Genomic DNA, 144,179 nt, shown 5'->3' with positions numbered 1-144,179 from the left:
ACACACATTCACACACAGAGCCAATTAAATGTTATTCAAAGACTGGCTTCGTGATGAGCTATTTAAGAGGCATCATGTAGTATTAACTTGAAAACATAGAACCCATTGTAGACAATATTATTTAAAGACATTATAGCAAAATATACAGCCTTGTACCTGCCAGCCCTGTGCTAATAGACAGAGAGGAATAGGCAGGATAAAGTAGAAAAGTATTAGGAAGGAACCTCACACAATGGATAGCAACCAGTGTTACTAGAACTAATAAATAAACTAACTAATTAACTCTGAATGCCCTGTCAAGTTTGTATTTCAGATAAATAATGAATAATGTCTTAGTGTAAGTATGTCCCATCAATATTTAACTTGCTGTCCAGTATTTTATCTGGCATGCCTATCTCTTACAGACAAAAATTAATTAGAATCTCTGTATTAATTCTCAACATAGACTGTTGTGAACTTTTATCCAAAAGTCTGGTTGAAATGATTTACAGAGTGTGATTCAAAAATCATTGAACATCTTTGTACATTTACTTTTATCCCATAATTTTATATTTATTTGTTGTATATATTTTACAATGTATATATATTAGCATAGTAGTAGCTATTTACATATATAATTTATAAATTAACATTTAATGGAACTGAACAATCAAACATTTATTCTTGCTAAGGGAAAGGAAATAAAAAAAAGTTGGTGACTATTGTTCTATTCAATAGTTAAGTGCATTGGAACAGAGAACACTTATCCCTTTTCTCTTTTTGAAAAAAAGATATTCAAATCAAGCAAATCTTATTTGCTTGGTAAAAATGTCACTAAGCTATTTAGTTTGGGGGATTTGTGAAATTGACCAGATGTGCTTCAGTATACTTTCTTGTCACAAAACAGCTGATAACCCACCAGGATAAATCACTGTGAGGTAATCACATTCAGACAATTCATTTGCTGTGTTCTTTATCTTATGATAAAAAAAGAAGTTTGTTTGGACTTGATCCTTACACTTCACATGGTCTGTCATACTTTGCTGTTTGTTCTGACAATTGCCTGTCCATCTTGAAATGTGAAAAGATAAAAAGAGGAAAGAAAATAAGAAGCCACAAACCTCTCCCAGAGCGACTCAATGCAGAGCGACGGCATTGTAATACCACAGAATCTAGACAGATGGTGGCTTACAGCAGACATCAATCTTCAATGCGAGTAAATTTAGAATAATGCCCCTCTTTGATAATGGACATATCTTCGCAAAGTTATTGCTGACAGCATCCTCTAACGTGCTGATTTGCTAAGACAAGGGGTTTATTGCACCTAATCTTGTCATCAGGCATGAAAAAAATGGTCGGGTGCATGTTTTTCATGTATAGTTTTTACAAGAATTGCCTGCATTAGAGAGTGGTTACATTGTTTTCCATATTTTATGGCACATTTCTAATGTTCCACCGCACACAACATTGATCACTCAGTCCATTAGCTTATTATTATATCCTGAAAGGAGATACTTCCTTTGGGAAAAGCCATTATTTGAAATGAGATGAAGGCTCAGACTACATAAGACAAAGTGGGGTGGGATCTATTCAGCAACTGCTTAATTTCATCAAGGAAAGTAATCAGCCAGAAATATATGTATACACATGTAAATGAGTGTATTTTTTTTAAAAAATGTCTGGACCTATTCCAATATGCTGTGTCTTCTGAGTGACTTGGACACTTCCTTTATTCAAACAACCTACAGCAAGAATGAAAACAGTTTTTATGAAGCAAAACTTGTTTGTGGTAATACACATTGGGAAATATGGCATTATCAGGGTTTTAATCGGAAAACAGAAAATATAGAGGGGCTTTAATATAGGGATTTATTGGCAAAGGTTGTAGAAGAGCCAAGAGACATCCAGCAACTGTGGTGCATCCCCAAAATTAACAGCAATAGAATGGGCCACCCCTACCAGGTAGCACTTCCAGAACTGGGGATAGTCAGTGGAGCCAGAGCCATTCTGGGGCTGTCTTTGGGGGCTTAGACCATAAAGATCTGGAATCACTGGAGACATAGCTCCTGGGAGAGACACCACTGACGGGAAGTAAGAACATACCGATTCTCCCCTTTTTCTATCCTTTCAGTTTCCAACAGTCACTCCCATTGGCAAGGAAGCCTTCAAATGCAGCTCCCAGCAAAGCAGAACAAAGCAGAAGGGCCAGGAGTGACTCTGAGAGCCAACAGATAAACAGATCACTTGGACAACATAGCTTCCTTTCTTTAGCACTTTATTTAATATGCTTCTGAGCATTGTCAGTTCTATCCGACACATAAAGATAATTGTTCCCAAGCTGAAGGAAATCTTGAACTCTTTGCCAGCAGGGCTAAGGGTTGAGTTCAAGACTGGGGGCAAAAGGGGGAACATGCTTTGAAAAATGCTGTGGCTATTCAGGCTCCTAACACATTCATGCTTCAGGAAGTGTCACTGAATGGGAGAACAGTGGCTGCCTTATCGTATGCAGCACCTATGAGGCCTCAGAATCTATGCAAGGTGAGTCTGCACATGTCCCTTCATCGTCAGAGTGGCCTAAAAGAGGAATTCACATCCCTGTAGAGATACAAGCTATGCCATTTCTATCTACCTCTGAAGTCCCCAAATGCTTTCTTTCCTGTGGGGCCTTTGTATTTGTTGCTGAGGTAGGTCCACAGTACCAAGCTCTCCTTTGGCAAGATGCACAGACAACTAATTCCTTAAAGCCTCTGTCTGGAAACTTAATAACACATGGGCAACTATATTGTATCAGATCAATTATTTCTCTGACAATAACACAAAAGGTGCATGGACTATCATGTTTGTTCTTTAATAAAATTCTTAAATACTTTTAAGGTCATACTCCAACTAATGATAACTTATACTTATTTGAGTGCTTACTGAGTGACAGGCATTGCTGCATGCATTTTACTTTTACCAATTAGTGTGATTCTTGGCTATAAACCTAAAATAATAATTTTATTATTACCTTCATTTTACAAATGAAGAAATAGAGTCAAAGAGCATTTATGTAACTTGTCTAAATGAAGTGTGCCAGTGATTGGTAGAGCTAAACTTAAAGACTGTCCTAAGAATTATAATAGAAGACTTCCCATGATGGCATTTCATGAATTCATGACTCATAATTTTATCTAATTCTTTATACAAGTAATTTCCTAATGGATAGTTGTGATATATTAAGTTATTAAATAGTTTGGGCTCTTAATATTCTCTTTTGAGTAAAGAAATTATATGTGCTTCTTTTTCTCATTCACAAGAGTTGGCCATAATTTTTTTTGTGTTTGGTATTAATTGAATAAAATATTCTTTAAGCAAGATTAAGCAGCTGAAACAATAATATTAGGGCTTTTGTATTTCAGCCATAAAACCCTAAGGCAGTGGTCAGCAAACTCATTAGTCAACAGAGCCAAATATCAACAGTACAGCGATTGAAAATTCTTTTGAGAGCCAACTTTTGTAAACTTAAACTTCTTCTAATGCCACTTCTTCAAAATATACTCACCCAGGCTGTGGTATCTTGTGGAAGAGCCACACTCATCAAGAGGCCAAAGAGATGCATGTGGCTCGCAAGCCGCAGTTTGCCGACCACGGCCTTAAGGGAATGGACTGGTGAAGATCTGTTTTGAGGAAAGGAGCAGGGACTGGTCACTCTAAGGACCCTAGTCAAGTTAGAGAATCATGAAAGCATTCGTCTTGTTTGCTTGTACTGCATTAGCAGCCTGACTCAGTGTCTTTGTCATCTCTTATTAAAAGCAAGCAGTTAATGATATGGGCCCAGCAATGAGGATCTAATGCCAGTCCCCTCTACCATGAAGATGCCAGGACAATGAACTTACCCAATCTGGGGCCCAGGAATGGAGAATGGGAGAGTTTTCATTATTTATCTATTTTCCTGCCCATTACAACCAATATAAATGTTGCTTTTCTTTGTACAAGTAAAGCTTCACGAACAGGTTAGGATGGTTCTAGCTCTTATTCTAGTTCCATTAGCTAACTTAGAAATTCATTGTACACTCTCCTTTTAATTTACTTATATGTACAAATTTTATTCCTTCTAAGGATTTCATAATTCTCTACTGAGTGAAGCCTTAATATCTATCTAAAACTGTCATGTCCAAGAAGAGTCACTTCTAATCATAGTCTTTGTCTATTTTCATTTTATCACCTTTTGTGATTTTTTGGAATAGGTCCCTATCATATCTTAGCATAGATACTTACAGATGTAATAGATTTATCAAATAAGTTTAATACATTTAAACTTTTAATCCAAAATACTTTTATTTTTTAATAAGCACACTCATTTTCCTTAATGTGACCAAAAAAGGCACCCTAATGCAGTAGTTCTCAACCTTTCTAATGCCGCAGCCCTTTAATACAGTTCCTCATGTTGTGGTGACCCCCAACCATAAAATTATTTTTGTTGCTACTTCATCACTGTAATTTTGCTACTGTTATGAATCGTAATGTAAATATCTGTGTTTTCCGATGGTCTTAGGCGATCCTGCTAGCAGTTCTCAACCTGTGGGTCGCGACCCACAAGTTGAGAACCGATGCTGTAGAGCAGCATATTTACATTATGATTCATTAACAGTAACAACATTACAGTTATGAATTAGCAACGAAAATAATTTCTGGTTGAGGGTCACCACAGCATGAGGAACTGTGTTAAAGGGTCGCGGCATTAGAAAGGTTGAGAACCACTGCCCTAATGGGTTCACACAGGCTTATTTGCCACATTTATCTGCACTCATATCTGTTGGATTCTGATTCAAGTTTCTCCAGACAAGCAGCCATGGTATCCGTAACTGGGCTTCTTTTAAATTATTAATCAACAATGGCATTTTCCTGGGCATGCCTCGAGGCTCTGATGGCTTGCCAGGTCACTGCCTCCTTCCAGAGGCAGAGCCTAACACTAGTGCTTCCTTGAGCAGCTGTCATCATTCTTTGTCCTCAGGTAACTGTCTCCCCCACCACCACCCTTGCTCACATTTGGGCTGAAATGGCTGACATCTGAGAGGTGGCCTGGCTAGAGAACATGGTTGCTAGGTAAAAGCTCTTGTGGAGAGAAAAGAAATGATCCGATCTGATCCTCCCAAGGAATGTTTCAATACGAACCACAAAGAAGGAAGGACTGCGGACAGAATGGCATAGGAAATGGCACAGACAGAAAGCAGTAAGCACAAGCCATGAGAGCATAGAATCAAGGAAGGAGGAAACACCATGTTGTATAGAACCAAAGTCACAGTGACACAGGCCAGAGGAACAGGAGGGAAAAGCCAAGAGGCAGAGACCGGGGGAGCTGGCTCATGGGAATGGATCTTTGACTCTTATTAGGACTTTGAAGTATCCAGACTCATGTTCCAAGGCTCCCCGAACCTCTCGTGCACCAGAGGAGAGCATTTTCTGTGCCTCCTTACTGTAAGGTATTTCCTTAAAATAAAATAACGTCCCCACAATCACAGAGCCCCTTCATGAGTGCTGCCTCTGGTCTGAAAGAGACCTTCATTATGGTCTTATAGCAAGTTGCACCCATGCACATGCCTCACTTTTCCAACAATTGAATGCAAACGTTTTCTGCTTTTGACCTTAAACGTCTGATAGGTAAAAACATGCATTTGCATACCAAAAGCCAAATCCTTGGTTCTGAGAGTTCTGTTTTGAAAATAATGAATGCTCATTAATCATATAGAAATATATTCCTAAGGTACTAAACACTTAGCTTTCCTTTTATTGTATACTCTGTTCTTCTCTGAAACATATGCATTTCTGCTGTATGTCTTGTAAAACTTTTGTCAGGACAATGGAATAGATGTCAGGAACTTCTCTGGGCATTGTAGGGGACAAAAAGGTATTCCTCGACCCTCTTAGGGTCCCTGGCTGGGTCTGAAAAGTAAATTGCAAAGACAGATTAACAGGAGAAAGGATGTAGATGTACTTAATGTAAGTTTTATGTGACAGGGGAGCCTTCATAAAGAATGAAGACCCAATGTACAGACCTGTGTATTTTTATGCTCTATGTGATGAAGAATAGACCATCGTGAAGGGTTAGGATGGGTTGAAGAGTATGAGGCAGTTGTAGTAAACTGGGGAAACATAGCAAGACCTGCTTGTTAGATTCATCTTGGTGTCCTTTTGTCTTTGAAGGTAAGGATGCTCCTTTTCTCTTGGTATAGTGAGGACATCTCACATGAGGGTTTTATGATCAGCTTCAGGAAAGAAGGGCGAGTGCAGGAGGAGGTCAGAGCTACCTTCCTGCTTCTGCCACCTTCTCATACTCCTCTGGCTTAAAATAGTCAGCAAGCCAAGAATCCATATTTTGGGGTAGCATGTCCTAAACCCCACCAGCTCCCATAACATTCAGTATTTATCTTTGCTAATGTGCATTTGCATTATTTATTAATGCTTATTACTGCTGCAAACTCTATAAAGACAGGGAACCAAGACTTTTTGTTCACCAAAGCAATAGTAAGCATCCCACAACTAGTTCATTAACGAGTAAAAGGAAGAAAGGCATTGTTACTTTTAGTTGTAGGCCCTGGTTCATTATACATTGTTATGTTCATTATATAACATTAGGATTTATTACAGATAAATGGGGTTCTAGTTCAGAGAACCAAAGAAAAATGGGGCACAGAAATGGGGGACTGCTTCAATGCTTCCGTTTCCTGTTTGCGGAAATGCTCTGGACCATAAAGTCCTGTCTTTTCATCAAATGTGCATACTCTTTAGCCTCTCCTAAAGACCCAGAGAGGTTTTTTAACAAAGTGAAGTTTTCGCTTCATTTTTATAGTTCTCTGCTACCTACACTGCTTGCCCTCACACCCAGCCAGATGCACTGTCCCCATCACAGTTTGAGTTTAGGTATTTGAACCTGTTCTGCTTACTGCTCTCCACTGCTTGCACATTTGCATGGAAGTCTCTAATCCCAGCCCCTGGCCTGCCATTTCTTGCAGGAGCCTTGCATATTCTAAAATAGCAAAAACACTGCACATTGGAATCAGCTGGGCCGTTTTTAAAAATTCTGACTACTGGGTCCCACCTCTAAGAGAACCTGATCTGAAATGTGGTCTGTGCATTGGGAATTTAAAAACCACCTAAGTAACTCTAATGTCAGGCAAAGGTTACAAATCACTAGCCTAAAACAAAAGTATGGCTTAAGAAATGAAAGTGTATTTTCCTTCCTTATAAGCATTAAAGCTATAAATATAAGCATTGCACTTGGTGCTTAAACCCCACAGATTAACTACTGTTTTCTCTGGCTTTCCCATCATCCCTCACTACAAATGTCTGAGGTAGAGCTTCTGCAAGACTCTCCCAAAACTCTACCTCTATGCTCACTTGTTATTGCTTGCGATGCTCATCCCTACCTCACATGACCTTTGTGGGGAACTGCATGTGCCTCTGAGATGCTCTTCCCTGCTTAAAGCTTTAGACTCTGGGAGGAATTGAAGAGAGTATTAAGGTAACCATCCTACTGCCACATATACTGCTTTCTACTGAACTTATATGCTCAGAACTTTGCTTCTTCTTGAGGTTATTGAATATGTTTAACTCGTATTTCAAAATGCAGATGAGATTACACATATTTTAATAATGTAGACTACATGACTGAAGGTGAGGAAATAAACATTTTCCATTTACCCTGTGGCATTTTTACATAACATTTTAAAAATAGGAAATCGTTAAGCTTCAAATAGACATTTAGTTTCTCTTCTCTAATAAAGATTTTCTTGATGTGGGGAATGAGAGTTTTAAGCTGAACATGAGAAATATGATTGCAATTTCAATCGGAGCATACCCAAATTTAATCATTAATATAAAATGCGAGCTGCTGTGAGTGGCAGGCTTAGTGCCAGTTAGATGTTCCTTTAAAATGCTTACCACATTTAAATTGGACATTAATACTTAAATATTTACATTTGCAAATGGTCTACTTTCTGAAACTTGGAACACAGCATCAAGTCAATTTGTAATGGGATTCATTCATCTTTCAGGTTTTTTTTTTTTAAATAAACATTTATGGAGTGTCTCCTATATGTTAGGCAACCCTCAGCATTGATATACTAAATTGATATTGTATTCTTTCATGAATCTCATAGTCAAGTGAGGGATATTGGTAACTAAAAATATAAACAAATAGCCCAAGTCATTTTGGCTCAGTGGATAGAGTGTTGGCCTGCAGACTGAAGGATCCTGGGTTCGATTCTGGTCACGGGCACATGCCCAGGTTGTGGGCTCAATCCCCAGTAGGAGGCTGCTGATCATCATTAATGTTTCAACATCTCTCTCCCTCTCCCTTCCTCTCTGAAATAAATAAAATATGTTATATATATAAAACAAATAAATACAAAATTATAAATTGAGATAAATACAATAAATGAAATGGAAAATGAACTCTAATGGCAAATAAAAGGTGAAAGATATTTTAGAGGTTTGCAAATTAAAAAGCTTGGGTTGGCTAGTGTATAGGGCTAGCATTCCTAGTATTAAAACAGTATGAGAGAATATAAATTGTTCAAGTGTTATTCTGGTTGCATCCCTGATATGATTTCACCATCATTTTCTCCTTTCTCATTACTGCTTATAAAATCATAGTTAGATCTGCAGGTTTCTTAACAGACTCAGGGTTGTGTGTTTTTTGTTAAGAATATTTCATGAGTTGTGGTATGTATTTCTACCAAGAAACACAAAATATCTGGTTGTCTTCATTTTTTGATGTAATCATCTACTGATGATCATTGCTTAAATCCATTACTAGTATTTCATTAATGTTACCAAAAGTCTCTTCAATTTGGTGTTTGAGTAATTTGGACACATTTCCTGCCTTATTCCTGGAATCAACTATTTCTCTTAGGAACCCAGTTCCTTTTAGTTGAAAATGGTAACAATCTGAGTACTCATTGTTACTGGGCAATGGATACAGCTAGGTGCTATATCACACATTCACACAGTATTTTCCTTTTAATTTAGAATTGGCAGGCTTTTACTAACCTGCTTGAATCTTGCATGGCTAGGGTCTTTAATGTCATCAGAAAAGGCGAATGAGAAGGTAGAGAGGACCCTCCCAAACTTTTGACATATGTGTACCCCTTCTATAATTTTCCTAATGCTGAGTAACCCTCGTACTCATGAGAATGTAGAATTAGGCGCAGCTAAGCACGGTGCAGTGCATATCCCCACCAAATCCGGTGCAACGCGTACCCCCACCAAACTCTTCCCGTACCCCTGGGGGTACGCGTTCCACACTTTGGGAAACACTAATTTAGAAGATAGAGAAGAGAAAAAAAGGCCCAACAAAGCTGGCAGAGAGGAGCAAGTGAGTGGTGCCTTGAAAGCAAGGATATGATAATGTTGTGAGAAGGAAACAGTTGCACAGGACAATCCTGAGAGGTTAAATAATATGATGTGAAATTGTGTGAATCTGTATTTGGAAGGGGAGCTGTTCTTGCGATGGGGTGACAAGGACAGAAGCCCATCATAGTAGGTTGATAAGTAGCTGGAAGAAGAGAAAATGGAGGCAGTATGAATAGTGATATGTCCTTATTCTGAAAGATGGAAATAAAGTGGCCGCTTATAGACTGCTTTGCCTCAAGTATTTCTTAATTGATAAAACCTAGGTCTCAGGGCATTTTTTTTTCTTTCTTAAAATCTGAAAGAGAGAGAGAGAGGCACCCATGATTACAAACATAAATTAATAGGGCATAAATAGATTTCAACACAGCTTCCTTCTACATTACTGGGTTCCTTAACAGACTGAACTATTTAATATATAAAAATGTATTCACAAAGTCCTTTTGAATACTCTATTCCATAAACCAAGAGAATTTCTATCTTCACGAACAGTACAGGTCTATAGGAATCATAAATCACTGATGCCTTACTGCTTGTCCCATCACTCACATGCCATTTCTGCATATTAGCTCTGGGTCCCTCTTTATTCCAACAGATTTCCAAACTTTCTGCCATTTCTATGTGTCATAATAGACTCATCTGAAGTAATTACCTTGACTTTGTATCTCAGACTCACTGGCTTGGCCACATGGTGTGTTCCTCTCCTCTACATCCCGTTAGTTTATTTTAGCCAACCCCTGAGACTGCTTTAACATCTCATAAATGGAGCGGATGAAGGCCAGATTCTTTGTAGGTTAATGATTTTTGAGATCAGTGTTTTTGAAACCTAAGCACTGTTTCAGCAAAGGAAAAAAAATATTTAAAAAAAATCAACAGATGGGCGAGAGGGTCACTATCAGTGATTCTGGCGGCAATAAAACAGCGTACATAAGGCAAAGGACAGACTGTGTGGTTGGGTTTAGTCCTTCCCCGCAGTTATGCGATAACAGCTACAAAAGCAAATCAGGCTTGCCTGTTGCTTCAAAGTCTTTAGGCGTGAAGATAAATGGTGAAATGACAATAATTATTCTCAGGCTTTCCAGTTTGGCAATGTTTTGCTTCTTAGGAAGGGTTCCTTTCTCCAGAATTGCAAGGCCTGCCTTTGAAATGAAGGGGCCATGCTATTGATTAACTTTTATTGTACAACACACCATCTGTAGCAAATAATGTTAATATTTTCTGAAGACTAGCACTCTTTTGAATCAAAAAGGGCTCCGTATACATGAGCCCAGGGTGACTATTCAAATTGTTTCTCTGGGGGAATAATTTTTTTAATAACTATAATTATAAACAGTTTAACTAAAAATAGTACCTACAAAAACCAAGGTGATTTTCTTACAAAGAAATTCCAAAAAGGGAACAAAGGTGGGTTTTGAAGAAGGGAAAACATGAAGGGTTAAGAGTGTGCTTTGAATCGCATTTATTAATTTTTTGCAGGGGTTCAGGTACAATAAGAGCCCACTCCGGCTTCAGGGTCGCTCTCTCCCTTTTGCCTTGATTATTGCTATCACCCGAGGGCTTCATCGTTTTAACTGCAAGTTCAACAAAGAGCAAATTAAAACACTTGAGGCAGGAGTGGGATGGAGGATGAGTATAAAGGGTGGAGCTGAATATGGCTGAGGTTCAAAAATATCTATAATTTTTGTGTGTGTGGGGGGGTATCTTTTTTCCGAGTCTTTTATTTATTTTTGAATGTACTATTCCAGTTCCTAAATTATCTCCATTTGCCGATTCATGTTTAACTGTTCTGAAAGAAATATTGTACTGAGGTGACCAGGACTATAGATTAAATGTCATAAAGAATGGCCTTCAAACACTGCAACACGTAATTATAAATTCCTTTCTTATTGGCTAACATCTTGAGGCGTGGGTAGACTGGAAGCTAAGCTGATTAACAGAGATTTTGGACTTTAAGGATGTCTAGCAAGGCCAGTTTTACTTCCACTCTAGGGTAGGAATCAGTATTGCTGGAGTAGAACATTCCATTCCTAACTATGAGGTCATGGACACAAAGCACCATTTCTTCACTGACTAGTTTTCAATTACCTATACAAGTTTCACATTAAAGCAAAATGATTTGCCTCAAAGGATGCCATCCATCTTAAAATGCTTACGTTGTACAAATTGGGCTTTTGCTTTGAATAGCTTAACATTGTTCTAATTGTTATTTTTTAGAAATGATCTTATCTATTTGGAAAAAAAATGTCTCCTTCTTGATTTCCCTTCATTTACTTAAATATTTAAACGTGAAAAGCACTTAGCTCCCATTTGCCAAAATGGTTGATGTCCTTACATAATCAGAATGACCTGTGCTGATGAGAGTAAGTAATGGGTCTGGGAAGAAGAAGGGAATAATACTTCATACTTTATTTTATTTCAAAATGTTTCTTTTATAAAAGTGGGAGGAGGGGAGCCCTCTGTGTTCTTTAGCTCAAATGATGCCTATCACAAAGCCCAGCTACTCGCCACACAAAAATAAAAAACACTTCTAAATTCATGATAAGGAGCTAAAACGTGCAGAGTAGAGTCCATGGGCAGGAGTGGACACCCTGGGTGCCTCACAGCCTGTCTCACTAGAACCAGATAGGTGCTGTCTCCAACACCTTGTCCTGAGAAAAACAGCCTCCAAGTCTCCTGTAAGCAGACAAGTCAACCAATGTGTATGCATGGGAACAAAATATTGCCAAGTTTTACATCTGAGCCGGTTGCCATCATTTGGGGGGAAAAATAAACATAGTAAAAAGCTCTCCCGTGGCTTTCTGAACTGAGTTTCAGAACGCTTTTATGTCCCATTTGCAAGGAAGTCCTCCATTTTTCCTGTGGAATCATTCTCTCTAATCAGGTCCCCCCGCATGGGGGCGGGGATCCCATCTGTTCCGTTAGCAATGAGCAGGCTAAGCAAAAAGGGGGAACATCAGAGGTGGAAACGGGCTTGAAAACCTGTGAGGAATGCTCTGAAGGCACACATACAAACACATGCTTTAGCAGTTTCCTGGAAACAATGGAAATCCCTCCTCTTCTTGAAAACCTCTCCCCCCCCCTTCCTCCCCCTGCTCTCTAATTCCCATCCAAAAACTAGTGTTTTCACAGCGGCAATGTTCCCGGGATGAAACAAAAGGTGTTTGAGAGGCAGCATAGGAGGCTGATTGCCGTGAACATATGTGCAGTGCAGAGTAGTACTAACATATAGGCCTTTTTAATTAGACCCCAAAACTGCTTTTTTAACACTATTTTTTAAGTTGGAATTCGTATGGTTTTCTGTTATATAGATTCATACCACACCAAGCTTTCTTTTTAATTAATACACAAATAAAGAGTGCGTAATGGGTTGCCCGGAGATGGCACATCCATCCTCACTAATGAGGGTACAGTGTGAGGATGCTCACTTCTTGCCTAAGGCTATGCTATTTTCAGTTCTCATCCTGTAATTGCAGAATTAAACAGTTTACACTGGCTTTTGTGATTAGGAAAAGGAGAAACACATTTTAGGAGGTTAAAAATACACTTGGATATGGCGTGGTTACAATTTCCTAGTAGTGCCAAGACTTCAAAATGTTTTGGATAAAGGATTTCTGTCTTGCCAAGCATCACCCCCTCACCACCACCACCACCACCACCACCACCACCACAACAACAACAACAACAACACATACCCTGAGTTTCCAGAGTAAAACTCTGGCTGGGCAGAATTAAATAGTAAGTTCAAGCCACTCTCATTGGCCAATAAGAAATACTGAGCCAGGTGCCTGAAAAGGAGTTGGGAGCAGGTGAACAATGATGGCAGCCAAATGTCTGGACAGGCCTTGAAGTCATCAGGCCTTGAGCCGCAGCCTGAAACAAGCGTCCATCATGAAAGCTTCTCTCACAGGTATTCTGCCAGATATAAAATTGAGCAAGAAAAAAGGATGCCTGTAGGGACTGCACCATCAAATGAATGAGAAGGAACAGATATAAGTAACCGAAGTATAAGGTAAACCATGTTTAGCCAAGAGAGTGCCCAGCTCTTAATGACGAGGGAAGCTTTTTGGTGGATGTGGGAAACCCAAATGGTGAAAACGTTTAGCAAGACATTTGTTTCAAAATGGGGTTTCTTGCCTTAAAGAGAGAGTTAGTTTATTATCGAGGATGTTGTTGTTATTTACTATAATTTCCTTATCCCCTGTCTTTGTGTGCCTGATACAATACAGACCAGGGAAGGAAGGAGGTGCTCAGTGAGAAGCAGGAAAGAGGAACTCAAGGATCCAAAAAATTTCATGACAAACTATAGTTGAAAATAGAAGCTTAGTGCAGAAATCTAGTGGCTTACCAAAAACAAACAAAACAAAAGTGAACATCTAACTTCTAATACTCCTCATTCCATGAACCTTAGTGTAGGGGTATTCTAGAGTCTGTGCACACAGAAATTTCAGTTGGGATCAAAATAAAACAAATAAAAAATTTGTTTGCCATTGATATAGAAAATGCCCCTATTTCTAGATGGAAAAATACATAATGTAGATTACTTATTGACATGAGGTTATACATTCAAATAATGAGGGATTTCATATGAATAATTTGTATAAATTTGTATTAATATATGTTTTTGCTTTTTTTTTAATGGTGATAACAAATGTGAGCTATATAGAAAACAAGGGCCTGCTCTTATAGAGAAACTGGATCTAAATTGATTTGTACCATATCTAGCTAATACCGATCAATATTATGTACTGATAAGAACACTTTATTAGGAGGGCAGCATCCTGGCCATTACAAAGATCATATCCTTCAGAAAGTACCCAAACTTTTGTCTGAATAAATAAACATAAGTTCCATACTTTTTCTTTTGTGTAGCAGTTTTGGAGGGCTGATATATATAAACATATATTAATACAAATTTATAAACATATATTAATACAAATTTATACAAATTATTCATATGAAATACCTCATTATTTGAATGTATAACCTCATGTCAATAAGTAATCTACATTATGTATCATATGTGGTGGTGCCTTAAACATTCGCCTTCAATTAAATAGAGTCATGTGAATGGATGCTTTGAAATATTACATTTGAAATGTTAAATTAATAAGGAGTTGAACTAAGCCTCTTACAACTAGGCAGGCTAATCCCTTTACAAAGTAAAAGACACACTATTCAAGAATTTCAAGGTAGCAGTGTTTTCACATACGTTTGCTTGTTGCTAGATTCAGTTCATTGCTCTAACTATGATATATATATAAAAAATAGGTGGAGAACAAACCACTACCTACTGCAAGAACAAAAGACAGACAGTATCATTGTTCCTGGTCAATGATGTAGTCTATTGACAATGACATTGGGCAAGAAATATAAATTATAAAATAAAGTTAAAAAGGGAGAAAATGTTATTATTATTTATAGGTGACTAATTATCTATTTGGAGAAGCAAGTGAAAGAACAAATTAACTACAGACTGTAGCACATGTTCCAAATATACATTCAACCTACAAAGATATATAGAAAATTTCTTTTCATGTGAAAAACAATTAAAACACTTAGGAAAAAAATAATATTCAATATATATTTGCCATAAAGATTGATTTTCAAAAATGTTTTAAGCAATAATGCAAAACAACTACACAAAATCTTTTTAATTTAAAAATGTATATGCGAAAGTAAGTGAATATATGGAAAAACATTCCATGGCATTTGGTTTATTTACAAATTTCATAAAATTATTCTAATAATATAGATAAAATATAATATCTAGCTCAGGCAAAACAATTGGGATTTCTGACAGTCATCTATATTAAAGCCTTATAAGTTAAACTTGATTCACTGGTGCCTTCTTTAGAATTAAATTATTGCAAATAGATATATGGAGCCAAATATAGCCAGTTGTAGTTGATCATTTGATTCTGAAAATCTTTGGGAACATCACTGCTAATCACCTTGCATCCTAAACACACAAATCTAGTCACTTTAATCTGTTTTATTTTACTGCATTTCCAGAGGTTCTTTCTAAAGACTGGTCAGCAGTATATTTGCTTAGTTTGAATTAATTCAAACTTTCTTTCAATTAAAAAGCTCAGGTAATGTAGCTCAATTATATATAAAATTAATTTTAGAGAGAGGAAGGAAGAGAGACAGAGATATAGAAACATCAATGAGAAAGAAACATTGATTGGTTGCCTCCTGCACAGCCCACACTGGGGATAAAGCCCACAACCTGGAAATCAAACTGTGATCTCCTGGTTTGTGGGCTTACTGATGCTCAACCACTAAGCTGCACTGGCCAGGTGAATATAGTGATTTTTAGTTAAATTTACATTAGTTAATCTGCTCTCAAAAAGCAAGTAAATTGCTCTTTAAAGTACCTATAACATTTTAATTTGATGCTATATTTCATTGAAGTTTCTTCCAAATTGTGTTATTCAGAGACTATATGTTAGAATCTTACTGAAAAAGTTGTTTAGCTTCTTGTGACTAATTAGGTAGAATTAGAAATACATGCTCTATTTTAATCCTATGCATTCAGCAAATCACGTTTACTTTTTTTCTCCTTCAAAAAGTTCTAAATTGAGGAAATACTTTCAAGGTTTATTTGGGTAGCTAATGAATAAATAAAAAGAAGAAGGTTGAGTGGATGGGAGGGAAATTATTAGAAAAGCATCTTACAGAACCAAAGGAAGAGAAAGCAGCCAGCCTTCAGAGAAACCAAAGCAAGAACAGGAGAGCAACCAGAAGCCACAGATCCCCTTGGGATCTCATTTGGAGCTTGCATGGGCTTGTACCTTTGCTTCTTGCTTCACTCCACCCAAATAAATTGCTTTATTGATGTATAAAAGTAGTGAGTGTGTGGTTCAATGAATTTTCACAAAATGAACTCACCAGTGAAATCAACACTCAGATTGGTAACTAGAACAGTACTCTTGTCAGAGGCCCTATTTTGCCTCTCTCATTCATTAGCTTTCTCCTCCCAAAGGTGAACTTCTATTACAAATTAATTCTACCCAGTTTTTGGACTTCATGTAAATGGAACTATACGATATGTAGTCTTATATATCCAACCTCCATCAGCCAATACAATTTTTGTGGGAGTCATCCATAATCCTGTGTATTGTTTCATTCTTTTCATTGTTATATAGTATTCCTTTACGTTAATATACCTCAATTTATTTACTCTGCTGTGGTTGGAAATTCAGCTTATTTTCATATTTGGCTACTTATAAAAGTACTTTTATGTACATACTTCAGTTTGAATCTGGTGCTCATATCTTTGCATTTCTGTTGGATGTATATCTGGGAATAGAAATTCTTGATCATAGGTTATGTGCATATTTAACTTCAGTAGATACTGCTAGACAGATTTCCAAAGTGGATATACCAACAATGTATGGTCTCTTCAATTGCTCTACACTCCCACACTGCTATAAGATAAATGTAAATTAAAAAAATAAAACATTAAGATAACGTAAAGTTACATTATATCTAGGATGAAAGTAAGAGTATACTATTTATAGCATTTTTCAAATCTAGAATTTTCATTTGATTTCTTTTGTATAGATTTAGTTTCTCAGCAGAGTCTTCATTTTGTCCTCAATTTGGGGCACATATTAGTCACATTTATATTAAAGTCCATGTGAAATAATCCAATATCTAGATTATCTGTGTTGCTGTTTCTGTTGTCTGCTTTTCCTCTTGGCTCTATCTCTTGGTGTGCCTAATACATTTTAATTGAAGGCCGTATTTAAGAAAAACAGAAGTGAGATACTTTGGAAATGTGGTCTTCCCCCACCCCCTCCCCAATAGAGGAATTTCTTTACCTTCTTGCAGAATGTTCGAGTAGGCCAAATTTATCCAGTATTACTCTGAATTGATTTGGGACCAGGTTTAAGCCTTTTTTAGGACTGACCTATCTAGTTGTTCAGATGTCCCAACTGAAGCTGGGCTGTCTACTAGATACCTTTGATTTCCATAGGCTCTTAGCTCCAGTTTTTATCTCCCAGCACAGTGAGAACGACTGATAACTCTACTTAGGTGTTCAGCCTTTTAGGAACTGTTCTCCGCTCGGTTCTCAGACTTTCAGTCTGTTTCATTTACACATGGCAAATGCTTCTGGGGAAAGCAGGTCAGACTATCAGGTTTACTTCTCTGAGCTTCCCTTCTCTTCAAAATATTGTCCCCTCAGCCCTGAGCTGCCTTGCTAGCCCTGAAGGTCAGAACTGTTCTACCCAGGTCCATTAGACTCCTGAAGGCTATATTCAGCTTCTGTACCTTAGAAAGCTCTTTCTGCTTGATTTATTAGTGTGTCAGGCTATGCTACGTATGAGTCAACAAATGGATTGAGGCAAAAGCAGTATGGATTGTCATGCTTACCTCAATGAGTTTCTCTTTCCTACAGATGTTGACCCACTAAGCATCAGCTGTTTTGATATCTCAATAATGTTTCAGGTTACTATGTTTTGTCCAGTTTTTGAAATTTTCTTCATTATAAAGATTAGTGTGCTATAAGTTTATCTACCATCACCAGAAGCAAAATTCCCCTCTTTTATTACCTCTTCCACTATGACTATGCAAAACACAGATTTTATTATTCTATTATTATTATTTATTAATTATTGTATTATTTTCCATATGAACAACTATAAACCTACTTTTGCCCCTCCCTGTAATAGATCTTATAGATATAAAATGCCAGCAAGGTCTGATGAGGCAAATATAATGAGAATTATCTTCTGATATGGACCTCTCTATAATTAGAAATTAGCTGTCAAAGCTTACTCTTCACATGCACGTGTTCATTTATATGTATATACTTATTATATATGTAGATACTTTATATGCATTATAGTTGCTTGTATTCTTATTACTGACCAGAATGTTTCATTGCTTTTCTGTCTTCCATTCACACAATTTTAATATTGTATTTTAGGTTATCCTAGTGCATTATTTTCACTGCAGGGGATTCCCTAATTTTTTCAAGAACAAAAATCATTCGGTTCAGGTGATTTTTATTATTTTTCTTAGATCTATTACAATATTTATTTTAAGAATAATACAATTTTTGGTAATTGGATTACCTAGAGATTGCTGATAAATATCTGAAATATTAGGCATTATGCTTTTTCTAGGTATTTTTTTAAAATCAAGCATCCTTCCTTATTTGGTTTCCACAACCCTGCCATTTATCTTCACTTGAAGTTTCTCATCCGTTTAGTTGAAGCTTTATATATTAAGCCAGATTGTGTTTAAGGAGGCATAGAGGCTGCAAAGATGTGTTCTCAGTTAAAAAGCAATTGTCTTATAGCCATACGTTTCTCCCAAGGCCATTCTTTACACAGTTTGTAAGGCAAGATGTGAAGGGAAAACCTCTGCTTGGGATTTGGAAGTGACACGAAACCTGTGGTATGAAATCACAGCCCCTCCCACTCTCGATTTCTAAATAGAAATCCATTCTTTATGGTACCCCTCCAAAGTGGCATAACCTTTGTTATTACCTGATTCCTTCTTTCTCTTAATTTTATTCCCCACCTATTCTTGTTCATCTATTCACTTCTTACTATCTGTAACTCACAAATTATCTCTTCCAGAACTCAGTGATCCTCTCCATGCCTGTCCTAACTTCATCCTACTCTATTCTTATCTGTTTTTCCTGATTTCCACACCTATAATCAGATACATATATACATTATCATATGTACAAAGGTACACACATGAAAAAATTTTTATATACTTGGTGAGTATGAAAACAAATTGGTTTCTCACCCTTTCTTTATTCCCCTTCCTAAATATTGCTTCCTTCGTATTCTTTTTTAATCTTGCCTAGAATGAGGCCATACATCCAGCTTTAATATTATTGGTTCGGAATAACAGTTTTTAAAGAATGAGAATTTGACAGTAGAAACATGGAGCTTCAGCTTTGGAGGGTTTTATTACCACTTGGGAATAACAGAAGTTCTGAGAGATGGATGAGAGGATCAGGCTTTCTCGCAGTGCTCAGAGGAAATCGCTGAAGTACAAAATCATGCTGGGGCTGGAATATGTTCTTGGTGGATAAGAGCTATTAGTTTAGAGTTTCTTTCCCTTTTTTCCTCATGATAAATACACATGCAGAAGAATGTGATATATACACAGGGTGTCCCCCCAAAATAAATACACACTTTAACAGCTGATTCTATTACACTTTGAAAGTAAAATGTATTTTAATAAACACTGACTTTAGAATTATTCAAAGTGTGTATACATTTTTGGGACACCCTGTATATTTCACATATATAAATATAGACATACATGTACATATAAACTTGAAGAAAAATAATGTATTAGTAATATAACCACAATCAAGTTTGAGAAGTAGAATACTGCCTGTTTCTTCTTTTAAAAAATATTTTTTTATTGATTTCAGAGAGGAAGAGATAGAAACATCAATGATGAGAGAGAATCATTGATCAGCTGCCTCCTGCACAGCCCCCAGTGGGGATCAAGCTAGCAACCCAGGCATATGCCCTGTCTGGGGAATTGAATCCTGACCTTCTGGTTCATAGGTTGATGATCAACCGCTGAGCCATGCTGGCCAGGCATTACTGCCTGTTTCTTAGACTCTATGAGAGTCTTCCCCATAGAACTCTATGTGCTCTTCCTCAATACATCCTATCTTACCTTCATGGGTAACTAATAGCCTACATTTTGTACTCATAATTTCCTTACTTTTCTGTATAATTTTATTTTCAAAACCTTACGAATGCTCCAAAGGGAAAGGCAGTGAAAAATGCCATACTCACCTTAATGAGTTTTCCTTCTCCAGAGGACTTTTACCCTTTGGGTCCTCAGGAGACCTCAGTTCCTTCAAAGATCAGTGTTCTTATTTGCTCATTTTTTTATACAGTTCTTCTCTTTATTCTTGACAACACAGTTGGCTGGATATGAGCTAGTCTATCCATTCCAGAAACAGAATTCTTTCCATATTTTACTAATATGGAAAGTGCAGTGTGATGTGAAGAAACCTGAGCTTAGGCTGGGAGTGTCCTTCTATGAGAGACCGTGTAAAGGTTCAGAGGTTTGCCAGGGAGAAAGGAGAAAGGGCATTTTAGGTGATGTAATCAGGCAAATTCGCAGGAATGTGGGATGGCATAATACCACTGGGGAATCGCAAAGAGTTCTCACTTCCCTATAGCCCCTTTTTTGAGTGTTGAGACCAACCACTTCCAAATTGCCCTGGGAGCTTGAGAAATATCCCTTCATTTAAGAGTTGGAGAACCAAAATTTACATTTAAGAAGGCCAAGATAAATAGTATGTCAGTATGAATTTTACTACCAGGTTGTCTTTTTTGTCTTTTAAAAATTCCTCCCTTGCTGTCTTTCTCAAATAGACTTTCAGTGTTGTGTTCTCCTCCAACAGTTGTCATTAGCCCCTCACTCGCTGGGTTAACCTCTGATACATGGGAGATATGCTGTACTAGTCCTATGCCTGACCTCACACTACCCGGATTCACTCAGTAGCTGACTGAAGACCTGTTCTGTGTCCACCACTCTTGCCTTTTGGAGTTCATCATTGGCTTAGGGAGACAAGATCTAAGTACACGAAAAGTTGATTCATTTTCACAATAATTCACTAACACTTGCTCATTCTAGAATAGATCTCTTTCTTCAGTTTTTTTTCTCTCCAGCTTTTCTGGTTATTCTTGACAGGACAGTTGGCTGGATATGAGCTAATCCATTCCAGAAATAGAATTCTTGTGATACAAAGATGCATAGAATTAGTGCCTGTAGGCCAGGAAATATGCACTCAGATGATCTGGATGTAATAACAAAAAACTAGAAACAGTAAAATGTCTGTCAATGGAGAATGAATAAGCTATGATATAAACATTCAGTGGAATGTTGCAAATAAACCAAAATTAATTCATTCTGCTTGAATACATCCATGTGGTTACATCAAAAAGAAATATATTGACTAGGGGAAAAAATAGATTGTTACCTTTTATTTATTTATTTATTTTAAATATATTTTATTGATTTTTTTTTTTACAGAGAGGAAGGGAAAGGGATAGAAAATTAGAAACATTGATGAGAGAAATATCAATCAGCTGCCTCCTGCACACCCCCCACTGGGAATGTGCCTGCAATCAAGGTACATGCCCTTGACCAGAATTGAACCTGGGACCTTTCAGTACACAGGCCAAGGCTCTATCCACTGAGCCAAACCGGTTTTGGCAGCAAATTGTTACCTTTTATATAAGCCTTGACCACACACATATGTACAAACATTTATTCTAATAACATAGAAAGTATATATACAGAACTTAACATGGACCATTAAAAACACTTAAAAACATTTTATTCTCACAATAACCATATGAATTAGACTCTTATTATCCTCATTTTTTAGATGAGGAAACTGAGAAGTTTAATTATTTGTTCAAGGTCACACAATTCAAAAGTGCAGAGCCGGCTTCAGAGTCTGTGCTCTTCAATGTCATGTTATACTGCCTCATGGAAGCCTGACACTCTTGCTGGGTATAATATTCACCAACTTTATGGCAATGGTTACCTCCCAAGGAGGAAGGAAAATGGAATAAATGGTAGGTAGGGCTTCCATTCTATGAATAGTATATTATTTCTTAAAGAGAAAGAAGAAAATAGACCTATAGCAAATTTGACATGATATCAAAATTTGCTTTATCTCAAGTATTTAATATTATTTTTCCTTTTTTTCTGTTTATTTAAAGTATGCAATGAATTGAAATATTTTAATAAGATAAATTAAAAATGGACTTCATGTCTTATAAGAGAGGTAACCATGATAATAAAAACTGTCTTGGTACAATGTTATTATTGTAATTAGCAGAATACATAGAGCACATCAATGTTTACAAGCATTTTATCTCGTACATACACAGCCTAAAAGCAGGTAAGACAAGTGATAATAATTTGACCTATAAGAAACTGAGGCTCAACTATTATTTTTAAGATATTTTGCTTTAACATTTTGCTTTAACATTTGTCAAGTAACCTGCTAAGGCTGTGCAGTGATTAGTTGTCAATAAGCCAGTTTTTGTTGCCTTATCAAACAACGATGGCAGCAGCACTTTTCTCATTAACAATAGTCCAGAAACACATGAAGCATGAGAAGTGCCTAGAAGAAAGGAATCCAATGAACATGTCACTAAGTAGTCCATTCCTTTTTATGCCGAAGACAATGCTTGATTTTCTCCCCTTTATCATAAATCATGAATTAAAGCCTGGGGAACATTTCCAAAATCTCCCTTTCCCCATCTCGCCACCATGACCACCACCAATGCATCCAGAATGAAAAGAAGAATGCATGAGACAGTCTAGCTTTCATGCTTTCTTGCAGACATGTGCTGTTCATTATTACAATCACAAGCCACATGTGGCTATTGAGCACTTAAAATGTGGCTAGTGTGACTGGGGAATTGAATTATAAGTTTTATCTCATTTAAATTTAAAAACCAAAGCAGTAAAAAACATATTTTTCATCAAATGCAACTATTATTTTTAAGATATTTTGCTTTAACATTTGCTTCATGTAAGATACTATTGTCATGTTAGGGTATGCATGTTAGACTTGTTTTTACTTTTACACATAAACACATTATCAACTGTGACAGATTTAGTCAGATCTAGGCAGTGTCAGTGGATTGATTCAGTCTGACATTTATGCTCAGATGTAACACTGTAATGTGTTTATTTGAATAGCACAAGTTACAGTAATACCTACAATGCATAATTTATTTAATTTAATTGCAGTTTGGTAAATCCACCTCCCCTCCCCCCAGTTATGGAATTGTTTGCATCTGATCACATGTCATTTTTCTTAAATGCTTAATATTTTTCATAATACTATCATCCCTCCCCCAAGTGTTTTACCATGAAAGTTTAATATGAAAAACATTCACTAGGTTTATCTACTCTTCCCTTAAATTCATTGAGTGTCCTTATAACCAGTGTTTTGAACTCTAAATATGTTAGATTGCTTGTTTCCATCTTGTTTAGTTCTTTCTCTGGAATTTTGTTCTGTTCTTACATTTGGTGCATGTTTCATTGTCTCCTCATTTTGGCTATCTCTTTGTGTTTGTTTCTATATATATATTATGTAGAGCTGTTATGTTTCTCCCAGTCTGGTGGCCTTATGTAGTAGGTGTTCTATAGGGTCCAGTGGCACATCCTCCTCAGTCTCCTTCTGTTGTAGTTGAGCCTTGATTGCTGTCAGCATGTCAATGGGAGAGATTTATTCCCAGGCCAATCAGCTGCAAGGACTGGCCATAACCTCTGTGAAGGAGGGGACCCACAGAGCAGGACTCACATTGCTGGAGTATGCTCTGGTAACTACTGAGTCCTTCCCTTGAGTGTGTCACTCATAGAGATGCTTTGGCATGGTCTGAACCTGTCCACCAGTTGTTCTGGAGCTTCCCAGGAGATGTAGACTAAGGTCAGCCAGCACCTGTGTTCTGCCCAGGGTCACCTGGCATGAGCTACAGAGCAGTATGCAGATGGATGCTACTTGTATGGGGCTTAGAAATGCTCAGGATAAGCCAAACTATGAATCAAGGCCTGCTAGCCCTATTGCCAGGCCTGGAGCCACTTAACATAAGTACAGGGCAAGATGAGGCCACATGCTGCTTGCTTAAGAGATGTTAGCAAAGTCATTAGCATGAGCCAAGATAGGCCATTTGTATGGCAAAGCCACTGAAAGCACCTAAGGTGGGTTCATAAGTTAGATGGGGCAGGGTCTCAGGGCATGACCAGGGCAGGGCACACAGTGTGAGCCAGATTGATGGAGACTCAGATATGGTGCCCACCTGCTGGCTCTGTGGAGGAAGGGCTCAGCCAAGAAACAATGGCCTGTGCCAGGACTTTTTTTCTGAGAAAAAGCTGCCACTCCAGCCCTGATACAAGGCAATTCTGTTCCTCCCCATATGTCCAAAGCACCTTCCCAGCTGCTGCCCAAGAGGAAGTGAGTCTGAGAAAGTCCATGCATGGATCTGTGACTCCAGCAACCTTCTGTCTCATTTAGCCACAAATTCCTCTGGTTCTTACAACCAGAAGTTCTGAGAATTTTTGTTCCCTGCACTGAACCCGAGGGCTGAATAATCTTGTTCTGGGACCCTGTACTCATCAGAGGACACCTCAGCAGTTGAGATATCCTTTCCACTTTTTATCTGCCATACATGGGTGGGACCAGCATGTTTTGTGTCTCTACCCTTCCTATAAATTTCCATGGCTTCTTCTTTATATTCTTAGTTGTAGGACTTTTGTTCAGCTAGATTTCAGGCCATTTTGAATGATGGCTGTTGTATAGTGTACTTGTAATTTTGATATGGTTGTGAGAGCATACATTTACTTATGCCACCATCTTGAATGGATCTAGATTTTATTCTTTATGCAAACATTTTAACCATCAGTTGGGGTACCATATTGTGAACTTTGTTGACTTGTCAGAGCCTTAGCGATCTTCTCCGGGGACAACCACAATTCACGACTCATAGGTGAGGCCAAGGATTCAGCCCCTACTTAGCCCATTGATGTTTAAGTAGCTAAATTCAAAATGATTCCTCATTCTCAACCACTTCCATATCATCTGGGTCAAAACAGTTGAAGTAGTTGAAGAACCAAGTTGAAGAACTGCAGACCAATAAGATTTTGAAAAGGTTGACAGAAGAGGTGAAGGGGTCCCCATGAAAGCTGTCATGAAAGGGAGGCACTAAGGCTGCCTAATAAACCACAACTGGTCTCTATGCTAAAAGATGTGGACAGAGTAGGAGCAGTGTAACTCATCCTGGCTCCATTCCAGTCTTTATCCTACCCTAGATCTCAGGTCATGGATCTAGAGAAGCAAACTTTAGCTTCTAAAAAAGTAAGTAAGCATACCATATGGTTGATTTTTTTTGTCTGCTCTTAATCACATACTTAATAATATTGCACATCCATTATTTTATTTGGTCCTCTCAAATTGAAGTTTAGAAAAGCCTAGTTACCCCGTAAGTGAAAAATCCATGACTAGAAAATTCATAGGATGTACTTTTCCATAAATCCATGGACCAAGGCTATCAGTGAGGGAGAGATGCTGATTAATAGAGATGAATGACTGGCCTTGGGTCACATATCAAGTTATAACTGGCTTCTAGATAATCTTTATCTTGAGAAACACATGGGATGAATCAGACAGGTTGTACACACAACAAGAATCCAGAAATTGACATGTCCAAAATGAACTAGGAGCAGAGTCCAGGTAGGATCTCCCATCCTTTCTCTGCCTGTAGCACTGTTTCCTCTTCCCTGCCTCATGAGTCAACAGGAGAACCCTCCATAATAGGAGAGCTCTTTCCCTCAAGTCTAGACAGTTTTGTCAAACGTTTTGTGTATCACCAATGTTGCACAACTCTAGAGGGCATTATCCATTCACATTTTTACAGGATTATGTCCCAGGAGGTGAACTGGCATAAAATAAGATGGAACAAGGATCCCTGGAGTCATATAACCTCAAGTCATAAACACCCAATGCTAGGAAAGCTAAGATGCATGACCTTGGAGATGGAGTGGGCAGAAAGTCATTAGAGCCCAGCTGCTGGGACCACATAGTTCTCACTTGAGCCAGGTCCTAAGTAGATTCCTTGGGAATACTTCAATGCTGGGAGTTCCCATTAAGAACTGAGTAGTCTTTTCAGGCTCAGGGCAGAGGCCTTGGAGACTTTGCATCTATTCATTGCTAGTAGAATAACCACTAGGCATATGTGGCCATTAATAATTTAAATTAATGATAGTAAAATAAAAAATGCAAATCCTTAAGCCAGACTAGGCACATTTCAATTAACTAGTGGTCACATGTGCCTGGTAGCTATCATATTTAGGCAATGCAAATATAAAGCATTTTTTTTCATCACAGAAAATATTGCTGGACAAAGAACTTTTCTTATTCTTATCATCCAGGATCTACATGAGCCTCACATTTTTTTCCTGTGGACAGCTTCAGGTTTCATTAGGAAGGTTAAGTGAGTAGGTGGGGTGGAGCAAATCCTTGGCAGATACCTGCCAGCAGGAGAAGGTTGAAATGGCTAGACTTGAGCAGTCAATGCTTGAGACTTTTAGGACAGAGGAGGAGGGGCTCTCTGGAAATAAGCTCAATGGACAGAATTTACAATGAGGTGGTGAAAAGTTCCATAAATTGCAGGGTCCTCTACGAAGTAACTTCTCTTTCTGGTCTTCTGTCTTGGATTGCCACTAGAGAAAATGTCCACTTAGATGAACAAAATCTTTAGATTATCTAGTGAGAACAAAAATGAGCTTATCTGAGGGCAAAATTGTAAAGATTGTCAAAATGTCTTCCTCATGCACAAAGGCTGTACTCGGGAGATACCTATCACCTGTTCTGTATGTCAAGAAAAAGAGAATATAGCCACACGAACTGTCTATGCAGTCCATAAATTAAAAGCACTTGACATTTGCTATAACACATCCCAATGATATGAATCATCCACTGTCCAGTAAATGGGTTATGCTGAACATTTGCATTCATTAGCTGAGCTGTCATAAAGACAGAGTGTTGGAATTGTTACTTCTAGTCCTAATTCTGAGTATTAGACAGTTGAGAAACAGGCAGACTTTGCTCACGTAGCCCAGAGCAGGTCTCTACATGTGAGCCTCCACCAGCATCTTTCTTCTCTCTCACTGTGCTTTTCAGTGATTGCTAAAGAATTGCTTTAGGAGCTGGAGAAAGCTGTCAGATCCCCTGTGAGATTAAACGAACAAGCTCAACAGAACAGAAAGGCAAAAGGAAATCTGCTCAGGCAGGGGCACATTTGCTTTGGCTTGCAGCTGTCAGGGAAAGAGGGAGCTCTGTTCCAAGAGTAAAAATAGGCTCCTCCTTCAGCCACTAATGACATGATTTTCTTAGAAAAGTATAATTTTCTCGGGCATGCTCAATTAGACATTTTAGAGACAATATTTTACCCAGAAGAATTTGCTTTGTCTTTAAACTGCTTTGGTAATGTGCAAACCCTCTCCAACAAATAAATGTTTTTCAGGAACTCTAGGTTTTAGACCTGCCCAGTTACTTCTGGGGTCAACCTGTGGGTGTCCATCTTCATTAGGATATGATTGTATCCAATGCACTCTGCAGATCAAAACCATTACCTTCAAAACCATTCCCAGCTCCCAAAGTATAATTTCTGCTTAGGTCCAGGGAGAGTCTTAAAAGCTCAGGTCCAGGGAGGGTCTGAAATCATGACAGAAAGTATGATTTTCTTCTGAAAAATCATAATCACTTTGGTGGCATAGCACACCTTTGAAACCATGCGTCCCTCAAAGGTACTTACTTTATTTACTGTGAGGAGAAGTAAGAAGTGATGGCACAATCAACTTTCCTAATGTGGTGTGAGCTAGCTACAGCACACTACTGGGCACTTGCCTCTTTCTCTCACATGCCACTTTCAATTCAGAAGTAAATCTGATTAGCTCTACCTGCAAGCCATATCTAGACTCCAACTTCTCAGGCCCCACTCTTCACCATTTATATTCGAGTCACCATCATCTGACATGTGGAGTTTTGCAATAGCTTCCTAACTGATCTCTGAGCCGGAGGGATCCTTTTGAAAGATAAATCACTTCTCTGCTGAGAACTTCTAGTAGTTTCTGTGTTACTGGGCAGTGTAAAAGCCATCAAATAATACTCCATTCTACTTAATTTTTCTGCATTTTCCTCATCATTTTTAATATAGTAACTTACTGATTTATCATTTAATTATCTGCTTTCCCATTTTGAAATGTAAACCACATGAGGCCACATATTTTTGTCCCTTGTTACAGAAGCCCTGACTCCTAGAAGAGTGAATAGACAGACAGTAAGCATTTAATAAATAATTATTGAATGAATGAATGAATGAATGAACTTACCTCTTGACTTCTTTGGCCTGGTTGCTCCTCATTCTATCCTCCTGATCCTGGGCCTTACCTGCCATTAACCATCAGGTGTGCTGCATCACTCCTGGCATGGGTCAATGTCCTTCACTGCTTTAGAACTCACACTTGATGGGTCAGGCCCTAGTTCTCACCCACCTTTAGCTCTTCCTGTTTTGATCTGCCTCATTGCCAGTGACAGTCTGGTATTACACAAAGAACATTGTGTGTAGGCTCTTTCCTAGCACCTTCATCTTTAAAGAAACCTGCCCAAAACAAATAATCAGACAAGCCATTTGCTTTCCTATACCTGACACTAGGAGGACCACTGAAAATGAACAATTTAGATCACATGTGTCAAACACAAGGCCCGCGGGCCAAATCCAGCCCGCCAGGCCTTGCAATGTGGCCCGCACCGCGCTGTCATCACTGCACTCCGCTGTTAGTTTATGACATTGTCAGTTTATGACTGTTCAGTAAACCATTCGGCCCGCGATTTAGGCTGGATTTTAGATTTTGCCCCTTTTCTGATTGAGTTCGACACCCCTAATCTAGATGAATGATTATACTTATTTATTAAGCAAATACCTATCGTCACCTAGTACAAGCACATAAAAGAGCAATTAGTAAGTGAGCAAATGATTATAGTCATGATAACTGATATTTATTGCGCTCTCACTGTACGTGGAGCACTTTGTCTGGTTTATCTCTTTTCACATATTTTCATATTTATTTTTGCCTACTTAGATCAAGAGTTTGGACTTCTAAAGTAGCTTTTCAATCAGAATCATTGTTTTTTATATCTTCTGTACCATTCTATTGTTCACATTACAGTAAAATATTTTAAAACACTACTGCGCCCTCTCAACATGCTTAATAAAATCCAGACTCTTTGTCAGCACCCAAAGTTGATATTTAACATCAGCAAGTGCTTACTATTTCTAAGCCTTTTTTAATGCTTAATACCCTCCACAATCCAAGGAGGTATAAACAGAGTCAAGAAGAGTATCATCCTATATACTAGGCTAATATGCAAAATGACCAAACAGCAGAATGACCAGTTGCTATGACATGCACTGACCACCAGGGGGCAGATGCTCAATGCAGGAGCTGCCCCATAGTGGTCAGTGTGCTTCTACAGGGGGAGCACCACTCAGCCAGAAACCCTGAGCCAGGCTCACAGCTGGCGAGTGCAGTGGTGGTGGCGGGAGCCTCTCCAGCCTTCATGGCAGCACTAAGGATGTCCAATTGAAGGCTCCTGCACTATAAGAGGGCACAGGCTGGGCTGAGAGACCCTCCCTGCCACCAATGAACAAATTTCATGCACTAGGCCTCTAGTGTAGTTAATAAGTGGCAAAGCTGGGGTTTGAACAGAATCACTTAATCACTCTGCTATCCTGTTACCCAAATGATTAAACTGACCAAAGGTACCACTTCAACTTCACAACCTACAGTGATCTCCACTTGCCAATCTGTATGCCACAGACATATAGGCTTGCTTCTGCTTCTGGAACACAAAACTTAATATCTTCCTCAGCAAGGCTGTCCTGGACCACCCCATCTAAAGTGAAAGCCTCTCTCTGTCATAGCACTCATTTCTTTTCCTTCACAAGTTCAGTCACGATTCATGGATTTACTCATTTGTTTGCATATTCATCCTCTTTGCCCACCACCTATCTATTTTATTCAAAGCAGTCTATACCTAGAACTTCTCTGTTTCTTAATAAACATCTGCTGAATCCATACATGAATGAATTCATTCATTCAAAATCTTCACTGCAAACCCTGGAGAAGTTACTACTCTTCATTGACAAGGATATTAAACAACTTGCCCAAAGTCAAAGAGCTCATACTTAATGGTGAGGCCTGGATTGGAACCCCAGCCTTCCTGATTGCACAGTACCAGCAATCTATGGTGCTTCTGAAGGTGCTCAGGGTTTAAGGACCCTACACCAGAAGATTACCAAAGCAGCTGGCAGATGGGCTCAATAATCTCTTCTATAATTATCTGCAAATTTGTAAACCTTGAAGTGAAAAATAAATCCTCCCTACTCAGGTTTCTTTTTAGAGCGATGACTGAATGACCGAATGGAGCCTCATCGTGGGACTGCACTGAGCAAATCACAGCGCAAGGAGGCAGCTAATTGCTGAACTTGATTGCAACGGCTAATCACAGTCACAGGGAAAAAAGTGTTGGGAATTAATTAGGCAAGGACTTTCCGAACAGCAACAGGAAGCCTCCAAGTGACCTTTATTTACAGTCAGTTAAACAGAAGTGTGACTAAAAATGCCAGGGAGCAAATCAGATTATTAATATTGATTGCTTAAAGAAAATGAATAATTTAGAAGCCGAGTCAGAATAAATATCCAGTGACAGAGATGAAAGAGCACAGCACACCACATTTCTCACATTCATCTGTCATGCAGGAATGTCCCCTGCTCGGAAATTGAGAATTTTCACCCTCACAAGACACAATTAGTTTCATGACCCGGCATGACTGCCACTAGGAACTGTTCTCATTCAACCAAGCATGGGGAACATTCAGGGTGTTGAACTCACACTTTTGTCAACACTTTGCATGGTAAACTAATTACAAGTTCATGGGAGATTGACTCTCCAATTTTTATCAATAAAACAGCAATCCAAAGAGGTTGGATTACATTTCCTCTACTTACTGTGTGAAGCTCTCAGATTCAGTTCTTGATGACAGTCTGTCTTTTGTGCTGCATATATGACAGAAGTATGCAATGGGAAGGACAAATGTTTCAGACCATTTACAGGTAAAGGTTCTTAAAGGTTACCTCCAACTTAGAAGTTGCCTTTCATAAACAGAAGTCAGTTTTATCCCATACTTCCCCAGCAGCGCACCTCAGTCCTAGCTCTGTTTGGTGATGACAGATATAGAATATTTATTTATAGCAAGATCTTAAATAGGTCATTTTGAATTGCATGCTTTATTTAAGCAGTGATTTTTGAGAGTTTAAGCCTTGTTGAAAGGTTTAAGTTATACTGAAGGTTATGCTCTCCTCTACCTGGAAACACAAATTAAATTTACTAGTGGGGGTTTATTGCAGTAATTATGTTTTAAGGCATTAGATACTAATTGTTTTGCTGAAGTGAAAACATTTCAGAACTACCACAGTGGTGGAGAATTCAAACATATTTACTTTGGATAAAACAGAGAAATTAAGCTCTGTTGCTATCAGACTAATGCAGCAAATTAACAAGCTGGGTTCAAGGCATCCACAATTTCTATATGACAGGAAACATAATTTGTAAACCAATCAATAAAGCAAGTCAAATCACTCACTTCCCTTATCCAGTATAAGTATTAGTATTCATTTATGCCTGTATTAATTTATGTCATTCATATTATGTATTGAATATAGAAATGAGTATTATTTCATACATATATATGAGAAATAGATCCCGAAGTGAAATGACTTCCATTGCTATACAGTGAACAGAATTGAATTGTCTCCTCTTTGAAACATAGTTGTTCCTCTTATGGAACTCATCTCTAAGATATCAAATGTATCTCTGCATAATCTCCCCAAGTGTTCCATTTCCCCACAATTGAGAAGCAGCCAAATGCAAGTTTCAGTAAGGGTTGAGATAGTCTCACATGTGATTTATTGACATGCATAGGTCTCATTATATTGCCTATTAGATTTTAGCAAATACTGCTCAGTAAATTGGTCTGACTGACCCTAGGTGAGACCCAAGACCAGCACACTTATGTTCTTCTGGTCAAAGAAGATGGGTACCAGAGGTAGAAAGGTTGCTCCAAGTGTGGCTGGTGTCTTCCAATCTGGATGGATTTTTATTTAAGGATTTTTTAGGTAACTGTCAATCATGAATGAATTCTCACTTCTCTGTTACAGATAGAGTTTAGGCCCTATTATAAAAGACTGATCAATTGGTTATTCCCCAACAACAGAAACTTATTTATATTGTCCAAGAGAGCAATAGAAAGGTCATTCAATTATGCATCTATCTTATTATATAGATTATTTTCCCATAAGAATTTAAATTAATTTAACATCCCTAGGAGATGGAGGAGGAAAAGGTCACATAAAAATCAGACTCCTTGTCCGGCTGATGTGGCTTAGTGGTCGAGCATCAACCTATGAACTAAGAGGTCAGGGCACATGCCCAGGTTGCCGGCTTGATCCCCAATGGGAGGAGGCAGCTGATCAATGATTCTCTGTCACTGCTGATATTTCTATCCCTCTCTCCCTCTCTATTTCCTCTCTAAAATCAATAAAAATATTTTTTAAAATATATGTATCACCCATTTTTAAAAAAATAAGACTCCTCAATACTCTATGGTCAAACACCCATATGTCAGCCCTGTGGACTGGTAATCCTCTGAACAAGAATTCTCCTTCACTTAGCAGATTGCAGGTAAACAGAGGCCAGTAGAATATTTTTGTTCTTCCATGAATTTGAAAAAAAAAATCATTATTTATAAGCTATGTTTTACTGGTTCTGGTATCTCTTGTTATTTTAAATTAGCTTGTTATTTTAAAAACATGCAAACTGATACTCAAAGGAATGCAGCAACAACAAAATGCAGAGAGCTTTAATTAAATGTTAGCATAAAGCCTTAAGCACACTTGATGTCAAAATACAGTAACACAGTTTTTATTGAGGTGTGCTAAATGATTCAGGTAGATGGCAGGTGGATTACCTCAACCCATTAGATTTTTAGGGGGGTTTACTGGCTTTTGTTTGCACCCAGACACCAGCACACTGACTGTGGCAACTTTCTTCCCCAAAGTAATTTTCATTTTTGAAGAAAAACAAACTATGCAAAATTATGGCCTCTCATTTAGATCCCAGGAGCCTACCTGGGACTGGCCTGTGAGTAGAATGTGGAGCTCACCTTTTCTGATTCATTTCCTATTTCCATGGGGACAAAATGAATCGGGTTCTTTGGAAAGGCAATATGTGCAAATGTGCATCTTTTAATACATGAAAGCTAGCATTCAATGCATGACTGTATTGCATTCTTAGATGTCTTCCTTTTGCTACTTGTGAGTGGTGGTTTTCCCATTAATTGCATGTCGTTTGTAATGGGGACGCCTGGCTTTACATGCAGATGTGCCCTATTCCTTGTTGAAAAGCAAGTAAAATGATTGCGATGATTCCCGGTATCAGATGATAAAAGCAGCATCTTTAGAATTTGTAAATGTGCTGTTTTTATTTTATCCCATTGTTTATACACAGATTAAAACATGATCCCCCATGGCTTCAGCCTGTAATTGAATAGAGTGTGCTGAGGCTGCCACAGAGCAGTGGAGCGATGCTTGAGTGACTTCAGAACAGAGTCAACACCTGAGGAATAAATTTTCCCCTTTGTCTTTCACCATGGCCTTGAATTCTTTTATAATGTTGAGAAGACACAATAAAAATGATATCCTTTAATGAGCAAAGAAATGTAGTTAAACACTACAAAGTCTGCTGCAGGAAAGAAAGATGTTTTCATAATCCTTGAAAAAAAATTTTGGGGGGGGGGGTGAGGATATTTTCCATATAATTAATTTCATCTTAATTTGCTTAGCTTTCTGTAGAAGATCATCAGATGGAAATTGCAATATGGTTTTCATTTTTTATATTTGTATCCCTCTGAAGTCTCAGCATAATTTAGAACCAGGAAAAAGCAATTCTTCTGCACTTTGCATGCAAGTCACAGTTTTCTTATTGGGTTCCAAAGGATTCCTAGTCTCCGAGCTCCAGTGCACAGCTGCTACTGCATATGTTGCTGCTGAAAACGAAAACTTGCTGAAATAATCATTCCCTATGTTTTTAAGAGGCTGTGTTTAAAGTACTACTTGACACATCTCATTTCTTTAGGGAGCTTGAATTCATATTACAAAAGAGCAGAGCCAATAAAAACCCAAGACTCCTATTTTTTTTTTCAATATTGGAGAGTATGAATGAAAAATCCTGACTATCACTAATCTTAGAATTCTTTAGAGCCTGAGGTATTATGTGTACTTTAGTTTCTAGAATGCAAAACACAAGTATAAATTAACACTGTATATTAAATATAAAATATGGACACTTTTCCATGTACATGATAAAAAATATAAACTTTTTGTACATACAAAATTAGCACCATTTGTAAGTAAAACCAGTAGAGGCCTTATTAACGTTTTTCCTTCTATGATCTTGCTACTGATTATTTCCATCGCCTTTTCAAATAAGTAGTAAAAGTAGGAAAGGGATGTTTAATTGCTTTACTAGCATGTAGAACTCATACCAGTTACCTTAAATCACAGGTTATATGAGATCCCTCCATATATAGAGATAACTCCAAACCTAGATGCCCATGAATTTTTATTTCTTCTATTATATACACAAAAAATGACAGTAAAATTAGAGCTCCCAACCAATACATTCCAAAGTTAACATAGCATCCCTGAGATGTGAAATTTAAAAATGTAAGTTAATGGAAAATAATCTGGGCAGGATTCACTAACAGCTTGAAGAGCAGTTACCTTCTAGGGCTTCCTCTCTTATTTTTTGCAAACAATTCTTTTTTTATTATTAAATCTTTATTGTTAAGATTATTACAGTTGTTCTCCCCCCATAGGTCCCCGTCACCAGGTTCCCACCCCATCTCATGCCCTTACTCCCCCTCCACTGTCCTCATCCATTGATGTATGATTTTTGTCCACTCTCTTCCTGAACCCCCCCTCACCGCTTTCTATGCCCCTGATTCTATTATATTCACCAGATTTTTCTGTTCATCAGGTTTTTTTATTCACATGATTTTTAGATTTACTTGTAGTTAGATATGTATTTGTTGTTCATAATTTTTATCTTCACTTTTTTCTTCTTCTTTGTCTTCTTAAAGAATACCTTTCAGCATCTATGCTAATAATAGAGGAATATGCAAATTGTTTGGGTCTCCATCACAACAACAATTAAACAGCAGGCTGCCTGGGGTGACAAGGCCAGCAGGGGGGTTAGTGAGGGATAGCCAATGACTGAACAGCAGGCTGTGTGCGGTGACCAGGCCAGCAGAGGGGGAGGTTAGGGGCAATCAGGCCAGTGGCGGGGGGGGGGGGGGGGGGGGGGGGGGGCGCTGGGGGGAGTTAGGGCCAATCTGGCTGGCTGGCAGAGGCAGTTAGGGGCAATCAGGCAGGCAGGCAAGTGAGCAGTTAGGAGCAAGTGGTCCCGGATTGTGAGAGGGATGTCCTACTGCTGGTTTAGGATTGTAGGGGTCCCAGATTGGAGAGGGTGCAGGCTGGGCTGAGGGGACTCTCTGGTAAATGAATTTCATGCACTGGATCTCTAATTTCATATAATACTGGTTGGGTGGTATTGAGCTTCTTTAGCTTTTTCTTATCTGTGAAGCTCTTTATCTGACCTTCAATTCTGCATGATAGCTTTGCTGAGTAGAGTAATCTTGGTTGTAGGCTCTTGGTATTCATCACTTTGAATATTTCTTGCCACTCCCTTCTGGCCTGCATAGTTTCTGATGAGAGATCAGCTGACAATTGTATGGGTGCTCCCTTGTAGGTAACTGTTTTTCTCTTGCTGCTTTTAATATTCTCTCTTTGTCTTTTGCTCTTGGCATTTTAATTATGATGTGTCTTAGTGTGGTCCTCTTTGTATTTCTTTTGTTTGGGGTTCTCTACACTTCCTGAACTTGTAAGTCTATTTCACCAGGTGGGGGAAGTTTTCTGTCATTATTTATTCAAATGGGTTTCCAGTATCTTGCTCTCTCTCTTCTGGCACCCCCATAATTTGAATGTTGGTATGCTTGAAGTTGTCCCAGAGGTTCCTTGCACTATCTTCATATTTCTGGATTCTTTTTGCTTTTCTGATTGGGTGTCCTTTGCTTCTTTGTATTTCAAATCTTTGTCTTGATTCTTGGGATCCACTAGTCTGCTGTTGGATCTCTGTATTTTATTCTTTATTTCAGTCAGTGTATACTTAATTTCTAATTGGTCATTTTTCCTTGAGAGTCTCACTATATTTCTCAGAGGTTTCTAGAAGATTCTTGAGTATCCTTATAACCATGGTTTTGAAGTCTATATCCAGTAGTTTGCTTTCCTCCATTTCTTTCATTTGTGACCTGTTTCTTTGTCTCCACATTTGGCTGCTTCCCTGTGTTGATAGAGTGGCTTTGTGTGCTAGGTGTCCTAAAGGGGCCCAGGGGCTCAGCCTCTCCAGTTACCTGAGGTGGACACTCTTGGTGCACCCCTTTGTGGGCTGTGTGCACAGTCTTGTTGTAGTTAAGCCTTGATTGCTGTTGGTATCTCTGGGAGGAATTTACCTCCAGGTCAATTGGCTATTAGGATCAGCTGTGTTTATGCTGGGAGAACTTCTGTGCTGGAAACACCCTTATGAGGCAAGACTTGCTTCGATGGGGCTTGGTGCTCACTAAGTCTGTTCCTGAGTGTGTTCCTTTTGGATCTGAGCAGTTGTAATCTGGATGGTCCTACTCTGACCCTGGGTACACTGGCTTTTGGATCTCCAAGAAGGTGTAAATTTAGCTTCTGCCTGAGGCCACCCAGCAGGAGCTACAGAGAGATCTCCAGATTCCTCTTCTTTGTTTTGGTTTTGGAGTTGCCCAGATGAGGCCCAGCTGTGAAGCAATTCACGCTGCTGTGGGTGGGGCCTTGGGCCTTCTTTTGGATGTCCTGGGTCTCTCTGACTCAGGTGCAGTTTGTTAGGTACATTTAGATTTCAAATGACCACGTCATTCATATGCAAAAGCCCCTGCACACAGCTTGGATGGGGCAGAGTCTCAGGGTGAAGCAATCAGCAATGGCTTCCTGTCACCCCCTCTCTAAGAGGCCCCCGGGTCTCAGTGTCCATTGGTAAATGCTGCAAGCACCTCTGAGAGAAAGCTACCCTCGAATTCTGCCCACTGCCAGACAGTCCAGTTTCTCCCTGTATGAGTCTTGGTCCCCAGAGTCTCACCTGGAATTGGAGTTCAGAGCAGTCAGGAGCTTGTATCTCTCTGAGGATTGAAAAAACCAGCCACGTACTCAGTCACCAGCCCTCTCCATGTGCATGTTTTCCTGGCTCTACACTTTACTTCTGTAGCTCCTCTGAGTTTCAGTGTGATTTTCTCTTCCCTTCTAGTTGTAGAATTTCCACTTAGCCAGCCTTCCTGTAGTTCTGGATAATGTCCGTTTTGTCTTTTAGTTGTAGTTTTGAAGTAGTTGTGGGAGGCAGCAAGTTCAGGTGTTTACCTATGCTGCTATCTTGGTTTTTCTGTGCAAACAATTGTTAATGAATAAGGATACCAAGGCAATATTCTCAAAGCTCCAAGCAGGTTTTGTGGAATTTTGTATTTTTCTCCAAATATTTTTCCCACCCTTTGGATTTCTAGATTGTAAAACAGAAATAGGAAGCATTTGTAAATAAATACTTGTCCTACATGTGGTTTTAACCCAATAATCATTCCCACATTGAATTTTAAAAATTTCTAAAGATTTTTTGTGTTTGTGTTTGTATTTTGTTTTTGTTTTTTTGTTTTTTTAGAGAAAGATAAAGTAAGTTGCATTTGGATATTTCCATGGTTTTGTAAGTAATATTTATGTTTAAATTTGAATGCAAACTGTGGAGAATTTAAGATAGAATGGAATTCAGTAATTACAGTCTCCTTTTTGCTAAGTCTTAATCAATGTGGAATAAGATCTGCCTTTTGCGGCTTCATTGCGTTCAGATGATGTCAGCAGATTTGGAGGTAGGGAAGTAGATATATGTTCCTTTGGTGTTTTTCTTGGGAAAGTTGCAAGTGCATTCCACAGGGAGGATACATTTCTCCTTGCCTGCTTAATGGCCCTAGAAACGCAGGCAGTGACCAGTATTTCTATATTTAGTTATTATGAACTATTCACTTTCTGAATAATTCAATGATTTATTTTTTCTTGATTAGGAAGGTTGAAAGGGTGGCCAATGTAAAATTATTTTTAAAAATTTATTGTCATTAACTGCTTAAAGATGAAAAAAAAATTGTTATATGACCTATTTCACTCTTTATAAATAAAACTTATTCTGATCAGATACTCTGCTACCAGGATGGTCCTAACAACTCCTGAGGACCATGTTTACCATGTCCTGATCCAGTTTGTGCCCATGGTTGAGTCTCAATAAATTCATCTTCCTTTTCTAAACCCACTGGAAGTTAGAATTATTTCAATTACTATGGTTACTAGGTTTAGCTGATGGATGAACTTATTATATTTTCTTTAATTGTTCACCTATCTTAATAGAGAATTCAAGTAAACAGTGTGCAATCTAGAAAAAAACATGTTTAGAAAACCAGACACAGCACACTAGCATTAGCTAGAATTAAGCTTTATGTGGACTTAATCATCCTGAATGAGGATTACAGCTCAAATGCCTGAACTTCTAAAAACATTACAAAAAAAGAGCATTATTCATCATTATTTAGCACATCTAAGAAAAATACTTCACACACATTTAATTTCTCCAAACTGAGGTTGTGACAGAATAGTCTATAAAACTTTTACAAATATCTTCACTTGAGAGGAAAATATGTTTTTAAAATATAGAGCCAGTTGGATAATTGGTTACTTATGTGGGAGATGGCACAAGAAAAACAGAGAATGGAGAGTAGCAGAGGGGAAGGCCATGATGTATGGACCTTGATGTGATACTACCCACTAGACTTGGCCAGAAATCAAGAGTGACTTAGATTTGCCAGCCTTTAAATTTGGGTAGCCAAAAGAAAAAAATATTATATGAACAGGAATAGGGAAAACAATAAATTTTGGATACTAAAATAGATTCAGTTTGGAATCTATTGAATTTACCTGAACTTCCAGGTTAGGACATTTAGATGAGAGATGGAAACAATTGATAGTGTAGACGTATTGAGACTGGAGATACTGATGGAGTAGTTCTCTATACTTATATCTCTGCTTATATCTATAGATTAAAACTAAGAAATTAATGTGAAATAAAAGAAAAATTATGTAAAATCTGGCTATCCGGAAATAACCAAACAATAATATAATAATATGATATAATTTTCTCCAGTCTTTTTACTACATGCATATGCATGCAAGAATATGCTCTTTAGGCAATTATTTGCATGCATAGCTATTCTGTTTTATAAACTTCCTTAGCTGCTGTAAGGAAGCAGCTAAGATGTTTTAGCATCAACTTTGTTCTGAAGCCCTAGGGTTAATTTATCACTTTGGGGCAAAATTACAGTAATTGTAGCTAGGAGAAAAAAAATAATAGACTTGGAAAGCACCCTTGCAAATGCCAGTATAGTAAGAGTTAGTAAGTAAGTTTTATTGTTGTTGTTTTGTTTTCTCATGTATTTTGTTTTTGTTTTTTTATTAACATACCTTGCTTTGAACAGGGAGGCAAAATAAAATGCAATTCAAGGACACCACTGTACCTTAGGTTAATACATCAAATTAAAATTGTCCCACTTAATCCCTTCCACCTTCCTCATGCTTACTCCTCTTCAGTCTCACACAAGATTTTAACCAAGTTAAAGTAACTGTTGATCAGGATGATCAAATAATGGATGGGCAAAATAAATGTCTTTTCTTTCATTATGAGAAAGGAAGCTTGCTTTAATTTGGTACCCATCACAATTATGGCAGCCCCATTGGTCCTGTGATAACCATTTTAGACAGTATAGCTTCAAATTGCTAATTTTCAGAGGGCTCAATCAGAATTGCAATTCCCTGTTTTGTCTTCATAGAAGCACACAGGAAGTGGGGGGAAAAATTACTTAGGGAAGAAAATTGCATATAAATAGCAGGCTTGAAAAATATTGCCTTCATCTGTGCTCCAATAACAAAGTCTAAAAATACAAAGAACAGTGAGTATGTATCTCTTGCTTCTCCAGTGAGGAAAACATCCAAGAGTTCACAGAGCTCAGTTGTTTTTCTAAAATGCCCGATTAGGAAAATCAATTAACTAGGCATAATGGGCCCTGTGGAGAAATTGCTTCATTTCATTGGAACAGGAAGAGAAAATGTGAAAAAGCAAAACATCTTTTTCTATTGCTTTACCTGCCCAAGAGCTATGAGACGAGAGAGAGAGAGAGAGAGAGAGAGAGAGAGAGAGAGAGAGAGAGAGGGGAATAAAAGGCGTCATCTTCACCTGGTTAAGCCTAAACCACCATCAGTTCAGAAATCCCAAGCTCTTTTTCAGAGAATTCTCATGTTTATGTATATTTCCTGGTCAGATTTCTACTTTTTAAGGCCACAACTAAGTCTTGGGAGTCCTTGTCTCTTAAGACTGTCTTTTAAATAGAATGTAACCTCTCCAAGTTAGTCTTTCTGTAGAGATTATGAAAATAGACTGAGACTTTTTTTTTTCAGTTTCAGTGTCTATGCTAATGGTGGCTGAAGGGGTAAACAGTAATGAAAAATTATACGCACGTGCGTGCTAGCACGCGCGCACGCGCGCACAGACACACACACACACACACACACACACACACACACACACACACAACACAAATACCAGGGTTTCCAGAAAATTTCCAACTTTGCCTGGGTGGTTATCCCAAATATCCAGAGCCTCTTGGTATCTTTTACTGAGCATGAAATTTATTAAGCTGCTTTCCTTCAGTCCTTGGACCTTCTATAGATGATAGAGTACTTTGTGATTTCACATCTGGTTTATTCTGCTGATATGAAAATAAGTATGTATCTGCAGGTTCTTTGCATAAGCCTAATCTTGTTAGGGGGTTGCATTAGAGATTATAAGAGTCTGACTCTATCTAAGTGCCTTTACAGGTCCACTGTAATGGTAGGGCATTTTCTTACCATGAAAACGCTGAACCACCTAAATAAAAACACAATCTGAAGGCCTCAGATACCACTTATGGATTTCAATCCTAGCACCATTTGTCTCACCTGGAAAAAAAAAAAAATCATAATATTACCTACCTCATAGGGAGTCTGGGGGAATTCAGTAAATTGACAAATTAAAATGGCCTTTTACATTGTAAGCATTGTATAATTATTATAATGGCCTCAATTCATTGCAAAGAAGTTTTGTTTGTCCTACAGTGGTGTGATGGGGTGGATTGTGTTCCTCTCCGGATTCATATGTTGAAGTCCTAACCCTTGGAACCTCAGAATATGATTATATTTGAGGATAGGTTCTTTACAAAGATTAATAAGTAAAAAATGAGTGCCAGAGGCTAATTCCAGTATGTCAAAAATGCTAGCAGTGTCATCAAAAGGTTGATGGAACTGTGAGGCTTCAGCAGGGCTGAATACTTGTTGTTGCCTGCTGGAATAGCCAAAAGCATTTCCTCAAACCTAAAGATTTGCATATATTATTGCCTCCTACAGAGACAGCCAAAGGCAATTCCCCCAATCTGACAATGCCTACTGTACACCAAACCTTAACCTTTGATACGTTTATCTGCTTTGCTTTAGGGCAATTTGTGTTAATAAGAGCAAGGGGTCCAGAGAGTCAGAGAACTTGGTTACTAAAGCTAAGCCCTCCTCTGGCTCTCCAAAATGTCTTCCAAATTTATATTTCATGTCTAGTCTCTTTATTAAGTTACACACAGCCCTTCTCCAGATTCCTAAACCCTTCTAGATTCTGGAAAATACCCCCAGCAAATGAGGTCTTTAGGGTGGGCCTCAATATGACTGGAATTTAATGAGCGATTGGAATACAGACACTGAGGGGAGGAGCATGTGAAGACACTAGAAGAAGATAGACATCTTCAAGGAGGGGCCTTAGGAGAAACAGCCCTATCAGCACCATGACCTTAAAATCTAGCCTTCAGAATGTGAGTTAATTTCTTTTGTTCAGAACACCAAAGACTGTGGTACTTTGTTATGGCAGCCCTAGGAAACTATTACAGTTGGACTTCAAAATTAAAATTTTCTAATAAAGGTTCTTATTCGGAGACTCTCTTGAAAATCAAGACCTCTGACAATGCTGGACTCTCCTGGCCTACCTAGAAACAATAGATGATAGTTGAAAAATAAATATTGTTGTCTTTAAAGAGGGAATGTGCTATCCCATTGACTACAGGCTGCCATTTCCTATTTGTTTACATCTAACCCACTGGCCCCATTGGTATCTAGGGAACTTGATCCGAAGGTCTAATTCACTTGTGGTGCTTACATATGTTGGTTCTTATTTTTTCAAACTGAACTAGATCATCTTTGGTCTAGAAAAAGACTCTCTCTTGCCTTGATACCCATGGAAACCTTCATACAAGGTGAGAACATAGCAAGGTTGTTCATAGCCATGTCTTTAATTCTATTTCTTTACCTCCTACCCAGTATCAGCAGTGAAATGCTCATTTTCAGGTTACATCACACATGCACCTGCATGTGTGTATGTGTGTGACTCCATGTTTGAGAATTCAAAAGGACAGAAAACATTTCAGTTTTTAGACAAATTTGGGTATCATGAATCCAAAGACTTCGTTTTTCATGATTCTGGCTCAAAACCCATCCACTTTTTTGGGTGTAGTGCATTGCCACCTCATTCTGAAAAGCACCCTTATTTCTAAGACACCAATTGAAGGCTCCATGTGACCTGGCCGCCAGCGAGGCTCTGCTGTAAACCCACGCTGAGCACTCCGAGAGGAGGAAGGCTCCTGTTCCCGGCCAGTTCTTTCCCTGGGTTGCTGCTATGACCAGAAATGCAGTTTGTTGGTTTTTTTTTATTATTAACAGGCTGTACGCACCTGTGAGTGAAAGGGAAGGAGAGAGAAAGAGAAGCGTGCCCAAAGTTATTCCAATAGGCAAGCTCCAAAGTATACGAAGGTTAATGCTGCCTAATTAATGATAGCACCAAATGGAGCCAAAAGCGTGAAGTCTGCAAATGGCTAATAATGAGGGCTAGATAGATCTACCCCACTTTCCATGGATGCTCCTAGGGCTGGCAGCAAAATGTAATTGAAGTAAATGGGGTTTTCTGCTTCTTATTCTTTAATTTAACGCTGCGAGAGTGTTTGCTATCCCCTCTGCTTACCTCAAAGAACCTCAATTAATTATAGCAAATCTTACGCCAGGTAGTGTCACCTCTAGAATCCTTGACACAGAAACGCTTGAAAGGCGTTTGCAGGCAGGGGAGACACGGCCATACGCACACATCCTGTGAGCATCGATTTCTTCGCAGCTGCAGCTCCTGGACTCTACCTGTTGGGTTGGGGAGGAGGAAAGGAGATCGTGGCTTTCAACCCCTCGTGCTTGTGAAAACCGAGGCTTTCCATTTTCTTTTAAACGCTCAAATCCAAATCATTTTTAAATAGCATCATCCTTTATTGAAAACAGCCAATAAAATAGGATCTGAAAAAAGCAACATAGATTTTAGGAACAAGGGATTTTTTCCTCCTTATGCTTTGGGTTTTTTTTTTTTTTTTTTCAGCCTTGAATTAATCACAGCTGCCTTTCACCAGCAAAGGTTGTTTTTATCTAGCTCGCTTTAAATTAAATGACAGCAGCAACAAAAGGAGCAATCTGATGTTCTTGGAGCTCCCATAAGCAGCCACAGAAAAGAGTGACGCCTTAGCTGGTGCAGGGAAGAGCCCAGCTTTTAATTATACCTTCCCTGTGTTTTCAGGAACTTTAGTTTGCATTTCAGAAAGCCTTGTGGAGGGATTCCTGTGGCTGACCCAGGAGTGGTGGGGAATTTCTCCATCAAGTGAGTATTGATGAGCTGCAAAGTTCAGTGAACAGGAAAATTCTGCTCCTTTTATTGCCAATGTGACAGGTTACTTTATTACCATGCCTTTCACAGCAATTTAACAGTTACCCTGGTAACGGATTCGGTGAGGTAATGGGATCACAGGCCTTAGAGGCCAAGCAGGCTGGCCGCTCAGAGCAGCCATCTGGTGGCTGCTGTTCCCAAGGCCCTGCCCCAGGAGCCCTGCCTCTCCCCACACAGGGCCCTGGTGGCAAGGAGGCAGGTGAAACCGCAGGCCTGCCCTAGTTAGCTGCACTCGGGTGATTTGTCTTTCTAATTCTATTGAAATAATAATCAGGATTTGTTTCTGATTAATTAACTAACCTTTCGGTAAAAAGATTAGATAACGAAATTGCTGCCTATTCAGAGATAATGAGATTTTTATTACTCTGTCAAAAGGGGGGAAAAAAGTACATTTATGTGTCACCAGCCGCTGTGTCAAGGTAGGGGGGGCGGGGGGGGAAGGAGAGAGATTTAAGTCTTTGTCAGAGGTGCCTATTCCTCCACAGAGGAAGGTGTGCTTGCTTCCTTCTGTAGCACTCCCCACATCGGATTGGGAGAGCCTTTGGGAAGAGCTGTTGAAATAGCAAACAACGTAATAAACACGTCAGGGCCAATAGGCTTTTGGGGAGGGTGCTAATTTGTTTTAAAATGTCTCCTAATGGAAGAGAAATGTCTGGGAGTCTCGGGAAGTTGCCTGCGCTGTGTGGGTGTATTTATGTAAGTGTGAGAGTGTGAAGAAAGCAGTAAAATCTCCTCTGCGCGAGGCTTTCCGATCACATATGTAGACAGGCTGCGTCTCCTCTGCTCTGCAGAGCGGCCCGGCTCCCGGCAGCGCATCTGTCTTCTGGCAGGAGGTGCACTCGGGCGACAGGAAGGGGAAATCACCGGAGCCTGCAGGCGGGGAGTCACCTGTGACTGTCACAGGTAGGCTGCGTTAGGATATGAATTATTCTAACTGCTGAGTAAAAAGGAGGCAGCTCTTTTTTTTTTTTTTTTTTTTTTGGCCCATTTCACTCCAAGACAAACAGCTGGTCGATTTAACCTTTTCCCTTAAGAAGTCACAGCTCAATCCTTTGTTGGGGGTGTCAGGAGGGCGAGGGCAGCTTTCACTTTCTCAGTCCTCTGTGGCTTCTTCCATGTTGCAGCACCACCACCCCCCGAAAAAAAATCACCAATAAACAAAAAATCCTCAAAACCCCCAAACAAACAAAAAAACCAACCCGGGAACAGCATTTCCCTTGGAGAAGGAGTAGCCACACAGGCTGTATGTGTGGCTGTCAGCGTTTGTAGGGAACAAAGCATAGTCTATTTCCAAATGAAATGTCACAGGGTTACAGTATTGTTTTAATTACTAAAACCTGAGGAGAAAACCCAGTGCAAGTCTCTTCCAGCAAAGCAATAAGACCCTGGCGCCGGAGGGAGGCCCACGTGGAGGCTGGGACCCAGCTGAGCATTTTGTTGAAGTGCATTTGTGTCACTGACTTTTCAGATTCAATGAGACACTTATGTTTCCTGTGACATCCCATGGCCTCAGCTGCCTCTCCCCCCCCCCCCTCTCTCTCTCTCTCTCTCTCTCTCTCTCTCTCTGTGTGTGTGTGTGTGTGTGTGTGTGTGTGTGAACATGAAAAGATATCAAGTTCTAAAAATGGACGTTTCTGTTCTGAATTTCATATGGTTCACAGACAAGATGAAACAGACCCTCAAAAAAAGAAAAAGGAAACGAAGCGAAGGGATCAGATGGGAACATTCCAGCAGAGCCTACTTTCCTGGCCCGGGTTCCCACTCTCCCTCTCCCCTTTCTTCTCAGTCCTTCCTGCACTCCCTTTGCCAGCTATCAGGCTCCATTTCTGATAACAGATGCTCCACAAAGAAAGAGGAATAAGACATTAAGAGGGAGAAGGTTGCTGGCGCGATGGGGATGTCTGATAGCTCGTTGCCAATAGCTTTTTACAAGCTCCCTACCAACTGGAGAGAAAGAATGGGCTGGCGCAGGAAGCCTTTGTCTTCAAACTTCCAGCGAAGTATAGGGTTAATATTAGCAATTATTATTAAAATTAGCCGAATGTCACTAAATGATCTCTGTATAGAAGAATAAGTATAGTTTTCCCCGTGGCAGACAATGACATCTGCAGCTCTACATTTTCCCCCGAAATGACTATACTTAACAAAAACATGACTTCATTTCCATGGTATTTCTTTTGTGCCTAGGAGCAACCCTGTAATTGTTCACTTCAATTACAACATTACTATTTTAAACTGAAACCCATTTTATCTGCATGCCAGCTTTTTATTTGTTTTACCAACTATATCTATTTCCATTACTGCAAGGCTGATGGTTTGTCTCAAGAGGAAATCAAATCCATTAATTCAGAAATTTCAAGCCCGACTAGCTCTGCCATAAGCAGCATTTCTTATGCTAATGGCGAATGTGCTGAGACTGAAAGGAACTGACATGGCCCTGTTTTTTATCATAACTTAAGCATTTATGTAAGGAGGCAAATCTAATAGTACTAGGAAACTGTAAGTGTTATTATATATAATTCACTTTCCTGAGATCTGGACAGGGCTCTGGTCTGTGTGGCCCTGGTTTAAATCAGGCTGCCATAAGACTTGAACTTACCTGACTTTTTCTATTTAGCCAACATAGTGCTTCACAACAGATACATCTAGCAGGAAACTAGATTTATGGGCCTTGCGTTGTTGTTGTTTTAGATTACTCTCAATTTTTTTTTCCCCTTGTTGAATAAGAGACATTTTTTTAAGCAAGAAAAAGAAGTCATTCTGTGTGGAGGTGACGTGTGAAATGTATCCCTATCTTGCACTGGCCTGAGACAAACCTGGCCCCATTCTGCTTCTTTCTTAATGCGCACTGTTTGGGTCCTCTCACATGCTTTGTGTTCAATTAGCTTGACTCGATAAAATCTGACTCTGACCCAGAAAAAAGAGGAGAGAAAGAGAGAGAGAGAGAGAGAGAGAGAGAGAGAGAGAGAGAGAGAGAGAGGGAGGGAGGGAGGGAGGGAAGGAGAGAAGAGAGAGAGAGAGGAGAGAGAGAGAGAGAGAGAGAGAGAGAGAGAGAGAGAGAGAGAGAGAGAGAGAGAGAGAGAGAGATTGTTCCTGATTCCTGCATCAGCTCCGCAGGCTCTGTGACCTGTTTATGTCAATGGTAAAGTGTAAGAGATTTCTATCGCAGAACCACATCATCTTCTGGGATCTGAAAAAACACAGAAAGCTCTCCAGGACCCTGGCCTGCCTTTGTCCCCACAAAGCCCTTCAGTGCTGTAAATCAGACCTCATTGGGAACTTATACACCAGCCGTCACCGATAAGCTTTGGAGAGTAGACAGGGCTTTTAGGAACTGTTGAACCATGAAGTTGACCTGCTTAGGGTTTTGTTGTAGGGCTATTAAATCCAGGATGGCCGTTTTAAGACGATTCTGCCTTCTTCCCTTCAGTCTGGTTAAGCTACTCTACCCCCAGCTCATTATTTGTCTGATTAAAAAAAAAAAAAAAAGAATGGAACAACCTGCTATTTGAGCATACTACCTTTTTCAAACATCAATTTAATGAGAGGGACGTATGCTGACGTAGTTTACGGGCTCAAGCAACTTGACACTCATTTTACAGCTAAGAAAAGATTTACTAACTGTACATACTGCTCTGCTTTTGTTGGCATGGGTGCCAGGATTCTTTTCTCCTAAAACCCAGCTCCAATCTTTAGTAAACATGCATTATTTGGCTAACAGGTCATAAAAGGATCTCAGTTGTGTAGCATGAGCACTCTTCCCTATTGTGTAAACATTTATTCACCCAAAAGCTTGCTTTAAATTGTAAATGAACATATTTCAGCTGCAATGTTGCTCTCAGACCTGGCCGGTGATATGAGTCTGGCCATTTGTTTTTTGCACTTTGCCTATTACTAACCAGTTAGAAATGTGCTGATTATTTGCACAAGCCTTTCACACTGCGAGCGCAGTCAAATTGCTGTTTTATTTTTCCTGTGTTTGATGAGTGTTAACAAGAGTGCCATTTGAGGAAACCCAAACCAAACACAGCCCTTTAATTGGGGTTGGGGGGTGTTTGGGAAAAGCCACCCGGTGAGTAATTCCACTGTTTAATGTCTGAGAGTTCACCCACCCCACCATAGGACTTGTGGCAAGATTAATTAAAGGTGTGTGTGTGTGTGTGTGTGTGTGTGTGTGTGTGTGAGAGTGTGTGTGTGTGTGTGTGTGAGACAAAAATTCAGTACCTTTTTCAAGCAACACAAATAGCTTGAAATATGGTGGACCCAGTTATGGGGGAGCAGATTACTTGGTGGGGTTTCTATTGCCCAGCTCTCTCTCTTTTCTAAATGCATGCCATTGCCAAATAGCTCTATGTTTGGATAGAGCACTTTTACAATCTATAATCCTCAGAGAACACACAATTCAGAGAGAAATGATTGGACATGTGATTTGTCTTTGCAGGGCATGCCCAGGGGCTGCTGAAAGGTCCAGCTGACTCAGAGAGCTTTGTCTTCTTTTCCCCCTGCCTCTAAACAGTCAGTTATTCATTTTTAACGTTTCCTCACCCTTGCAGTTTAATGACGTTTCAGTAATGTGCTGATCTGCAAAGCTTCAGAGACGGAAATAATATGACCTCATCTGGTCCTGTTGGTGTGAGTCAGAACAAGTGTTGTAGCTTTATCTAACTCCATTGGTAGGACTGCAAAACTGTGTGTGCATTGCCTTAGATATTGCTGAACTCAGATCTAGCTTTGGATAATGGAAAATGCCCCAGGTTTTAGGCATGGAGTTGTCCCTAACTAGCTCAGTGACTTTGGACACTCATTTAATCTCTGTAAGCCTTATCTGTGACATGACAGGGTGAGAAAGCATGATTGTTATTGTCCTTCCACAACTAAAATTCCTGTGTTGCTTAAATCTAGCTGCCTTTTTTTTTTTTGTGCGTGTGTGTGCATTCATAAATAAACATAGGAGGGAGACCCCACAGTCAAATATATGCTGTTTAGTAGAGAAAGGTATGAAGCTTTTTGTTTTCACACTGAACATTAAGATCGGTAGTTCCCTTGTAACTGCAAATTCCGCAATTAATGTAGAATAGATACACTTCCTTCAGTGACTATTCTTTTCAGCCATAATGCCTAAACTATGGTTGAGAAAAGCACATGAGTCTTACATCTTAGATCTAAAATAGTTTGTAATTGTGTTATTCCCAGTTTCTTTCAAATGCTTTCTGTTGAGTGACCAGAGGTCAACCTACATCATCTTTCTTCCTGACAAGCTATTTATTCAGATATTTTATTTTACATATTAAATTTAATTTAGGTGAAAGAGTGAAAGTAATGTGCACATCATTGTATACCTGGGAAAATAAAGATAGAAAGCTTCCCCCAACTGAAATGTTCTCTTCCCCAGATATTGATTCAAGTTATCACTCATGACAAAATGGGATCATAAGCCTTGAGTACAAAAAGCCCATTTAAGAGCCATTATTAGTGGCTTTATTATAATGACAAATATAGGATTGAGTGGATTCTTTTGCTGTACTAAACACAGCTTTCTGGATAAAAAACAGACATATCCCTGTAGCATTTCTCTTACCCCTTTGAACTGCATGTTTTAGTTAGAAAAATACTGAAATTTAAATCTGTTGATATAGGTAGTGGTTTTTATCTAGTCCTGCATCCTAATAATTGGTTCATTAAAAAATTCACATGCTAGACCTAATTGAAGTATTAGCAATGTCTTCTTTTATCAGTTTCCCCATCTGCCACACATTCAGTGCTCCCTAGAAAAATAGCAATTTCATTGCTTACTGTTTTACTGTTTCCTTTGTCCACTCTGACCCTGTCCAGATAGACAACTGTGCTATCCTGCTTTCACTATTCAACAAGGTGTCTAGGAATACTCCATATAACACAAACAAAACCCCCACTTATTTCAGACCCGAAGTGTAGAGCATTGATAAAGTCATTTCAGAGCTGAAAAGTGCATATAGCAGCTTGCTGTGATCTTCTTCATAGAGAAAGGGGTTTCTGGTCTGTATTATTATAGTCTTAGCTATTTAGACAAGGACAGACTTGGTCTAAATTTATAAATCAAAATAACTCTTATGTTTATTACAATAAATGATCACCTAAATACCTGGCAGAGTTCAAGTAAGTTTTGCCACCATTATGCTAAATAAATTTTTAAAAATTCAAAAATTTTATAAGTACTTTAGTTATGCTTGATGTGAGACTTTCCTGCTATTGGCTATTAGCCAACACCATTTAGTTGAGAAAGATTCTGTATCATTTTTATGAGCAGATAGAATTTTCTTGCCCTGACCTGGATTTCAGCTATTTCAAAGGACTTTAAGGTAAAAGTCACACAGACGTGATTGATATATTTCCCTTCAAATATTTCAACTCTAAACTCTAAACTCATCTCATTGTTCTCATCTGATGATCCAGCACAATGACTTACACTTAGTAAGCATTCAGCAAGTGTTTGTGGACCTAAGTAATTACAGCATCCTGAATATTTACTAATATTCTTTCCTTTCAAGTGGTAGAGATAAACCATGTAATCATCCCTGTATACAACTTACCTGTGTAGGAAAATGTTAATTGCTGCTTAGACAATGTTCTTTTTGTAAATCTACTTAAGTCTAGACAGATTAAGAAGTGAAAATGTTGTTTGTATTGAAAAACTAAAAGATTTCCCTAATATCTGATTAGAATGATATACCAACTTGAGTTAAACCAGTATGCCAGGGGAAGAAGGCAAGATTACAAGGCAAAACAAAGAACTAGACCCCTGGCATTTAGAAGAGTCCTACTCTTGAAAATGTATTTCTATTGTTAAGCACATAGAGTGTGATTTTCTACAGAAACCTGTGCAAGAACCTGTAGCTGCCACTTTCTCTGCTTTTAGACTTGTTGATGTGAGGACTTATGATTTGAGCATCACTCGTTTAAATATTTTAGTAGCAGCAAGAGAATAATTTAGTATCCATTGTCATATAATATAGTATTTTACCTTTCTTATTTCAATTTTATAAAAATAATAAGCTATTTTGGAAAAAAAAACAACACAAAAACCAAAAAATAAACACACACGTGAATATGTCATTCTTTCGAATGCAGTGTGACACCAAACCCAGACAAAAGGAATCAGGAAAGGCTGCCCTGCAGATCGATGTCACAGCTGTGCTGAGCCTTGAAGGATAAGTGAATTCAGCCTGGAGAAAGGAAGCAGGTTTGTTTCAGGCAGAGAGGAGAGCATATGTTGTCCTATAAATTTGAGTTTCACTCACACCATGTTAGAAATGCCTTTGCTGACTACAATACAAATGTTATTTACATTTTATAGAAACTTAGTAATTTAGAAAAATTCTCTACCTTCACAAAAGTCTGTACTTTTCTTTTAAAATGGAAATTTGGGACTTATAATAAAACAGCAATTAAGTAGCTTAATTGGACTTCATTACTTTTAGCTCCTGAAAATATTAAATCTTTTTGATTTGTTCATCCTATCTAATAAAATGTTATTGAATCTACATAAACTTCTCTCAGAACTGGGATAGCTACTGAGGATACAGATGTGAAGAAAAAAACAAAAACAAAAAAAACCACAAATGTGTTCTCATGCCAGCACAATGCTTATGGATCTTTAAGGCCATCTTCTCCTTAGTCATCATGAACAGTGAGTGGGTTTAGAAGGAAATCTTTAAGAAGTGGATACTCACATATTATGACTTTGGGTTTTTTGTAGTTGCATAATAAATTACCACAAAACTTAAAAAAAAAACCAAAAAAAAAACCAAAAACACCCATAATCATTTATTATCTCAGTTTTATTGGGTCAGAACTTTGGAGCAGCTTTGCTGGGCTGTTCTCGCTCAGGGTCTTTTAGGAAGTTGCAGTCAGGTGTCAGCTGGCCTGCAGTCTTCTGAAGATTCCACCAGGCTAGGGTATCTGCTTGTAAGTTCTCTCAGACTCATGATTGTTGGTGAGAGGACTCAGTTCCTTGTCACTGTGCTTCTCAGCACAGCTGCTGGAGTGACCTCATGGCATGACACTGGTTTCTCCCAGAGTAAATGATCCAATAGGCTAAGTTGGAAACTGTGACTCCTTTTAGTTAGCCTCAGAATACACACATGATCCCATCCATAATACCTTCCTAACAAGCCTTTATTCAAAATAGGAAGGACCACATTAGGGCATGAATACCAGTTGGTGAAAACCAGTGTGGGGGAGGGAGATGGTGGATAACGGGGTACCTTGGAGGTTGGCTACTGGGAAAATAAGGATAGAATGCTTTGCCCAACTGAGGTAGGCTACTGCAGTTACCACTGAGCCTCTGTTCAGAAGCTCTCCACAGATCTGAATCTAGTTTGTGATGAAGTCATGGTCTCAAATGCTCATTTAGTTCACCAATAGGTTAAAGTTAACAGCTCTTTTGCTTAGAAGAAGGAAGCTGATAAATTTAAAAAGCATATTTGCAGGGAATATTGGATTTTTGTTTCTTTGTTTTCAATTAAATAATTGTCCTTAGTACTTTGAAATCATTATTCCCAGTCAGAGCCATGGCCTGGAGTTAGCCTTTGCTCTGTTCTCTGAAGCATAAAGGCCCCAATAAAGTGCTAAAGAGTTAAGTGAACCATGGTGTATTCTTCCCAAGTAGTAAAAATTATAACTTGCCCAGGAATGATTTCAGCTCCTTTATCTGTTTTATATACTGAAATTCTGAGTAAGATATTATGCTTTTAAAATTTCTGTTGCAAAAAAAAAAGTTCTAAGTTTGGATTTAATGCAAAATCTTACCAAATGCAAGAATTTTTTACACCGCATTCTTTATCATGGTCAACAGATATTGAGACTATTTTACATGATAGGAGGCTCCCATCCTCACGGAAAACAGTAAATTCATACTTAATAGAAAGTCAGAATCAGCTTCCTGAAACTTCAATTTGTGAATGTTTCCCTTTGCCTTCTGGAGCAGTGTAAAACAAGTTGGCCCCTGTTATGGATAACAACCCTTCATGTAGATAGCTGTCATTTCTTGCCCTTATAAACAAGTAGTAATACATCCACTGTAACTTGACATTCTAACTGTAAGTCATTATTATGTGAATCCCCTGAGGCCACATTCTATTTCCCTCCTTTTGAAGCTTCATCATTTCTTTAAAGATACTGTTTAATTAAAAAATTAACTTCTTCTTCCTTAGTCCAAATTAGTGAGCTTTTACTAAATGCAAAAGCAAATACTTAGGCTTCTTGGAGATTGTGAATTTAATTTAATGGCCCTCTAGAAATCTGAAGCTTAACTGCAGCAAATTCCTTTTCTGCCTTCACATCTATTTCCCCACAGAGGGACTTAAAACTCAGGTTGCATATCCTGACTGCTACTGCAGCCTATCTGGGTGACAGCTATTCCTCTGGTTTTCTTGGAGTCTGAGATGAGATTACCTGATCCCATGAGTCCTGTTTTCCCTTTTGCCCAAAGCCTTCCTGGTTTTAATTAGGTGTAAGAAGAGGTACAAAATTAACTCTTCAGGAACAGCACTTACTTTCCTCTCATTAAGTGAACTCCAGCAATAATGATGTAGTAATGTCCTTCATTGCTGAAGTTGCCACATTTTAAAGGAACCCCTACTATACCAGAGTTCATAGATCTATTTCTCAGCCACAGAAGGACTTACAATTTGTTGACAGTTTGTTCAGTATCATTATTTTGGGGGACTAACTGCTTTTGAAAGATTGCCTTGTTGGTGGTAGCTGGTTTGTTGTCTTTTCTCTGACCTTGCTAAATGGTAAAAATGCCTATCTTGTGATAGCAACATTTCCATCTGGCTCTTTGCTCTTTTGAACGGATGTCACATGGAAATATTTTCCTCTTTTTCTGTGTTCCTCAATAACCAAGATGGTTAATTCAGGGTTTCGGGAGAGTTTTATCAATGCCAATGGCTTGCCTTTGATTGCACACAATGGCAGCAATCATTACTTTTTTTCTAAAACGCATTGCCATATAAAGGTCTTCAAAATCATGTTGAAAAGGTAGAATCTTTATAGAATGCAAATAGTGTTTTGGAACTGCTAAAACCAGTGGTTTGTGGAGGGTCAAGAACAAGGCAAACATGCCTCATCTCTACATATGTATTTCCTATAATTAACTTTCTCCTAGAACACTCAGAATGAGACAAAGCTAAAGAAACTGTACTCTTCAGGTAAGAGAAAAAGAGATGGTTTTGCCAAAGACAGAGCCAGGTGGAACCAACTTTCACCTCAGGTGTGAATGTTCTGGGTTTAAGAAGTAATTTAAAAGTCTTGTTAAAGCAGGCTGTTCATTAAATGCTATTTTGGTACGTGGAAAGTAAGGCTGTAATAATTTTGACAACTAATTTAAAACTCTGGAGATTAGTCATGATAGGGAGATGAAAACTAAATTCTGGTTCTCACTGCTACTTTTATTGCATTTTCTAATTTAAAAGTCATTAATGAAGAGGTATATTTCATCATAATTAGAATTCCTTGAGATAGCACAAACCATTCATTTCCAGGAAAATTAGAAAAATTTCTCTGGGTTTCTTGTGCTTGCAGCTAAACTTTGAACAGTTTGGGGGCTATTTTCATGTTAGGAGAAACAGATTTCAAGAGGGTAATGTGGTGTTTTAGACTTTTCTTCAGGTTGTATCTGAAGAAAGGTGTCTAAGGAAATCATAGGGAGGGAATATCACATGATTTATCATATTATAAAAATTAGCTAAGCTCAAAAATTTGTTTTAAATGTTTTCCTACTCAAATGGCATTATGTGCTTCAAGATATTATGATCTTAATGAATCTACACACACTTTTTAAAGAGCAAAAAGGCAATACTAAGTAGCAATACTAAGTATTCTAAATTTAAAATATGATTAGATTAACAATAAAAATGTTTTTATGATGTTTGAAGCAGTATATAATTCTCAAAATGGCTCCAAGTCTTAGATGAAGATTATGAAGTTGCTAAAATTATGGGTTATTTCTGCCTTACAGATGACTAAACTAAAACAGAAACTTAACAGTGGTAATGGGTAAGATTACAGTCAATTTATAACTTATTTTGTGTACCTACCATTTTCCTCTCAGAATCATCTGGCATTCTTTAGCACATTATTATGAGAAAGAATAAAACTCTTTGGCTGCAATCTCTGTAATTATATTTCTATTTCTATTATATACTAATAAATCATAGTAAGGCTGGTACATAAGTAGTATGAAATTATTAAACAAGCCAGAGTGATTTTTAGAGTATAAGGGGATGCTATTAATAATTACGCTGGGGCCTTAGGTGATATGAGTAGGATTTTGAAAGCTGTGATCCAAAAGATGTTTGTGTATTTATTTTTTCCAGTTATGTTTGTTTACTTTTGCCACAAGAGTGACAATTATTTCCTTTTGTTTTATTTTATGTATTTTTCTTTATTGATTAAAGTATTACATATGGATCCTTATCCCTCCATTAATCCCCCCAACTCCCCCACTCATGCCCTCACCCCCTGATGTCTTGTGTCCATTGATTAGGCTTATATGCATGTATACAAGTCCTTTGGTTGATCTCTCCCCAATACACCCACCCTTCCCTACCTTCCCTCTGAGGTTTGAGGGTCTGATTAATGCTTCTCTGTCCCTAGATCTGTTTTTGTTCATCAGTTTATATTGTTCATTATAGTCCACAAATGAGTGAAATCACGTGACATTTTTCTCTGACTGGCTTATTTTCCTTAGCATAATGCTCTCCAGTTCCATCCATGCTATTGCAAATGGTAAGAATTCCTTCTTTCTTAACTGCAGTGAAGTATTCAATTGCATAGATGTACCACAGTTTTTTAATCCAATCATCTGCTGATGGGCACTTAGGCTATTTCCAAATCTTAGCTATGGTAAATTGTGCTGCTATGAACATAGGGGTGCATATACCCTTTCTGATTGGTGTTTTTAGTTTCTTGGGATATATTTCTAGAAGTGGGATCACTGGGTCAAATGGAAGTCCCATTTTTAGTTTTTTGAGGAAACGCCATACTGTTCTCCACAGTGTTTGCACCAGTCTGCATTCCCACCAGCAGTGCACAAGGGTTCCTTTTTCCCCACATCATCGCCAGCACATGTCATTTGTGGATTTGTTGATGATAGCCATTCAGCCAGGTGTGAGATGGTACTGCATTGTCGTTTTGATTTGCATTTCTCGGATGATTAGTGGCTTTGAGCATGCTTTCATATGCCTCTTGGCCTTCCTTATGTTCTCTTTTGAAAAGTATCTATTAGGTCCATTGCCCATTTTTTGATTAGGTTATCTTCCTTTTGTTAAGTTGTATGAGTTCTCTGTAAATGTTGGAGAATAAACCCTTATCGGTGATAACATTGGCAAATATGTTCTCCCATGCAGTAGGCTTTCTTGTTGTTTTGAATTCTTTCCTTTTTTATGTATGTGAAAGTGTTTGTTTGTTTGTTTGTTTGTTTGTTTTACCAGGGTTCAGAAAGTGGATCCCCCCTTGCAGGTTGTTGCCTCACAAAGACATATTTATATCATTAAATGTTATAAATAATAACATTTGTGTACTAAAAGGACTTGTTAGTAAAAGGGTAGAAATTTATTGGAACCAAATACAAACTCCCACGTAGGGAGGGATTCCCAAGAGGATAACCAACCATGCCCCCTTTTTATAAGGTTTATAAATGCTATAGTTCTTTGTCTCTTCATGCTCCCTTCTAATTGAACCTCTTCCCCATTTTATGGCCCTGTGCTTTTCTAATTGGTCACCCTTTTGCAGAATATCAGCTTCAAAGTCCAAAACCCATGTGGTGTTCCTCTTTCTCTCTCCCTCCTTATCTTGCAACATTCCTCTATCTCCTGTGAAAATATGGTTTCTTTCTGGCATCTGTCAACATTAAAAAAAACCCAAACATATATATATATATATATATTTATTGATTTCAGAGAGAGGAAGGAAGAGGAAGAGAGAGATAGAAACATCAATGATGAGAGAGAATCATTGATTGGCTGCCTTCTGCATGTCCCCCACCGGGGATTGAGCCCACAACCTGGCATGTGCCCTTGACCTGGGATCCTTCAGTCCGAAAGCCGATACTCTATCCACTGAGCCAAACTATCGAGGGCTGTCAACATTTCTTTATCCTCTGTGAATGTATGCCTTGTGGCAGCTCCAAACCCTCACCTTTGCATTCCTCCTCCGTGGATCCTCTTTATTTCTAAGTCTCCCTAAATCTGCCTGTTTTATCTCTAAAATTTTTTTTAGAATCAGTGAAACTTATGCCCAGGTTATGACTTTTCCACTCCACCACTTTTCTAGTTTTATATTGAAATTATATGGGATTTTCACTAAATTTTCCCCAAATCTGATTTCCCCTTTTGAAAAGTGGTATTCTATAAATTCAGTATCCTATTAAATCTCTCTAGGGACATGAACACCTATTTAAAATTTTTCCTCTATTTCTGGTGTCAACTTTATATACTTGGATGAAAGTTGATCCTTTTACATAGCTTTATCCTGTGTTGGCTTTTCTCATGTTTTTGGTGATTGATGAATATTGTAGACTAAAGAGGTCTTCCTTCATTCTAGTAAATCACTGTTTCTCAGGCAAGCAATATGGGTTCTGTTCATAGGTTATCTGGCTGCAGTAGATAATCAGTAGCAAATATCCCAGGAAGGGCCCTGGTGTGTGGGAGCAGTGAATATATTGTTCATTTGGTTCTAGTTTACTTAAGCTTGGGAGTTTACCTTATGCATACAGGCTATTCTTATATAATATGAAGTTATTTAGATTCCTGGTGTGTGTGTGTTTTTCTCTCTCTATAACCCCAAAGCCCACTCTATAAAATTTCTGGGAAAAAGTTGCCCTACAATTTAAAGAACATGTCTCCCCATTTTATCCTGAGGATAGACCAGAGCTGTGGCTTTAAGAATAGGGTCTGGCTTAGTGATTCACGGTCCTTTAAATAATACCCAAAAGCTGTCTCAGAGCCTACTCCTGATGACTCCAGATTCAAGCCAAGACTAAGGTGAGACATATAAGACTAGTGAGGCTAAAACACTTAATAATCAGGATAAATAATATTTTAAAAGAAAAATAGTCAAAGTAATTCCAAAAGCTATGATGGACAAAATGTCAAAACACTAAATAAAGACAGCATTACTAACAGAGCCATGCCAAGCCACAGTTGGAGCATGAGGCAAGAGGAAAAATCAGTCATATTTATTTTTTAAGCATGAAATTTTGCATTATTTTTTAAAAAATATTATTTATCTTAATTATTGAGTTTTTGGCATCCCCTTCAATTTTGGATTCAAGACAGGAGCTACACTCTCTTTATTCACCTCAACCAGTCATGACTCTGACTCAGAGCTCCTCTGGGAAAGCCCACTATTTCAGCAATTATATATTATACTTACATAATGTGAGTAATTTTTTGACTTTATTGGATTAAGTAAAAAAAAAATTCTCATCTATCAGCTTTAGAAATTTTTTAAATTTTTCCAATATTATTTTCCGCTGTATAATTTTTTCTGTACTACTACATATTCATTCTTTTTTTTCAAGTATGGTATTTTTAAATTTATTTACTGATTGATTTTAGAGAGAGAAAAAAAAAAAGAAAGAAGAGAGAGTGAGCAACATTGATTAGTTTCACTTATTAATACATTCATTGGTTGCTTCTTATATGTGTCCTGACCAGGGATTGTACCTGCAACTTTGGCTTATCAGAATGATGCGCTAACCAACTGAGCTACCTGGAAAAATCTATATTTATAATTAATTTGTGTTTTTGTTTGTTTGTTTTTCCCCAGTAGAATTTTAGAAGAGAGGAAATGTAACTTTATGTGGACATATAGTTAGGTAGCCATCTTGAAGTGTAAGCTGGTGGCACAATTAAAAGCTAAAAAAAAAAAATTAATAGTAAAATCAATTATTTAATTTAAAGGCATGTAGTGGGGGATGGAACAATAGGTAAAAGAGGTAGAGTACCAAGACTCAAAATAATTTTTTAAATGACCATTTCCCCCCCAGAAATAATGGAAGAATTTGACGTGTACATATTTAGAATTTGGAAATAAAAGGTTTGAGTAGAAAGAAAATAGATAAGCTGGCCTTCTCAATCCAGCCATAAAAAAATAACCTAGAAAAGTAGGGAGAGAAACTACTCTGCTTTCATTTCCTATGAAGACTCCAAAGTTTTATATTGATAGTCATTAGAAGAGAGACACATAACTGAGCAAAAAGGAAATTTTCAAAGCATTCAATTTTTTAAAAAAATCTTTAAATTTAGGTTAAAATATAGTAAAAAGCATTCCATGAATGTTGTCTTCTGATAGAGACCTAGACCAGCCACTGTTGATCTATTTAGCTCTAGCAAAACTCTCTCATTTGTTCCACTGGAAGTTTAAGTCAAAACACTAAATAACTAACTTGAGTCTCAAACACTGAGGTATTCAAATAAAAGTATATATCTACCATTTATTAATTGTTTGAACATGAACAGCAAGCTAATGTTCTAATCTCATCCTTACAAGAAAAAAATAGGAATTAAAATTTTTTCTTATTATATAAATAAAAATACTGATGCTAGAGAAATTAAATTACTTTATCAAAATTACGCATTTAACATTTGCTAAGCTGGGATTGTACCCAGGCCTCTCTGATCTCAAGCCAATACTCTCTACCACTATATTACAGTTTTAGAATAGAAAGATTATTGTTCATCTATTTTGGTAATCAGTTAAATACCATTGAGCACAGACCAGTAAGCAGAGTACCCCAATGGTCTCTTTCTTCAATCATTTCATTAAAATCTGTTCATTGTAAATTCTCTTTGTACTTAAGGTTTCTTGTGTATGAACAGAAACAGTGCCTAAGATTCTTACCTACTCTAGAATTCTGTGGTGCTGTGATTATCAGCAAGCCATTTGCTCTAGCGGCCATAACTGGAGACCCTGGTGATTCAAAGGGTAAACCAAGAGAATAAGATGCACATAGGCAAATTCTAAGGAAAAGGAGGTAACATTCTTAATTTCATGCATCAATATGCATTTATTTTTATTCTCATTCTCTTCTTTTCATACTGAATCACTTTTTAAGAATGTATCAGCCTTGCCTTTCTTTCATCTTTAAATGGAACCAATATATTTCTAATTGGCCTTGTTTGGTCTACCTAGGATTTCTCACCTTTAAAACCAAGCCATCCTGAGATGAGCGAAATATCTGATGCCCAAGCTCAGGAGGTTCCTTGCATCTCTCCATGCATCTCCCTTGGGAGGGGGGGTGGGGCACATGACATCTTCTCTCATTTCTTAAGAATCTCAGAGACAGCCTATTAAGTACCCTGTCAGCCAAAAATGTTTGCTGAGCTTTACTCTTTGGAGTTTGGTTTTATTACAATTGCATGTTGTCAAGGAATTTTAAATTAAAAGAATGAGATCCTGTTTCACAGCCATCAGGCTAAAATTTTGAAAGTGCTTAAGAGGATGTTAGGCAACAGAGACTATTATAAATTCCTTGTTGGAGGGAAGGGAAATCTTATAGAAAGCCATTTATCAAAATAACAGAAATTTGAAGATATGCATGCCCTAGAGCCCTGCAATTTCACTATCATACATGTGCACCCAAATCCGTTCTAAAAATGTTGATGGTAGCATCGCTAGTAATATGGGAAAACTGTGAATATCTTAAGTGTTCAACAGCAGAGGAGCAAGATATTGGAACTGTGATGGATGCAAACAGTGAAATACTATTCATCAATCAAAATGAATTAACCAGAGCTACATGGAACAACATGAATAAATCTAAAAGCATAATGATGAGAATAATGAAAAGAAGTTGCAAAATGCTACATACTGTATGTAGCCTGTAAACAGTTTGAAAGCATGGGAGGCAACAGGATATTTTGGTTTTGAACATATAATTCAAAAATTTCAAAAAGGACTTGGAGGAGAATAAACAGGATTAAGAAAACTGCTACTTTGGGAAGGAAGTGATTGGGTTCATGAGGCAGAGACTGTTTATTGTCCCTAATTCTTAAGTGGGTAACATATACATAGTTATTGTTATATTATTTTTTGCATGACTTAAAGATTTTGCAATAGAAGTAAACATATTTTTATTTTCTAAATATAAAATTAAGTTATGAGATTCAGTGTGTGTTTTCTAGTTACACATGTGTGTGTGTGTTTTTTCTCTAGTCACTGATTTATCCCCAATGAGAACAAGAATCATTGCTCTAACCAAGAGCTATTTCATGGTGTTGACCACCATTTCGCTCCCCTTATAGGGGAGCCCAAACTTTCCGGGAAATGGTAGTGGCCAGGGCAGTAATCTAATTATCTGGTTGCTAAATTATTCAAACTTTGCAAATTTACCCTGGGTTCATGGCTGCTGCTGAGAAGAGCAACCCTGACTTACTCAAAATCAAAAGAAAAGCTTTGGTCAGCAGTCCCCAGAACTCTCAAGTACAAGAGTTATTTGTTGACTTGAAATAACCCTGGAATATATCATTCAGATTCTTTCCCTTCCTGACATCCTTCTTTGTGCCCAAACTGCTTTGTAAGCTCCCCACCCTAAGGAAAACAGGGAAGTAATGTGTGGCCTGGCCTCCAATGACTCTACTTCATTTGCCTGTGAGTTTCCTCTGTAAAGGGTCATTAAAATAAGGTTTGGTTTCCACTGCCAAGATAACAAGAATCATTTTATACATGGCTCGGCCTCCACTGAGATCTTGGACTCCATTTCCTCAGAGTACTACAATATCCTTGGCTCCCTCACTCTTGTGGTTGAATAATGCCCATCATCCCACATTGTCTGCAAGTATCTGCAGCTCAAGATCTCTGTTTTCTTTCTTCTTGAACATATTTACTTAACTCCTCCAGTCAGCCTCTCCTAGCCAACCTCAATATTTGTCCCCACCCACCTCACCTTAGCTACATATTTTATTACCACAGCCTACAGTTCTGACTTTGAATGGACTGTCTCTTTATTGGGTTAGCTCATTGTACCCCTTGTACTCAAGTACTATCTTGTGCAATGATTCTTGGGCAAGAGCTCTGATTCATTAACTACACCACTTCTTTTTCACTGCTGACAACCCTATTGTTCTCTCTTTCCTGCAAAGAAATCCAGGGACCACCACCTAAGTCCTTTCTTTGCAAATAACTTCAGTTCCCTGGCCTTTCTCCTGCCACTGCTCTCAACAAATATTGGCTTTCCTTAAACCTATATATCCTTTTCCTCTATGGTGAAACCCAAGTAACTAAATATTGCTGCAGACAAATCATGATTTGTTGACTGAAAAAATTTCAAATAGAATTTAATTCTAACCCTGATATTATATTTTCCTACAAGGTTTTCTTTCTCAGTCTCCAAGGTGACTATTTTATAATTTTTCTCTATATGCCTTAAGCTTCTCAGCCTTTCCTGCTCCCCTTTGCATTACATACAACTTAAAATCTTGCTTGCTACTTAATTGAGAGAAAAAAATAAAATGAAACATTTCTAATAATAAAACAAACATAAACACAAATTTTTAACCATATGCTGTATTTCTCTCCTATTAAAAAGATAGACACATACTTGTCTCTATTAATAGCCAATCTATCTACTTGTATTATGTATCACTTTCTATTTTATCTTCTTGAAGACTGTCTTTGCTTCTGGGATGTATTAGTTATCGTTGCATACAAAATTATTTTGAAGCATAACCGCTAAAAACAATAAGCATTTATTCATGGTTTCTGACGGGCAAGAATCCAAGAGTGGCTTAGTTGGGTGAATCTGGGTCAAGGTCTCTCACTAGTTAGCAGTAAAGCTGTCTGAGACCACAGTCATTACATTGCCTAATTAGGGCTAGAGAACCACTTCCCAGCTCATTCACATGATTTTGGGTCAGTTCCCACTGGCTCTTAGCTGGATTCCTCAGTTTTGTACCACTTGGACCTATCATGGTAATGTGCTTCCCCCATAGTAAGTGATACGAAAGATAAAGTTAGAAAGAGAACAAACCAGTAGAGCTATAGTCTATCTATATATATAAAAGCCTAAGCTACTGGCCAACCAGCTGACTGGCCAGTAGCTATGATATGCACTGACCATCAGGGATTAGATTTTTAACACAGGAGCTGCTGAGCTGCAGTCACCTGGCAGCTGCAGTTCTTGGGTGACACACCTGGAACCAGAGAGAGAGGAGCTCAATTCTATGGTGCATCACCTGAGAACTGCCCTCTCACAATCCAGGACCCCTTGGGGGATGTCGGAGAACCGGTTTCAGGGTTTAGGCCTGATCCCTGCAAGCCAGGCCGAGGGATCCCACCGATGCACAACTTCATGTACGGGGGGCCTCTAGTTATAAAATAATTTTGAAGGAGCCACACCATCACTGCCAATGTGAAATAATACCAAAAATATATATTGTTCTCTGCCTCTGGTTTCTGGCAGAGAGCTCCTAAAATCCTTGCAATTTTCTAAATGATAATAACACCACAAGCATCTTTTATAATAACATTTGGTCTTTACCCCAGTGTCTGGCACAGAGTTCCCAAATCCCTGGGAATTTCCTGGGGATAGCAGTGTATTTGTTCTAATGGGATAATTCTTGGTGGGCTTCTGCATAGAGATGGGTCACTAGAAAGACCAACCCATAATTACATTCTTGGGATTTTCAGGTCAGGCCCCAATTCTCCAGAGAGGGGAAAGGAGGGGAGGGGAAAATGATCAAGCATGCCTACTATGTGATAAAGCTTTCATAAAAAATCCCAAAAGTATGGGGGTTTGGAGAACTTCCTGGTTGGTGAATACATGGAGGTACTGGGAGAGTGGCCTCATGCCCTACCTATTTCTCCCCTCTGGATGTTTCCTTGCCATATCCTTTCATAATAAACTGGAAAACAGCAAGTAAACTGCTTTCCTGAGTTCTGTGAGTCACTCTAACAAATGACTTGAACCTGAAGAGGGAGTGATGGGAACCGATTTTTATAGCCAATCACTTAGAAGCACAGATGACAACCTGGATTTGTGATCAGCTTCTGAAGTGGTATGGGGCAGTCCTATGGAACTGAGCTTATAACTTGTGGGAACTGATGCCATCTCCAGGTAAATGGTGTTTGACTTGAATTACATTGTAGAACCATCAGCTAGTGTCCCAGAGAATTTCATGGTGTTGGAAAACCCCATACACATATGGTTTCAGAAGTGTTTTTATATGGTGGTAGTGTGTGAGGAATGGAAAAGCACAGGAGGACTGAGGCTTGCTCTTCTCAGCCACATAGACCGATCCTGTTACGATTGTATGGTCTATATATGTGTGACTACCAGTAGGTAGGATCACTGGAAGTCCTCTTAGAGGATGGCTACCATGTGCAATTAACATTGCACAGCCTGTATTATAAATATTTATGTTCCTACTGGAGCACTGCCATCAACATACAAAGTTGCTTCTATCTAAAAAGAAAACTCCCATGGCCTTACATTCCCCTCCATCTGCCACTTAACCTGACTGTCAAATCTTACCACCAAATATCACCAGACTTGATGATAACCACTGTCACCACACCACAGCACTTCTCATTCATTCTCTAATCCTCTCTTCCTTTTTATGACCATACCAGTCCTCTGAAATATTTCTTATTAAAAAGGCAATAAATCAGCAATGATTTTATGTTGCCAATTTTTATGGACCCTAATCAATATTCATTTTAAAACAGATGCTATCATTTTAAAATATAATTTCTCTTCTTTTTTTTCATAGAGAAGTGAATTCAGGTTTTGTGAAACTTGAAACTTATGTAATTTTAGCCACCCTATTTAAGAGACAGAATAAAAATTATAATTTTAATATTAGCTATGAAAGTAAATATTTAGAATGAAAAATTAATCACAAAAATAATGCAAGCATTAAAAAATCAAAAATGCCACCAACACCAAATATAAAAATAACACAACTTTCTTATAATTATTTTCTTACAAGTTTGGTTACATATTTTAAAAAATACTTTAATTGATTTTTAGAGAGAGGAACAGAGAAGGAGGGAGAGAGAAATATCAATGTGAGAGCAGAACATCAATCAGTGGCCTGCTTACCCTCTATCAGGGATTGAGCCCACCACCTGGATACATATCTTGATGGGGAATCAAACTGGCAACCTTTTGGTACATGAGCCACACTGGAGGGGTTGGCTGCATTTTTTTTATTACCTCTTAATGTAATATTGATTTTGATATATTATTTTCTATAATGAGAATAGAAAGATAACTTAGCTTCTCTTCTGGAATGGTTGATCAAAAAAATCTTTATTTTTATTTTAGAAAATTCACTTTCAGATATAGCAATAGTGATTAAGCTATAACTTGTCTAATTTTAATAGCTCTGCTTGTTTTTCTTCTTTGCTATCAGTATTTACTAGGTATCATAATATAAGCATTCCATATTTTACAGTTTTTATCCTCCATATAAATATGCCCTTAGATTAAAAGGCCACATTCTTAAAACAGAGAACGTACAGATGTTTCTCCTTGCACATTCCTTCACACAGCAATATTAGCCTTATAGAGTATATGCTATGTTAGCAATCTGAGTGTGTATTGAATCAAAGCTGAAATTTGTAGTGCCTCTAATGTGTAATGAAGTTGCATATTTTTATCATGCATTCACTCAAGCATATGGGTTTTATAATTGAACTCAAGAGATTGTGTTTTGGATTTCCTTCTGCTCTAATAAAAATGTACACACACTGATGCTTCTGCTCCTATTTGGAGACACAATTGGATACAATTTGGTCATCTCAAATATCATTGGAACAAAAATGCTTAATATTTTTTAGAAGACATGGCATTTAAAAGTATAGGCTTCGTTTTAGTGTTATTGTTCTTAACCAAGCTTTCAAATAAATGTTCACATTTATATGAATGCTTAATTTGTGAACTTTAGGAATGCTCAATTTACATTCAAAAGCAAGTATTTCCAGATTTTTCTCAAATATTATTTTTAAAGTATTTTTTATTGCAATTAAATATACTTAAATCACATCCAACAAAAAAGTAGAAGTACTCAGTAGGAGTAATTCATTAAATCTTTTTAGACAGCCTTTAAATATTTGAATTAAAGTTAGACCTGTGGCTAAGTTTATACTTAATGTTTGTCATCTGTGTGCATTGTAACTTCAAAGGCTGTCATATTATAAGTTAAATTTAAATGGCTTTAACATTTTTATGCATATTCTTACATGTGATCAAATCATTAATTGGAACAGCCATTATTATAGTCTTCTAATCAGTGAAAATAAATTAATACTGAAATAATCAAATGGACATTTTCAATTTAAAATTATTTCCTAGAAAGTTGCTTTTATGATATTATGCTAATTCCTTAGGAAATGAATGGATTATATATTTGTCATTTCAAGATGAATACATGATAATCACTAAAATTTATTGAATATTCACTTCTCTAAAAGTATTCATTTCTATGAACATATCTTCACAACAACCTTATAGGGAAGTATGATTTTCCAAATTTCAAAAAAGAAGAAACTGAGACACAAAAATCTGGTAAAAGGTAAACTGTGATTCCAACCCATGAACACTGTGTCTCTTAATGGCCAACTTACATCATCTTCAAGAAGTCAGCATTAACTCAAAACAATCTTTTAGACAACTTATTTTCAAGAAAATGTTTTTTAAAGAGTGTAAAATTTGTGCCCAGCTTGTGTTGCTCAGTGGTTGAGAGTTGACCTATGAACCAGGAAGTCACACAGTTTGATTCCTAGATAGGGCAAGTATCCCCGATTTTCAGTCTTGACCCCCAGTGTGGGGCATGCAGGAGTCAGCCTATCAATGATTCCTACTCATCATTGATATTTCTATCCCTCTCCCTCTCCCTCTCCTTCTACCTCTTCCTCTTCTTCTTCCTCTGCCTCTGCCTCTGCCTCTCCAATCAATAAAAATATTAAAAAATAAAAATAAAAAAATTTGAAAGAAAAAGATTAGAAATTATCATATTAGTTCTTTAGTTTTATCACCATTTCTTCATAGTACTTCCAGTGTCAAAAACCTTTTCCTCTTTTGTTCTCTATGTTCAACACCAGTTCCATTACCAGTCAGGTAATGACAGTAGATATCCTTTAATTGCTTAGCCAAATATTTTGTGTAAACAATTATATTTATTAAAATAACCAAATTGATTATCTGTCTATAAAAAGGACATTTTGAAATCTATATGCTTCTCAGTCAAAGGTTATGTCAATAAAATACTCAGTAAAGTGGAGATTTGGAAATCATCTAATTAATTTGATCAATAGAGAGACAAACTCAATATATTCAATCCTCCAGGTTTTCTCCTCTTCTGAATTACTGTCTGCAACTACATTGACACAATATTCACCACATCTCACTGCTGCTTGTGGTCCTTGGTTCACTCCTCAGTATTGTAAACAGTTGGCAGGCACTGCAGGCTTCCTCAAATTGTGACCCTCTCTTTCAGTTAGTAAACAGTTGAAAAGTAAAGCAAATACAAGAAACCTCAAGATAATGTGTATTTTAACTGAGTTATAACTACTCTAATTTCTTTAATGAATATAAGAATTTTCCAATTTATATGAATGTTCTAGATCAGTGGTTCTCAGCCTTGTTTTGGCCATGTCCCACCTAAGCATCTCTAAAATCCTGATGCCTCCCCCTGTGACATAGGTTTCTTACTTTTATTCAAAAAACGAACTCTTATTCCCATGGAGGAAGCCTAAAAGGCCATTAACTTGGTCTAAACCACATGTGTCAAACACAAGGCCCGCGGGCCAAATCCAGCCCGCCAGGCCTTGCAATGTGGCCCACACCGCGCTGTCATCACTGCACTCCGCTGTCAGTTTATGACGTCAGTTTATGACTGTTCAGTAAACCATTCGGCCCGCGATTTAGGCTGGATTTTAGATTTTGGCCCCTTCTCTGATTGAGTTCGACACCCCTAGTCTAAACAATGTCCAAAAAACATGGCATCCATGAAAGAGAAAAATGAAAGAATGAAAGGACAGTTGAAGTACTGAGGAAAAAAACACTAAAAAATTGTTTTAAAAGTCAGTAATAATATGAAGAAACTAGAGGCCCAGTGCATAAAAACTCATGCACTGGAGGAGGGGGTCCCTCAGCCCACCTTGCCCCCTCTCACAGTCTGGGAGCCCTCAGGGGAAGGAAGTGACATGGTGATCAGGAGAAGGTGACGCCCCCATCACACCCCTGCTGCTGCCACTGCCTGCAGTGCAAGCCTTGGCTGGTCCTGGTTACCTGAGCCTTGGGCAGCCCCGGGAGGCTAGGCAGCCACCATCTAAGGCTTGCCTGTGCCTTGGGCTGGCTCTGGACAGCTGGGGGACTAAGAGGACTGGAGGACTCTGTGGCAGGCACTTGTAGTGGCCAGACTCATCTGGGGGTGGGCCCGGCTGTGCCACACACCTGCCACCCTGGCGGGGCTAAGGGGACTGGGCACCACCTTCTTGTAGCTGTGGGTGCTGCCATCTTTGAGGGCATATTCCCTCCTTATTGGCTGTGGATGCCACCATCTTTGTGATAGTGTGATGGCCAATTAGCATATTCCCTCTTTATTAGATAGAATATGAAAAAAAACTAGTGGCCTGGTGCACAAAATTCCTGCTTGCAGGGGCGGGGGGAAGGTCCCCTTAGCTTGGCCTGCACCCTTTCCAATCCAGATCCGGGACCACTGGCTCCTAACTGCTCACCTGCCTGCCTTCCTGATCGCCCCTAACCTCTTCTACCTACCTACCTGATCACCCTTAACTGCTTTTGCCTACTGGCCTGATTGCCCCTGACCTCCTCTGCCTTGGCCCCCGCCACTGTGGTTTTGTCCAGAGGAGGACCAGATGACTGGAAGATGTCCAGTCTACCCGGTCTAATTAGCACATTACCCCTTTTTTAGTATAGATATCAACTAAAGTTTGAAAACATTATAGAGAACTAAAATGTATAAATATGTAACAATATATATATTTATATACTGTGTATGAAGCTCCTTGAACCATAAGAAATGTAAAAAGTTCCACTGTTAATAACTCATTCTCGAATTGCCCTCTCCCCTTAATGAAATTTCCCCCCACTGTGGGGCATGTGCCCCATATTGAGACCTCTGTTTTAGATTAGATATTTTTATATTGGTATACAATTTTGAGTTTAACATTTTCACTAAATACAGAGATTTGCCTGGGGTTATTTGACAACATCTATTTGACCTGTTTTGAAACTGTACTGTGTTTCAGTTTTAAGCAGGAATTCTAAAATCTGAATGTCCAATGAATTTTAAAATACTGACTTTACAGTTATAGCAGAAATTAAGAGTTTCACTCAAGGGTTTTGTAGCACTGAAAATGTTCAAGAAATCTGTCTTGTTTCTTTGTTTTATGATAATATAAATCATTTGAGGTCATGTTTTGTGCTTGGAGTAATTACTGAAAATTATGTGTAATGAAGAGTCTACTGTTATTTTACTAATAGCTACCTTTTCCTAGAGAAAAAAAAAAATCATTTAAAGTAGAAAAAATGTCAACTCACTGGGTTAAGCCAGAAGCTTTTATTATATTCAGTGCCAGAAAAAAGATTCGGGCATTAATGCATCATTTTGGAATCTAGGAGCTCAATTTTTTAAATCAGTAGCTCAGCCAGGGTGGCTCAGTGGTTGAGTGTTGACCTATGAACCAGGAGGTCACTGTAGATTCCCGGTCAGGGAACAGGCTCGGGTTGCGGCTCAATCTCCAGAATAGGATGTGCAGGAGGCAGCTGATCAATGATTCCCTCTCATCATTGATGTTTCTATCTCTCCTTCTCCTTTCCTCTCTGAATATAATTAAAAAAATATACATTTTTAAAAATAAGTTAAAATAAATTGATCACCTACTTATGAATGTCAGTTTATGAAAAATGCTAACTAGCATGAAATTACTATAGGCAAGGCAATCTAAAAGTAAGTAAAAGTGAGACAAGTGTTATTTTGCATGTATTCAAGACACTGTGTGATTTACACATTAAGCTGATTGGTAACTATTGAAAGAGCTGATCCACTCCCAGAAAATGTGAGTACCTGGCAAATTAAAGAAAATCAATGAACTTTCTAAACCTATTAATATATTGACTAGCCTTTGATGCCTTCCTAATTACTTCTTAATGTTTTGCACAAGTCATCAGAAACTGTTCATATATCTGTTGAGTCCATGATTGGAAATATATCAATATATTTTAACATATCTTAATACTAAATATTATTTTTACACTAGATGCCTGGTACATGACATTTGTTCACTGGGGTAGGGAGGAGTCCCTCATCTTGGCCTGTGCCCTCTCGTAGTCTGGGACCTCTCAGGGGATGTCGTGAAGGCAGGAGAGGCTCCTGCCACTGCCACTGCACTTGCCAGCCATGAGCCTGGCTTCTGGCTGAGCGACTCTTTCCTGTGAGAGCGCACTGACCACTAGGGGGCAACTCCTTCATTGAGCATCTGCCCCCTGTTGGCTAGTGCACATCATAGCAACTAGTCGTTCTACCATTCGGTCGATTTGCATATTAGCCTTATATAAGATATCTCAATTTTCAAATCTTAAACATATGTAAATCTTAACATACATGCATATATGATGTTAGATCACAGAGAGAATGCATAAATAAAGATTGTACGACAGTATGTTTTAATACTGTTATTTACTTATGTAGAATTACTGAAATTTGTAAAGTGCACATGATTTTTTTGTTTTAACATTTTGGTTCAGTTTTTGGCCTATTTAATGTTTCTTTCTGCTTTGTGCAAAAATTATGTCCAAAAAATAACACATGAATCTTCCATCAGTTCTCATTTAAAATTAAAGCAATTTTCCTTAATGGTATTTGGATCCTAGTAAGTCATATACATATCCTTATTATTGTTGTTGTTGTTTTTTAACTTTTTAAGTGCCTGTCTCCTACATATGTACAAGTGAAAGTGCAATTGGTATAGCTGGTAGGTACTAACCATGGCCTAAGAAATAAATCGTTATTTCCGAAATTATTTTACCCTGAGATGAAATACAGAATTAGTTTGATAGTTAGGAAAATATTTTTTAATAGCAAGCATTTTCTCTTTTAATTTTTGACCTGATTATAGTGCTAAAATAATGCTAATAATAATGTGCTAGAAGCATTACATTTTTCAAAATACTGAACCAAAGGAAAAGTGAAAAAGAATATTAGATGTGTGATTCAATGTAAACATATCAAATTTATTACCTACTTATTGAAATAGGCACTGTAGGTAAATAGTCAGAGACCAAGCATAAAGACAGAAACTGCACTAGGTATTTTAAACAGAAGAATTTTAATAGAGAAAATTAGTTATGTAGGTTTTACCTTGTAATTATCTAATGACTAATGATTTTTAACATCTTTTCATGGGCTTATTTTTTATTTGAATATCTTTTTTGGATAAATACCTTTCCAAACATTTGTCCATTTTTAATTCATTGTCTTCTTTTATAGATGAATTGGAACTTTATATATATATATATATATATATATATATATATATTCTGGATGCTAGACCCTTATCAGATACATGACCTGAAAATGTTTTTCCCATTCTGTGGGTTCTTTTTTTCCCACCTTCTTAATGATGTCTTTGAAAAAAACAAAGTTTTAATTGTAAAGAAGTCCAATTTATCTATTTTTTTCTTTGGTGGCTTGTACTTTGGTGTCATATCTTAGAAACTACTACCTAATAATCTATGGGCACAAAATTTTCTTCTAAGACTTTTATAGTTTTAGTCCTTACACTAAGTCTGATTCATTTTTGAGTAAATGTTTTGTACAATATATGGTGTGAGGTAAGGGTTCAAATTTCTTCTTTTGCATGTGGATATTCAGTTGTCTGGCTCCATTTGTTGAAAAACCCATTACCTCCCTATATTGAATGTCTTATTACCTTTTACTAAATCATTTGATAATAGATATATTTATGTGGGTTCTTTTTTCTTGAGCTCTCAATTCTATAACACTGATCTATAAGTTTATTCTTATGTCAGTATTACCTTGACTTTTGAGCCTTTATCTTTTACAATTTTGTAGTGAAGTATGTATGGATAAAATGATATGATGTTTTGGATTTGCGTCATAATAATCCAATAAATGATGGGGGGGTAGTGGGGGGGTAGATGTGCCAGTTAAATAAGATTTGTTGTTAATTGTTGGACCTGTGATATATGCTCAAAGGTCCTTTGCACACTCTTAATTTTATTTTTTTTTAACAATAAAAAATTGAACAAAGTATCCTCCACGACTGCAAAAGTACAGCTTTGAAGAAGTAAGAGAGTAACTTGAGTTTACTTTTCCTCCATGGAAATTCTTTCCCAACATATTTCAGGAAATGTATTTCTTTTTCTTATTCCTGAATCCTGAGAAAATTAATAAAAAATATGGGGGGAAAAAAGAGGAAAAGAATTACAATTCTCCTGTAAGATTTAAAGCTTAACAATCAGCATAGAGACATTACTGGTTAGAAGAAATTGCAGATGCCAAATTGAAAGCAAGAACAGGAAATTAAAGTGAAAGGTTAGTGTTGACATTTCCAGGAACCAGGACAGGAGCACATAGGGGAGAAGTAATTCTCCTGGAATCAATCTTACATTTAGTTGTTGTCACATTACAAATTGCCACCCATTGCTGCTAACAGTGAATCTGTTTTGCAAATATATAAATATTAATGATATTTACATAGCATCCTTTGTACAAATCCTATAAGTGATGTTATAAGAAAGAAGTTTGGGACCAAAATACATCCTAAAGATAGTAATTTTGACATATTCTGTGTATTACTGTCAACCTTGCCAGGAAATTTGAATGTTATGGTATTTGAATACTACCCAATAATGTTCCCTGGCATTTCCCTAGGAATGGATATGTGTTGTGGTACAGTTCCTTGAAATTATCTGAGCTAAAGAAATTCAAATAGAATATGTTATTGGAAATATTCCAACAAGAATTTGATAATTAATCTAAAATTTGTATTTAAAAAGAAAACAATATTGATTTTAATTACAAAATCCAAATCAGGGCAAACAAAATGTTTTCGTCATTAAAAAGGAAAAAATAGCCTGGCTGGTGAGGCTCAGTGGTTGAGTGTTGACCTATGAAACAGGAGGTTATTTCAAATCTGCACATACCTAGTAAGGGGCATGCAAGAGGCAGCCAACCAATGATTCTTATCATTGATGTTTCTCTCTTTCCCTCTCCCTTCCTCTCTGAAACCAATAAAAATACATATTTTTAAGATTTATGGAGCAACCAGTCTCTAAGAGAGTAGGAACAACTCAGTCACTATTGTATTGGGAGTCTCCTAAACAGTTATTCTTGACCACGATGGAAAAATCTGCTAGAAGGAGCTGAAGCTGGTTTGGCTCAGTGGTCGAGCGTTAGTCTGCGGACTGAAGGGTCCCAGGTTCGATTCTGGGCAAGGGCATGTACCTTGGTTGCCGGCACATCCCCAGTGGGAGGTGTGCAAGAGGAAGCTGGTCTATGTTTCTCTCTCATTGATGTTTCTAGCTCTCTATCTTTCTCCCTTCCTCTCTGTAAAAAATCAATAAAATATATATTTTTAAAAAAATCTGCTAGAAGGAGATGGAAGCAGTTTTACATAGACATTAGAAATGGCTAATTGAGTATCAAGATGATAAATTCCTAGTTAATTGTAGAATATCCAGCTGTAGAGACCTTTATGAAAGGTTTGAAAATTACTTATGCTAAGTTGAAAAATCCATGTATCTGAAATAGGGAGTTTGTGCTTTTTGTGTTCTTCCAACATTATTATTCTACCTATCTTGTTTTTTTTGTTTTGTTTGTTTGTTTGTTTTTTACCTTAAGTGACAGGCTTTAACTAGATTAAGATCTTTTCATTGTGCTGTGTTCACATAAGAAATATTCAGTATAGTTAAGCATAAATTGTTTTGAAATTTAAATCGCAAAAAAATACTGAATGTAAGAGTTTCTCATCTCTTTTGTGGGGAGAGATGATATGGGGGGCATGCATGTGTGTGTGTGTGTGTGTGTGTGTGTGTGTGTGTGTATTAGGCATTGCAGGATGTATTAAAGAGGTGATGTTAAATGTAATGTCACCAGCCCATGATGAGATCAGTTCTTGCTTGCATAAATAAAGTGATACTTTGGAAACATGAAAGATTTAATGTGCCTTCCAATAAAGCAGTTCTTTCCCAATTAGTCAAGATGATGTGTCTCAGTGACCATTTCATAGCTACAGCTGACATTTTACAAACTGAAAACAAGCTTGGACAAACTATTTTATTTTCAAATGATTTCTCAGTCAAAAGGAATACTATACCCACAAATATGCTTGCTTGAAGTGGAAGAGGATTTCCGCTCATATTTCACCTGAAAAGTTTTGACAGTTGAAGTGATTTAATTTTGGCATTTTTTTTTGTTTGTCTCTTAATACTTGCTGCTCTTTTACAGAGAAATTTAAAGTTCAATTAAATATATCTTACTATGTTCAAATTGTATAGCGTTTAACTAAAAAAAAAGAAAAGCAATAATGCTTTTCAAGAATGGAAAAGAGGCATAACAGTCCATTAGAAGTGGATTATATGTATCATTAAAGAGAATGATCATGTTCTTTTGAATGAGAAAACACACGGAAGAAACAGAATTTGATGGTGAACGAACAGTTGGTTAATAGTTATGCCACATGCATTCAAGAACAAATAAAGATATGTGTATGTGACTAATAGGCAAAAGAATTTGAAGCACACGTCACATATGCCATTAAGACCAGTTATTCCTGCAAAATCTATATGATTTTGCATCAATTTGTATTACTATGCTAATACATGCTTATAAAAGATATCAATTTTGAAATATAATGTGCCATTTCCTGTACTGTTTAAGAGTGAAATTGCTACCACGGGGAATTTACACACCCACCAGATGCCGTACAAGTCTTCAGTCCAAATACAAGTATCTCAATCACAACCCATATGTACTCCTTCTTCTGTATTATGAACTATGATTTCATCTCCATCCTCAGCCAACCATGGGACTTAAAACATATCCTGCCAATTACATAGAAAAGTACAAAATTGTATGGGATTGGGGACTGCTGATGGAGTTAGGTGTGTACCAAACACATTCTTTCACACACATACACATGAATGATACTCATTTTCTTCTATTTCCCCTTAATTATTGAATTTCGCAATAGCTAAAATACTTAAGAACTAGTCTTACATGAAGAAGATTAGAAAGGTATAAAGGAAAAACTCCATATATGTGCAAACATACCTTAAAAATGAGATTACAGGTCTTTTTTTGCTAGATTAAAAAATGAACATATCATTTACACTAAAATAATCAGAACTTACTAGAAGTGGAGAAAAATATTTTCCTTTTGATGTTCTCAAAAAGCAAATAACTAAATCAGCATATTATCTCAATCTTTTTTGGTATTGTCTTAAAAGCCCCAAAGGAGGGAATTATACACACAAGCATGCACACACACATAAACCCCATAAAATAAGATGAGCTGAGGCAGCACAGATCTGCATTTTCAACTAAAACATTTTGTGATGTTTATTTGTCTGCTGGGTTGATGTCACCAAGAGACCATTCTTTCCAGATTACTTACATTTTTACTTAGCAGGTTCCCAATTTTTCTAATAGTTTACATCTGAATTCTAAGCCTCTAGAAGCCCATTGTCAGCACGTATTTCGTAGCTTCCAATCTGCGGAGATTTGGGGAATTATATAATGTATCTTGCTATCATTATGATGAATATCAGAAAGAATGGTCTGGTGTAGGGGCCAGGAGGGCTCTGCAATGACTCTGTGACAGTTCTTCCCATGGTCCTGTGTGACCACTTAAACTCTAAACTCCAGTTTTCTCCTTTGTAAAATATGAGGTTGGACTCCCTGGTCTCTCAGTTGTCCAAGGCAATTTTGGTGTTATTTTTCATTTCTGTTTACTTTCTTATTTTTTTTAATTTATCTTTCTTGTTTTAAGTATTATAGATGTCCCCACTTTTCCTCCCAATTGCCCCCATCTTCCCTTCTCCCGCCCACTTCCCAAGCCTTCACCACACTATTGTCTGAGTCCATGGGTTATGCATATATTCATATAATCTCTTTGGTTAATCTCTTTCCAACCCCTCCCCCCTTCCCTCTGAGATTTGTCAGTCTGTTACATGTTTCCATGTCTCTGGATCTATTTTGTTTGTCAGTATGTTTTGTTCATTAGATTCCACATATAAGTGAGATCATGTGATGTGTGTCTTTCTCTGACTGAATAACTGGCTTCATTTTGAAGTGTTACTGTATCTTATTCGCTCAATTATTTAGGGGCAACTTCTCTCTCCAAAATGCAAGTTCAAATGAAGCTTAGATAGGAAAGCCACCCTTTTGTGGTATTTTAAAACATCCAGTAGATCTACATCAAAGATTTATAATATTTGTACCACCCCAATAAGTCACAATAAACATTTGGTGCTTAGATGAGGAAATAAACATGGAACTGAGTAAGTCAGGTAGTATTATGTATCAATCAGAGAGTGGAATTTACACTTTAACAGCTTTTTCATCCTTCATTTGTTTTTGTTTTGTTTAGAAGCAAGAGTACAGTGTCCCTTCCAAACTCAAATATAGACAGTTTTCTTAATGAACAGAGAATAGTTCTTTTGCTAGAGATTACTCTGTCTTAATTTGTTTTTTGACCTTATTGAATCTTTCACAATTAATAATGTAAGAGATATAGTGATTCTGTTATATGTGTATCTATTAATCTATATTTACATGTACACATAACAATATATATGAATGAGAACATATATATATATATATATATATATATATATATATATATATATATACACATATACACACACACACACATACAGAACATTTATTAGTAAAAGGATTATTTTTTTATTAAGTAGCTGTGTGCAGTGAGCCTGATTTCTTTCTTTTTACAACTTCCCCTTCTATTAGAGACTGTTAAACTCAGAGCCTAGATCAGTGAGGCAGCAAACTCCGTGATAGTAAATGAAGTGCCATGAGCTTACATCAGACTAATTAGTCTGAGGGATTTAAAAAAGAAATGGATGGGGGAAGGGCTTAGGAGGACTTTTCAGGTTGCTTGTGAAAGGCAGTTTGCTTAATTAAGCCAACTACTAATTGTTAAATATTTTTCAGGCATTAACAAAGCTACTCTGAGTGTAATTAAATTTTTATTTTATTGGTATTTGCAGGGATTAAAGTCACAATCTGCTGAGGCTCTGGGGTTAGTTAATATTCACTTCACTGCCACAGCTGTCCTCCATTATAATACAAAGGACAGGAAAAGAGACAGCAGAATGGGGTGAAGTAATGAGAAAGCTATTCATTCATCTGAACCCGTTCCTCACTCCACAGCCTTGTACAAATGGGTCTGAGCTGGATGACACACAACAGGGCATTAAATCCGATTTAATTTGACACAATAAAGGGATGTCCAAGCCCTGTGCATTTTTTACTTTTATACATGAGACTATAGAGTGGATTTTTAAAATAGATAATATATTATCATTCATTTCCATCCAAGTGGTATTTCTGGACTTATTAGCTCCCCAGGAGTCTGCCAGGATTGTAACAATTCCTGCTAAGCATTATTTGTCCCAACTGAGTGTGAATGAACCCTGTAGAAGGTGGTGGTGACTTTAAATCCCTCGTAAAATCTAAATTGGCAGGATCAATGTTTCAAGTTCCTTTTTTTTGGGGGGGGGGAGATGAGACTACACTCCCCTAAAAAAAAAAATGCCCTAAGGGGTTATAGGCACTTCTTGAAATGGATAAAGCTTAGCATCCTGTGACTGACGGGGGCATTCCTACTCCTGACTCATAACATTTCTGGGGTTTTATGTATTGTTTTTGTTCTTTTAATTCAGTAACTTTAATCAATGTCTTCCAGTTATGACTTTGAAAGGAGGACAGGCCTAGAAAGAAATCATCCTGTTCTCCCTTCCAGCACCACCCTCCAAAATAGGAGTTTAAGCTATAACCTACTATCATTTTGGGTCCCATCACTACATTGGCTGTTGACTGTATAGTTTTTGTGGTAATCCACAGTCCGGTGTCCCTGCACCCATAAGGAGGCTCTCAGTGGTATTAGGCTGCCAGTATATGCAAAGTACCAGCACTGGACTAGCTTTTCAATGTAAGCTATGGCTAGAGGTATTAATGTGAGGCATGTAGCCACTTATATTCTGTATCAGTGAAAAGCATTTTAAGAAGTATCCAAAGGGAAGGGAAGGGAGGGAGTGGGAAAAGAAAGGAAGGGGTCAATTTGGCAAAATTATATGTCAAGGGAATATATTCATAAGACAAGTTCAAAAACCAAATGGTTTGCATTGGTCACAAGATCTCTTCTGTAATGTGGCTGAATTACTAGATAGCGGACCCTACATTTAGTTTGTTCTATAACAAAGCTATTGTCTGGCTGTTTCCGCAGGCAAAAGAAGTACAGAGATGATGACTGGATTACATGGCACAATTATCTTGACTTTCAATTAATCTCAGTGTAGTTTAATTCTAGTGTTAAAATGACCCCGGCCTGAAGGAACAAGGTTACTTTTTAAGGGGCTTTGCTTTTTCACTTCACAGGAAACCTCACTCAGGAACTGGGGAGTGATTTCTATTGGGTAAGTGAAAGCTTCCTATTTAGAAGAGCACAGGGCAGTGCTTTGGGATGAAATTTAACAGAGAGCAGTATCAACTATGCCGTCCAAATATGCTACATAACTGTCTCATGAAGCCTGAATCTCTTGGGTCTCTAAGTGACTAGAGGAAACGACGATGTTTTTCAGTTATGGCTCGTGGCTGCTGTCTGTGGCATGACCCCTTTTCCTACACTCTGGCTTGGAACCTCTCTTAGTGCCCTGTGGCCACTCGGGCTTGCTAACCTTCCCTACTAAGCTGCAGTGTTTCCTTTCAAACCTTTTCAACTTAAAAGAGGAAAGCAGCTCTTTTTTTCTACTAGACTGTGGTTATCTTAGTGAATGAATAAGACAAATAAGCAAACAAACAAAACCCACTGCAGGGCAGGGCATTTCTCTCTCCATTCTGTCTTTTGTTATTAATCCCGTGTACTAAAGCCAGATGAAATTATCATTGTCTGCATAATTTCAGTGGCTAGTGGGCATTTGGTGATGTTCAAAGAGCCCACAGAAACGTTTGGTCTATGCCTAAAGGGTCTTGAAATTTGGTCCCATCCAAAGTGTCGATGAGCTTATCTGGTTCATGCCAAATGGGCCTTGATATTTGGTTGTGTCAAAAATGTCCACACTTAGAAAACATCCCTGGGTTCAAATAGGCCCTAACTTTTATTTATACCTTGGTTTACAGGATTAATACATAAATATACTATCATGTTTTATTGTTCCAATAAATGTAAATGGGGCCAAATATCAAGGGATTTTTGTCATGGACCAAACATCTCCATGGATGTTCTAGACAGGACCAATGTTCTGCAAGGCATTTTGGTTGCAGGTTGTGAAGCCCTTCCCTGTACTATGTTTGCTTTAGGGTACCTTACCCACAATATATTATTCAAATAAACATAGGAACATGAGGAACAAGATCTCAAATAATTTCCATGTATAATACTAATAATTGTTATTATCACTGTCTCTTTGATGCAAAATACACCATCTTTAGGGCATAGTGCTTCTAGTCTCTTGAAATAGAAGCCTGGATGTGTTATGCTAATTAGCCCATGACTCTATATTGGTTCCCAGCAAAGAACAACTGTGGACAATTGCAGAATGGTTGCTCAGAAAGGGGACATTACGTTACGGTGAAAAACACCAAAGCTAGCTAGCTACTCACACAGCATAGATAGTAGCCATCTCTATGGATGCTAAAGAATCATGCTTCAATTAAACTGAGACACTTTTTCACAGACAGGATTGAAATGACTCTGGTCCACATTGTCCAAATTCATGAAATAAAATTTCCATTTTGTTTATGAATGTTACCATGTAGTTGGAAGCTGTGAGGATTAGACAAGTGTGGCATATTGTGTGCAAAGAGGTAAAGGGTAGTATATCACAGTGGTTGGCAAACTCATTAGTCAACAGAGCAGCAAACCGAGGCTCATGAGCCGCATGTGGCTCTCGAGCTGAGGTTGACCATTGGCCTATGGAAGCCCAAGCCTGTCCATTCTCTAATTTGCAGTTATTATATTTTCATGACACAGTGCAAGCTATTACACTTACCAAGTAGTTCGCTTGCTATTTCCAGATATATTCCAACCACATCGATACATCAACAGTTTATGTCATTGAGCAAGGCAGTCATCAGCCAATTCACTCATCAATTCTTTTCATCAAAATCAGCTAAAGACTCGAGATTCCTCCCCCCCCCCACATTAAAAATACAGCAAATAACTTTGCTGTATCTCCCACATCCACCCCCAAATTCCAAAATAAAGTTGTATAAAAGGTATTGTTTTTGTTATCATATTAGTTTGTTGAAGAAATAAATATTTTTTAGAATAAACCAAGCTGTAAAATAAACTCAAATAATCCAAAGAATTGATTCACTTTTTAATATCTTACTCTTTCCTGGAGATTGCTTTATAAAAGCCTTCCCTTCTTCTTCAACATCATCCATCATTCTTTTTTTTTGTCATTTTTTTATATATATTTTGAATTTTTAATATTTTTTCTTCTTTTTTTATTAAATTATTATCTGTGTACATATTTTAACATTACCCCCCCCATACATACCCTCCCTCCCCAGAGTTTTGTGTCCATTGGTTGTACTAATATGCATGTATACAAGTCCTTCCATCCATCATTCTTAATAGGTTTAAAAACACCTTGGGAAATGTTTGGGTTACTACCATATTTATTTTCAAATTAATTGTTTTATATGCAAATAGAAAAGTCTTAGTATCTTTGTAAATTTGTATTTGTTTAATTCTTAAAATTTTCTTACACAATCAACTTGGAGCTGGGAAGTATCGTTCCCTTGGTGTTTATTATTTGTTAGATAATCTTAAAAGCTTTGGAAGCATTTTGCAAAGTTCTACTTACAGATTTCTATAACAATTATGTAATGTACTAAAATTTAGGCCAAAATCATCTTAAGAATCTGAAGCTGCAGTTGAATCAATTATTTTTCAAGTTTATGATTTCATTCTTACCAAGATGTTCCTCTGTATGTTCTAAAAGGAAAAACTCTTTAATTGTGATGGTGACAAACCATATGTGTAACTTCTTGCTTTGTATCTAGGGTGAGTGTGAGGTAGGCCAATGTCATGCAATTACCAGTGCAGGCCATGTTGTATATTCCCCTGCTATTTGTATGGTACAAATATTTATACCATGCAAGGACTTTGCCTTCCTAACTCAGAATTCTATGCTTAAAAGACCACAATCATTAAATGATTACAAACAGCACAATTTGAGTCTTATAGTCACCCTGGAAGATCAAGTTGAAAGAATTTAGACTATAAGAAAGCAAATGCTTGTTTAAACACATGTATGAATATAATTAAGGGAAGACTCTAGGGAAATTATTTAAAGCACATAAGAATCAAATAGACTCACTTTAACAAGTATCAAAACTCTACTCAAATAAAAGCTTTACGTGGCTTTCTAAGAGATCATATTTGAAAAAATGGGGGATAGAGATTATAATTCATTCTAGAACTATATAGCATAAGTAAATGAATAATAAAAATGATAAATTGGGCAATAAAAAAGATTACAGAAATAATGCTTTCATATATTGGGCATTCATTAAATTGAGTTCTCAAGGTAATTACTTTAACATTTCTACTTCTGATTCAGTACAGATTTTTGGATCATTAAATTAGATAGTAAATATTATACATTTTTCAGGAAGGTAATTTATGGTCTAGCACATTCTCCAACAGAGAGTAAAAATGTCTTGATAACCAGACCAGCATTTTCTGTAATAAATTTTTAGACTTAATATCATGCTTTAAAACAATTTCAACAAATATATATTGAGCATCTGCTATATAAGGCATTTTGTAATAAACTAGCACATAAGTGATACACAGCAATTCTCTCACATACCTCTGTATTCTCATAGGATTTTTTGAATACTCTCTATTTTATACATTATATGTTTTATAATCTATGCTTTGTAGATTATATAATTATTTTGGGTATGACTTTTTATTCCAACATAAATTGCAATGGCACTGTGACAGCCTACAAAAAAAATCCACAACTTAGGAGGAAAAACAAAACAAAACATATAACCAAACACATATCAACAAACACTATAAGAAAACAGAATAAGATTAATTAAGTCTTCCTGAGCAAGGTAGAAAAGAAGGTTTTAAGAAATAGTATGAGATCTAGGTTTTCAGAATATAGGAATTTACCATACTGTGGGGTAAGAAAAAGCATTCTGGCTGAGAGAACAGAATATGGCACGGATACATGGAAGAACATGGCATACACACCCCATAATGGAGTCTTGCTACTCCAAGAGAGGTTTGGCTATTTGGGATCTTGTTAGAAATATAGAATCTCAAGCTCCATCCTTGAACTTCTCAATCAGAACCTATATTTTAACAACATCCCCAGGTTACTTGAATGCCCACTGAAGACTGAAACACACTGGTTTAGAAGGCTTGCATTGTTGGAATGTTGGGAGTCTGCACTACTGGAAAAGGTGGAAAGAAATTAGATGGACTGGAAAAGAGGGACACAACTAGACTGCAACATTGTGGAGCCTGTAATCCCTCCTGTAAGCACAGGGGTGGTGCATACAGGTTTTCTGAAGAGCAAAGTACCATTACAAAACCTAAGTTTTAAGATGCTAATGCTGGTGGAATGTGATGAAGAAGAAAACTAACTAGAATGTTTTTGTAACAGTTTAGATAAAAGGTCTAGATGAATCCCTTGCCTGAGACAACAATAGTAAAATCTAAAAGGAATAAGACATACTTTAGAGAAGAGCCTCAGAAAGGATTGCCAGGGTTTTACCTCAGCTGAAAGAGGCCATATTCAGAGAGGGAACATTGAGAAAAGGAGTTGCTTCAAGAAATGATGAGTTTCAAGTTGACTCTTGTAATGTATTGTTGAAGTCAAATGTAAAGGAAAGTTGTTAGAGCTATAGAGGTAAAGAAATTTCAAAATGAGGATGCCAGATTGGATAACAGTAGTAACACCACTCATTTACTCACTCAATCATTCATTTACTTAACGATGTTTGACACCAGGTATGCCAGAGGAGACAAAAATACCCAAACAGAGAGGTGAATGAATATGTAATTACAATTTCAGGTGGAAATTAGTGTCCATGCTATTTTTTAAAAAAGAGAGGGCATGAGAGATTTCATGATCTGCAAAAATATGCACAGACTTAATGATCAAACTTGGAAACCCTAGATCTCTTAGACTCTTTTCCTCTCAGAGGTTCTATTTAAATCAGTATTTCAGCAGATGACAAAATCAGCATGGCATTACTTGACTACTCATTTACATTTTATATTGTCAGATGCGTCCAAGTATTATATAGATCAGACCTAACACTTCAGTGCCAAATACAGTACTATTTAGTTTCTGAGAAGCTGTATTACACTATATTGTTTGACAATCGAAAAGCAAATCTGTTCACAAGAAAACTAATCTCCAAGGATATAAATCAAAAGAGCAGTTGCCTATAGGGCTCAGAAGGTACGGACTAAAAGAGCCACGTGAGAACTTTTCTGCAGTGATGGAAATTATATATAACTTGATTGAACTAAGTTACATAGGTATATATATATTTATTAAAACTCACAGCCTATGATCTGAGCATTTCACTGGATTACTGTGAACAACTAAATTACTCCTTAATTAAGAACAATAATAGCAAGAACAAAAAGAGAGGAAGGTTTTGTCCTTTCACATAATAAAATGACTTGTAACAGTTGTTTTGCCAGCAGTGGATATGGTTTGGGCTTATTTAAGTATCCTCATATTCTGTTTTTCAATTGAGCAGGTTAAAGGTATGTATATCTGTGTTCATAAAACAATATAAAGCTACCGAAGCCCCTCAGAAGCTAGGGGACCACAAAGCATTAATGTTAGAAAGGGTCTGATAAGCATCTAATTAAACTCTTTTTTATTTCACGGATAATCTTGGTCTTGGTAACAAATCTACTAAACAGCTGTGCTCTTTTAAAACTTGATGGGAAATGAATATATTAAACCATTGTTTGCAGAGTAGAAGCCCATTTATCCAATGGAATTGGGTCAGTAAATAGCAACAGATTAAAGCCCATATTCAAAAGGAGAGAAACCAAGATAATATAAGCATTTTTTGTTGAACAAAAACACAATTTAGGTTGAAACTTTCCTTCTTCAGTCTTTTGATGAAGAACTACAGCATTTTGTGTTTTTCTTTCTGCAAGTGGAAGTGTCATTTGGAGAGTTGCAGAGTTTGGTAGATAAAGAGAGGTAGGGTGCACAGTGGAGGGAGAATGGAATCTAAACAAAGCTGTCTGGGTTGTGAAGTTCAGTTCTGCTACTTGCTAGCTGTGTGACTTATGGGAAGTTACAGAGCCTCTCTGTGCCTTAGTTTATGTCAAATGGGGTAATATTACCTACCACACAGAGTAGTTATAAGAATTAAGTGGGTTAATGTTTCTAAAACACCTAGAACAGTGCCGAGCTCACTGAAAGTGCCATGTGTTTATTTAATAAATAAAAACAAACAACTTCCATCATGCATCAGCTTTGCCTTCCAGTTTAGTTTCTTCAGATGGCTAAGAATTTAAAGAGGACTTCTTTCCTCCTTTATTTTTTTACAGTTGTCAAGTCCATCTAATTTGACATCAACTTCTTTGTTGTTATTTTAACATGTCACCTTTATCGAGTAATTTTTCAGCATGAAATTTCTTTCCATAGAAGTTTAATTTCCTTCACATTCAGTTTTGGCCACTTGATGTAATATTTATTAAATTAAATAGTAATAAGAAGTAAAGCTTGAGTTATATAAACATGCTAAAGAAACCCATTCAACCAGAGGGGGCAAATGAACAGACCCACCGAGAACAGCCCTCTAGCCAGTTGCTTGCAGAGAGCAGAAGACATAGTCACTGTGCTTTAGGAAAGAATGAGAGCTTGGGCTAATCTAATGAGGTTAAAAGGGTGGCTGCTGTTCTATGAAGCTGTCATCTTAAGACACTTGGAGCCTTCGTGCTGTTTCAACCCTTAACGTCACAGATCTGTTTATAGTTGATAAACCAAATACTTAGAACAACCACTGAATCTCTATTTTTCATGAAGTGTCATTAATGCTAAATAGCTTAGGGGGAAATATTCCAGAATGATCCTCAACGTATCTCTAATACACAAAGATTATATTTTATAGTGTCAGATGAATCTAAATATTATATAAAATATACATAAGACTTCAACTCTCAAAGCGGCGCTGTTTGTTTTTCTGATGCACGTATCAGACATGATGGCCTGGCAACTTAAAAGCAAATGTGGGAAATGAACCTAAGGGGATAAGAATCAGAAGAGGGCCAAAACCGGTTTGGCTCAGTGGTAGAGCGTCGGTCTGCGGACTGAAGGGTCTCAGGTTCGATTCCGGTCAAGGGCATGTACCTTGGTTGCGGGCACATCCCCAGTAGGGGGTGCGCAAGAGGCAGCTGTTCATTTGCCCCCTCTGGTTGACGTTTCTAACTCTCTCTCCCTCTCCCTTCCTCTCTGTAAAAAAATCAATAAAATATATATATATTTAAAAATCAGAAGAGGGGTGACCTGTGGGGTAAGAAGGGGGTTGACTGGGAGGGGACACAAGAGAACTCTCCGCTGTGCTGGGAATGCTAGATTTCTAGATTGGGATGTGCATTACATAAGGAGTTTGGGTAGATAACTATCCCCCCTCCCCCCATATCTTCCCAGATACTAAGGATACTCACTGCTTTTTTGGTTCCTCCCACACTTGCTGCTTGCCTCTCAGGCCTCAAGTGACATGTCAGCAGAAGTGGCATGACTTCCCTACATACACATCTGGTCAGAACAGAACAAGAACCAAATCCCTGGTAACATTGACACTGACATGAGCTGGGACTCTGTTTGTGTTTCAAAAGCCACTGCTGGACTGCTTCGTGTTGATGAGGGTGGACAGGTTACATTCCACTTCTTCCATTCCACTCAGCAAAGCAGTGGGCCTCCTAAGGACACGGCATTAACACGTCATTCGCCAGCATGGCTGAGCATGCATTCCAAAGATAAATACAGAAATCTCAACCGGTGCTAAACAGCTTGCATTCTCATCCTGACTGATCGCAGCCTCGCCAGCAGGGCTGACGTGGAGCCCCATTCGGGATCACCGGCTGCCTTTGTTCTGGCTTTTCCCAGCCGTGAAATGGGAGAGAAGGGAAGCTGCCAAATCACAGTTCACTGCAGCTACTGCTTCTTCCTCACTATTTTTTTAACATAAGAAAAATAATTGTGAAGAGGGGAAAACACAGCGAGTAGGGATATAAAAGAGGACAGGGGCAAATGTACAAAACAAACTTATATCATCTGAAATAGAGGAAGCTTTTGCAAATATTTTATAGTTTACTCTCCTTTTAGGGAAACGAACAATAAAAACTAAGTAAGAAAAAGAGGTTCATGGCTACAACTGCTGCCAAGTGTGAAATGAACTTTCAGCCCAAGCTGTACCTCCCAAAGGGCGGCCTGAGCAGAACTTAGGGATGACAGTGAACCCAGAGGGAAGTGAGGAGAATACACCTCAGCCACCCTCAAGGCTGCCTACTAAAAGAGCTGCACTTTCAGGGTAAGAAAGATATGTTCTACCTCGTTTCAAAACAATCATCCTACAAGGTGCAAAGCATACTGTGAGTCCTTATACATCCACGAGCAAGAAGAGCGAGTTGGCTGAAGCATAGCCACTGCTGCCATTGTACCCACTGCCGCCGTTTTCCACTTCAGGGACTGGATGCCTTTTTCAGGCCCTTCTCTGCTTCCTCCACATTGTCGCCCTCGTTCGTCATGCCTGTGAAACCCACATGCACGATCAATGTGTTCATTATGACCACCACTGAATTCCTAATGAGAATAGTTTAAAAATCCATTTTTCCCCCAAGACAAGTCAGCACACTGCAAACGAGAAACCCTATTTTAATTTCGAGAGCAGACAAAAACCCGCAGTGGAGAGGAGCGCTGCGTCCCAGGGCTCTGTGCCGGGAGGGTGTGTGTGGTGGCGGGGGAGGGTGGAGCTGTCAGAGCAGGAGGCCCTGGGAGGAAGAGGTGGAGTTCAAAGCCTGCACCAGTCCCCCCGGGTCTGTTGTAATCAGGAGACAAATGGCCAGTGCTTAGGAGCATGTATTCATTCTCTTGCAAGAGGCTGCCAACGAGCTTTCCCAATGCTTTTGTGGAAATACAGTAAGAGTCTTTCCCCCCTTTATTCTCCTTTAGAACAAGGGGAATAAAAAAAGTCCACTGCTGACAAACACCGCTTTAGGCATTTGACACTGGTCTTTGATCTAGTTACTCATACAGTTCAGAATGAACAAATTAGGTGTTTACAACAAAAGGCATTCCGTTCCGTCCTGCTCAAGTGCCAGGCGGGTGGACAATCTCCTCCGCCAAAGCTGGGAAACATCTCCCCGCCAGGCCACAGGGCGGGCACCGGGAGCCGATTCTCCCACAGAAATTAATAAATCACGACGCTGCTTTTGTGAATTAAAAACAGTGAAGAAAACATTGGGCTCGGGGTCAGCACAGTAAAACCTAAACCATCTGGAGTTGGAGTCAGGTCACTGCAGGTCGCCCAGCTTGAGGCCACAGGGACATCGCTCAGCTCTTCAATGGGGCGGGTTCATTATGAGACCAGCCCAGGAGAAGCATTCATTTCCATCGCTGCCTATAGACGGAGGCCCTTCCAGTTTACACATCACATAGAAAAGGGCGAAGTCTTTATCCTATTGTGTGAATTCAGCCGTTAAAAGTATTCTAACCCTATTCTCAAAGAAAGGAGGAAAATTGGGCGTCTCCCTGTCCTTTCTATTCATCAAAGACAATGGTTTTGTTCCCTCCGCTTAAGTGTCTGTTTTATTCCTATGGAAAGCAGTGCATCTTAGAAAAGGACTCTTTGCCTCGGTTTCCTCTTTGAGAAATGCCATGACTGTACCATGAGATGATTTGTTAGTAGCTTTCACTATAGGGCAATGAAGGACACCTATAAATAAAATATGTCTTTCTATGAGGGGACACCAGGGGTCTTTTGACGTTTAGAAAAGCAGACACCCTCTCAGCAACTGGGCCCAGCAGCAGTGGGCTTTGAGCTGTGCTAGGTGATGTGCAGGGTGCGTATGGAACCTGCTGGAGAATGGTGTCAAAATCACATTGCTTTTTCAGCAGACACTGGGGAGTGGGAAAGGGAAAGGGAGTGGAGAAAAAGAAACTGTTAGCACATATCCAAATATCCCCTAGAATCAAAATGTCAGGCTTGAAAATACCAAGTGAACCAGCTTGTCTCATATGTTTCCATTCTGGCTTATAATTACCGGAAAGTAGTTATTTATCTGTTGTGTTCAGCTGCCCTGTCAGTGCTCCCCAGTTTAATTATCAGACTTTGCTGAAAGTTCAATTTCCTCAGTTCCCTCCTCTTTTTCCAACAACAGAAATCGAAATTTCTCCGTGGATTCTCTTAACTGTTTTGGCAACACCTTCGCACACATCCTCCGTGTCTCTTGTAAAGGCCACTTGTCTCCTGGCCCCTCCCGGCAGGAAAGGAGTCAGCTGTCCATGCAGTTTCAACCCTCACAAGCCTGACTCTTGGTTATATCAAAGTTCACAGCCTCTTGTCCATCAGCTTGATGGGAAAGAGGACGTCCTGAGGAGCATGTTTGCTATCCCTGCACAGAGCACAAGGCTTCAAACATCTGCCCTCCTTGTGCCACCAGCCAGGAATCCCAAAAGTGCTCCAAATAAGGGGTCCCAGGAAGGAAAACAAATGGACCTTACCACGCCCTCCTCCCCTCACCTCCTGTTTTGTCCTGGAGAGCGAGCTTTCCAATGAAAAGGATCTTGTTCTGGGTGTGACACTTTCTGGCAAGATCTTTGGAGAAACAGAACCTTGATTATCAGAGACCAGAGCAGGGTAAGGAGAGAACTTTGGGGCCTGGGTATATGTAACTTAGAAGAGAGATAGGGAAATAAAACAACACCTAGGACTTAAATGCTGCATTCTCCTGCTCTCACCAAATCTACACTGAAGAGAAAATGCATATGTAGGTCAGCTGCTATTACCAGGTCTGCTAAGAATCTGAACTTATCTCACAGTTTTAGTTGGCCTCTAAATCTCTCTATCACCCAAGGTTGGGGGCATTCAATGAGTCCAGACTTTGGCTCCCAACAATGGCATTAACCATGTGTGGCACCTTGGGCAAGTCACCTGACTCTCGTCAGTGCCTCTGAATTCTCTGTACAGTGGGATAATAAAAGCTCTACCCACAAAGGGCTGTGGATATTATTATTTACTGTATAAATGAATTGTATATATGAGAACAGTGCCTGACATATAGTGCTATGAAAGTGGTTGGCATTATTATTTCTTCACTGTTTTCCCCGCCCCTATAGTTCCTGGCATGCTGATTTGATGTACTCAGAGTAAGCTTTCAATAAATACAAATTGATTAGCAATGTACAGTGCAATGTTCCAGGCTTTTAAGGAGAACTAGCTCATTGACAAATACTTTGACCAAATATTCTGGTAAGTTCAACATCTAACAAAGTGACTGTGAGCACTCATTTACATGCAATAGAGCTCTTCTGTTCATAAGCAAGCATCGAAAAAGTAAAGCATTTTGTATATTTTACACAATTTTAGAATCTAAGAGTTTGTTGTCTGCGTTCGTTTCCTGCAGCTACCATAACAAATTCCCACAGCCTTGGCTTAAAACAACAGAGGCGTATTTTCTCACAGCCCTGGAGGTAAGAAGACTGAAATTAAGGTCTCAGCAGGGCCCAGCTCCCTTCCAGGGCTCCAGGGTAGAATCTGTTTCTTGCATCTTCCAGCTCCTATTGGCTCCAGGCATTCCTTGGTTTGTGGAACCTCCAATCTCTGTCTCCAAGGCCAGGCTGCCTCCTGCTCTTCTCCCTGTAGGGTCTTCTCCCTGTAGGGTCTTCTCCCCGTAGGGTCTTCTCCCCGTAGTGTCTGTCAGGTTGTCCTCTGCCTCACTTTCACAAGAATACTTGTTATTGGATTTATGACCTACCTGGATAATCCAGGATACACCCTTCCTCTCAAAATCCTTAAATTAATCTTTGTGGGTTTTTTTTTTCCATATAAGGTAAGATCCACAGGTTCTAGGGATTAGGCGGTAGACGTACATAGTTTAGGAACCCTATTTAACCACTGTATTTTCTATTTCCAAAATATGCTGAGAGATGATAAGCATCTGATTCATTTTAACCAAGTGGAAATCATTTCTAAGTTTATAAGGAATATTGGTGCTGGTCAAATAGTTGCATGCATGCATACACGTAGGCCTACACACCAACTTTCCTCCATTTCTATGGGAGGGAGTTTTTGTTTTGTCACCAGGAGAATGCCTTTCACTTGATGAGGAGCCAAGATAAGGAGAAGAGAAGAAGGAAAGAAGGTGGTGGGATCCCTATGTACCTCCCATGAGCTAGTTTTCCTTCTCCTTGTGGAAGAGATGGCACACAGCAGAAGGCTATGAAGGGTCATGAGGTTCCTCACAGAAAGTAGAAAGGACCTCCTGAAACACCCAAGCACAGGGAGAGCTTCTTTGGAGCTCAGCCACTGTGAGTGGAACAGAGAGACAGAGCAGTCCATTCCGTCTGTCTCTGTGCAGAACCAGCATAGCTCTGACTTCCTGAGAGTTGAAGCTTTGGGAGCATCTTGCAGCACCTCCCTGATCTTAGATATGGGTGAACCCATGGGGTGGGGCATTGGCAAAGCAATGGAAATGGGCAAGGAAGTGGGACCCATGAAAAAAACAAAACATCCACTAGAGATCTCCAGGAAGATTTTAGGGTATGTACCAGGATGGGGAAGCCCTGTTAGTCTCTGGGTGAAAGTTATCATGCAAGTTGACGTTTACATGTATCATTTTCATACTTAGAGATGAAAATGAGGACACATGGCACCATTAAACTCCAAAAGACTGAGAAAGGGTAGAAGAAACATTTTGACAAACTATCTATTTTCTGCTGCTGCTGTAAAAAAAATTGCCAAAGCCTTTGTAGCTTAAAACAACATCCATTTATTTCAGTTTCCATGACTCACCTGTGTTTTGAAATCAAGGTGATGTTAGAAATGCATTTCTTTCTGTTGACACTGGGGGAAAATCCATTTCCAGTCTCATTCAGATTGTTGGCTAATTTTGGTTCCATGTGGCTGTGGGATTGAGGTCCCCATTTCTGTGTGGTAGTTGGGTGAAGCTTCTAGAGTAGGGGTGTCGAACTCAATCAGAGAAGGGGCCAAAATCTAAAATCCAGCCTAAATCGCGGGCCGAATGGTTTACTGAACAGTCATAAACTGACAATGTCATAAACTGACAGCGGAGTGCAGTGATGACAGCTCGGTGCGGGCCACATTGCAAGGCCTGGTGGGCTGGATTTGGCCCGCGGGCCTTGTGTTTGACACATGTGTTCTAGAGGCTGCTCATGTTCTCTGACTCATGAGCCCTGTCTTCAAGCCATCAGTGGCACTTCTGTCTTCCTTTGGCTTCTAATATCTCTCTGAGTTCCCTCTCTTATTAGGAGTGCATGTTATTACACTGGCAACAGCTGGATAATCCAGGGTAATGTCCCTATGCCAGTGGTAAGCAAACTCATTAGTCAATAGAGCCAAATATTAACAGTACAATGATTGAAATTTCTTTTGAGAGCCAAATTTTTTAAACTTAAACTTCTTCTAACACCACTTCTTCAAAATAGACTCACCCATGCTGTGGTATTTTGTGGAAGAGCCACACTCAAGGGGCCAAAGAGCCGCATGTGGCTCGCGAGTTTGCCAACCACAGCCCTATGCTAATCTCAAAGTATTAGTGACCTTAATTACCTCTGGAAAGTCCCTTTTTCCATGTGAGAGAATGTATTTATGGGTGTAACACCAGGGGTTTAAGGTCATGGGAGCGAAGATTCTGCCTATTCCATATATAAATCTTTCAATAAAGCTTCAGCCCACAAGAAAAATGATTACAGTGGCAATCAGAACACCGTCACCTCTACTGACAGCTAATTTGTTGATGAACATGAACAGCCACTGCCCTGACTGGGGACTAGTTTCTTGTAACTATAAAATGAAGGAGTCTGAGTAGTACAAAGTCTCTCATTGCTCCAAAATTATGTAACCTTGTCTCTCCAGCAGTGAAAGATTACAACCTATTAGCAAATCTGCAGTGCCAAATGCACCCTGTGATTTTTTTCAGCCATTTGCTGAACTATTGAAAGTGCCATCACCAGGGTCCGAATAGTGGGAGACTGCCAACCTGTAGATGAGCTGCGCTTTAACAATAGGTAACAAGAGGAGTATCAGATATGATAAGCATTCCAAATAGTTTCCTTCAAGAAATCACTGAATATGCGTGCAATTGAGTCATCCAAAATAAGGCTTTGAGCTATGTGAGTTTAGGCTTTATCAGCAGATATTACTTCTGTACAAATCATTTCACGTGGAGTTTAAATGCAACCAAGTATTCAAAGTGGAAGACACACAGGGTCTCTAACTTCCAGCACACCCCAAGTGCAACCCACAAGGACTGCAATAAATTCCTATCTATAGCATTCAATTTCTGTAAATCTCTCCCAGATGCCTAGACTCATAGAGCCTTTTCCGAAAGGATTGCAATTTGGCAAACCTTGTCAGCCTGAAGCCTGAGGTATTACCTCAAATCTACTGACTTCCAAATAAGGCTTAAAAAGATCTAAATCTCTAATCCTGGCATTCACATTGGTCATACTAACAAGATTTCAGTGGATCTTGGTATGCTATGTGGATCGATACAGTTGTTCTCTCAAATGTTGTTCTCTCTCAAGCTGTGTCCCTACACCCATATTCAGATCATTTTTTGTTTTATTTCTCTATCAGTAACATTCTTCAAAGACAAAAAAAAAGAACATTTTCATGAATTTTCCTAAAAGGTTACTAGTAGTTACTGAAATTGAGCCAGTCACATTTTATGGCACTAAATATAGAACCTTTCTAAAATTCTTATTTTAGATCTAGAATTAACTCGAATTTCACTCATTCAACAAATATTTATTGACTACTACCTACCATTTTTATCTGCTAGGGATAAAATAATTAACAAAACAGCCCTGCATCTCAGAGAATTTACATTCTAATAGAAAACACAATAAAGAAACTGAAATACTGTGAAGAAACATGAAATAGGTAAAGGAATAGATTATGAGGGGGAAGTACATTTTTTTTAGAAAAGGTACTTTCTGGCATGTGACAATTTAAATAGGAAAGAACATTCTTGAATATGTGGGGTAAGGGCATTCCAAGTAGGGAGCCTAGAGGGCAAGTTCAAAGCCTCTGAATAAGATGTGTTTGGCATATTCCAGGGATATCAAAGAAGCCAGTGTATCTCCAGTGGTGAGAGTAAGAATTAGGGAGGTAGAAAGTGAGTTTGAAGGAACAACCAATGTTAAATCACGTAGGCCTATTGTAAAGGATTTGGGTTTTATTTTAAGTGTGATGAAAGCCAGTGGAGAGCTCAAAACAGAGGGTGTTGTCATCTGATTTATAATTTCAAGTTATCTCTTTGCCTGCAGTTAGAGAAAGAGGTCAAGAGTAAAAGTTATTATTTAGCAAAAATATAAACTCAGATATGGGATGGACTAAGATGACAGTTGTAAAAATCAAAGTGATCAGGTTTAGGATGTATTTTGAAGGTTTTGCTGACAAGTCTTACTAATGAAGGCATGTGGAAAATGAGAAAAAGAGAAAAGGTTTAAAGCTCATTGTTAATCAGTATAGTGTAACTACCAATTATGTTCTCAAATATAAATTTATTCTTCTCTTTAAGAAGGGATTGCTAGTTTCCTTCATCATCTACCCACTTGAGAGGATTTACCCATGTCTAGATATGAGGAGATAATGGTGGATAACTAGAGAGTCAGATGCTATCTTCTTTTGATGTTGTCCATGCCCAAAGCATGTGAGCAACATGGAGAAGAAAACATGTGACCCACTTTATGCATGTGAGGGTCTGCATTGCAAGAGAGAAGCCAGCATAAAAGCAGGCAATCTGCCTTTTAATAGCAGTACAGGAAATCAGTCACCACTAGAGGAAATAGTAATCATTTTACTTTATACTAATAAAAAGGCCACTAGTATAATAATCATAATATACTAGTATATATTTATTTATTATTTTGGTGAGGGTCTCAGGCAAAGGAGTTAGAGAGAGTTGGCATTTGAGTTGGACTATGAACGCTTAGAATCATGACAAAAAGGAAAAGTATGAGAAACCATGTATTGGTCCAGGTTCTTGTTGTTGCTGATGGTAGTAGATCGAGATCAAGGGGTTGGGGAGTAGGATTGCGTAGTAGTCAAGAGCATGGTTTCTTCAGCTACAGCTTCAGCTTAAACCCCAGTCCTACTATTTACTATGCACCACCTAGTAAGATCTGGGGGAGATAATAGATCAACCGAAGGACTTTTATACATGCATATAAGTATAACCAATGGATACTTAATTGTTAATGTGCCTTATACTGGAACTAGAGACCCGGTGCCCAGATTTGTGCACTGGTAGGGTTCATCAGCATGGCCTGAGGTGATCAGGCTAAAAGCAGCTCTCCAACATCCCACAAGGGGTCCTGGATTTGGAGAGGATTATTCTCAGGTGACACACCCCAGAATCAAGCTCCCTCCTCTCCAGTTTCAGGCGCATCACCCAAGAACCACAGCTGCCAAGTCACCACAGCTCAGCAGCTCCTGTGTTGAGCATCTGCTTCCTGATGGTCAGTGCATGTCATAACTACCGGTCAGCTGATCACTTAGGCTTTTATATATATATATATATATATATAGATAGATAGATAGATAGATAGATAGATAATAGACATTTATTAGAGCTTTATAAGGATTAACTAATTCTACAGTTAGAACTCTTAAGTAAAAATTTTAGTGCATAGTAAGAGCAATATAGTACTATGATTTTAGCACTAAAAAGCAGATTAAATATTTTCTTACTTGAACCTATTACTGAAGAAGGCAAGGTAACTTTTATGGTGTTATTTAGGTTTGAAAATAATTATTTTTCATCTCTCTTGATTTCAAAAGTTAAAATTGAACTTACAAAGATGAAAACTTTGCTTCCTAATGACTATTTTTGTGTTTAGTTATATCTAATGAGGTTGAAGTATTGGGTTTAATGTCTAAATGGTTCAAGTAACTTCACCCTGCTCTTGGCCACACACATAACCTTCAGCTCTGGCTTAACATGAGTTAAAGAGAACAGGAAGGAGGCAAACCACACGGTGTGAAGGTATTTGCATTACTTATCAATTAGCCACTAGAAAAACAACCCCAAGTCATACCATAAGGGCAGTGAGACAGTGATGTCATTTTAATAAATGAATTTAATGCTTTAAAAATGATAAACTGAGCTATATTATTCCTGCATCATGTTTGAACTGTAAGAGCTAAATCCTGGATAAGATTCTGGCATGCTAGCTATTGCATGATAATACCTCATATTTGGATTCTAATAAATATTTCACAACCTTTTTTTTCATTGGCATTATCATATTATAATTTTTAAAAAATATATTTTATTGATTTTTTTACAGAGAGGAAGGGAGAGAGATAGAGAGCTAGAAATGTCGATGAGAGAGAAACATCAACCAGCTGCCTCTTGTACACCCCCTACTAGGGATGTGCCCGCAACCCAGGTACATGCCCTTGACCGGAATTGAACCTGGGACCCTTCAGTCCACAGACCGACGCTCTACCACTGAGCCAAACCGGCTTCGGCATATTATAATTTTTTAAATGATAAAATATCAAACTTGAGGATCTGAAGTGAGACTTAATGTGATCAAGGTGCAGGGATCCATGGAGAGAAATGATGAAGCCACCATGGGCAGGGGAGGTGAAATTACTGGCCTTTACCATGGTAAAAACCAGCTAGTTGAGGGGCAGTGAGTATGAGAAACAAACTAAAGGCAGCTCGTGTTAACTAATCATTCTGCGCTCTCTTCGTCTCCTCTTCTTTCCCTCTTCGCCTGGCAACCACTAAACATTCTCCAGTTGCCAAAGCAGATCCACAGCCATGTCTTCTGTGCCAGGAACACATTTAAATGACAATGCAACACTTGTTGTTAGGAAAGAACAGCCCCTTGGAGCTGGAGATGCCTTGCCTGAAACTACTTTGCTGTGTTTAAACTGTCCTTTGTGCATCATTTATTCTGAATACATTCGATTCTGAATATGGAGAGAGGTGAAGGAGTGACATTTGAAAGGCAAACATTGAGACTTTTCAGCCAGAAGAAGCACAACTGCTACCAATGCTGATAGAAGGGATGACACTGAGAGCAGCGAGTAGGCTGGAATGTCAATTCAATAAGGGAGGTTGTCACATAGAGAAAGCAACCCACTAAACACAAATGCCACAGAGCCCAGGCAGTGCAGAGCGGTCCCATTCTTCTCTCAGCAAGATGGCCTGCTGAAAGATAATAGAGGGAAGAGGGAGGGAGAGAGGGATAAACTGAGATTGATTTAGTCTGCCTCTGTAGCAGAGGAGACATTGTAAGTAACACTCCAAACCTGAAGAGTGTAGCCCGCAGGCTTCTTTTTTCAGAGCAAGCTGTTCACACCTCCTTGGAAGCCAAAAGATTTTGCTTTTAAGTTCAGTGATCACAAAGAAACTTTGGTACCTTTGATTCAAGAATTCTTTGCCAACCACCCTGGTTGGAAATCATCACTAATGATAGGGACAAATGCCAAAACATTTGACTAGGTGTCCAAAGCATTTGAGAGTTTGAAAGTATAGCCCCGTTGGTTGAAAAATGCCACCCAGAAGTCAGTTAACCTTGAGGCTTTCTGACCCATGTCCTCTAGAAGAGTCCATGGAAATAGAAACCAGAGAATCCGAATGCACCTAACTCAGATCTGCAAACCCCGTGAAACAGCGTGTTAAAGGGCTGGTTCCAAGTCAGTCTGACATTTAAAGAACAGCAGGGCTAACATCAGGTGGCATATCAAAGAAAATGAAAAAGGAAGTCAGGCAATCACAGCCTTACCTGGTCTTTCCCAGGAAAGAAGGTCTGGAAACTCTGAGGCATTCATTTCTGAACATGTTCGCAGCAAGTCAAACGCTTTCATTTATGTAGAGAAGTCACAGACGCCCCGTTTCCATTCAGTCATCTAAGAGCCACTTATGGAGGCGTCATGGCAGGCACAGGGGATGAGCAAGCAACGGCAGAGGGCATCGCGCCTGATAACTGATATCTATATTTCAAAAGAGTGAAATAAATCTTCCCAAAAGGGACAAAATGCTTTTAGAATGATATAGAGTGATTTTAAAGAACCACTCAGAGAGGAACCTGGTAGATATTAATAACAATCATCTGGGAAGGTCCCCGGGTTCTTATAGATAATGAAAAGTAGGTTATGCCATCGACGAAGACAGCATAGGGAATTTGGGGCAGATTTAAGCAGGAATATGGTGACTTCAGTTTTGAATAAGCCTCTCAATTTGCATCGGTGTCCCTAAAATAATAAAATGGCCCGAACTGAGTTTCATTTCCTTTTCTGCCACCATCACCACAACTGATATTGTAATGCATAAATAGTCCCCTGAGCAGAAAATAAACAGAAGTAAAAAAGTGATTTTCCTGTAATAAGAAAAAGCTCTTAGGACATTTGAAGTCCTGGGCAATTGTGGCAGACAGTCTTTTTCCATCTTGGTTCCTGCTCCCCTCCTCACCTCTCCCCGCCCCCTCCCCCAACACACATTCTCTACAACCTGAGCCCAGAATCTGCATAGGTTTAATTCTACCACTTGCTACTTGGTTGACCCTGACAATTACGATGTCTCCCAAAGGCTCTGCTTCCTCTTCTGTGAAATGAGAGTAATAATACCTCATTCATATAGTTGAGAAGATGAATGGGATCTTGCACATTTTTTAAAAGCTTAACCCAAAGCCTGAGACATAGCCTTGCTCAGTATGTGTCAGCTACTTTCTTTCTCTAGTTTTGCTTTTCTCCTGTTATTTGTGCTTCTCAATTCTATTCTTGCCCTCCAGCCTTTCTCACTTTCCTACGAAAAACCTCAGAGTTTCCATATTTATGAAAAAGAAACACACTTTGGCCTGGCCAGCATGGGTCAGTGGCTGAGCTGGACCTATGAACCAGGATGTCACAGTTTGATTTCTGGTTGGGACACATGCCTGGGTTGTGGGCTCGATCCCCAGTGGGAGGCATGCAGGAGGCAGCCAATCAATGATTCTCTCTCATCATTGATGTTTCTATCTCTCTTCCACTCTCTTCCTCTCTGAAATATATATATATACACACACACATACACACACCCCCTTTGGACTAAGAAGTTTTAGGTTGCAATCTTAGTGTTTGTCACCTGTGTATTCTTGTGAAAGTTCTTTGACCTTTGGAATTTAAGCTTCTCTCACTGTAAATTGCTGACATGAATAACGTATTTGTTATGAGGATGGTAAGGGGTGAGTGATATGCTATGTGTGCTGGGTATTCTCCACCCCTCAGTCTACTCTCCCATTTTCTATACACTTCTGTGCCCTACATAGTAATGACATTTCCCATCTAAATCAATGAACAAACTGGCCTTCCACCTTCTGGCTTGGCTTGGTGGATGGGAGACAATGGAAAGAAATTTGAGTAGGCAGGACAGTGATGGCAGGGTATTTATTCCAGAGTTATCTCCCTGCTTGGTGCCTGGGGTGAAATGTGGGTTGTGGTTCTGGTTTTGTAGCCCCTTTCTCTCTGGGTTCTTCTAGGTGCTCCCTCCTGAGTTGCTGTAAGTCTAGAGGTGGGAAAGGCTCCCCACAGTTCCTAGTCCTGATGTAATACAACATCCCTTGCTAGTTTCCCTAAAATAGTCCCATAGACCCCTTTGTAAATAGTCCTTTAATTAGATTCTCCTCAATTATCCCTGTTTGAGCATGCCATCTATTCCTTTCTAGGACTCTGACTGCTACAACATGTAAAGTCCCTGGCACCCTGCCTGGCTCCTAATAAATAACAGTTTCTCCCTAAAACAATGCCTGCCAACGACTTCCTCTAGCATTGCCTGGCTACAGGGTGGTGTTCTCAGGAAAAGGGAAGGGTCCTGACCTTGACAACATGAATCTGGACAATGACATGGAACCTCTTAGAAAGTGGGGAAATAATATTCCCCAAGGTAGAGCAATCCATATGCATATCTTTCTTGGAAAGTCAGACCTAAAGCCAAATCTGTAATAAGTGAGGTTTACATTTTGTGTTGCTATTTTTGTCACCTCTGCATGCTGCCAGGTGCAATAGTACCCCATTCATTCTCCTGTCTTTTGTAAAATACCAGAGTCCTCTAACACATGAGGGGGGGGGGGGGGGGCGGGAAAGAAAAAGAAAAGGAAAAGAGCAAATCACTAGGAAGAAATAAGAAGTTTGCTTTCTGTCACAGAACTATAAATTATGCCTCTCCAATGTATTTTCCCCAAAAACCTCTGGTTAGATGATTAGGTAGAATTAGCACAACTGGAAGTTGATTACATCTTTAAAAATAATATTAAAAATTAAGTAAGGTATTAAATGGAAGAAAAACAACTAAATGTATTTCCTTACTTATAGCAACTCTACCAGCATCTTCTTTAGGTTAAAATAAAAACATTTAAATTTTGGTCTATAAACAAAAACAAAAACAAAACAAAACAAAAAAAACCACACACACACAAAAGGATGTTGATTATGCAGCTGAAAAATAATACAGAACATATTTTTATGTGACACTTCTATTTTGTTTTATTTTATGTTTTCTGTACTCTGGCTTTTTCATACTTCCATTTCACTTGTTTTGGTGTTCATGCTTTGTATGGAAATATGCTTTTCCTAAGCCTCATTTTATATTAGCCTCATCACAAATATCAAATATTTCCAATTCAGATCCTTAAATGTATTCAAGATATTAAATTCACACTGCTGTTTCCGTAACCCTTGACACTGCATATTGAACAAGGGCTTTAAAACATTCCAGTAATTGTTCCTGGTTGTGAGAAAATATGTGCTCATAGGACAGCCACTGCAAGTGTAAGTGGTATTTTAAATCATTAGCGCTAGCTAGTTTCAGTGTGATAGTTCTTTTATATGTTAATATTAGCAATCTCTGTTGGATGTTCTGCAGTCTTCTTTATCTACCTCACAAATGTTTTGCTCCTATATTTTAAGAACTGTAAATCTCACTGATGCACAGATAACCAACACTGATGTCTCTGTTTTGTTTAGTCTGTAAACTCTGTTATGCATTCCTTCATAATGAACTGACACACAATAATAATTACAGGACTGCATTCTTTTCCTTAAGGAGTTAAAAGCACATAATTTGCCCTTAGGAAACTATGTTTGCATCTACAAGGCTGTTCTGATACCTTGTTTTACTAAGAAGAAATGCATGGGATGTTGACAGGTAAAGTAGGGCTATAAGGAAGGATATATATATTTTTTTCAATTTGGGGCTCAGTGTTTTCTTTTCCTCTTTTTTGTTTTGTTTTAATATCCTTTAATGCTGATAGAGTCACACCAAAGTGAAGAACAACTGTGTAGTACTAAAATGGGCAGTCAGGAATTTCTGTAGCAGGCTGGATCAGACCTTCAAGGACAAGCCCAAGTTATAAGCTTTGCAATGGGACTGAGGCACTTAGAAGAACCATTAAAAAGACATTGTATAAAACAGTATCTTAGACTCAGAAAGTAAAAATACTCTAGTTATGGTATACCTCACTATAAGACTACAAGAAAGGACTCATAAAGCATCAAGTTACTTGCTTGGTAGAGTATTTTTGTGTACACTTTTAAAATATGTATTCTATCACTTATAAGAAAAATATTATTACTTATTGCCCCAAGAAAAAATATTGAGTGCCAGCGTGTTTTGTGAACTATTGAGTTGTCAGTTGCCATTTTCTATAGAGAGGATTGAAGAGAATCTTATTAAATCTGCTTTCATTTTCCACTATAAGAACTTGTACAGACTTGGTAAATAGAAGGTCTGATGGTGGTGGACACAATTCTATATGGGGGGAAAAAAAGGAACAGCTCCCCACCCCCCAAAAAAACAACAACAACAAACAAACAAACAAAAAACACCTCACTTGTTTATTTCTATAGACAAATATAGTATTATAAATAGAATATTTAGAACTATAGTACAAATATATGAACCCAGTAGTTAAAAGCATAAAGAGAGGAATACAAGGAATAGCTTTGGAGCTCATGATCTGCTCAACACATTTCATATAAACAAGGGCTGAGTGGATCATATTAATTCAGTGAAAAAGAATACAGATTTTGTAGAAAGAGGAGTTGCAATTTCTAACTCAGCTCCTGATTAGCTGTATGATCTTAAGCAAGTCACTTAAATTGTGTCTCACTTCCTCCTCAGTATAATGGACGTAAGGAGCAGAAAGTGATTCCAGAGCCAGTGCCAAGATTGGCAAATAGGGTTGTCCAATGAATAGCAATCCTGGCAAACTGTATTTTGTTTAGTCTTTATCGCAGTGTGCTAAGGAAGAAAAGAGTTCTATAGAGAAAAGTATTAAACCTAACCACAAAAATCTGCTTACCTTACCTAGCATTGACCTCTAGTCTTCAGTATAGTCCTAAACTTTTTCTCAGCTCCAGTCTACTGGCTTGTTCTTCTTTGTTTATGAGAGGGAAGAGCTTAATGTTCCCTGCCCACTTAATGCCTCCAAGTGACTAAGAGTTTCCCAGAACTGTTCCCCTGGCCTAGGAAAGACTACATTATTTCCCACAGCAAGAACTACACTTGCCCTTGAAGGTTCAGCTCCTATACAATGTCTCTGCCTGCTGGCTAAAAGGAATTTAAGTCAGAGAGAACTTAGTGACCTTATTTTTCTTCTGATTAACCAACCTCAGTCAATACTCTTCACTCATGATTAGCAATTGGTCTTGCTTTGCAGCTTAAATAATTCTATGGTGAAAATAAAAATAGATGTACTTTCCCATATAGATCATCTGGTTGAGGTCTTAGACTTTGCAGCAAACCTGCCTGGGTATCCTGGGTTTCCTATTTATAGGAAGTGGGACTGTAGGCAAGTGATTAATTTCTCTCTTCCTCAGTTGCTTCATCTGAAAAAGGAGTATAAAAATGGTACCTACCCTTTAGACTTGCAGTAGAAATTGATTTAATACATGCAAATGAGCAGAGAACATGTGGTAAATGCCATGCAAGTAATGGCTATAATTTCCCAAGGGTCTCCATTGAGCTTATTTCATAGTTAACTGTCATGAAAAAAGTATGTATAAGTCAACTATTAACACATGTAATCAAGCTGGCTGACTTAGTCCAGGCAATGAAATATAATCCCTTATCCTTTCCATGGCTAGCCTGGTCCTGCTGTGTGAATGCTTGGAGAGGGGGGATTTGAAGGATCAGCTGTTTCCTTCTTCATCAGGCTAGTTGCCTCAGAGGTTTCCCCCCAACCTCCTTCATCCCCAAAGCCCAAAATGATGTATTTGTGATAATATTCAATCCTTATCTCTTTTCTTTTTTTTACTTTATTGTAATATAATTGACATATAACATTGTGCAAATTTAAGATGTGCAATGTGATGATTTGATATATGTTCATGTTGTGAAATTATTACCACAATAAGGTTAGTTAATATATCTGTCACCTCACTTAGTTATAATTTGTGTGTGTGTGGTGGGAACTTTCAAGATCTACTTTCAGCAACTTTCAAATATTTAATACAGTATTGGTAACTATAGACACTGTGTTGTACATCACACTCCAAGGGTTTATTTATCTTGTAAGTGGAAGGTTGTATCTTTTGTCAAACCACCTTCACTAATTTCCTCTACTCCATCCCCACCTTGGCAACCACCAAAGTGTTGTTTCTATGAGTTCAGTTTTTTTAGATTCCACATAAAAGTGAGAACACATATTTGTTTTTATCTGTCTGACTTATTTCACTTAGCATAATTCCCTCAAGGTCCATCCATCTTGTCACAATGACAAGATTTGCCTCTGTAGGGAGACTGTGTTCTTCTTAGACTGGAATTATGCCCTCACCTCAAAAGTGTTGACTCTCTCACAGAGGCTATTCTCAGACCTCCATCCAGAGTGTATAATTAACCCCACTGGTTCAAATCTGCCCATGGTGAAGGAAACTCACGTTATTATTCACAGACATTTAACTCTCAATTTCCATTCCAGAATTAGATCTCCTCTTTATCTTTAAACAAACAAAATCCTATTGGAGTTGCCCCCCTGGTGACATTTCCTAACCAAATGACCTATTGGTGGCAGGGGAATGGGGAATCCATCTGATTTATTTTCATATTATTTCTCCTTTATTAAAGAGATAAGTAAGTAAGTAAGCATTTGCCCACAGTGCTCAGGTCTAGCTCATTAAACCCAGCAATGGTGGCTGGTAAAGGATTCTCTTCATCTCTACATCTTTTTCTGCATTGCGAGTAAGACTAACAATCACCAACATGCATTATCAGTCATCTGTTAAAAGGCTGACATTCTTAGTTTAAATATCTCAGTGATAGGGAGCTTTCATTTTCATATAGCTGTTTAAAATGCACAGCCTTGTATTCAAACTTTGATAATTTCTTGGGTGATAAATGCTTCATCGGTATCAGGTTTTGAAATTAATCTACTTTTAATGTACATATAGTTTTAGTTTAAAAAACTAACTATAAATTTTAAACTTTGCTAAAATTCAACAGTAGAGTTTAAACTGTTTAAACTGATTCTGTTATCACTGAGCCTCTGTTTTCAAAAATACATTTAATATTTTTCCTTACTGACCTTTGAATGCTGATAGTTAATTGCTAATGTAATTATTAAAATAACCTTTCAACCTAAGAGAAATCCAGTAGTATAAAAGAAAATTAAATAAGTGCATCATTTTCTTTAACACTAAATTGACAACTAATGCCACAAGTTCCCTAATTTAGGTTGGGTTTTTCAAAAATATTTTTCAATAGTTTAAGCAAGATCACAAAGTATACAGGTATCATGGTTCAGGTTAACATGCAGTCCTACATTACTAAAGAAATCCCGCAGTTCGCTTTATATTTATTTAAATAAAAGTAAAATATTGACCTTTCTATCTCTCCTATGGACTACTGTTAACCTTGCCTGAGGAAGGTGATGATTTTCAGAGTTATGATTGTTAATGGCCTTTGAATGCAGCCCGCACAGGCCTTTTACTCCCCAGTGTACGTAAGGTTCAGCCCTTTCCAGATGGGAAAATGATAAGGACACTTGGAAGAGAGCAGGCCATTCTTGGGCAGCTGCCAGAAACTTGCAAGCAAGATGAATCATGTAGGGCTGCGATGCTTTAGCCAGCATTTTTCTGGTTTAATTTATCAAGACAAAGCTTGTTGACATGAAAGTGAATGAAATTGTTATACAGTGGGCTCTAAAAAGCCTGCTCAAAGGTTTAGTGCAGGAGAGCCTGGACTATAAATAACAAAGAAAATACAGGGAATGTTCTTTCTCCTAGCACCTGCTTCGTTGTTTGAGATGCATCAGCAATTAACTCAAATCCCAATATCAGTATCAACTGGAAAAAGGCCAATTCTTTGAAATATTATAGAGGCTCCATAATCTGTTGTAGGTGATTATCAAATAGCTAATCCTCTTCTTAATCATTTTAGTTTTTTTGAAATGTGGGGGTGTATTTATTTGTTTATCAAGGGTAATAAAGTAACTGACAGTATGATAAAGTAGTGTTGATACTGCTTAGAAGAGTGGCTTTGCAATTGGAAAAGGTTAATGCTATCTTGCTTGAAAAAAAAATTTATTTTGCAATGACTTGTCCAAAGGGAAAACAGTGATATATATCACTGAATAACATTCTTAAATGAAATCTCTGCATTTAGCTGAAGCATATAAATCAGGTTTTACAGTAAAAGTAAGATATCTGCAATTTTCACTGTGAGTGAAAGACCAAAAAAAATTAGCTGTTAGAGTAAGATTTAACACATGTGCATTAAGAGGGAATCTTGGTTGCTGAAAGAATATTTAACATTTCAAGCCTCTAGTCAATGTTTTATATATAGTGGTTCCTGGTTAAATATCTTTCTACTATTGAAGAAAGTTTCATGTGTTACAGAGAGATGAAGTATGGAACTGTCTCTTGTCAACTGTGGGTAGGATAACATAATGTTCTCATTACATATGCTTGGACCCTGTGGAACCTGAAAAAATATATATAGTTATGAGTCCATATTTCTTTGCGATGCAGTTTATTTACTAGAGGCCCAGTGCACTGGGGAAGGTGTCCCTCAGCCCAGCCTGCATCCTTTTATCTGGGACCCCTTAGGGGATGTCCATCTGGGATCACTGGCTTCTAACCGCTTGCCTGCCTGCCTGATTGTCCCCTAACTGCTCCCTTGCTGGACTGATTGACACCTAACTGCTCCTCTGCTGGCCTGATTGTCCCCAACTACCTTCCCCTGCTGGCCTGATCACCCCAAAGGCTTTTATTAGTATAGATATGACCCTTCACAGAAAATTTTACTAACACTGCTTTACAATAAAGGATTGATGATTGAATCATTGGGACCAGACACCAAGATTTCCTTTCTTTGAATAGTGGAGGGAATAATTATCTTGTCTTTAAGTTGCCCTGAAATTAAAATGAGATAATTTCTTAGAAAAGTATAAAAACACCATATAAAGAGAACTGTCTTTTCATGTACTGAAAAGACAATACAGTGGTAAAATGAAAACACTATTTTTATTCTCCCTCTTCTTTCTTTTATAGCCTTTATTTAAACTTGAAAATTTATAAAAATTCCACTCCAATTTTCATTCAATGTTATTTTGTATTGGTTTCAGGTTTTATTTTAGTTACATAATAGTGGTTAGGTAATCATGTACTTTACAAAGTGTTCCCTGATATTTTCAGTATCCACCTGGCATCATACCGTCATTACAAAACTATTGATTATATTCCCCATTTAAGTGACAATGGGTTTACAGGTTCCTTCCAGTCTTTCTTTTGTGTTTTGCCTTTCCTTTTCTCTCTCACTTCTTCCCTCATTTTCCTTATATAGTATCTCAATTGGCCATCAAAGCTCAGTGAAGGCCCTGGGACACGCTTCATCTATTTTACAGACCAGGACACTGAGGCCAATTCCAGTTGGCTGTGGAACTTGACTCAGCGCACCGGGAGCCCTCAGAGCCATGCTCTCTGCCCTTCCTAAGGGGCAGCCTCTGGCAGACAGAACAAACCTTCCTGTCAGGCTTCTGAGCCTCTTTCTCAAGCACCTCTTCATTGTGGATGCTCCACATTCTTTCCTTTCCTTGGTCGCCTGCCCCCATTCTTTACTGCCCCCCTTCCCCCCCCCCCCACACACATTCTCCCCAGCAGGTGGAAGGCTTTGCACTCATTGTCTAGGCATGCTCTGCTCTGGGGCAGGGTGGCCTGCTGGTGAAGGCAGCGCCTGTGTGGGGTGTCCTCATAGAGGAATGGTGAGGCACTGCTCGGGGCCCCTTAAAACACCTGCCTCCTGGCCGGCTGCTTCCCCAAAGCTGTGGCACTCACCCTGGAGCCGCCCCTCAGGCAGCCCTGCAGTCATGTTCACAGGCCCCACAGGTGTGCCTAGGCAGGCCAGGCCACACCTCCCTGGGGTAGTGATGTTCCCAGAGCCCCAAGGGAGTGAGTGGCTAGGCAGGCCCAGCTGTGCCTCCCAGGGTGGTGATGCATTTCAAGCTAAGAAATAACATGCCCACCTACCCAGGATGGCTCAGTGGTTGAGCATCAACATATGATCCAAGAGGTCAGGGTTAAACTCCCGATGGGGGCATATGTCTGGGTTGTGGGCTGGATCCCCAATGTGGGGCGTGCAGAAGGCAGCCGATAATGATTCTCTCTCATCATTGATGTTTCTATTCCTCTCTCCCTCTCCCTTCCTTTCTGAAATCAATAAAAACATATTTAAAAGAAAATAAAAAAAAAATGACATGCCCAAGGCTAAGAGGTGGAAAAGGTTGAGAAGTTTAAGGTTGATGAAGGAAAAGGGCATGCTGGGGTTATATTACTGAAGGCATTCGTTATTTTATTGAGGAGGATGCAGTCAAGAAGGAAATAACAGGGTGCTTTGCACTAAGCAGCCAGGCACAAGTTGGTCCTTTCCTGAAATATCTAATTTAAACCTCTTACCATGCCAAAGAATTAGCTCATTATCATCACTTTAATCACCACTTTAAACAATAAGAAACTGAGATTTGAAAACTTAAAAACTCATCCACATTCTCACATTAAGTAATAGACTTGATAGTTAAATAATTAATTGAATAACTGAGGATGAAAGGGATAATAAACTTAAACCTATTTGCTCTGTCATGGCAAACAGGGGGAAAAGGTCATCCTACATTTGAACCTAGACTGTCTCCAAAACCTGCACTCTGACATCACATCAGGTTGACTTCAGATATCAAAAGTTGACCCACACCAACTATTTTCTTTTCAAACCCTCTCATGACCTCATAAAATATTCTATCAGCATTGTCTAACATCAAAATCAGAGATAAATAAACCTTGTTAGCTCACCTAGTTGACACCTCTGTCCACAGAATGAATGTGTACAGCTTATGTTACAGCCTTTTGCCTGGGCACTTATTAAATGGCCACATCTCAACTTTTCCAGTCTTATCCTAGAATATTATTCTGCTGAATAATATAGCCCATGACTTGAATTCCATGGAATTTCTTCCTAGAAAATATATTTCACAGCCATTCAGGTTAAGCCTGATCTTTCCCTGATTCTCAATTTATAATCAACATTATGAACATTATAAAGGACATTGTTTATAGCTAATTTTTTTGCAGGCTAAGAAATCACTATTAGCTTTATTATAGTTGTTTAGAATTGTGTGTGTTTTCAACATCTTATCAAATATCTCTCTGTCACAACATCTTATCAAATATCTCTCTGTCAGTTGGCTTTATTGGTGCATATTCTTCTACATCCTTCTTCTGTGAAGCCTGTCATCTCTATCCTTGCCGCCTTCCACCAGTTTTTGTCTCTTAAACTCTGTGCATATTTTCCTTGTCATTAAGTACAGAATCACTGTGTACACATTCTGAAAATGTGGAGTAATCCCTATATCTCATTTTATGGATGATTGTGTATATATTAGTAGAATTTATTTATAATGAAGTTTATCTACTTCCTTTACACTTATAAACTTTGATTAATATATTCTATATGGAATATAATGTGGGAAATATATTCCATAATCTATCTGCCTATAGATAGATACATACAACACACACACTTTAAACAGCAAGATTATAATAAATTATTATTTTGTACTTTCAAAGGCATTTACTTTTTTAAGGCCTATATATAATTGGCATTCTTTAACATCCTTCTTGCCAGATATTGTCTATTGCTATTGCAAGCAATCTAATTTGTGCCACTCAAACACCAGATGAATATAAGGATGTTTCAAGAAACACTGTCAAACCCAAACATTTTCATAGAAGCCATAAATAATAGTACCAATTAACTTCCTTCCTTGCTTCCTTCCTTCCTTCCTTCCTTCCTTCCTTCCTTCCTTCCTTCCTTCCTTCCTTCTTTCCTTTCTTCCTTCCCTCATTCATTTCTTTTTTTCTTTTATTCTCTTTTCTTTCTTCCAACAAATGGAACAACAATATGTTAGATAGAGGTCCAGGTAAGTGACTACAGAAGTAAACAAGACAAGGCTTCTGACCTTATAAAACTCGTTTTCTATTAGAAGGAAATATGAGTAAATTAAATGCGTTGATAGTATAAAGTACTCTGAAGAAAACTTGTTTTGTAAAGTGATGCAAAATAGCCCTAACCAGTTTTGCTTAGTGGTTAGATTGTCAGCCTCAGACCTAAAAGTCTCCGGTTTCATTCCAGGTCAAGGGCACATACCTCAGTTGCAGGCTCCATCCTGCCTCTGGTCAGGGTGTGTGTAGGAGGCAACCAATCAATGTATCTCATATTTCTCTCTCTCTCTCCCCCTGCCCTTCCTGTCCCTTCACTCTCTCTCTAATAATAATAATAATAATAATAATAATAATAATAATAATGAATTAAATAAATTAAAATAAAGGAAAAAATATCCTGGGTGAGGATTAAAAAAAAAAAAGGTAATACAAAATATACTTTTTCAGTTAAACAAAAGTTGAAAGAATCTGTTACCAGTTAGATCTGTCTTTTGTTGTTTAGGATAAAGGGAAATGCTACCAGATGAAAGAAAGGGGTGAAGAACTTTGGAAATAGTAACTATGTGAATAAATATAAGACATTTTCTTTTTAATCTTCTGATAATTTCTTTAAAAGGCAACAACAGTATGATCACCCATTTATGATAGAAATCTAAGCAGACTATATCTAGATGGTAATTTCCTCAATCTAATAAAAGGCATCTATAAAGAACTAGAGTGAACATCAAAAACTAAACATTCCCTCAGAATCAGAAACAAGGCAAGCATATGTGCTATGACTACTACTAGTTGATATTGTACTTCATGCCCTGTGAATTGCAGTAGGGGGAAAAATAAGTGGAAAGCATGCAGACTGGGAAGGAAGAAGTAAAACCATCTTTATTTGCAGATGGCTTGATTGTTTACATTAAAATAATTCTAATGAATCTATAAAACAAACTACTAGCACTAATAAGTGAATTTTACAAGGTCATAGGACACATTGTGAGTATATAAAAATCCATTTTACTTTATTTCTATATACTAGCAAGGAACAATCCTATATAATAAAAGCCCAGAGACCATAATGACAGAACCATGGCTCAACTGGTCACTATGAGGTGCATTGATCACCTCTCGGTCTCCTTCTCCCTTTCCACCTCCCCTTTCCCATCCCCCAAACTGTAGACTCAGATTGCAGCATGGTGAATGGGAAACCACAGGAAACTGGGTGGATGGTGGCAGGGCGGGACTGGGGACTGGCGAGTGGGTGAAAGGCAGATCTCTTAGTCTCTCCTCCCAGCCTGCAGGCTCCAATGGATCAGTGGTGGCAGCTGGGTGGGACTGGGGACTGGTGAGTGGGCAGAAGGCAGACATCTTGGTCCTTTCCCCTGACCCATAGTCTCCAATTGATTGATGATGGCAACTGGTGAAACTGGGGACTGGTGAAAGGGCAGGAAATGCCCCTGATCACAGACTAGGCCGAGGGACCCTATCAGTGCATGATTTCATGCACTGGGCCTCTAGTTAGAAAATAAAACAAAACAAAAAAACCAAAAAAACCCCCCAATAGTGTATTATATGCTCTCTTGCTGCTTAACAAATTACCATAAACATAATGGCTTAAAACTACAATAAACATCTATTGTCTCACATAGTCTCTATGGATCAGGAATTTGGGGACAACTTAGCTGGGTGATTCTAGCTCAGGGTCTCACAAGGGATTGCAGTCAAGATGTAAAGCAGAGTGGCAGTGTTCTGAAAGCTGGAGGGACTGGACTACAAGATTCACTTCTAAGAAGGCTCCCTCACATGGCTGGCAAGTTGATGCTGGATATAGGCAAGAGGCCTCAGTTCCCCACCCCATGTGGCTCTCATAGTACTTCTCCGGCTTCTTCTGATATGGCAGTAGCTTCCCCCAAAGAGAATGATGATCGAAAAGAGATTAAGGTAGAAGCCATAGTTTCTTTTATGACTCAGCCTTGGAAGTTCCAGTTGGTCATCCTCAGAATGCCCTCTTAGTTACCACAGGTCCAACTTGCTTCGGTGGCAAATGCCAGCAAAAGGCAAACATGCTAGGTGAAAATATTTGAGAACTTTCTTGGAAGCTGACTACCACAAATATTATTTTACTATAGCACCAAAAGGTATATATTTTGAAAGTGTGGAAATAATGTGCAAGACTTCGAACCAAAAACTGTGAAGTGTTGCTCAAAGAAATTGAAGAACTCCTAAATAAATGGAAAGACATGCTATCTTAATGATTAGAAGACTCAGTGATGTAAAAGTGTCAATTCTTCTCAAAATTTATGTATAATACAAGTTCAATCAAAATCTAATCAAGTTTTTATGCAGATATTGACAAGTAGATTCTAGAATTTATAAGGAAATTTAAAAAAACTAAAATATTCTTGAAAGTTGGAGGACATACATTATTTTATTTTTGCAATATTATTACAAAGCTACAGTACACTGTCAAGAAAGTGATAGACAAATAAAAATAAAGAAATAATTCAGTGAAACAGAGTAGAAAATATATATGTTTGTAGACAGGTCTCTGTTTATTAGGACTAAAGTAATTAAATGTGGAAAAAGTATTTTCAACAAATATTGTTGGGACAACTGGATAAATGTGTGAAATGAAAATTAATCATGACCCCCCCATTTTATATGATACATAAAAATTAAATCAAAATGTTATCTTAATCCTAAATACAAAATGTAAAACTTCAAAACTTCTAGAGGACAACATAACAGAATATCCCCAGGCCTTGGGATAGACAATGATATCTTAGAAAGGATATAATAAATATTAACTGTAAAAGAAAAATACATAAAGTTGACCTCATCAAAATTAAAACCTAAAACACAGCCTTAAGAAAATAAAAATGCAAATCTCAGATAAATAAGAAATGGGCAAATATATGAGAAATGGGCAAAAACATGAAAAGATAGTTCACAGGAGAAAACATATGTATGGCCAACAAGCACATGAAAATCTCAAAATTATTTATTGCCAGGGAAATGCAAGTTAAAACTACAATGAGATACTACTGCATAACTTCTAGAATAGCTAAATTAAAAATACTGACAATATAAATGTTTTCAAAATTATATAGCAGCTTGAATTCAAAATGTGAGAGTGTAAAATAGTATAACAAATTCAGGATACAGTTTACCATTTTCTTATAGTTAGCATACATTTACCATACAATTAATCTATTCTACTTCTGGGAGCATATGTCCACAAAAAGAATGTGCTTGAAAGTTTATAACAGTTTTTCTAAAATAAAAATAAAAATTGGAAATAGTCCAGATATATATCAACAGGACAAATGGTAAACATATTATGATATATTCACAAAATGGAATACTAATCAGAAGTTAATTTTTTTTAAAAAAAGCTATTGTCCTGACCAGTGTGGCTCTGTTGGTTGGGTGTCATTTTGTGCACCAAAAGGTTGCTGGTTCAATGTCTGGTCAGGGCACATGGCCAGGTTGCAGGCTCCATTCCCAGTAGGAGCATGCAGGAGGCAGCTGCTGATGTTTCACTTTCATATCAATGTTTCTCTATCTCCCTCGCCCTTCCTCTCAAAAAAAAAAAAAAAAAAAAAAATTAAAAGTTTGTTGTTTTTGTTTTTGTTTTTTTAATAATGAACTATGCTCTAACCAGTTTGGCTCAGTGGATAGAGCATCGGCCTGCAGACTGAAGAGTCCCAGGTTCAATTCTGGTCAAGGGCATGTGCCTTGGTTGGCGGACACATCCCCAGTGTGTGTGTGTGTGTGTGTGTGTGTGGGCGGGGGGGGGGGGGTGCAGGAGGTAGCTGATCCATGTTTCTCTCTCATTGATGTTTCTAACTCTTTATCTCTCTTCCTTTCTCTCTGTAAAAAAATCAATAAAATATATATATTTTTTAAAAGGATGAACTAATGATGCACAACAACATGGATGAATCTTAAAAACATGATGGATGAAAAACATTAGGCATAAAAGCATACATACTGTATGATTCTATTTAAATTTAATAAGAGGAAAAAAGCAATTGACGATGTTAGAAAGTGGAATGGTGCTTGCCTTATGAGAAGTGGAGTTTGGATTGGATGGACATGAGGGAGTTTTCCAAGGTGATGGAAAAGCTCTGTATATTGGTTGGAGTGTTGTTTACCTAGGCAGAAATATTCATCAAAACTCTCTTAAGATCTGTGTATTCCATTGCTTGTAAAATTTACCTCATTTTTTTTTAATGAGGAGAAAAATTTTAAAAGTATTATAATACCAATTAGGAGGTTATTTACAAAAATTCAGGTGACAAATAATGGTGGTACCAATGGAGGTGGTGAAAGTTGCTGGACTGAAAACATATTTTTGAGGGTACAGATAAGACTTGCTTTTAGCCTAAACCGGTTTGGCTCAGTGGATAGAGTGTCGGCCTGCGGACTGAATAACAATCAGGTTTGCCTTCAAAAGTGTTTGAAGCAACCCTCTGTTGTATTTTTTTTTCTTCTTAATATGTACAATAATCAACTTAATGCTTCACTCAGAGTAAATGTTTCATAAATGTTGGCTATCATCACCTATAAAGTTTCTTATGCTACTATTCCTCAAGATTCTCTCTTATACTCATATTTCTCAAAAGAATATTATCTGGAATTCTGTAGTCCTGATGAAAACATATTCATAATTAACCCCAGGCTTAGGGGTTTATAAATAAATGATATGTTAAGAATATGATTTAATGAACCTCACATAAGGGAGAGAGGGAGAAGTTATATATTGGACTAAAAATGTAGTTGCTTAAATATATTTCTAAAGATTTAGGATAATGAAAAAGTTTGGAACTAGAGAGTGGTGATGTTTGCACAATATTGTGAATGCCTTTAATGCAACTGAATTATACACTTAAAAATAGTTAATGTGGTAAATGTTATGTGATATCTATCTTACCATTATAAAAACATTAAAAAATAGTAAGTCTAAAGAAAACAGAAATAGTAAGTCTAAAGAAAAGAAAATATGGGATTTGGAGATATCTAACAAATGTACTTTAAATATTATGATTTAAAAATATGGGTGTATAGATGTGTGTTAGTCTGATGTTCTTAATTTCAGAGCATAATAACAAAGAAAATGTAAAGGAAAATGAGGCATAGTTTATTTCCCTTCCACTTTACCATCTGTTCACATTAGCCACAAAGAAACATCCTTATAAAATGCATTGAACTACAGAGATATAACTCAGTGTGGTAATAAGTCTTCCACACAATGTACACAATTGCCAAATGACTACAGCAATGACATCATTGTAATGGTCATAATTACATGACAATTCAGATATTTGATCATTCAGAGCATCAGTTAAATAACTATTCTTCTTTTTTTGTCAGCTTCCAAATGCCTCTATTCATTCTTTATTCAAGAATCTGTGGCTTTCACGGCAGAGATAGAAACCCAATCCAGCAATGAAGGAGACAAAGCTAGGCGCAGGGGAGGAGAATGGGGTTTTGAGGTCCAGGCTGGATAAAAACACCACACCACACTCTTGGAAGAGCAGAGAGAAGGAGATGAATGTGCATGAAGCCAGCCTAATTATTGGAGAGTGAAAGGTCATCAAAATCAATTTGCAGCATGATGTACAAAGGTCATTATCAGACTCAGATTTTCTCTGCCCATTTAAAGCACAATAAAAATAAAGTGAGTGCTTTAACAGCTATGATTAGTAAAGAAGAAAAGCATATCATCAAGCCATCTGTTTAAATATTTGTGCTACCTTAGTTTTTACTCAAAGCAGCAGGAAAGAGGAGCGGGGAGGCGATTTTTTTTTCCTATTTGTTTGCTTTAAAATCCTGACGTTTTCTCCACTGGTTGCCGAGATGAGATTTATAACACAGATGAAAGGGCGCTTCTGAAATTACTGCCCTTTGAAAATCAATAGCGCAGTATTTGTAACGACTTTCTTTTTATTAGAGAGCACTTAATTATTATTTTTATTATAATTTTATGGGACAGTCTGGACCAGAATTCATCATTCACTTATTTGAAGTATCTCACTTACTCAGTGGCACAGATGGCCCAAGCTGGGGAGATTGAATGCCCTGTGGTAGGGGCTGCTTTGACGCTGAGTAAATGCAAACCATCGGAGAGGCCAGACGCAGGATGCAACAATCACGTTGTCTTAGGCGCCATGAAAAACTATTGCAGCTCATTCATTTGGGAACTTTGGAAATTATAGTTCTAAAGCCAGGCCTTTTTACTTTTCCTCTGAATTTAAAATATAACTTTATCTTATGGGGCTGAGTTTTTAAAGATTTTATCTGTGTCTATCAGTACAAAATACATTTTATGTTACAACTCAACACACACACACACACACACACACACACACACACACACTAAAACAAGCATTTTTAAGAGGCAGTACTTGTGATGTTCATATGTGATTTACAATGCCTTTTTTTTTCTTTTCTAATCTATTCTGTTTTTGTTTTAAATGCCGGTCAAAATCCACTAAACTGTTTTTAATAAATAGGTCTGGATCCTCATGTGAAAAACAGATTCAGGAGGTTTCTTTTGTGTTTTAAATGAAATAATATGTGTGAGCGCTTAGAGGGGTATCTGGCACATGATAAACATTTGATATGTATAATGGTTATTAGGAGAAGTGGCTTGCACGGATTTTGCAGCTTAAAACAACCAGGGAATGTAGAAGTGGCTTTTCTGACATTTGCTTCTTTCCTATTCATATTATCCTATTCTGACCCAGCCACTCAGTTCTGAAAAAATGACCAATTGATTTTGTATTACAGAGACACAGACTGGTAGAGGGGAAGAGCAAAAACATGAAGGAGAATATATCAGTGGAAGACTGACATTTGCTTTCTTTCCTCAGCTTCCTGGTTCACTTACTTGGCATTTCTTGTCTGTGTCAGATGATACGGGCAAAAGGACAGAAGTATAAATTCCAAGCAATTGCATCTTTATAAAAGAGTTCTGAAAGCTGATATACTGTGACCTCAAAAAAAGTGGCAAAGGATGAAGAGAAGAAACACAAATAGGGAAAATAAGGAATCCACTAACTTTTGACCATATATTGTATGAGGCACTTACTTTCCACAAACCTGGAAAGAGGCTTTTGAAATCTTCTAGCGCATTTAAAGTATTTTTATTCTTAATTTATTCATTTAATAAACATGCATTTATTCAGAACCTGTTTCTACCACGAGAGTCTAAGTTTTATTCATATTTTATTTTCACTTGAGAAAAAAATTATTCATTCCTAAATGTTAAATTTTATGCCTGACCTGTGATAAACTAACCACAAATCAAGAAATATATAAACTCACTGTTTATAAATTTCCTGAAACTTGTCCTTCTAGTTGAGAGCGAGAATCTAAAAAAATCACAATAGCATTAAATGTGAGCTACACTGAGACATTAATCTGGATTACCATTACTGAGAACCACACAAAATACATTATTAGGGAGATCAATGTCCAAATATCAAGAAGAGGTGATAAAAGTCAATGGAAAAGGTGAAAAAAAAAAAGGTGCTTCTTTTTCTATGCTGACCAATATTTCTATTCAGAAGATGAAAAGATGAGGATTTTTCATTGCCTCTTTATTATGGGCTGAATGCTTGTATCCCCCAACAACTCATATGTAAAAGCCCTCCCCTGACGACAATAATATTTGGAGGGAATGTTGGGGAAGCCCCATGACATGTGGGATCAGTGTCCTCATAAGAAGAGGAAAAGTTCTCCCTTTCCCTGCCATGAGGGCACAGTGAGAAGGTGGCTGTCTGCAGCCGGGAAAGTGAGCCCTCACCAGGACCAGAATCTGCCATCACCTCCATCTTTGACTTCCCAGCCCCCAGAACTACGAGAAATAAATACCTGTTGTTTAAGCCACCCAGTGGATGGCATTTTGTTAGAGCAGCCCAAGCTCATTTATATGTCTTTAATATCCAATATTTGATAAGAGCTAATGAAATGTTACTTGTTTAGCTTTACTGTAGCCATAAACCTATATGATATGTATTTTATACTGACCTCTTCAAGGACAAGAAAATAGTAGCCGAGATGATTACGAAAGGGCCTGAAAAGATAACAGAGCCTGGCAGACGCTTGCTGTGCCTGCTGAAGGAGCGCTAGCTTACTAGGCGGGAATGCAGTATCCGCAGGAGCACATACGTTTAGATAGGGTGGGGCAATGTCAAGCTTTTTTCTAATTAGTGGCTTTTTTCTTTTCTAGTTATATTTTGCCATATTTGGCCATTCTGAAACCTCAGGTTCTCATTTTAAAAATGCACAGTAGTAGGAATTTCATCATAAGCTTGGGTTTTGGACACACTGCTCAACGAGTTTGGAGTTGATTAAATTAAATGCCGATGACATAGAAGCTTGAAACACTGAAGCCCAACTACAGGGATGAAATGGTCAGAAGAGGGGACACCTGGGAGAGTAGCTCATCTTGTTTCCCACTCAGCTGAACTGAAGGCAGGATTTCTCATGCTGACTCTCTGATTAATATGGGATCTGAGGTAGAAACAGTGTAGAGATGAAAGTGAGCTCTTCTCAGCCTGATCTTAGCCACCTGGCTGTGCTAGCCACCTCCTCCCTCCTCCCATCCCCCCTCCTCCCCCTACACACACATATGGCTAGTCACTTGATCATAAAATGGAGGGGGCTAAGTACAGACATTCATCGCAGCATGGCTTGATGTTAGGCTCCCAGGCTCTGGAGCTGAAATGCCTGGGTTTAAATCCTGGCTCTGTTCATTCTGGTTGTGTATGACCACTGAGTCTTGACTTCCTCATCTGGAAAATGGAGCTATGATGTCTCATCAGGTTGTTGGAAGAATTAAGTGAGATCCTCCTAAGCCCTAGAATCAGGCCAATGTATTCTACTTCTTGGATCTCCAATTTCCCACTTTAAAACATTCTTCAGAGAAGGCATTGTGGAACCAAGAATTAAAAGGAGCCTGTGAAACCATCTACTCCAAGATAAAGAAAATAAGGCCCCAATAATAAAAATCCCTGCCTAAGATTACATACGTGTTGATAAAAACCGAAAGCCCAAACCCAACCCTTCTGATTTCCAAGGTAATTTCTGCATGCTCCCTGTGACTGGGAATAGTACTGCACCATGAGGCAGGTCAGGCATGGTTCATAGGTAACTGCCTGTGCATAGCATCCTCTTTTCTCCTTGCCGGTCCACGTCCACCCTACATCACTACTCTTAACACGTTTTTTGTGTGTGGGGTTTTTTTTTTTGTTGTTTTTTTTTTTCCATTGTCAGCAGTTTTACTTTTCTGCACATTGTGGTAAGCTTTGATTCGGCCTGAAGCATATCAAGTGTGAAGCGAGCAGTTCTCTGACCATAATTAGGCATTTCATTGATATTGCTGTAAAATGTGCTTTCCTGTTTGAATAGAGACTAAGCATGTCCGCCTTGCTGAAGGGTGTGTGTACGGAAGTGGCTTCCTTTCCATCTGACCTTTCACTGGAGGTCACCATGTGACTTCCTAAGTATGTTTTCTAGTCCTTCTCAGTTTTTAATCCCGACTTGTCAGGGAACCTGCCTATGAGACCATAACCTACTTTAAGGGAGAAAATAGGAAGATTTAGGACTTGTCATACATATTGATTTTTCTCTGTTGCCACATGGATTTTAATTATCACACGTTGCTTCAAAAAAGTTTAAAAGGATTAATAATTTCTGTGTACTTCTTATCTTCTACCAGCCCTTTTCTTCGTCCTTGGGTGAATAGCTTAAGAAAGAATGTGTTTCACTAGAAAACAGTATTTTTGATACAATAATTTGTGCTTTATGTCATATTATAGTAGTGAGTGGAAATTTATCTTTGAGCCATGTTTTATTAACATTTTCTCCCATAGAGTTACATCAAAAGGATCTATAAATAAGTGATGTGCTCAGCCTGCAAGTTCTTACATGCATACCAATTACTTCTATTGCTTTCAAAACACGTAGTCAGTACTTTAAACAACCATGATAATATCACAAACTAAAATATTCAACATCTCCATCTCAGTGTGCTGTAACCATGCAGAAACGATTAGAATTGGTAATCAGTTTCACTGCTGGTAAGTTGAATGGCATGATGCATTTTATATCCATGCTTATGTCAAACTCAATTAACATTCTAACACAGTAGATTTCAAAGACACTGACCTAATCTTAGAGAACAATGTGTTTATTTATTTCATGTTAAAAACCTCTTACATTTTATGAAGGGTTCTTAAAGCAAAGATATTTATTGCCACAATAATATTTAAGCTTGAGCTTCTGAAGAAATGCAAAAGTTACACTAATTTAAAATTCCTACTGTAAGTGATGCATGTCATTTCTGTGGAAGAGGAAAAGAATGCCACAAGCAATAAATCTTTTGAATTATTAAATTATATAAAGATACTGTCTCCTTACAAATAACACAATTCAAATACACCTGAAGTATGTGATTTTTTTTTTTTTTTTGGTATTATCCCAAAAGAACACTTGAAATGAAATTGTGTAAGAGTGAAATTTTAGGTTATGTATATATAGATTTACTTGTTTATTTTTATGTCAGTATCATCTACAATTACTAATGCATAAACCAAGTAAGAATAGGATTCATATATAAAATGAAAAACTACACAATTTTCTACATATACATAGACATGTAGGTGTGTATGTATTATACCTTGCTTTCTCCATTAACATATGAACAGTACATACTAACCTACCAAGTGTCAGATTATTTACTTATTCAGAATAAGAATGGGTAAGTAATCAGAAAGTTAAAAAATTGGAGTTTTTCCATGAAAATTACCAAATATAAGTATAAGATCTGAAGTTTACATTAAGTATCAATCGTTAAAAATTATGGAAAGGCTTTTCCAACTTGATGGTAAAACATCAGGATTAAAATAAACGAATGGAGCTATTAAATTATCCATCTGTTTTGCCTACACAATATGAATAGTCATATACTCAGAAACACTGGCTGGTTAGCACAGTATAGACAAAACATCCCAGCATTTTAAAGTTATTTCAGATTTAACATCTGGATAGTGGATTCTTACATCTGTATGTTTACAAGTTGCACAGACACAGTTCTGATATCCAATATTACCATTGCACTTCTTTTCAAGATACTGCCATTTAGAGTTACCTTTTTTTTAATCCTATCTGTTGAACTCATAGTGTGGAACCACATATCAATGAAAAGTCAGAGACATGAAAATTAGAATTGTATCTCAGAACAAATTTCATTGAACACTTGTAGAAAGGAAATAAAAAAACAAACAAACACAATATTGAATATAAGGGTAATATTTGGCTTCAAACTTGTTTCCCTAGTTGAATTCATATTTTGAACCTGGGACTGACAGTCAGAATTCTGTTTGGGGAAGTAAAATGCCATGAATGCCATTTGGATATGTGTAGAAATAATGTTTTTAGAAGAGGTTGAAGAGAGAGTTCCTTGCATTTCCTTGATTTTTCTCAAGTTTTTTGTGTCCTCCAAGAACTTACTTTATCATCCTTAGAAGCTAGCCTGAAGGATATAACTTTACAAAGTAGGAGAATATGATGTAATGATAGCAATATTATAAAAGGCCAGTGGCTGTAATGTCATAATGCCACAATGACCAAATGATCAGTCCCTCCCCCCAGCTCATGAGCTATTTGTGGCAGTGGGTCAGGGCTCAGCAGTGGAGCAGGGGAATTTGGCACACGTGGCCGGCAGGACTTGTGGCTCTCACTGTGTGATGGGGCAGGGCTCGTGGCTCTTGTGCCTCGCATGGCACAGAGGGGCTCCTGTGGGGCTTGAGGTCACACAGCACAGAGGGGCTGGCACAGTGAGGTCAGATTTGTGGCTTGCGCAGCGCAGTGACTTGCTGTGGCAAGCTACTCGTGCATGGCGGGTCTGGGTCTTGTGTGATTTCTCACACTGGGCCTCTAGTATATTAATAATATGACAACCTAGAGGGGGGAAATTAACTTTCTGGCATGATTTCCCTACCCGTACAGTTTTTTGTTGTTGTTGTTGTTGTTCTATTTTTCCTACAAAGTATGACTATATTAAAGTAAATTATCTTTCTAAAGATTCATTGCTAGACAAGAGAAATTTTGATCTGCTTTCTTTCTGTGCCTTAAACAAATGCTAATCCTCTGTAGAAAATTTATATTCAAAATGTAATACCAGGAAAAAATTTCTTTGAAATCCACTACTACTCTTGCCTACAAGGAAAAAATATCTCTTTTATTTCTTGTTCAGTAGTAACATTTCTGATAAAAACATTTGTTTCAGCCAATTTATTTTTGTAGCAAGCTTGATTTTATGTAGCATCGCATGGCTCAGTTCAATTGACATCTCTTTTGGTGTGAGGAGGCACCTCCAGAGCAAAGCTAAGGTTCAGCTTGGGAACTGGATGCAGTTTTCAACTGTGCATTTAAAATAAAGAAGACCCAGGACACACTGCTCAAAATATTTGCATGAATCTCATATAAATCTAAAGCTGTTCACCTGGCAGAAAAGTAGTACAACCCTGTGCTGGACCCACTATTGCAGAATGTTTTATTGCTGCAATTGCCTGGGGTATGTTGGGCCACTATATCCATAAAAATAATAATTAAGCTGTGGGATGTATTACATTCCACAGCTTACCACCTAAACTAATCTCAGAGTATTGATTTATATTTGTACTAGGGGCCCAGCGCACAGATTTGTGCACCCAGAAAGGAACTGTAGGCTGCATGAGGCTGCAGTGGGCACAGTAGCAGGTCTCAACTCATCCTTTGTGCTCCTGTCTGCCAGAAGCCCCCATGCGCTGCTCCCATGCGCTGACAGTGTCAGCCCCACTCACACCTGCTGATGGCGTCATGGAACACGGGAGCAAAAAATTTTCGGTAGCCGGAATCGGTTTGGCTCAGTGGATAGAGCGTCGGTCTGCAGACTGAAAGGTTCCAGGTTCAATTCTGGTCATGAGCATATACTTTGGTTGTGGGCACATCCCCGATAGGGGGTGTGCAGGAGGCAGCTGGTAGATGTTTCTTTCTCATCAATGTTTCTCTCTCATCGATGTTTCTAGCCCTCTTCCTTCCTCTCTGTGAAAAATCAATAAAATATTTTTTTTAAAAAACTTTTTTTCAGTAACCACCAGAGGCTTGCCCCAATGGCAGTGACCAGCACCTCACTTTGGTCTGGCACCTCCGCTCACCTGCTCCACCATCCTGCCATGCCCAATGCCCAACTTGTTCCACTCTCTGTTGCCTGCTGCCAATGCCTGCTATGTTCTGGGTATGCCCTCTGATGGTCAGTGCATGTCATAGTGACTGGTTGTTCAGTTGCTCAGGTGGTTTGGTCTATCTATTTGCATGTTAGCCATAGCATAGCATATGTTTCTTTCCTGTTACACGGTTGGCTCTATCTATTTGCATGTTAGCCATAGCATAGCATATGTTTCTTTCCTGTTACACGGTTGGACTTGTTTTCTGTCATGGAGTAAGGCAATTACAGGCCATCTTTCATTTCCATTTTACTTTTATCACTCTCCCTCTATTAAAAGAAAATCAAAAAGCAATGGAGTTTCCTTGCTAATAAAATAATAGATAGATGAAAGCCCATCTCCTGGGCATGTTTTTCAGATTGAAACCCTTTAGGTTTAGCTACATGTTTATTTGAAACTGATGAGTTGTAGTCATGTTGACTGCATCCCTGTATGGCATGATGGAAGTAGAATTTGAATAACAAAATTTGTTTTGTTTTCTTTTGTTTTTAAAAATATATATATTTCATTGACTTTTTTACAGAGAGGAAGGGAGAGGGACAGAGAGCCAGAAACATCGATGAGAGAGAAACATCGATCAGCTGCCTCCTGCACTCCTCCCACTGGGGATGTGCCCGCAACCAAGGTACATGCTCTTGAATGGAATTGAACCTGGGACCTTTCAGTCCGCAGGCTAATGCTCTATCCACTGAGCCAAACCAAAATTTGTTTTTCTGAAGCAGTTCTCACAACTCAACCTCAGGAATTGTTTACCTGAGTAGCACCAATGACAGCTTCCCAAGGGCACAAAGATCCCTTAATCTGGGAGCTGCCTCTCCCAGGCAATTCTTATAAAAACTGTGATGTAAACTCAGACTGCCTGGCACCCTCATACCCTGTTCCTACCCACATTTACAATATCTCCCTCGTGACTACCCTCTACAAATGGAGAACAGCTGGAACAGAAATCCATTGTGTGTCCAACAGATTGCTCAGACTGTTTAGAGTTCTTGATAAAGTGCTAAGAAGTAGACAGCAGGCTTAGTCTTCTTTGTGATTCTTGCTTTATAAAATTCCCTAGTGATCCCTTCTGTATAGCCTGGTAGGAATGTTTGCCGTGCTGCTGCATGACAGGTGGCAATTATGAAGAAAGCCACCTTACCTGATGAGTGGTGTCTGCAAGTCCGCATTAGACCAAGTGAAAACACAAGGCAGGAAGGAGCCACAGGGAAGCTTTCATGGCATTGCTGAGAGTGAGAATTTCAGCCAGAATCCAGGCTGGCCTATCTGCATTGTTGATGTCTGGTGCTTGTCAGGAAGAAAGGCTAGAAGTTGCCAGCAGGGGATCCAGAGGGAGTTGGGGAGAATCAAGAAGCCAAATAATTAACTCAGACAAGAGCCTGGGACAGGAAGACTACAATAACTAATCAGGTTGATTAGGGAATGAGAGCCAGGTAGCAAAATTGTTTAGGATCAAGAAATTCTGAAGCATCCAGAAAGCCAGGCCCAGTAACAACTGATTTCTAAAAACAACAGAAACAAATAGCAGATACAGAACTTGTCGAGGTCGTGGGAGAGAGGCAAGCATCACTGGCAATTTATTGACTGTTTTTGGTAAAAAAAAAAAAAAAAAAAAAAAAAAGAAAGAAAGAAACTTATTGGATTCTGAAATCTACTTTGTAAAACTGGTTTGTCGCTTTGTGTTTTGTTTTCTTTTGTTTTTTCAATCCTTAAGAAACTTCCAGGGAAAAAAATATGGAAGAGACCTTTCAAGGTAAAGAAACCATGTATCCCTGTTTGGGTGGGACAACCTTAGATTTTTCCTTTAATCAGCAGCAGCAGCTCTTTTAATTCTAATAATAATAACAACAATAACAACAATAACAACAATTATTATTAGCACCTCCTTTCATTTAAAAAAATACTTATTTCAAAGACAAACATGATGGTCACCTTACTTTTTCCAATTAGGAAAAAAGAAGGAGGAAATGAGGAGCAGGTCATCAAGAACTCAACACGTACATGTTGGTCATGGACTCTGCCAGGCTCTCATGACACAGCTATAAATCAGAGAGCCATAGTTACTCTCCTCACAGAGCCAGCCGTGTAACAGGAAAGAAACATAGCCTACAGGGAAAGTAAATACCAGATGTAGTTAGATTAAAATTAATCTAATAAAGGATAACCAGGTGGCAAATTAGAGAGTAATATCAGAAAATTATATAAATATTTCAAAAGCATGAAAACTCTACAATATCAGAAGGTAGGGTGCTGGAGGAGGGGGATAAACGGCTGACCTTCTAGCCCTGGCTTTGAACAGCATATCCCCTCTTTCATTCTAAAAAATAAAAAAAGTGCTAAGAAGTAGACAGCACACTTTGATAGGTATGAGCTGTAAAAGGTTCCCTTTAATACATTTACTCTGTCAGTCTGTCCATCTACAAATATTTATTCCTATAATGTTCAGAACACTGTGCCAGTTGGGCATGCAACCAATGGGCTGACCTCATCCTCATGGAGCTGAATTAGTTGAGTTCTAAGTAGTCAGAATTACCCCAAAGACTTAAGGACTAGCATTACCTAATACCCAAAAGTCAAACTAAGGGTATGCATCTTTTTAAAATTGTCAATATTTAAAAATTTTAAAAAAAGGAATTAATACAGTCATCATAAAAAAATAACTTGTTTTACATATTACTCATCTGTTCGCTGGTGTGTCAGGGTGTGGAAGGGATCCTGGTATGTCAGGATGTGGAGGGGACAAGCATTTATTTTTGTGCTTAAATAATTTTCGTCAGCCCCAGGAACTGACATCTTGGCCTAAACTTTCTTCATTGGGATTTCCTGCTTCTCTGTTTAGTCATTCCCTTTGGCTTTCCTGCCGCATAGGACAGCAGCCATAGCATCCTTATCTCCCACCCAATTGCTGGCCTCCAAGAGATCAGGGAAGGTCTTGAAAGCTTTACAACTATCCTTACACTATTGCTGCTCCTCAGTCCCCTCCACCCTCTGCTCTCATTCATGCAATCTCAGCCTATCGCTACCTTCAGATGACCCACCTTTCCTCTTGTAGCAGCATCTCAGAGAGTCGGGGTTTTGAGGATCTCCTGAAATGGAGGTAAATCTTATCCCACACTATCAATATATAATGCCATTATTTCATTTAAAAAATGTATGTGTAACTACATTTCCTTCAAAAGGGGGAAAATTATTCTTTAGATTAACCTGAGTACTTAACTAAATGATAAATTTCATTTGGTATGAGAAAAAAAATTACATACATATAAAGAAAGAGATAATTTCAAATCAAACAACTGACTGAATTCTAGAAGGTCTCATAGAACCAAACTCTTAAAACCAATTAGTTCCTTTTGTTTTGATTCATTAATCACCAAGCAGGCACCTGATCTTAATTTACTTTCCCCAGAGGGAGAGTACCTGATGGGTTGACTCAAGTATTTCAAACTAGTTAATAGTTAGAATTCCCCATGTAAATTAATAACATCGCTGTGGCCTGGTGAGCATGGCAACTGCTGTGACTCTCTCCTCTGGAGACTGATGACAAACCCCTGAGCCAGCTGCTCTTGGAGGAGGTGCAGCAGTCACCTTGCTTCTCTTCTGAGAAACCCACAACGTTTCAGGATACAAAAAGCTGCCATATCATTCAGTGCCAAAGAATCCTACAGTTGATTAAAAATGACTCATCTCAAAACCATAGCTGACACTCAGGTCAGAGTAAAAATTGGTAGAAATCAAAGGGGGGAAAGCACACACACACACACACACACACACACACACAAATTCTAACTTCTACGGGGTAAGGACCAACTTGTGTTTTTATCTCTGCATCTCTATAGCCTAGCACATTTTTCTCAAACCAAAATAATTTATTTTCTAACTGTAGGAATTTTGTCATATTTATCACTTCTATGATAAACTTAGTACTCTTTCAAATAAACCTTAATAATTCTTTTTTAATAACTTTTCTTACTTAGCCAAATTATGTGAACTCCTCCATAATTCTATGTCTAACTCATATTTTTCTATAGATACATATACACATTATATCTATTCAATCATTAAAATAAAAGCATCACACATGTGATTGGTGAAACACACAATCGCACTTTAAGGAACATGGGTTTATCTCAGTGCCTGGAAAGCAGAGGGCAGAAGCTGCCGGATGAAGGGATGATGCAATCGCCCAGCCTGGTCCCACAGGCACTACCCAGCAGTGAGTCCCTCTTAAAAAATCTGCTTCTGATAAGGCTTTGAATAATCAGAATGACCAAGAGATAAGATCTACTTGCCATTCTGACTTTTTGCAGTTCTCTAATAAGAAATAATTCTCAAGTTTTTCAAAGTGTTTGCCATGTGCTTAAGGTGACAAGGGTCACTTTTGACCCATCAACAGCAGCCTGGGGGCTACTCACACTATTTTCAGGCCAGGGGAGCCTGTGCCTGAGCATTTGCAAGACAGTTGGCTCAGATTAGAGATGGTAGCAAGTGGCCGTGCCCTGAGAAATTTTTTTCTCCATCGGGTCTGGAAACTAGCTGGGAAAAGACACAGAGTATGTGGGCCTGAAACCAGGTGTTCGTTTATTTGGATTAGAAAACTAAAGGAGATTTTGTTTCCTGCAAAAACCTGCTTTTAATTTTATCTAACTAAGCTACCCTCAAGTACCTGGCACTGGGATTAGGTGGATTGTGTAGGACAGGGTAGAGATTACAGTAGCCACTCATCAAGTTATTGGTGTTATCTCGTGCCTATCCACTTCACCAAGGCCATTTATGTTTAAATGCAAAGACCAGGTTATTTGACGAATTATTCCCACTTTATCAAGAGGCTGTGAATTTATCAGTCTCATGAAGATGTTGGTTGAGTGATAATCCCACAAAAAAGAACATTAAAATCTTCTTTTGTACTTTTATAATTTATCTAAGTTGTTTTATAACCAAACATTTTCAAAAAGGCTAATTCTGTCTCTTCAAGAATCCAAACATTGGCTTTAAGTGGGAATTTTCACTGCAAAGTGAGCAATGAAAGGTAGAATTGAGCTAGAAATAAACATGACAAGGTGCAATATTCAGTGTGTATATCCTATTTAATTTTGCATAAGAAATGAATTTCTTCAGCTTATTTTTTAATTAGCTTAAGCAAGTGCATTCAGGAGCCAAATAACACACACTGATGGGAGCTGAATTACTGAAAAGGTTCTGAGCCCAGGCCCTAAATCACAGGCCTTCAGTTGATCTCATAATTAACACGGAGCTGAAGTACTGCCTCAAATGCTACAGAAACACCTTTGCCAAAGAGTGGATGGGGAGCAGTGCCATCATTACACCCAGGCAAGCGGCATCCCAGGGACTGCAGAGCCTTGCTGAACGTTGGGAAGTCAGTTACATCAATGTGCTAAGCAGTTAATGTCCTGTCAGGCACATCTGTGTTTACTACCATCAGCTACTCCCAGCTGTTCACATCGCCTCTGTTTGATGGCCATTGTGGGACCTGCCTGATGTTGAAAAGCATGTTATTAGAGGAGTAAATTCCTTACTGAAGATTGATCAAGGAGGGATGTAAATGCTGGGACTCTGGAGTTGGTTCATAAAGTTGAGGACATAGACGTTCCTGGCAATTATCGAAGGTGAATTTATTTAGGGCTCTTGATCAGGGCTGCTAGGGGTCTCGTATTGCTTTGGTTTAAATCATGCTTGGAAATCATGTCTGTAGTCAGGTTCTTTTAGGGCACTTATACAGAAACCATTCCTTTCCTGTGGGGGCTGGAAACAGGCAGGTGCATTGCGACTATACAGATGAGGGGAAAGAGCCAATGAGATGCCAACAACAACCTCTTAATCACACAGCTGATGACTAAGGCCAGGTGCTATGGATTTAAAGGAGAAACAGTGTGTGGGAGCTTCCATTTGCCTCTCAGAGATCCTCTCTCAGCCCCACGCAGACCCTGCTCTCCGCACAGGGAGCCTCTCAGGTCTCCTAAGCCCTCTGGCTTCCCCTGGGGCTCAGCCCATGGGGGCCCCTGGCAGGAGGGTCAAGGAAGGTAAGAGACACTCCCTCCCTGGCTCTGGCCTCCCTACCTCCAACTAGCCTCTATGAAAGGTGCCAGCAGAAGCTTCCAGAATCTCTTCTTCTGGTTTTCTTTGAACCGAGAGGGGTAACAGCCACTGTTATCATCACAAGGTGTTGTACCATCACTTGTGTTCTCCTTACTCCCTGCCCACACCTTCTTCCTCTATTAATAGTCCTTGAACTGCCCTAGTTTGAGGGTGCCATCCTGTTAGGACCCGGACTGACATAATTAATATCCCTGCCTCCAGTGAGCTGACAGGCTCTCTGGTGGAAAAAAACGAACACTACATAAGCCATGGAGAACCGATAAGTCCTGCGTTATTTTGCAAGAGAGTATTGTACCTGAATACACACAGATCTTGGTGTTCACCAGAGGACAAGGTCATGAAATCTGCCATTTTCTCCTAATTCCCTCTCTCTTTCCAGGATACATTGATGTTAGAGGAAAAAGGGGAAGAAAAAAAAAAAAAAGCCTGAGAGTCAGTATCCCCCTCAAAAATTAGCAGTGATCCTCCACAAACTTTTACCATCCATCCCAGGGCTTTGTATCCCCAGTTTTCATTTTTTTTCATGCTCAGCCTTTCCCCAGCCAGCCTAACATGAATACTTTTTCTGGCAAGTCCTCAGGACAAAAGATGCCATCTGATATGACCCAAAATGCTCCGATCCATGCAGACACTGTACACCCATTTTATGGCTAAACTCTGAAACATTCAAGCTTAGGCTCTCACACTGCTGCTGGAAACCGTACTTGGCCGTTTTGATGCTCTCAAGCATTGGTTAGAACAGTGTTTCCCAAACTTCTCTCATGATGAGAATCACCTGGTGGAGTTGTTAAAACACAGATTCCTGAATCCCAACTAAGAAGTGCTAAACTAGAATTTTTGGGAACATATAGGTAAAATTGCATACCTAACTTAGTGCTCTGTATATAAAATCTGTCTTAGAGCACTAGTTAAGTATACAATTTTACCTATATGTTCCCAAAAATTCTAGTTTAGCACTTCTTAGTTGGGATTCAGGAATCTGTGTTTTAACAACTCCACCAGGTGATTCTCATCATGAGAGAAGTTTGGGAAACACTGGGTTAGAACCATTGGTTAAAACAACTTCACATAAATGCAAAGACACCACACACAACCAGAGCACCCAACCACTTTGTTACTTGCCTTAGCTGCTTTCTGCTCATGCAGTTCTATCTGCTGGCCGATTATCAGGGGGTAGGATTTGTTTTCGACCTTTAACCCAGGTGAAATGTACTGAGCCCTATGAGAGGGGAGTGCTTAGTGACGATGGTGGCTGTTACTCTCTTAATAAAACTCCCATTGCTCCGGATTGCAGGAACTGTATCTTTTCTGGACGGAGGCAGCAAAGCCAAGTGGCTCCGAATCCTCAGGCATCTCCCACTGGGTTAAAAGAAGAAGCTCCCTCTGCTCTGCACTGCCCTTATTATTGGCGATGGACCACCTTCGCGGAACTACTCAAGGTCTCTGCAGGTACAGCAATTTCTTCTTTTGGCAACTTTATTGTCAGACAACCTGCCTTCTGGGTATGTTGTTATCACGGTAGTCAATTGATGTTTCTGACATTGTTCTTGGCAAGCTCGTTTTACAGGCCAGTGTTTTGGGAAGACAACATGAAAAACCCGGCGCTGCTGCCTGTGCTTTTTCCTCTCGTCTGTTAGGTTTCACAACAATAAAGGTGGGGAAATTATACTTTTAAAAAGCATGGTGCTGAGGAATAAGGAAAGGGAGGGAAAGCCATCTATAAAAATCTGTCAGCGCCAGACTTTCCCAGGAGAAAGAGTCTTGAGGTGTATGGAGTTTTAGTAAACAACTTGAAATTCGTTAGCTCACTTTTTAATTGGGTGTCACAGATTCACCTAATTTAAGTCATATCAGAACCCAGGTGTACAAAGGTGCTTTTTATTTTTTATTTTAAACTAAGCTGTGCGTTCAACTCTGTCACTATTCTCTCTCCCCTTCCTCCCCCATCCCCACCCCTGCCGGTCGCCATCTCCCACCTAAGGTTCACCGGGAAAAAGGCCTGCTAAAGGTCCCCATTTAAAGTGTTTGGAGTAAGCCTGGTTTTCTCTGGGGAAGCTCCCACCCTCATTTTCTTTCCTGGTGATGTTGTCTGTATATTGGTGGAAAGAGGTCGTTCTGAGACTTTCCAGGCCTGGAGAGGAGTGGGCCCCTCCTGCCAAGCTTCCTATCCCTCAGCCATCTGTGTGCTGCTTGTTCTGAAGGTGTGGCCAGGCTCCTTTGTGGTCTTGACTCAGCTAGTCTGGGCCCATTAGCACTCGGAGTGGCTCTAACCCAGTGGTTCTCAACCTTTCTAATGCAGTTCCTCAGGTAGTGGTGGCCCCCAACCATAAAATTATTTTCGTTGCTACTTCATAACTGTAATTGTGCTACTGTTACGAATCGTAATGTAAGTATCTGTGTTTTCCCATGGACTTAGGTGACCCTGCTAGCAGTTCTCAACCTGGGGACCCACAGGTTGAGAACTGCTGCTGTAGGCAGCACGTGGCTGCACTTGGAGGAGTGTACGGGTTTGGGGGCCATGGCCAGAAGCGATCACCACTCCATCCTCACTCTGTTAGCCACTTCTGTGCCTCAGAGACTGGGAAGCAGCATCTTCCTGGGTGTCCAAGAGCAATCTGAGACAGGTGTGATGAGCATATGGCAGTGTGTCTGTCACAGTGTAGTGATGTAGACTGTTCACTGAGCCACCAAGATTGATAGTTGATATTGTAATGGTGGGGTAATGAGTGGAAAGAGAAGATTAAAGAACTTTAAATATCCACTCTCAACCTATGTGCTTCCATGTCAAATGGTGAAGATATTTTATTGTAGGTTCCTTTAAAAAAATACTAATCTCCCCTAGGAGTGTGGATGTCTACTGTGAGCTAGAGTAAAGGTCTGGTGTGCAGACAGGGGGAAAATATATTGTTTAAATAACTTTAAAAATACCCCATTGCAATATAATTTGAGTAGCTTCAATGGTCCTTCCCCAACACAAATGTGACTATGAGAATGAACTAGACAAGGGTCATTAAGAAAAGATAAACACTCTGGTTTCGAGACCATTTAGTATAAGCATTTTGGAGATAAATCCTGGTCCACACTTGTGCAACCAGTGTCATCGCACACAGCCCTGGTCACAGGGGCCCCAGGCTTGGTGTTCCTGCCACCATCTTGAAATTCTTCACTTTTTAAAAGTGGAGTCCCATATTTACATTTTTCACTGAACCCCACACACTGTGGCCATTCCTGCCCACATGTCATCATGCCCAAAGGTGATGAGATAGATCTAGCTGCTAGGTGCTTTTCAGCTGCCCTCTGAGCAGCCCTCAGGAAACAATGCAAGTTCCTCAGAGATGTTTGCAGGATGGGGATGAGGGGGACATCTGGCAGAGGCTCTGTTTCCCACTTTTAGTCCTCATGTGACCAGGTTGATAGGTGATATTTAATTTAAGGAATAAAGTCAATACTAATGATAAGTTGAAAGCCATTGGGATACAAAATTTCTCTTTGCTTTGATAGTATAACAAAAAAGGCAACTGTGATGAGGTAAAAAAAAAAAAAAGACCTAAAACTTGTTTTCAGAGCATCTGTCATTTATTAACTTTGGGATCTTTACAAGATACAACCTCTCTGAGTGTTAGTTTACTTATCTGTTAAATCAAGATAATAATAAAATTGATATGATTGTAGGTTTATTGTATAAAATAACTGTGAATGCTTAAAAAAAATAATAAGCTCCTATATAAATAAGAAGTATTGTAATAGTATGTATATAGATTTTAATTATATTTCTTCATTTTTAAATACAAATTGATATTAACTATAAGGGTATATGGGGGGTGAAGAAACTATAGTGACTAGTTGAAAGCCACACTTATTGGAGATTTGCTGATTATAGGGCTTACATAACAGGTATTATTAATAGGATTGCATTGTCAACTCAATAGAAATATTAAAATTAAATGAGCAAAAGGATATCAGTCAAATGTGGCTTTCCGAAGAGTGCTTAATTAAATAGCATTTGGTACTTAAAATGTTGAGAAACATCACTTCCCAATACTCCAGAGTATACCAACAGCATTGGAACCCGGATCCCTGCAGCAGATGTTTGTAAGGATAGCTACTGCAGAAAAGACCCACTCTGCCAGCGCACTCCTAATTACTTCTAGAGCTTTGGACTCTCTGCAGCCTTCTCAAGTGGTGACTAAAGCAGACAGACCCCACCCGTCTCTCTTCCTTTGTTTAGGCCTTTGAGCTATAACAACACAGTAAAGTGAAAGACTCAACACAAGAAAAAAGACTTTCTCCCTAGAGTAGAGCTCCCCTTGTTTCTTTCCATCCCAGTTTTTCAACATCTTCCCATTTCAGAAGGCTCTTTTCAAATAGGAGATGGCTTTAAATCTCTCCCTTTTCTTTAGGAAAGTCAAGAGAGGGAGAAAGTAATGTGAAGAAATTTGAAGTGAATAAAGGGAGATATTCCAAAGAGGAAATAAATCCTAAAGGAAGCCAATCTAAAGAGTTGTCTGTTGGCAGGAGAGCCCTAATTTTATTTCCCGGGGTCTGTACTGTAGTGGCCCTATGGTCCTTACCCTTGATGCACACATGGGATGTCTCCCGGGTTGGGGTTAGAATGGGTTGCAGATAGAGACAAAGCCTTGAGTTTCCCATAGAAGTTAGAGTTTAAAGTCAATATAATAAATTTCTGTTTAAAAATAATCTTCCTGTCTTCCTCTTCCATGATGGATCCAGAGCATTTAACTGGTAGACCTGGGGCCTCCTATGACTATATAAATGATTTGTCAGAGAGGTTACTGGTAGGAAAAATAAAATAATGACAATGGTAATAATAAAAATTTTGAACATGTAGTATTCTTAGACTATGAATTGTTACATTATATTAACCTTTATGCCAATTCATTTATTTAAGTCCTATTATAATTATTATTTTCCAAATTTCCCATTGAGAACATGGAAGCCCAGAAAGGTTAAATGGATTATCCAGAGCTGTACTGTTTGTACGTGAAAAGGGTCATTTCTTCTTCCCAGGATTCCTGGGAATTGGAGTTCATGCCCTTACTTAGCTCTCTCTTAGCTACTTTCTGTGCCTAAGAGTAGCTACAAAAATCATAAAAAGATAGAAAGACCGCTCGAATTGGTAATCCCAACTTCAAATTGATGTCTGTCTAGGACTACAAAAGGGTGAATGTACTTTGGCAATTTTCTGGTGAATTTGGTCTGTGCTTGAGCCAGAGTAAATTAACAGCCCTGACCCTGGCTGGGTGGTTATTAATCCCTTACTTCCTGGAATAGTGTCTCAAAGCTATCAGTCAGGGAAGGCATTACTCCTGGTGGGGATGGGCTGGTTTTCCTCATCCTTCCCTGTCCTTCAACCAGGAAAAGGCTCCAGCTACAAGTGTAATTTATGGGCTGGCCCTGCAAGTCCATCAGAGCCCTCGTTAGCCTACAGCTACTATTTTCACAATAAAGTCCATTCACACCATCAAGAGGATATGTAGCTCAAGCATTCCATATAAATTACACTTAATCAGACTTTGTTCAAGTTCTAATTATTAGTACTTAAGAGCTTTTCTTTCAAAGAATTAGAAAACCTACTATTTTTTGTATTTTGGTGTCCTTGATTCAAATCTGAAAAGATAGTTCTAAACAATAAGGACCCTCAGAGTATAATAAGCATTTTAAGATGAAAATGCTAATTCTTGCCCTAGCCAGTGGGGTTCAGTGGTTAGAGCATGGGGGTGTCCATGACTGAAGTCTTAGGTTTGATTCCCGGTCAGGGGCATGTACCTCGGTCAGGGGCATGTACCTCGGATTTGGGTTTGATCCCCTGTTCCAGCTGAGGAACCTGCAGGAAACAGCTGATTGATGTTTCTCTCATTGTTGTTTCTCTCTTTCTCCTTGCCCCCTCTCCCACCTTTCACTTTCTCTAGAAATCAGTGAGGAAAAATATCCTCAGGTGAGGATTTTTAAAAAATGCTAGTTCTCCACCAGAATCTCCAGCTTATATACAAAACCCATCAAATGTTCAGACAAAATTCCCCTCTGACATAAGGTCCATGAAGGCAGGGAGAATGGCAACCTGGTTCACCCCCTATGCTCCTCACCTAGCGCAGGGCGCAGCATGTGGCAGATAACCGCCAAGGAGTCTGGGGAGAACAAATACAGACTCTAATTCCTACTTATTCTTGTCCTAGCCCCTTTCTCATATTCTGGGGCTGACACTGTGGGCTCATGTGGAAGAAATTACCAGTAGTAACTGGCTTTAGTTATATAATCTTCCTAAGAGGCCATTTTTATAAATTGAAATTTCATTTAAATCAAATCACTCCATCAGTCAATATCATTGATCAGTGATTATAGCCAAGCATTGTGCCAGGTTGCACATGGTTCTTGCCTGAAGATAGGCTACAATATCCTTTGATAACAATATTGTTGTTGTTGTTATTTTGGGCCTTCCCTGAATTTTTACCTGCTTCCAACTAGCAGCCACCTGCCTTAATAGTCCAGCTGTCTAAATATACTGGTTTAATAGAAGGATGTTTTAGCAAATTTGATTTTGGTAGGATTTTATTAAGGAAGTCAATTAGATTTTAACTTGTCAAGCTCCTTTGTGTCCATAATTTTTATCTTAAGCCTTTTATTTTGGTTTCTTGTAAACTCCAAAGTTAATCTAAGTTCTTCCACTTGATCACTAGGGCAGATACTTAAACACTCTCACCACTGCCCTACAAGCAGACACTGGCAGGCAGGTAGCAACCATCGCAGGAGGAAGAAAGAGGTCACAGAATATAAGATGGTTGTTTTTTCCTCTCAGCTTCCCTTATAGGCCTGTCCTGATTTCTTTTAGGCTTTGGGCCTATTTTCAAGGCTGCTTTCAGACTGATGTAATTCTAATGGTTTCTTCTTTACTTGAACTCCACGTTACACATTGTTAATGCCAAATAAATGTTCCTGCCATTCTCGTCAGCATGGCTTTCTTTCTGGGCCTGTGTGTATTAGTAAGTCCAATGGCAGAATCTCATTTCTTCAAATAGCTTCACAATTCCGTGCACCTACCATAAAAACAATCAAATTGACACCCTGCCAGGAGTAGCCAGCGGAGATCTTAGAAAGGATTTCATAATGACACCATTGCCATATTGCCTGCCTGTAAATAATTCATTAAATCAACCACCCTTTTGTTTTAAGCAAACACAAGCAGATGCCTTTTTAAATTGGATACAGACAACAGTCCTCAGAAAAACATTATTGTAATATGACACTTAAAAAAGAATAACACATTTGCTTTATTGATTTTTGCAGTAGTAATACAGGGTGATTATTTCTGTTATCCATTTTGTCTTACTCGTGAGCTTTGTCCTCTGCTCTTATTATTTTATACTTGCATGAATATGTGTAAATTTAATTGTTAACAGCAAGTTTAGGAAGGTAATGAGATCAATGTATAATCCATCAGGTAAACCCAGGAGCTTTTCCTGGTCCACGCTATCTGCAGGTTTCTGATGCTAGCCACACAAGCAGAACTCGGACTTCTTGACTGCAGAAGAATATATGTAACAAGTTGATCAAGGGAAATGAAACAGTTTTCAAAAATGAAACATCTCCATCGTATTTAAAGGGTTGATGAGTTATTATCTTTCACATCAACCAATATATATGAATAGAAGTTTGGGGCCCAAAATCACTATGTTTATGTTTTCCAAAAGGTAAGATTTGTCTGTGCTGACAGGACAACTTGCATCTTGAACTCATGTGTTTATTCCTTAAAGCCCCTATTGTTCCAGGAAATATTTTGTCTGATTCACTCCTTGAAATGGCCATTTTAAAAATCTGCATCCAATCAACAAACTCATATTGATTATAATAGCAGTTCAAAACCTTAGCTGTACCTTAGAATCGCATGTGGAAGCTTTCATAAAATACATACGCTCTGCTCCCCACAGCATATGTATTGGTCTGGATTTAATTGGTCTGAATAGGCCCCAGGCAAGAGATTCTATAGAAGCTTCTGAGGTGCTTGTTATGTGCAGCCATATTCAGAACTATTGCAATTGTGCATTGACTAGATATTCTCCTTTATTTGGGAATGGTCATCATAACTGGAAAATCTTGAACATATCTAAATCTAGTTATTAGTAGACAGTGGATTATTATTACCATCACAGAGATATGTACAAAATTTCAAGATGCTGGAACTGGAAGCAAATTTGGAGATACGGCTTATCCATGGTGTAAATAGATAGAAATCTCAGAAGACTGCAGTACTGGTTACTGTTAACTCCAAGTAGAATTTATACATCTCAGAATTCTGTTACTCTATTATACAAAGGATTTAGATTGGATAAGTGGGAGTAAATATAAAACCACTGGGTCCAGTCTAGAGATGTCAAGAGGTATAGAGAAGAGGAAGCGATCAAAGAGCTTTAGGAAAGCAAGAGCTCAGGTCTGGAAGGTCACAGAACAGAGAGAACAAACATGGAGGAATTTGAAGAGTCAAAGTCACCCACTGCACTGGATGCTGAACAATACAACAGCAGGAACCCAAGATAAAGTCTGCACTAAAAGAAGTCAGAGCTTAGGCAAAAATTTGAGAAACGGGCACAAAATTACACCAACAATAATAGAGGTTGAGGTTGCGTCTTAGAATGGCTGCTTCTGAGAACCAGTGAATGGCATGCTTCCTGTATAAGCTCAGATTCGAGTCAGCTTGCAGTTTGGCTTGGACAGGGAGGTGAGCCTGGCTGGAGACCCGCCATCATAGGGTGGGGGAGCTATTGATAGTCTGCACAACTCAGTAGGAACTTTGATACCTAGTACAGTTCCTGGGGGAGACCCTTGTAAAGGGAAACCCTAACCAGATGTTCTGATTATCACCAATACTGAATAGATTGGAATATTAGTACAGGTCTTATTGGTTCCTCCAAGGTTCTTACGGTGATTAAAATGAGTGCCAGATGGCTCTCCTGACCTAGAGAGCTAAGGAAACATTGTCTAGTAGCTCCTTTCAATTAGCATTTATAAGAAAAATAAGGAATCTGCTCTTATGTTCACTTCAAATGCTGGTATGAAATTTATTTCAGGAAGATTTTTTTTTTTAATTCTACAGATAATAGAAGAACGTGAACTTAATTTTGTTTGTATTAACCAAACAACTTGATCTCCTTTTGTTTGTAATAATACCCTACAGTTTCCTTCTTGCAAAACACAGAGCTCTTAGAAATGAAATATTATAGGTGAATTGATAGAGATGAAATAGAATAACTAAATTTTAAAAAAATAAGTATATAGTCTCTGTATAAATTTTATATTTACTTTAAAAGCATTCTGTATTTAAGAAGAATCATTCTGTAACATATATGCAAAATATTCAATTGTGTGTTCATTTAGTAATGGGTTTCCAGAAAAGAGAATTTTAGATAGCATCATAATAACTTTTGACATAAAACTGCATGAATTAGAAGGAAGCTTTATCCTTAATCCTACTCAACCTTCCACTCCAACTTAGAATCACATGTAGTTAGTTGTTTCCAAGTCCTTTGAAGAATTGACTCAATAGTATGATCATCCTTGTTTAGTCTTATAGAAGTCAAAGCTTCAAGTATTCAGGAAACAATTTAAAATGGTCTTTCTGTATCAGAAAATTTTGTTTCAATGTATTTGGTTATTTAGAAAAACACTTAAGTCCTGAGCATTAATAATGGTCTAATCTTAATAGAGTTTAATATTATGTCGCTCATGTGAGACCTATGATATACTGTTTTTTTCTTTTTTTATTTCTCCCTCCCTTTCTCTCTCTCTCTCTCTCTCTCTCTCTCTCTCTCTCTCTCACTCTCTCTCTCTCTCTCTCTCTCTCTCTCTCTCTCAGAGCAAGAACAGCACTGAATCTCAGAGAAATTTATAGCATTAATAACTGTAGGCTATTTTCAATCACAGTCCATCTTTATGGAAGAAGTCCAGAGATTATACAGCAATTAATTTTATTTTTTCCCTCCTATAATTGCAAACTAATATTTCACATATAAACTGTTTGAAGAAAACAGTGCATTCACACTTTAAGAATATGCCTAAGATCACTATTTCCCTTATTGTGTTCTTTCCATCTGTGCTCAAATATTCAATGAAGAAGAAGAAGAAGGAAAGGGAAAAAAAAAAAAAAAAAAAAAAAAAAAAGAGCATTCCACTGAATTTATCAAGTGCAAGGATGGCCTAAAATTTAAACATATTTTGTGGTTGGAAGTTCACAGTCCTACACATTAGCGCAGTAGACTGTCAGTTTTGTTTGGGGAAACTGAGAATGTCTGTAGATGAGATGCATGATATAAAGACCTGAATAGCAATGTTCCCAGCAATGTTATTCCTAATTGTCAGAAATTGGAAACAGCCCTAGAGTCCATAAATATGATAATTAATAAAAAAAAAAATTTGTGGTATAACCATAACAGAATACCTCTGCAATAAAAAAAAAAAGAAGTATACAGCCCAACAAGAAACTGATTGAAAGAAGCTTTACACAAGAGTATACAGTATACTTTGTGATGCCATTGTCATGGCATTTTAGAAAAAACTATCATGAGAACAAAAATAAGAAGAGTGGTGGTTTCTGGAGAGCTGGGAGCAATACTGACTGGGAGAGGCATTAAGGAACTTTCTGAAGTGATGGTAATGTTTGATATCTTGCTTGGAGTTGTGGAAACAAGATAAATTTTTCAAAACTCAGTATGCACATTTAAGCTATGTTTTTTTGCATTGTATGTCAATTTTATATCAAAAGAATAAAGCTGTGCACAAACATTGAACTCTAGCCTAAAAAGCATAATGAAGTATTTAGGAGAAAGTGTACTGCTGTCTTCAGTCCTCTTTGAAATGCTTCAAAAAATAAGATGAATTTGATGGATAGACAGATAAATGACAAAGCAAGTATAATAAAATATTAATAGTAGAATCAAGTGATAGATATATAGGGTGGGACAAAAATAGGTTTATGGTTGTGAATACATGAAACAGTGTGTTCTTGTATTATTATTTACTAGTGGCCTAGTGCATGAAATTCATGCACCCGAGGGGGGGGGGCAATGTTCCTCAGCCTGGCCTGCCCCCTCTCCAATCTGGGACCCCTCAAAGGATGTCCTACTCCTGGTTTACAGGGATCGAGCCTAAACCAACAGTTGGACATCCCTCTCACAATCTGGGACTGCTGGCTCCAACTGCTCACCTATCTGTCTGCCTGCCTACCTGATTGCCCCTAACCACACTGTCTGCCAGCCTGCTTTCCCCCAAATGGCCCTCCCCACCAGCCTGATCACCCCGAACTACCCTCCTGCTGGCCTACTTATTCCAAACTGCCTCCCCCCGCTGTCCTAATCACCTCCACTGACCCCCACTGACGGCCTGCTCACCCCCAACTGGCCCCCCTGGTGGTCTGCTTACTTCCAACAGCCCCTGCCATCCCATCCTTGCTTGATCACCCCCAGGCGACCCAAGGTCCCAGCCCCTCTTTTTTTATTATTTTTTTTTTTTCTTCAGCACCTCCTTGTGTGGCAGTGAGGGCCAGCTGGAAGCAAGTATCTAGGATTTATTTATCTTTTATAATTGAAACTTTGTAGTCTTGAATGGAGGCAGGGCCGGCTAGAGCAGGGGAAAGCTTGGCTTCCTCCATCACCTAGACAACCTAAGCCTCCTGCTTGCTCCAGCTCTGTGGCCATTGCCATCTTGGTTGGGTTAATTTGCATACTTGCTTCTGATTGGTTGGTGGGCATGGCTTGTGGGTATAGTGGAGTGATGGTTAATTTGCATGTCTCTTATTAGTGTAAATTGTCTTATTTTACATGAGAACAATTGTAAACCTTTTGCCCCACCCTGTATAGATATTCATTGTAATATTATTTCAGCTTTGCAGCATATTTGAAATTTTTGATAATAAAATGTTGAAAAGATGGAGGAGAAAAATAGATGTACAGGTTATTTTTCTCAAGAAACCTTAGCCTGCTCATATGCCATTCCATGCATTGAAATACATGAAAACATACAAAATAGTGTTAAATTATCAATGCTAGCCTGAGGGTGATTGAATTTAGTTTCTTATCATGTCTGAATTGTGAACCTTCCTAAGCTAAAACACCAGGATGTCTTTTTTCCTATACAATACATATTCTTAGGCTTTTTACTTACAGTGCATCCATTAACTAATGCTGATTTTGTCTTTTTAAATTTAGACACCAAGTAGGAAATGAAAACATTCATAGTTCCAGACATTTTTAAATAGTGCCTTGCAGATATTTTGTTTGCTTTTTAGCCAAGCTAGGTATTTAGCTTTTGGGGAAGGAAAAAAAAAGGCTTTTTATTCCCTCTTAGGGAGCAATCATCCAGGAATCTTATAGTTTCTCTCTACTGTAAAGTAAAATAGATCTGGTCACGTGGTTTTTCAACAATAAGTAAAAATACTTACACTGATCTATCTGGGGCCTGGTTTGTTTCAACATGATTCCTTCAAACACCTCATTACTAAGTTGATATTTAATTACTTGAAGGCTGTTGCCATCTGCAATTTTCATAGCTTTTAGAAAACGAAGGGCAGACCATATGTGGGCTGTGGGATGATTGATAGTGGAGTCTCATTTTTGCAGTTTATGACAAGAATGACAACTCTCTCAAGACATTGTTCATTGTGAGCCAAATTCAACATATCCTTCTAAATGTTGCTTTTGACCTAGATTAATCTGTTGCTGAATAAATGATCTTTCCATGTTGTCTTATATAACATTGAATCTTTATGCAATCTTGTTTCTGATCTTAAATCTCCTTGGGTGTTCCATTTCCATTCTGACCTGCAAGGTCAGGGATGGAGATGCTTTAGCAGTAACTGGAATCTGTGCCCTCACTTTGTGCTGGTTTGCTATTGATGGAGTGTAAACAACCTGCAATTACTGTGCATAATTTCTTCAGATTGATCCTAGTTACATTTAACTACACATCCATTAACGCTGAGGGATTTGGTGCAGATTTACTCCTCTTCCTGCTACTAACAAATACCATTTCATCTTTTACTGCTCACTGGTCCAGGCATTTTGATGAGTAACGAATCTGTTATCTTTTTATCTCCTTCACTGTATGTATATCTTCAAAAGAAAAAGAATTGATTTTGTGTTTGGTATCCTTTCATCCCGTTTCCCCTAAATTTTTATGCCAGAGAGATGGAGCTCTTTGGACCAAGAAAAAGTCTCATCTAGCAAGAGAAATAGCTACTAATGTGTTATGTGATATGATTAAAAAATGTTTTTCTCTATCTCATTTCCTCTCCTCATTCCTTCCCTCCTTCCTTCCCTTCCATCTTCCATTCTCTCTAAAAAGAAATCAATGGAAAAAAATATTTTCAGGTAAGGATTAAAAAACACACACACAAACACACACACACACACACACACACACACACACACACACAAAAACAAAAAGAAACAAAAAAAACTGCAAACAAACAAACAAAAAGCCTTTTAAAATAGGAATTTCGATATAAATGAGCTGAAATAGTATCCAGTCTCTAGAAATACCTTTTAATACACCTCAGAAGAAAAAAAATCCTTTTATCTGTCATTTTCACTAAAGTCATGAATCTTGAGTATATAGATGAGTAACATGTGCTCCTTTTTCTGTATCCTGTGTTTTACTCTTCATTTTTTGTCATCTGTAAATAGAACTTTTTACATTAGAAAAAACTGCACAACTGCTCTGCCTTATTTCGTACCATGTTTATATCTATGCATGCCACTGTCATGGGCACTTGCACAAATCTTCTATTCAATTAGCCATCTAGAGTAAACAGCCTTTCTTTTCTGTACTATTTGGTATGCTGGGGATGTCATTTTTCCCCCAATTGTTTCATTGTAATTTGATTTTTTGTGTGCCTATTATATGTGTTACATTTTTGTTTAGTTCATACCCACATAATAGTTTGTTTTCATAACATAACATTTTAAAACTAGAAGGGAATTTGAAATACCTAGTAGCATAAAACTTGTCTTTTCTAGTTACAAAGAAGGAGATTAAGAGCCTTGAACTTACACTGGGAAAACATATATCCTGACTTATGGTCCAGCTGTATTCTTTTTGCAGAGCTATATATGATTTTAAACTATTCTTATTCCTCACCAGCTGCCTTTAATCCATAGGTAATGCAAATATTAATTTTCTATTGATACAAGAGTTGTATTGCATACATTAGAGTTTTAAAGAATTTATTTTTCTCATGGAGCCCAAGACCATAACTTAGAAGCTAAATTTTAAAAAGTAATTTGAAAGACATGATTAATGTTTTCTCTCTCTCTCTCTCTTTCTCTCTCTCTCTCTCTCTCTCTCTCTCTCACTCTATCTCTTTCTCCCCCTCTCTCCCCCCCTTTATGTCCCACTTTCTCTTTCCCTCCCCACTCCTTCCCCTGGTGCTATACTAGACACCAAATATATATAAAGATAAATGAGGCAAAGTCCCTGATTTGAGGAGCTCATGCATGAGCTCTTAAGGAGCATGTGAATTGTGAGCTCAGCAAAGGGGAAGGGAGACAGAAGAATGATCTAGGAATACTTCCTGGAGGAAGTTTACAGTTCACTCACACTTAAATTGAATCTCCAAGTGATTAGCATGTAAAGGACAGGAGAGAGCTCTAAATAAATATCATTTGCAATAGCCAGATGTCAAATCATTAAATTTTCCTTTTATATTCAATTAGATAGTTCCAAAAGGTATTAATTGCTACATTTGCTATTACAAATATATTCACTATGCTCACCATTTTCTCCTTTTCAAGTATATGTAAGCAGCAGTTGATTTCACAAGAGTTGGGAGGGAGATGGCACAAATTGGAGAAAATGGAGAGATTACTAAACATGGAGTCAGTAGTTCTAGCACCTGCTATCAGCTCCATCCCTCTCCAGGTATCTGACCTTGAAATATTTAATTCCTCTTAACTTTAGTCTGCTCTACTTTTAATTGAGAGGGGCTTTTATTCAATTGCACTTTTTTATAACATAATATAACTTGATGAATATCAAGTGAGAAATAAGGAAGTATTTTAGACTAAAGGCCTGGTGCACAGATTTGTGCATATTGAAAGGAAATTAATTAGAAGAAATATTTTAGAGGCTGGGAAGGGACTGCAAGAGGGCTCCATGACATGTCCAGCCCATCTTGCCCAGTCAGTCCCCTGATCGACCAGACCTGAGCAGCAAGCTAACCTACTGGTTGGACCCCTTGGTGGTCAGTGCACGCCATAGCAACTGGTCAAATGGTCGAACAAATGGTTGGACACAATTTATTAGGCTTTTTTTATATAGGATAAGTACATAGAATTATACAGACACCTATTGTTATCTACGTACATGCAATGTACATAGAATAGCCCTCTCTGATGGCCATAGTGTTAATGTTCATCTGCACTTCTGGGGAGGGGAGGAAGCCTGTGCTCTATTCCACACTGATAAACACATCTGTTTAGTACCTTACTTTTAGAGTTTTTTCACACTTGTATATTTAATGATTACTTTTTCTGATAGGTCTAAGATTGTCTGATTCACCTCCACCTTCCCTGCTCCTAGTAAACTGCCCAGGAATATACTGATAAGAGGGGAAACCAATATAATCCTCAATAAATATATATAATTTCTTAATCCTCACCCAAGAATATTTTTTTCCATTGCTTTTCAGAGAGAGGGGAAGAGAGGAAGGGAGGGGGGGAGGAGGAGAGAGAGAGTGAGAGAGGTGAGAAAGACACGTCAATTGGTTTCTTCTCACACAAGCCTAGACTAGGGCCAGGGATGGAACCTACAACCCAGGTACATGCCCTTGAGCAGGAATCAAAC

This window comes from Pipistrellus hanaki, assembly GCF_964339955.1.
Source record: "Pipistrellus hanaki genome assembly, chromosome: 4".
NCBI classification, from domain to species: Eukaryota; Metazoa; Chordata; class Mammalia; order Chiroptera; family Vespertilionidae; genus Pipistrellus; species Pipistrellus hanaki.
This window is presented reverse-complemented; position numbering follows the sequence as displayed.